Source organism: Mugil cephalus, chromosome 15, assembly GCF_022458985.1.
Source record: "Mugil cephalus isolate CIBA_MC_2020 chromosome 15, CIBA_Mcephalus_1.1, whole genome shotgun sequence".
NCBI lineage: Eukaryota > Metazoa > Chordata > Actinopteri > Mugiliformes > Mugilidae > Mugil > Mugil cephalus.
Window position 1 is genome coordinate 2,062,029 of NC_061784.1, and position 143,340 is coordinate 2,205,368.

Genomic DNA, 143,340 nt, shown 5'->3' on the forward strand with positions numbered 1-143,340 from the left:
GCCTTAGGGTTCAGTCTGCTTTAATATCTGGCACCACAATGTTCTGTCTTGCTGCAGAATAAATTTGGGGCCAACCATACACCTCCCTGATGGTATTGATGATGGATGAGTATCTGCCTGCATTTCTCAGAATTGAGGACACCATTAATCCTGACCAAATCCTCAACTCAAGGAACCTCCACCATGCACTGCCTGCAGATACTCATTATTGTGACTCTCTCCAACCCTTCTGTGAACAAACTGTCTTTTGCTACAGTCAAATCTTTCAGATTTTGACTTATCTGTCCAGAGCACCTGCTGCCATTTTTCTGACCCCAGTTCCTATGTTTTCATGCATAGTTGAGTCGCTTGGCCCTGTTTCCATGTCAGAGATATGGTTTTTGTCTGCAACTCTTCCATCTTCCATCTTCAGACCACTTCTGGCCAGACTTCTCCAGACAGTAGATGGGTGTTCCTGGGTCTCACTGGTTTCTGCCAGTTCTGAGCTGATGGCACTGCTGGACATCTTGCAATTTCAAAGGGAAATAAACTTGATGTATTTTTCATCTGCAGCAGTCAGCAAGTCTCCTTGGCTGACCACTGCGTCTGTGATCCTACAAAATCCCTGACTTTGTGTAAATGTACCTACTGTATAAGGATTAATGCTGGTTTGAAGACAAAGGGTAGTAACACCAAATATTGATGTGACTTAGATTTTTCATTTGTTCGCTCACTTTGCATTTTGTAAGTTGATAAAAATGAACAATCATTATTTATATTTTTGGAAGCATTCTTTCCACATCTGCTTAACACACACACACACACACACACACACACACACACACACACACACACACACACACACACACACACACTCACACACACACACTGCCAATTCTGATGCTCACAAACCCATTTTTGATACTTTTGGAGTGGGCCCAAGCACCTATCATCTTCCCAAATAGTCTTCAGGTCAGCCCACATGTAAACAAATATACTGGACTGAACACACCTATAAACAGCTATAAGTGCCCTGTAAGTGCTGTTTAGCCCCACACCTTCCTTATGACCAGCTCCTGTAAGCGCTTCTCTGGGAAACTCAACTGCCCTCAGCCAACTCTAGGAAAATTAATAGATGCTGAACCCTTAATATACTGTAGCTGTTTCCAATGTGTTCTGCAAAAGAAACTTTATTAATCCCCTATATTAATTATCGCTTTTAAATCTGTTTTTACCTGTGCAAGTGCATGGGTATACCTTGTGCATTCATACCTACAGTAGGTCTGTATAGACATGTACAAGCAATTTTGTTACAGTACACTGTAAATATGATCATGTGCAATATGTATCCAATAAAAATGAAAATGGACAGTATTTATATTAACTGTGCAGTAAATGTTTATTAAACAGAAAATATGATCATTTGCAAATAGCAGTTAGAGCTTACGTTACACTTTTTATTCTTAATTTCACGTTGAAACAAACTGATCTATGAATGGGATCAAATTTCAAGGGACAAACGAATAATGTATGGAAAATCATATACGCTCTTATTCAATAGAAAAGTGATTCTATTCCCCTTTGTCGTCATTAAATTAAAGTCTTTAGCAGGCTGCCTATTTTTAACACCAAAACACAATAAAAATCCGAACGTGTGCTCAGTTTGAAGCAAGCCCTCCTGCTAATACAGTCCCATGGGAAAGAAGCAGACTAATTGTTGCAGATGAAGAAGTTGTCTTTCCTTAAGGGAGTCGGGTTTCCATCATCTACAGTGAATCTGTCCATGCAAGAGCAGCACAGAGAGAGACGGGTCCATTAAACAACGAGCGGTCGGATCGAGCAGGCGTCACAGAGCTGCAGCTGCGCTCGGATTCATATCACCTAAACAGCTAGCAAGCTGTGATAGACAACAGCCTCCGGCCGCAACTAAAATGGTGAAGCAATAGCAAAACACACACTGTAAGTTACAGTCTTGGCTAAGGTATGGAGCTATGTGCATGCAGTGCGGCTCGATAATTTCCTGCGCGTTGCTTTGTGGCGTCACTGAGGAACAAAACACCGTCGGGTTAGCTAGCGAAGAGAACCAGCAGACGGTAACGGTTACGGCAGGTGTCAGTGTCGGAATATGCTTGCAATTTTACGGGTAGTTGACGGAGAAATACCAGCTGTATACAAAGGTTAAGGCTGGCTTAGCTTACAGCTTCTCTGGAGTTCAACGGTCGGTAGCTAAGCTAAGCTAATGTTAGCAAAGGGATAGCTTACATTTAATGCAGGCCCTTTTTAATGTTTGCGTTGCATTTTGATTAAAGCTACTTGCGCGTGGTAGGGGACATTGTGATATTTGTTGACTGATGTTGGCATGTTTCGGTTGCAGCATGTCGTGCAGTTTATCTTGGCTGCAACTAGCTCATCAGGGTTGTTACCATCCCAAGTGTCCACCCCCCTGACTGCAGGTTGCAGTAGTTAGCAGTGGCTGGAAGCAATCAGTAGCTGTGGATCTACACTATATTGCCAAAAGTATTCGCCCACCTGCCTTTCCAGGCATATGAATTTATGTCTCATCCCATTCCTAATCCATAGGGTTTAATATGATGTCAGCTCATCCTTTGCAGCAATAATAGCTTCAACTCCATCCCCAAGCTGTTCCCATAAAGTTGGAAGCCTGGAATTGTCCAAAATGTCATGGTATGCTGAAAGCATTCAGAGTTTCTTTCACTGGAACTAAGGGGCCAAGCCCAGCTCCTGAAAAACAACCCCACACCATAATGCCCCCTCCACCAAACATGGCACAGCTTGGCACAGCGCAGTCAGACAAGGACTGTTCTCTTGGCAAAGGCAAAACCCAGATTGGTCCATCAGATTTGCATATGGAAGCATGATGCGTCACCCCACAGGTGGTGTGCTTTACACCACTGTATCAAATGCTTTGCATTGTACTTGGTGATGTTTGGGTTGGATGTAGCTGTTTGGCCATGAAACCCATTTCATGAAGCTCTCTACACACTGTTCTTGAGCTAATCTGAAGGCCACAGGAAGTTTGGAGGTCTGTAGCGATTGACTCTCCAGAAAGTTGGTGACCTCTGTGTACTATGCACCTCAGCATCCACTGACCCCACTCTGTCGTTTTATATGGCCTGCGACTTCCATCGCTTCCACCTTGTTATAAAACCACTGAGAGTTGACTGTGGAATATTTAGCAGCGAGGAAATTTCATGACTGGACTGGTGACCCATTCTTTCACCAATGTTGGTAGAAGCAGCCTAGGTGCTTGATTTTATACAATTGTGCGAATATTTTTGGCAATATAGTGCAGCTTTATGTTCAAGTTAATTTCCAATTTGCACTCTCTTCTGTATGTTCCTCTCACTAATTATTACACAGATGATGTAGAACACAGATGACTCAACCTTTTGATTTATGGTGTTTTGTCCTGCAGTGGTTTATTCTTATCCTCTTACCCTGAAAGTGATGTAGATTATGTGCCACATAAATCATGTCAGAGGTGCTGCAACACCAATGTGGTTTTAAAAAAACTCCTTGTATGTTTCTTTCAAACTACCAAGAAAAAGGTAGTTTAATTTAAGATCAGGTGTATCCTTATTGATCCTTCTTTACACACACATAAAGTGAGGAATCTCCACAAACCTATACAGCAGAAGAATCAGGCGTATACCAAATATGATAAAATTGGAAAAAACAAAAGTCTGCTTGTAGTCTACCTGGGCAATATCTGTGGTGGTTACAATACAAATATATCGAATAGACTTAGACATAGACAGACTTTAATGATCCACAAGGGAAATTGCTTGGTCATAGTAGCTTAATTGTTGCAAAAAGTAGAGCTGTTGTATGTGGGATAGAATAAGGAATAAAAGAAGTTCTGTAGCGTTCACTATGGGAGCGGAGCTGAGTCAGTCTGCTGGAGAATGAGCTCCTCTGTCCCTCTAGCTTTAATATTTATCTGTATACAGTGCAAATATGTGCATTTTCTCCTGTTAAGCAACTTTCCTGTGAATGTATGTATGTTTGAGAGTCACAAGCAAGTTTTGACTGTAAGATTTCCATCTTTTTTTCATTGATTATTGTTGTTGTGTTTTGCAGTTTGAGCATGGCTGACAAAAAGGGAAAACCAGTCACTTCAATCAAAACACTCTCAAAAAAAGAACAAGAGCAGCTCAAGAAAAAGGTTTAAGATATTGTGATATTATTTGCAATTTGAATGTATTTAAATATTTTTTGTTATGAGGAGGCAAGTTTTTTCTCCAGTACAATGACATACATCCATACATGTATGAAGGAATACAATTAAATCATACATGTGTGTGTGACATTCTAGGAGGAAGAAAAGGCAGCGGAGGTTTTTGAGGAGTTCTTGGCGTCTTTTGAGTCCAGTGAAAAAAGCGGAGTGAAAACCTTTGTCCGCGGTGGTATTGTGAATGCGACTAAAGGTGAACTTAAGGATTTTCTGTCAAGCATTATAACAAAAAGCAGCTGCATCACAATTCTTTTCCATACAACATAGTTTATATATTTTGGCCAGAAGCCAAATTATTATCAGTTCTATTATTATTATTAATGTTACACTGAACTATCTGGACTTTGTAAGAGAAATTGAAGTCCTTAGTGACTATTGAGCCAACATGGCATTGAAATAGTTCACCATTTAATTTTTTTCAGGGCCCACAGCATCTGAATGGTCTAGTAAGATTAATCAGCTGTGTGAGACTAGTAGTCAACAGTTCATTATCACTTTTAAATCAGTCTTAATTGCAAACAGCAGAAAGACAGGAAATTCTACAGAAAACTATTTAGATATCCTGGTAACATCAGTTTGCATGCTTGCAGAATATCATTATGAATGAGTAACGGTTTGGAAAATCAGTATTTGGGGATTATGCTGTTTTTTACAGAGGAGGAAGCAGAAGAAATCAAGAAAAGTAAGCTGTACCGCCCCCCTACCAAGTTTATCCCTGTATCCCAGCATGTCTCACCAGTATCATATGCTGAAAGCAAAAAGGCTGTAAGTTGGTAATCTTTTACAAAACTGACTTTTATACTTTTGTCATTTATGTGTTAATACACGTGTTATCAGTTGTAATAACCAAATTGTCGACCTCTTTGATGAACAGACATTTAAAAGAAAGGCAGATGAAAAGAAGAAGAGTAACCTCGAACTTTTCAAAGAAGAACTTAAGCTGTAAGTGTTTTAACAAATATGCCAGCTCTGTGCAAATTTTCGACATGTTTATGCCTGTTTTCATGTGTGAAAAATGCAGAATACAAGAAGAACGTGAGGAACGACATAAAAGAAAGAAAAATGACCCTGGTGGTGGTGGTGGAGGAGGAGGAGGTGGCGGAGGAGGAGGAGGAGGAGGTGGATTTGGAGATCTGGACCTACCATTATCAGGACGATCAAGTTAGAGCCTTCATTGTCACTTTTGTGTAAACATTTTTTTTCAAAGGTTTAGGGTGGATGTTAATGACAATTTTGTTTCATCCTACAGTATTATATGATGACCTAACAGCGCCAACCACCACCAACCTCTACATTAACTGCATTAGCCCAAAGGTAAAGGAGCAGGCTGACTTTGATTGGCTCAGCCGGGTGCTTATCCACATCTCTCACTTATTATATTTGCACTGCCTTTTAGATGAATGAGGAGATGCTCTGCAAAGAGTTTTGTAAGTACGGCCCCCTGGCCAGTGTGAAAATTATGTGGCCCCGAACAGATGAGGAGCGCTGCAGGACCTCAAATAGAGCCTTTGTGGCTTTCATGACGCGGAAAGATGCAGAGAGAGCACTGGCCGCACTCGATGGTAAGGCAGAATCTTGAAAATAGTTTCTCTAGAAGTATTAAAACATTCGTTCTAACTATACAGATGTTTACCACTCTGAATATGACAGTGGAATGTGTTTTGTATTGTAGGTAAAGTGATTATGGGTTTTGAAATGAAGCTAGGATGGGGCAAGCCAGCTCGCATTCCACCTCAGCCTCTCTACACACCGATGGGGGTGAGGGCCACGCCACCGCCCCCCTCTGGCCTGCCTTTCAATGCTCAGCCAAGGGATCGCTTCCGCAATGACTTCACCAAGCCGCTGGGTGTGGGCAAAGCAGAGTTTGACAAGGTAAAATTCTATCTCCACATTTTGACTGGGATATTGGTGTGAAAATTAAGGAAATGCTGCTGAAACACACTTTCCTAAAATTGTATTGGTCACAGAAGATATCAGCCAAATACACAAACTCAAATGTGCTCATTAGACCTTTTTTTTAAATGTTGATTTTAAATGCTACAAAATTCTGGTAGACCAAGCCCAAGACTAAGAAACAAAGTTGTAACTTTCACCAGTCATTTCCAAAAAAGAAAAAAAAATAGAATTATCTTATTATTATGTTTCCTATTTGTTCACCTGGTTAACTGATCACCTGTCCATGAAATGCCATATCACAGGATGCGGGCGTGTGGCAATACAAAGTGTCTGTAAATACAAATTTTTAATATAAGATTTTAGCTTTAAATGGTTTTACATAAAAGTGGTTTAGCTTGTACTGATGGTTTGACATTATTTGCTGGAATGCTGAAGCTGTGTCACCCTCTCCATTTCACTGACTCTGAATGCTATCGTCGTTTTCTATGCTGTATGTATCCTGCAGTGTTTCATCTGTACAAGTACTCACTTTTTAATATTTTCACTATTTGATTTGACTTCACAAACAGACTCTGTCCGATGCCGTAGTCAAAGTGGTTATCCCAACCAAAAGGTACACACACACTCCTTACTACGACTGACCAGCTATTATAACACAAGTGTTACAGGACAAAGGCTGTGGTGCACTGTAATTGTGTCCGTACATATTCTTTGAGGCAGGAAGTACCAGGCCTAAATGCACTTGATCTATACACGCGCTTACTGCCCAGTGTCTTTATCTTTATCCAATCGTTGGATGCTGGCGGACATTTTGACATCTGCAACTTTTAGGTGTCAGATTTCCATTTAGCAAATAGACTTTTGTATCTCCCTGTTGTAGTTTGCTCCTAATATTCATCTTGTTACTCAGGCAGTGTTATTGTGAAAAGTGTATAGCAGTAGTTTGAAAACACCTGTTGGTTTTTATTTCATAACATCTTTGAGCTCTGGGTTTCCCATGGGTTGGCTGAGACACTGCAGAGCGATACAGCTAGAAGGCAGATGGATCTAATATTAACCCTTGTTGGATGATGAAAAGAGTACTATAGATTCACACTAGTGCCATCAATCAAACAGGTACCACCTCAGGTCAGAGGAGCTACTAATATGAAAGCGTATCTGTGTGGTAGATCTGACACAACATTGCATGAACTTACTTTACATTAATGATTGAGTTCAAACAGTTTTAAAGGCGAAAGCCCCAATCCACAAATGCACAGCAAATATTTCTTCTTAAATTGTCACACAGTGCTGACTTGAATTTGTGGTCCTTTGGAAACAGACATTCTGTGACCATTGCATCAAAGGTAAATGTCCTCAATTTGGGAACGTTATAATTGAAACACAAATGTTTAGGTTGTTTAAATTATGCCACATGTTTTTATTAAGAAGGTCCTTCATGGCCACTTATTTTTCATGTTTGGTACATTGACTGTTTATTAAAGACAGATATAGCCCCAGTGACATTGGTTTGTGGACTATTATTCTAGAAGCCTCAAGAGGTTCGGCATTTGTTTGTCACTATCTTGTGTTTGTTTTTTCACTTAATTTTACTTAGTTATTTTACTTATTTTTAATTCTGTAATTCATATATTTCGACGAGAAGGAGGAGATGGGGCGGACATACAAAGTAATCTTCTCTTTAATCTTCTCAACAACAAAATATCTTAAACTTTGGATTGGGGCTTTCAGTTTTAAAGCATTCATGGGTAGATATTGTGGTTTACGTGATTTCTTTTACCCCTTTCATGGGCACAGTGACCCAGTAACATTAAAATATGCACACACATGGTTCCACGTAGAAGGCAGTGACTAAGCAGTGTTGGAATGTCGCACAGGCTGCTGTACCATAAGATTCAACATTTTGAAAATTGCGAGTGACATGAAATGTCATTGTCAGGGTCAACTACCCTCAATCTGGCAGCCGGCTACATTCAGTTTGACATCATATTTCTTGGGCCACTAGTTCTCTGTAAAGAGGTACTGGAGATCTCATACTGTAACTGAGTTTTGAAGTAAACCCCAACCCTGATGCACCTTTTCTTCCCTACAGGAATCTATTATGCCTTATTCACAGGATGGTAGAGTTTGTGGTGCGTGAAGGTCCAGTCTTTGAAGCTATAATAATGAACAAAGAGAAGAACAATCCAGATTACAGGTAGGCATGCTGAACCTGGTCATATGTTTGTTTAAGTGACCTTAATGAGAAAGGAGAAAAATCTAATTCACTCAATATTGTCTCAGGTTCCTTTTTGACAACAAAAGCCAAGACCATGTGTACTATCGTTGGAAACTGTTTTCCATTCTCCAGGTACGTGTCCTGAAAACTATTCAGTATAAATCGCTCATATTATGGCGATTATGGCGATTGAAATACTATTTCCAAATAAATGGTTGTGCTGCAGTAGTTGAAATATAAGTTTATATGTGCCTGGTCTACATCCATACCACAGGGAGAGTCACCGACAGAGTGGAGAACATCAGATTTTCGTATGTTCCGAGGAGGCTCATTATGGAGACCCCCTGTTTTAAACATCTACTCTCATAGAGGGGAAGAGAGTGCAGAGGCAGTGGAGGATGTTTCCCCAGAGGAGGAGGTGAAGAAAGGGCAGCTCAGAGCAGAGTAAGTCTAACTGGCAGACATAGTGATGTTTATGCTTGTTACTTTACTTGCACTGATTGTTATGTTTGTGTACACACCATTCAGACACAGACAGAGACTGGAAACCCTGCTCAAAGAGCTGACGCCAAGCAGAGAAGATGTTGCCAATGCCATGCTATTCTGTCTTGACCGAGCAGATGCAGCAGAGGAAGTAGTGGGACACATAACTGACTCCTTTTCCTTGCTTCAGACGCCCCTTCAGAAGAAGGCTAGTTTCCTTCCTTATGTCTTTAGAGTCATTTTGTGTAACTCTGAATATATTAACTACTATCAAATTAAGTATGCACTCACATTCTTTGTTCCTGATCCCGCAGATTGCTAGATTATATCTCGTGTCGGACATCTTGCATAATTCATGTGCCAAAGTAGCTGGTGCATCTTATTATCGTAAATAGTAAGAGACTTTTTCTCAATTCAGCTTTAAGACATTAATTGTACAATACCACAGTCGTCTCCATCTGGCAGTTTTTAAGTGTTTCTGTTTTTCAGTTTTGAAACGAAGCTGACGCAGATATTTGGAGACCTTAATGCAGCACATAAAAACATACAAGCCAGGCTGCAGGCGGAGCAGTTTAAGGTATTCACACTACTCATTAGCCTCACTCGAGGACATTTACAAAAATAAAACTCATATTTTCATGTCCTGTTTCCACAGCAAAAGGTCATGAGTTGTTTTAGGGCATGGGAAGACTGGGCCATATATCCTGAGCCTTATCTGATCCACCTTCAAAATATTTTTCTGGGTTTCGCCAAAAAGGGAGAGGAGCTGACAGAAACAGCAGAAGTGAGTCAAGTATTTATCTCCTTATAAAAGTACTGCTTAATTGTAACTGGACATGAATGACTGTAAAGATGTGCATTTATGTGTCTCCTTGTAGGAAGTCCCTTGTGATCTTGATGGTGCACCTATAGATGGGTTACCTATGGACAGAGCTCCTGTGGACGACCTAGATGGCTGTCCTATAGGCTGGGACCCTCTGGATGGAGTCCCAGTTGATGACATAGACGGTGTTCCCTTAGGAGCTGCCATTGATGACATCGATGGCATGCCCTGTGAGTCTGCCACGCATTAAATACACATCTTTCAGCCACAAGCGCAATTCCATGTCCTCTTTTTTAATCATCTGCCCAACTGATGTGTCTCACATCAATACTCTGATTCACTGTCTTGAGCTCAGGCTGCACTCACGTCCCCCTGGGAACAGTGTATGCAATGCAGGGTTCCTGTGCAGTGTGGAATAACGTTTATGATTTAAGGCTATGCCCTTATTCTCTGTTCTGAGCTGAGACACTATGATGATTAAATTATTGAACGGTGTGGAATCAATTTTCAGTTCGTATCTACAAAATTGACTGAAAATATATCTATTATTTAGTTAACACTTAATTCAAGTACGGGTAGCTCTGTAACAAATATGTAAGATCTACAATCTTCTAGTAATTAATAGGCAACATAATAGTTTACATAGTCAGAATGTAACACATGTTACATATGGGTTGTATTAAAAATAATTTATTTTACATGTCTATTATGATTTGAAAAATCTGGAGACATCTGAAAAATGAGGTGTCCAAAAGCTTCTCGTTGATGACCTGACTAGGCTGCTTCTTTTTTCCATAGTGGATGAAAGCAGTGCTCCACACTCCAGAGTGCCTTTGTCTAAGTGGGAGACGACTGGAGACAGTGGGACTTCTTCTCAAGGTAAGACAAACCAAAACTTTCCAGGACACATTGTCGTCACCAGCCTGCCCCCTGTGATCCTACTTACTGTTCTCTCTCTTTCAGCCAAGACTGAGTCTAAGTGGGACACAGTGGCGGAGCATGATAGTGAAGATGAAGTTAATGTTAGGTAAAGCCTCTGTGGTTAACAATAATACAGGGTACACTGAAATGATACTGAAAGTTGCAGCTCTCCTCTCTCCTGGCCACAGCAGCAACTCTCGGGATGGAGACGAGGACTCTGAAAGTGACAGTAGCGCTGATTCCTGCGGTTTGACGAACTATGACAGTGCAGTTTTCCAGAGCTCACTCAGAAGTTTTCAAATGTCTGAGAGCAAAAGGAAGAGGTTGAGAGAGCTGGAGGCAAGTGGACATTTGTCAAAGACACTTTAATGAAGCGAGATTTGTTTAGAGCAGTGTTTGCTTTTACAGAAACACTGCAGTTGTTGAGCTGCGGCGCAGCCCATCATGTTCCAAGCCAACAATATATACCATTTCATTTAGGAGGAGGGAGGGAGATTCTAACGTAATTTAATTTTCTTGAGATTTATTTTAATTTATCACCGGCAGGAATACAATCTTAGTATTTCTAGTACGTTAATTTTCTCACTTGACTTGTGCTATCGACTTCAGATTATAGGTAATTAAAAATGTCTGTTTGTAACACAGGTAAAGGTTATGAAGTTCCAAGACGAACTAGAATCTGGCAAAAAGCAGAAGAAATCTGGAGTGAGCATACAACAGCAAGTGGAACAATACAGAAACAAACTGCTACAGAAGGTGAGTTAATGGACAGCTTCTGCTAGTGTAGCTCCTAGTTTATATTGCAAGCTTTATTTGACCCTTGGGAAGAATAATAGGTTTCCCTTCGTCTTTCCAACAGTGAATTATTCTGTTGCTACTACTGTTTTGTAGTAAGTGATCCTCTAAGGCAAAACTGCAGCTGTCGTTGATGCATACTAACTAGGGATGAGCGAGTACAGCATTATCTGTATCTGTATCTGTATCTGTTAACCATACGAATTATCTGTATCTGTATCTGTACTCGGAGTGGGTGGGATTTAACCCGGAAGTGGGTTGGGTTTTGTTGAAATGGGCGGGGATTTTACTGGTACGTTATTTTAAGCATGCAATTGATATACGTTGATCAGAAATTGTGGTTTTGATCATGATAGCAAACCAACTATTTAAATAAGTTTTGCAACAATGAATACAACACATGCTGTTGCATTTATTCAATTTATTATATGTAATTTTGATAAATTTCATATAACAATATATTAACATTTATATTTATACATTATATATATATATTATACATTATTATTATATATATATATATATATATACATATATATATACACATATATATATATACATATATATATATACATATATATATATACATATACATATATACATATACATACATATATATATACATATATATATATACATATATACATATATATATATATATTATTTGATTTATTTGATTTATTTTTTATCCACACCAGGTGTGTGTGCGTGCGCCTATCACAGAACGCAGACACGGTCATATAACCAATGAGGATTTTCATTCAATCTGAGCACAGATATTGACTCATATTACTCGTATAATACTTGTACTCGGCAAAAGTGCTCGATCCGTACCGGATACTCGTTTCAGCCGAGTATCCAGCTCAACTCTTATACTAACATCCAATTAATCATAAGAAAACAGGACAAAAGGTGCCAAGTGCTTGATTTTAATGAGATCAGTGGTGCTGCTGCTCTAGCACTGTCAGATTCAAAGGTGCGCCATCTACAGGGAGAGAAAGTGTTACTGCAGGTTTTTCTTTGGCAGTCTGTGTTATTAAACATCTAACATCTAACAACTTGCTGTAGCATATTTCTACTTAAAACTGAAGTAAAAGAACCTACTTTAGGTGTCATTATGTGTTTATACCTCAGAGATTTAACTTTATTCAAAAGAATAGCAAGGTTTGCTAGGCTTGACAAATTCCATCTATCCATCATCTATTACAGTTTACCCTTGGAGGTTCACAGTTGGCTTGAGCTGTTAGTTGGCAAAGGGCGGGATACACTCTGGACAGGTCCCCAGTCTATCACAAGGTTAACACAAAGAGACAATTTACTACTCACATCAGCATCTACTTTCAAAGCCAGCCCAACTTCCCATGCCCAAGACCCTTTTTGCATTGGAAAGTTGGTTGGGAATTGATTGTGCTCTGTCAAGAATCTGCCAGGCCAGTCAAAATATGTGGGTAGGATTTATGCAGTGATGGACAGAACTACACACACCATGGAGCTAAATTTGTTTACAAAAAAACTGTAGGACTATCTAGCTGCAACCTGATGTGTTTTTTTTCTGTATTGGTTGAAATTCAAATGATGTTACCAGACTCGTACTCTGATAAGAACTGTGTGGCTATGCAGGCTAGAAAAGAATCTGTAAAGCTCCTTTTAGATGGAAGTTACAGGTGTTCTGTGTTCCTGTCTGGGTGTGAAAAGGGGGCATCAGTTTAGCATGTGTTGAGCAAACAGAACTCTCCATCTCACTTCAAAGATGTTTTACTTTGTTATGTAGGAGTTTGAAAAAGATGAAGAAAAGAATGAGAAGCCAACATCAAAGGGCAAAGACAGGTCAAAAGATATCAGGAAGAACAAGGAAAGGAGTAAAAGAAATGAAGATGGGGACCGAAGACGGAGTAGTCCTGGAGAACATACCCGAAAATCAAGGAGCATCTCTCCTTTAAAGCAAGTGCCACGAGGCTTTTGGTACCAACACATTGATCCTAATATATTTGAAGCCAATACGTTAACGTGTTTTCTATTAATTTAACAGGAATAAATCTCCTAAATGGTCTAAGCGCTCCCGATCACCATCTCCACACCAGAAGACAAGCAAATCCAGGTCCCGGTCACCACATCGCTCCCACAGGAAGTCAAAAAAGAGCAAACACTGACTCTCATCATGCTTTACTGTGCTGTATCAGCCTGCCAGTGTCAATGAGTAACCCAACGCTCTCCTGCAGTGCTGACCAACATGTCTGTTCTCTTGGCCCCAACTTCAACTATCCACACCAGATTCAGCACTCTTTTGTACAATGAAGATTGAAAACTGTAACTAATTCTATATATTTTTGTTTCATGTTTGTTTTTAAGACAATAACCAGATAAGTTCTGACACTAAATAAATCACTGTTGTTGATGAGTGTGTGTGGACATGATTGGCAACAACTTCGACAACGTACTCTCCTAGTTTGTTTGGATTTTTATTGAGGAAAGTAATAGAGCATTTTTGTTTACAAAAGCAGTAAGTGTGCAATGTTACACAGGAAATTTACAGTTCTATTTTATATAATGAAATGTGCTTTCATTGAACAAAGAAATGTATCAAAAGTACTTAAGAGCCAGTATTGTTTTTGAAAAAAAAAAATTAAGATACGCAGCCATAAACATTAGTAACTGCATACAGATCTCCTGTAAAGTGAATTAAAGGTTGTCGGCTGAAATGTTGAGTATATTTTAGAGGAAAGCTTTAAAAGCTGGATTTAGAAAAGCAGTCTAGCTTTTACAGACACAATTTGTAAATGATATTTCAATCCACCTTGATCGTGAGACAAATGGTTACAGATCTTTACAGAAGACATTAAAATTTGACTGAAATTAGACAGACACAGCCTTGCTTCTGTTAGGAGAACTTAACTTTACTGAAATGTGAGGGCAAAGAATATTAAGGTGCCTAACCTGTTAAATTAGCCTAACTATAGTCAGTGTTGATCTTACAGCTGTAAAGTTACACATACCTGAACAGATGATGGAACCACACACATCTGCCCAAACCGTTCAATTGTTTGATATGAAAGATTAAAAAATAGAAACGTGACAGGAAATCTCACCTTGTACATTCCTTCTACCCAGTCCCTCATCTCATATTTTAGGGTCCCAGTTCTCCTGAAGCAGCTACAGACAGCTTTGTCTCAGAGCAATAACCATTAGGTAGTTGGGTGACCTCAGAAGGCTCCTGGTAGGTTGTCCTCCATCTTCGGGACTTGCCTCTGACTGACAGGCCTCAGTGCGAAAGCCCCTGAAGTGCTCAGTACTTTTTTACATTGATAAAAACTTTGATGGCTCCAGTGAAGTCAGCAGAGAGAAGAACTTCTGTGTGGTCTGTCTTCAGAGCTCCTGCAAAGAAAGCGAACAACAAATTTGTAGCCCTGACATGACAATGTGACATCCATCCATAAATGAATTTAAGTGGACACACCTGAGGGTATCGTTTCAGAGTCTGTGGAGTCCAGGCTTTTACACTCTGCATCTGGTTTCTCTGCTCCTACTTCTTGTGGAACAATAAGACCTGGGTGTGGCGCAAAAATGGCTGAGGTGACCACTGCATTGTGTGCTGAAAGACAAATAGAGCACTATAAGCTGTCCGACACGAACAACAAGGTAATTAGACTAGTAGTTCAATTGAAACATGGCACAGTTACCTTTAATCCCTTCCCAGAAATCATTGCGGTCCCGTCTTACAGATGTGAATTTGCTCAGGTCGTGGTAAGTGCTCCAGATGTACACATACTTATCTTCTGAGCCGCTCACTATGAAGGAATAGTCATGACTATAGGAAGACAATTCCAAAATACATTAGTTTTGCGTAGTAGTTGTAGTGCCACACATGACTGTCTTGATATGATGTGATCCTTTTATTGTCACTAGTACAAGTACCAGCAAAATTAGCCATCAACCCGTCCATACATATACGAAACATACATACACTTTGACAAAATGGGGGTAGACAGGACAGGAAGACAGAGATGGTAAATAGAAATACAGAGTCACGTGAGGAGAGGGGAGGAGAAAAAACAACAACCCCCATACTATGCTCCTGTGAGGAGTTCAGTGTGGGAACATGAGAAAAAACCTCAGCAACATAAGCACATAATAAGTACACTTTACAAACATGAAAAACTCAGGACTTGCAACAGGGGCGGGCTAGGGGTTTTTTATTTACAGAAAAAGCCCATTCATTTATTCAATGCCTTTTGGGGGCTATGCATAACTGAGCCTCCAAAAGCCATTGAATACAGGCAACTGGACTTGTAGAATTTCATTTCACCACTCATTCGAGTAGCTTCTTGAAATGTAGAATTTCTTGAAGACATTTCACCACTTCAAGAAATTCTAGAAGTCTAGCCTTTATTCAATGCCTTTTGGATTACCATGACCTGGATGACTGAGAACCTTTACAGACGTATGCATTGAGCCAATAATATGCTTCATGACAGCTCATAAATTGAGCCAAGTTTAATGTCTGAAATGTTCAAGCCAACAGTGTATGAAAGGGAAGCGCCCTCACCTGAAGCTTGCCTTGATCTGGCTGCTGCTGTTGACATAACCCTTGTATTTCATGGATAGAGACAAGTCCCTCAGGTCATAAAGGCGAATGCGGGAATCATTTGATGTCACTAGAATCTGTGGGGGGGTGGGTTAAACATTTAACTAGTCTGACTGGCATTCCTCATGATATTGCATGTACAGTGAGGCCAGATATTACCTTATTCTCTCCAGGCAGAGGTTCAATGCCAGTTATTTTTCGTCCAACTTTGTTTCTACCTCTGGTGGACCTCACATGAATTTGAGTGTGGTATTTCAGACGCTAACAAATGTGAATATATTTGGTTACATTTGAAGGTCATAACATTGATGATAATGATATCATATGCATAAGGAGAATAATGGCTCTTATCCCATACCTCTGTGTCATAGAAGATGCAACGACCATCATAGGTGCCAATAACGGCATACTTCCCATTTTGGCAGAAGTTGGCAGCAGTGATGAGCCGTGTCTGGCCGTCCACCTCGTTCCACAGGGCCACCTTCTTGTCTGGAATGTTCCAGAGCCGTAGCTTTCCATCCAGAGAGCCGCTTAAAAAGTATCTGTCATCCTTAGAAGCAAGAGGAAAAATTGTTACTATAAATACTGGGAGCCAAAATTAATAGGCGTGTGATTTGTGCCGAGAGACGTAATGCAAGGTGACTCAGCTTACTCTGGGATGGAAAGCAATGGCTGTGACAAAATCGATGTGCTGAAAGCAACAAAGACACTCCCTCCTGGATATGTGCCATAATCGGACTGTTTTATCCATGGAAGAAGAGAGCAGGAAAAAGTTCTATACCGACACAAAAAAACAAAAGTGAGACGAGAGAGACGTACGGTAATGCAGGGGTCTAAAATGTGTACAGGAGGGACAATCACCTTGGACCAGGATAAGTCCAACAGATCAGCTGTATGACCCTTGTACTTGCAGAAGGGGACTTGACGGAAAGGGGCATTTCGGTCTTCAGTGTCTGGGTCTTCTGCAAGACAGCTTGCCTAGGATATGAGCGAAGTCACTTAGAAAGACAATCTCCCTCCACTAAAACACATCTACAAACAAGTGTTTATTTCACTCACCCCGGGATCCGTGTCAGATTTAGAGGAGCATAAACTTTCCTGAGAAGGAGAAGGTGAAACTCGACCTGGAGAAGTAGCAAAAGCAAAAATAAATGTTGCTGCAACCAGAGGCTGGGCATCTACGTTTAGATGATCGAACAACAACACACTTAGTTGCTAATAATGTTACCTTCAGTGTTGTACTTCAATCTCATGTTATTGAAGTAGTCAAAGGCAGTCTTTAAGACCCAGATGCGAACCACATTATCCTGGCCAGCAGTAGCCAGCAGTCTCCCACAATGAGAGAACTTCATTGTCCAAACGGCCCCCTGAAGAAAAGAGACAGATGCTGTCACACAAGCATTCGCTGTTAAGAAGCTTGAACATCAAAACCAAGATCATCTCACCATGTGCTCTCCACTCAGGTCCTGTACAACCTTTATCTGATCGAAGTCAAAGGGACCCTTGAAGCTATGTGCCGCCTTAAACTTGGCAGGCCTGGTGTAAGGCATGCCCTCATCGTCGCTTGATGATGGATCGTCCTGATCTGTATGGAACACTGAGCAAACCCATACCAGAATATCAGAACCACTGCAGCAGCAGGAGCATTATTATTTCAAACACATGTGAGCACTGGGAAATCCAAATGGTGAAAATTTAAATGATTTTCTAGAGCATGGTTGAGGTCCAATAGATCTAACAGTGAAACGCCTCATATTTAATGGGAATCAGCCAGATCTTATCATAGCTTTAGGTGATGTGTGTGAGGACTTAGAAAATGTCTTTTTCCTGTTTGAGCTTATTTGTGCACATCATCTTGTTGGAGCTCCAAACTAATATTAACAAAAAAACACTATGTTCTTCTTCTTCTTTTTTTTTCTTACCTTCATCACGCACACTTTTCACTTTGTTGACGGCCTTCTCCCCATACTCCTCTGCCAGATGTTTGGCCTTCTTCACAGACTTGCCCAGGAATTTTTTTAACTGGGTTCTGGTTAGAAATACAGGCCAACATTTTTATATTAGGTTTTGTGACGAAACAGGAAAAAAGTCAACAAGAAGTCCGTGATCCTTACGTTTTCTGTTTGAGTTTTCCTCCATCTGTGTCTCCCATGGAAGCCTGAGGCTTGTCATCATCATCTGACTGTGCTGCATCGTTACTGGGAAGGAAAAAGAAAAACATATCCACTTCCTCTAATAATGTAGGCTACCGTTTGTTTTTATGTGACAACCAGAAAAAAGTCTTTTTCCCAGAAGCCTGATGTGATCATCTGGATTCAGTGCAATCTGAATGTATTAATACAGCAGTTATAGCGAAAAAAAAATACGTTTTTCTGCTTACGTTATGTATTCCTTGGTCCTCCTCATTATGTGCAGAGTAAGAGGGTTGATGCCCGCAGGAAGCTTCTCCTCTGCCTGAATAAGAGGAATCTCTTCTCCTGTGTCTAAATTCTTGATCATCACACTGGCCAAGATTTCCTGTTGTAAGATGGCACACAAATATGTTGTTGTGTAGAAGACTGATCAAAGGCCACAGGGCTAGGTTTGGATTAATCTCCAGTAAAAATGAATGAATAAATAAATTTTAAAATAATCTTACTTCATCTGTCAATTCTCTACCAGAGTTGGAACGTGGACGCTGAGGACCTGGAGTTTGTCCTCCACCCTGAGATGAGGCCTGTTCATCCTCATTTTCCTTAAAGAAATAAATAAATAAAGCACACAGGCAGAGATGAAATAGATAAACTACAAATTGCTACATCGTATAACATCTCTTTTATTGAGTCATTCTGGGTGAGCACAAGGTCCACAGTCTTACTGACCTGGGCTGTTACCACCTTGTCCCCACTGGTGGCACTGGCCAGATCCAAGGAATGCTGTAGCTCTTTGGTTAGACTCCTCACTGTGCTGCTAGGAGACACCAGGCCACAGGGCTCCAGGGGTTCGCTACTGATTGGACTGACTGTCGACACTGGACAATCAAACAATAAAACACAAAATTGCTCATCCAAATGGTGAGAGCTGCTATGCAAAATACTTTCATGCCATTGGGAGCAACTTCAGGTTTGGCCAACGACTGAAACATTTAATTACTTGACAACTCACTACACCGCCTGAGCCACAGACACCCAATCTTGATGTGGAGGATGGGATGCAATATGCCCCATTACGATATCTACTAGTTAGAACAGTTTAAAAATACAATAGTCTACTACAAGGGATGTGAGATAACATGACACAAACACCTTTGTGTGATTCAATCCAATCCAAGAGCACCACAAACTACATCCTCCTCTTTTCCGATGCCATTTAAACATAAAACATTAGAACGGTCTTCAAGGGGCATTTAGTGCAGTGCAGTAGAATCCATAAATGTTAAACTGTTGCATTAAGGTTCACTTCAACATTCTTACAACACATTTTGCATTAATGAAGCTTTTATCCCTACCTTCCAGTCCACTTGGCCTCAGACACTCCTGTGATTTCTTGGAGGGTAAGCCCTGCCAGGAAGGTGGAGGAGGTCTTGGTGGAGGACCTCCACTCGGAGGAGGTGGGCGTGAAGGAGGAGGCTTCTTTGTGCTGGCTACAATGTCTGGTTCCACTGTGAATTGTCGTGGGGGTTTTGAAGGCCCAGAGGAGTCTGAGTCAGCCGGCCTGTCTGTCAACGAAACTTGATCTAAGATGTCTGCAGGTCTCTGGTCCTGCTTGCCTTCTGCCACTGCAAAAGCCCCCTCAGGCTGACTCTGTGTTATGGTGCTGGTGATGTCTGGTGGCTGAATCCTTTCTTGTGACTCAGCTGATGGCCCTGGTAGCTCTTCAGACTCAGGAACAGGTATATTACACTCTCCATTTGTTGCTACACTTTCTTGTTGTCCCTCCGACTTCTCGACAAGTTCAACAGCTGATGCTGCTGGCTCCACAGGAACTCCCTCAGCATTATTCTCTTCCTCTGGTTCCGCTCTTACATTAACATGTAGCTGATCTAACAGCACCTCACCATCACCACTATTTCCCTTTTGACTCTCCTCAATGATGCTGTCAATAATCTAAGAGGAAGAGAAACAACAGCTCATTTAACAACTTCACAGTAATTCTGGAAGCTCTCGTAGTCAAGGTAATACAAAACAAAAACTGACAGCAAGTGGGGCAGTCACATAAAAACTAGATGGTACAACACATGCAATTTCTATAAAAAAATAATGCCATAGATGTTGGCTCAGTTTGACCCCTGGCCTCTATGAGACCCACACTAATGTACACAACAAAAACAAGAGGAGTACAACAAATTTCCAATATTATGGAAAAAAATCACAAGAACAGAGAAAACATTACCTGTAGGGAATCATCTTGCTGAGTCTCAGATGCACCACAGCTCACATCTTGCACTACATTTACGGGTCTCTGTGAAAGCTTTTCAGAAAACAATAAAAAAATATATATTATTGGAGGACCATGTTCTACCCAAAGAAATACGATGTCAATTGGCAATTGTAGCATGTCCAAAAGTTTAAACACCATTCTATTTAAATAAGTTCTGTAATGTTAATTGATGGAAGAGCCACAGCTTTACAAATTCTTTGACTCTTCAAACCTTGTCGTAACACTCAACAACTAAGAAACTGGCTCAAGCTATGAGAAGAAAGCTAATTAATGGGGAAGACTATGCAAGCTAAAAAAAAAAGACTAGTGCTTTTAACTTGTTATTTCACGCTCCAAACTGTTGTTTAAAAGTGGCAGCTTAGAGGAACTATGAAAGTCAATGCAAGATGTGGTCAACCAAGAAAAACTTTCATATAAACCTACACATCTGATGGGCAGAAAAGAAAGCAGAACTACCATTTGACTTTGAGGAAGATTTAGGAGTCATGGTGCACTGTTCCACTGTGCACAAACACGCTCTACATTGAAAGAAAGTCCTGTACCTTTCGTTGACCTCAACAGAATAGTCAATGTTTGAAGCACATAAAGCAACAGGCCAGTGTTATTTAAGTTAAACTTCAGCTCTTTTGACACAGAAATAACCAAAGTTGAGCTACGGAAAAGATGAGCTAAGAAAATAAAAGAAAACAACATTGTGTCTACTGTTGTACATGGGGACAGAAATTTTTGGAAGATGTAGGACAGATCCCAAACTCTGGGTACAAACATGCAGTCAGTCAAGAAAGTGAAACTGGAAAGGCTGGTCCAAAGCACACCTCAAAGTACACCATAATTACTAACCACAGACTTAGTGTGGCTGTCCATACTTTTGCGCAGGCCAACAATTACTATTTAACTCTTAGGTTTATTGAAATAAAAGGAATTGCATGGTAGCTGTTAAAGACATTTATTTTTATATTTTTTCTGCATGTGTTATTTACTTTTTTCACTTCAAAAATTATTAAAAGTTATTGCAATTAATAAACTTTTGCATACAGCCGTAGTGCAACTTGAAGTCACATAGATTCACAGAGAAGTAACACATCAGTCATCTCTGAATTTGTGTTAGAACAGTGCAGTGTATAAGGATGCAATAGCCAGATTTACTTATAACTGGTTAATACATCTAGCTCCTTATGTCCACCTCAGCTTTTTAGCAAAAAGCTAAGTAAACATGTAGCCATTTTGCTGAATACATGTGAAAACAGCTACCTACAATTAGTAAGAACTACTCAAATTGTCTTCAGTAAACTGAAAAAAAGATTCAAAAGTAAAAAAATTAAAATACTGAACTCCAACCCTACATAATAGTTACTGCGCCCCAACTATTTTCAAGCCAATGAAAAGTACAAATAATCCTTCCAACAGCCAAACTGGCCTTGAATCAGTGCCAACAACAGTGCCTGGGTTTAGATAAACATACCTTAGGAGAGGGAATGACAAACTTTGTAGGTGACCTAAAAACACAAACACAGTTCAGAAACACAGTGAAAGTCACGCTATAAAATACAACCTCCTATCACAACTCTGATTCACAGCAAATTTCCAAGCATTTATCTGTCACACTAGCAGTTCATTTAATGTGCAAGAATTATGGTGTAGCCCAGCAGCCACTTGTAATTATGTCAGTTCATTTACAATACTTAGACATAGCATTCGGTTTAATAAATTGGCCCAGCCTATGAAGACTTTAAATTGTTTTGTCCCTGTTTCGGCCAAAATGCTAAGTGTTGCAACAAACAGTGTTTTGAATACAAACTATTTCCATTTGGTTTCCGTTTTCTAAAAGAACCTGTTCGTACACACAAACCTTATCGTACTCCTGAGGGATATCATCATGTGATCTGTGTGTTGAGGTTAGACTCTCTCACTGTACTAACAACAAAAATACAGTTCACTAAAGTATGGTATTGTACAATTAAATCATTTAAAAATAAGACAGACTGAGCAGCATCTTGGGTGAGTTGGCCATTTATTTGCGTAATTTAACGTTAGCGGTCATCACTAGACTGGGTTAACACTTGGCATAAGATAAAACAAGCAGAAAACACCCGCATACGTCACTCTCATCAGAAGTATGACAATTACAAAATGCGTTTTCTTACACTTTTGGAGATGGAGTGAAATTAACGTCCTCTGGAGCATCATAGAATTCCTCGGTGTCACTTGTATCAGACGCCATGCTAACGTCAAGTTAGCTCGCTAGCTAATCCAACATTAGCCGCCAGGCAGCAGTGGAAAAGTCTAACCTGCCAATTATTTAAGTACTATGCATATGCGCTTGTCTCGCAATATAGTGCCAACTCTATATTAAGTGTACAATTTCAAAGGCTTGACCCAGGCGTCGTCAGCAACAGACACTTTCCTGTTCAACGTCACGCCATAACGTTCCAATATGCTAAGCGGCTCCTAGGCTAACACATACACTCTGGACGCACCACTGAGCAACTACTGCTGCCTACTGCTAACGAGCTGTCTGCCTCACGTTCACAGAAGCTCAGTGTCGAACATGAACACGCACCGAAAAAAGCGCGTTTTTACAGCAGCACTTGATCAGCTGTCAGGCTAGCAGTCGTGTCATAAACAAAGTATCAGAAAAATAATACATCTCAGCGAGCAGAGTCAAAGGGCGGGGCACAGGCGCCCTCTTCTTCTGCTTCAATGTTATGATGCTTTTTGACAAATGACTGACCCCTACTGGACCTTTTAAAGATCAGCAAGAGGATGTGAAACGCCTGGTGTGGTCTGGTCTGATCTGTCATGTGTCGTGCGGGTGGTGAATACATAAGAAGAGATAGGAGAGTTAGTGTAATGTATTTTTGAAGGAAATATTGGCACACGTTATTTTCAATTCTTTGATGAGGATCTCATAGATTTTGCTGCTATTTTATTTTGGTAGATAATTCTTCTATTTTATTTTATTTTATTTTATCTTTCTTTTAACTTGTGTTTTTAAGAGTGTTTTTTATGTGCATTTTCTCTTATATGACACACTGAGCTCTAAAAAAAAAACCTGCTTCTTTCCTCTCCATGTGCCCCCCTGACCCAGGAAAAACTCAGTGATTAAAACATATGTGTGTGAGAATATTTTACTGTACATTCTAATTACACTAAGAAAGTGTCATTACATTGTAAGATATACCTGATAGAGTACAACACATGTGGCAATGTTAAGATGATAAAACATGCACATAGCAGCTACAGTTCCAACTCGTCCTTTGACATAGGCTGGCTCACTTAAGGGCTGTAGACCAGACTATAGTTAAAGTTAGCTAAAGTTAGTTTTGCATTTGAAGTCTGTTTTTATATTCAGTCAAGGCTTTATGTTCCAGATCAGTGCACCAGCTGAGTAATAATAAGCTGGCAATTAAACTGAGGACTGAGGGCACAAATAGGTGGAGGTGGCAGAAAAGTGATTACGGAAGGAGGCTCAGTGCATTTTAATTGAGGCATACATTATCTTATTTTGGTCATATTGTAGCTGCAGACTGTAGTTACAGAGATCCATGAGGTGAATATTGACGGAAAAAATAATTATTGTCAGTAAGCTATTTCATAGTTGAGGTGTTCCCACCTTCCGAAGAACTACAAATTAAGTCAAAATAAGGTTTTAAGAACAGATTAATTTATCACCCAACTCTTAAAGCTTTGTCTACTTCTGCTGAGGCAGTTTCTAAGTGTGGACACAGTGTCTGTGTGTGTGTGTGTGTGTGTGTGTGTGTGTGTGGATTGTCTTGTATATGTATATTTATTTTGCTTAATAGGAATAGTATCGCATTGCCTCATCTAGAAATTTCCACTACATTAACATTCAACCCAAATTCACACTTCTGCCTCCGTGACAATGGAAACCTTGCATATAGCGAGATGTTCTTTTCTTTTTTGCATCAGCCGTGCTCTGTCCTTTTAAAGAAGGTTATGCGAGTAAGCCCGTACATTTTCTCGTGTGTCGAGGACACAATCGATTTCATGACCTTCCCGATCAGTGCGACAGTCAGAACAGAGGAAAGCAGTGCACACATGTCAGTGCTTCAAATAAAAGGAACCCTTCTTAAAAACACTTTATTTAGTAACGGAAGTTTTGAGCCAATGGGAGAAGATTGCCATACTCTTCCACCAATAGAAAGTTTGGATGCTACGGCTCTCCCAGCAAGCGACAACCGAATTGGATATAAAATATGGAAGGCGTCTCCGGTGGGTATAAGTGGATTTGAGGGCTTGGAAGGAAAACAAGGACGCTAGTTAACATTGTCTCGCCGTTGAAGGTATGGAATTTGTAATTTAAAAGTTTACAGAGTATATTTAGGATACACACGGTGATTGGAGTACTATATTAAGCCTAATAAAGACGAGGTTGACAGTTGGGTGGAGGCATCTGTTAGTGGTGGCAAATCAACCAACCCACCACATCAACTAATAACTAATCCAAGTAACTAATATTAACACCGTGGCCGTGTGTGCCACCGTTGGCTAAGTTAACGTATCTAGCGGATAATGGATAATAATTACCAACTTGACTGATATATAACTGACTGTCCTACCCTAATGATATTTTAAGCTAGCCAGTGTTAACGTTAAGGTTAGCTTAGCCAGTTAGCCATAGCCTGTTCCCACTGGAGATGTAAGGCAGTGTGGAGTCAACATGGCTAGAGGAACATTAGCACCGACCTGACAGCCTCGCCTCTTGTGACAAAACATTTGCTTAGCCTGGTAATACAGACAGAGGTTATTTTTGTAAAGATGGTATCCTGAAACATTTGCCTCTCTGTGGACTTCTGCCCACACGTACGGCTATCACACTTGTAGCTTTAAAAGGACTAACCTCGCCGGCTTCGTGTCTGTATGAGAGCTGCAACACTTTGCGTCTCCTTCATCTGTTTGGTGTTATCAAAAATACTGGCACTTCAGTATGTTATAACAACAGGTACCAAACAGTAACTACTCAGTAAACTTTGCCGCGTCGAAATTGACGTGTGTATCAACGTCCAGTCGCGAGCAGGGGTTGTCCGCCCTTTTATTTTTGATCACAATGTTAGTAACATACTTCAAAATACGCAGAAGCCTGTTCTGTCAAGGAACACACACTTCAGATATTTTTAGCTTCAAATTAGCCCAGTTTCTGGGTAAAGCAACAAGTCAGAAATGTGATGCAACTGTGACATTTCAGCAGGGGATGGGTAGAAGAAACGCCCATTCGCTTTGCTGTAAGACAGTTTATATCTAGAATAAACATGCAGCCACGTTTATTCGCTGCCCCACTCTTAGACGACAAAGTGTTTCAATTGTTAAACAATAGATAATATGCACCAAGCACATCAATTCAAGCATTGCACTTTGGTTAATTTGGACAAATTCTCAAAAATGATAATTTAAATGTGTGTATTGAAATATGTGTTTGTGATTTTGGTTGTGATCCCAAGTACGCAATTTAATTTGTATTCTGTGCATCTTTTGGTGAGGGAGTATCGGATTATAAAAATGTCAACAGCTTGATCTACATTCACTTGCCAGTTTTATAGGTTTTATTGGCCTAGTATGTATGCACATACAAGGAATTTGACTCATTGGTACAAAACAAAACACTTAAATAATTGTAAAAATAAAAGCATAAAAAAAGTATAAAACCGTACAATATAGAAGAATTCCACTTAATTACTCTTGTTCAGTTCATGTTAAGAAACATGTCATGAGAAAGGTAGCAATTCAACTGTATTATTATATAGGAGGATATAGTTAGTGGTGGTGTTTGTTTTGAATTAAACACAAAAGTATTTATATTATTTTGACAACCTCATTTTAGTCAAGCTAAACAATTCTAACACAATTCCATGCAGCGCAACAAACCACGGCTTCCAAAGGGTGCAGTTGAATCAGGAGTCCTTTTGGAATAATGGAATATATTCATTTTCTCAAGTGTACCTAATGAATTGACAAGTGAGTGTTGTATTTTTGTTTGTTTCGGGTTTTTTTAGGAGAAGAGATGAAGTATAAATGTTGAACGTGCCCTATCTGTTTTCTCGAGGTGCGGTTTTGGTGAGGGTATGGAGCACCCTGTACACAGAGGGGAGACGATGCCCATCGGACTGCATGACAGGTACTACTGAGCGTCTCATGTTCCATTGTTTTGTTAGCTACTGTGAGGTATTGATTCAGTTTAACTGAGGATATTTCATTTTTTTGGTTAACAAAGCTTGTCAACAATTTAGCAGTGTTTGAGGAACAGAGAGAACAGACAGATTTACTTATTTTAGAAAAGCAGCTTTGGACACAGTATTGATTAAACTGTATAACACAGTAGTTAACATTCCCTAGCCAGGAGAAAGCTTCTACCCGGAATCAGAGGTGTTAATTAATTAATCCCTGATAACATTGTAAGAAAGAAAAGCCGAAATGCTTAAGGACTCAGAACTAAAGCAGAGAGTCTCTTCACACCGAGATCCAAAGACTTCATGACTGAAAGATGATTTACATTTACCTGTGGCAGCCCTCCATGCCTTGAATATCCTGTGTATTGTGCTGGATTATTTGTCAATATTTGCCAGCAGTCATTCTGTTTGAACAGTATTGTCCCAACCCTTGACTTATTGCCACAGCCCTTGATAAACATAAACTTTCATAGCATTATTCAACTGGATTCGACTGGTGTTTGCGATTGCAAAGAATCTTTTTACGACTTGGAGTCAAGTGACCTACCTAAACCTAATGTGACTTAATGGGCCTGTTCAGATTGTGCATTACGTTACGATCTGATCTGGACAGTCCAATCACCTAAAAGACAGATGTGAACACCCCTAGGATGCACTTAGATTGCATTTGAGAGATGCGATCTCATCCACATTTGCAGGTGGTCCAGCTCACACATGTGTCCGCGTTGCTTTGGTAGTGTGAACGCAATCCATCCTGAGTCTCATTAAAGACCTTCTACACCCAGCAGTGACCCTTCTGTGTCAGTGGAGTTTTACCTCATTCATACAGAAAAAACATACAACTGTTGTCATAAATGATCACCTGAATAGGAAACAACACCATAAGTGATGTCTGTTCATTAGTAATGAAAACCTTTTATAGTTCTGTCCTGGTTGCTGTTAACTAACTAAAAAAGTAAGAATTTACAAACTGATATATTTAATATGACTAAATGAGTGTGATTCTGTGTTAATTATTAATGCTGTCATGTTAATGTATAAGGAGCCGTGTATGATTACGTCACCGGTGTCTTTGTTTGTCTTTATTGTCAGAGATTACAGTGCACATGTAAACTTCCAGGGTTGCAGTTATAATCTGAGTTTTGTGCAGGTTTTACTAACTCCAGGGTGGAGATCAACAAATAATAACTTAACGTGTGTGTCAAAGTCATGACACACACACACACACACACACACACACACACACACACACACACACACACACACACACAAAGCAGCAATATTCTTCTGTGCCCCAGATGATGTCAGGGTCTATTTGCATACTGAGCGTGAATCTGAGATTGGATCTGGAGACTCATGTTAATCTCTTAATGCAAGGTCTGAACAGGCCCTAAGAGCAGCCCCAGACAATGCTCAAGACTGGATGTGGGAAAACTGCCTTATTTTTGTCGTTGATGTGAGTGTTAAAGAAATAATAAAATAAAATAAAATAAATAGATTTACTGATTTATTGCGAAACATCTTTAGCCAATTTACAAACTTCCAGTGTGAAAGAAATTGTCAGTTTGGACAAAGAAAACTTTCTTTGCCTACTACAGAGGAGCTGAGGGTAACAAATGTCGATTCAATTATGCAGTCATAGTTCTCTTGCTAAAATGTGTATCTCACATTATCAATATTGTTTTTGTGACCTCAGAAGAGAAAAGAGAGAATCAAATTTCAACCCTTGCCAGCCACGAGACTGGTCGTTACCTGAAAATTGTTCTTTCAATTTCTGTTGACATCAGTAACGAAAGACTAAAACAAGAGGTTGAAGAAGAGTCAGTCTTTTTCACATTGTGGCAGTGCAGTTATCACATGACGACTTGTATGTATCCACAGTATGATACCAGAACATTGCTAATATATTTTTTTTTCCCTGGTGGTCTAAATTCTTGCATGTGGCTACTTGTAAGTCAAATGTCTTGCAAAGTTGAATAATATTTACATTTGAGCTGAATAATAGACTGTTAAATTGTGTGTTTTTTTGTTTTGTGGAAATATTACACTGACGTTACATTAATACACTACAGATTTAGATTAACATACTACATTAATACACTTTAGATTAATGTACTTAAAATGTGTTAAAGGTCAGTGATTTAGTTTTTTGTAGAAACTACAAGATTACCACTGAATAATAACAGTATGGTTTCTGGAACCCCAGTAGACAGTGGCAATGTATCTCTACCCTTCTCGACCAATCACAGAGAGCCCAGTCCTATTTTGCACCGCTTTGTCTACACTGGCTGCAATGATAAATCTATAATGCAGACACTGCAGTGACCAGTTTTATTGAACTTGGAAATCCATAAACCTGTGTGGTCTAGCAGCAGTTTTTACAAGTGTCACCAACTGGATGGACAGTCACTGAACATCATTTTTAGTGCAAAGTGCTGTTATAATAACAATGGAGACGAGACTGCAGCACACAATCTATTAATAACCTGTTAGCTGACTCAGTTAAACGAAAGTAGTCATAAAATGGCTTAGCAGCTATTCTCCCTTGTTTTTTTTTGAGGGGAGGGGTGGTTGCGTTTGCATTGTTAATTGAATTATGCATGAGATATACACCTTACTATCCATTTCACTACATGTATTTTGAATAAAAATATTCAAGCTTCAGAGGAGTAGGAATTTTGTGCCGCTATTACTTAAATTATTTTAAACAGGGTAGAGTGGTGTAGACATGTATAACTGAAGATAGCCGGGGTAGATTTAAGCCCTCAGGCTTTGACAGAAGAGACAGAATGACTACTGCCCTTGCTGTAGACGCAAGGTCATTCTGCCAGTTGAAGTGTTAGCTGGCTGTGATGGCAGGGTTGCTATGTGGAGAGCACTGCAGGTGGTAGGACAGAAGGGTCATGGCCGAAATGTAGACAATGTAATGTTACTTCCCCAGGTCCCTTGTATACCAACATTACGGTTAGAAAGCTTTTACAAGCCACTGCACATGGTCGGCATGTTGGTTTTGGCTGGTTTGAGGAAGATGATATGAGAGGATGTTGTGCAGAATTATCTCAGAAACTGGTCTGTGTGGAGTAGTGGAAATTTGACACAAGAACTAATTTAACGGGACAAGTTTCTCTAAAAACTACATTGCTGTAAAATCAGTCGGAAGAGAGAACTTGTGCCTCTCCTTCGATTCTTTACTGTTCTTGTTGACTTGTAAATTGACAACAGTCGCTACCAAAGTACTCTTCTAGTTCAAAGTACAGATCTGACCAAGTAAAGTCCAAATGCACCAATGTGTTCTTATTCTGCCTGGTTTATCGTGGACACATCAATAGGTAACTTGGGGGCACTTGGGACAGCCTAGTATCCCAGAGTACATTTTAAGTTCCATATTGTGTACACTCATCAGTACTTGAGAGTCAAACTTGTTAAGTCCAAACTATGATGTACTCAAATGAGCCGTTTGTGTATTTGGTTTTGAGGGACATCCATTGTTCTGGCTCTGAGACTACCACGTTTGCTAAAAGACACAACAACAATGGCCATGTTCACATATTTATTTAATCCATCTGAATTCTTTCAAATGTAACTCTTTACATGGATGCTAGATAAGAGGATCCAATTAATATCTATGCATTTACATGCCCCAAAACATCAGTCAGAATATATCTATACAGTACACATTGTAGCGCTGTCTGCTGTGAAACATCGCATTAAAATAGATTGCGTAACAGAATAGAGTTTTCCCCAACTTTATTGACTGCACTGGAATACATTTAATGGAGCAAGCTGAACAACACCCAAATGTTTTTTTGTTGTTGTTTGTTTTTAACATGTGTTTTGCTACTGCTGTTTTGCTGTTACATATGGTTCCGACTGAACTGGTTTTGAGGCGTTTTTTTTTTTTCTTCTGACTATTAGCAGAATACTATTGTCTACTACTTTTGAATAGTCTCTTTTTAAGTTTTGGGTTTCCAGGAAAAAGGTTTCACAATACATTTTTGGTTCAGTGCAAATACTTCTTTAGATATCACTTTTGATATCCACATTAACAGTCAGTGTGTTGGTCTAAACACAACGACGGAACAGAGAAATATGTGGCACATGATGCATTGATTACTAATTTCTCCTGTTGGAAGACAGAGTTCCTGGCTGTGCTGAGTGTGCAAACTGTGGAAATGGATATTGCACAGACTTCTGCTACATTAATGCTTGAACCCATAGTACTGTTGGTGTGTGCTTCTGTCCCTGTTAACATCAAGACTGTTGTGCAGCGCTTTATCCAGCGATGCTTTTATCAGTATGACCGATACAGCTCAGGAATTTGGATATACTGTAGCTTGAGTACGCTCCAAATGTTTAGTCAAACCAATATACATAATAATTTGTTGAATCCATTATCATAGTCTAGGTGAACTAACTATTTCAGTTACCTTTAAGTTACTGCAACAAGCAGTCTACTGCATGATACAAAATATTGAATCACAGTACATCTCTGCCTCTAGCTGTTACGGTGCCTTTATATATATAGAGTTTTATATAGACGTATTCTCCCTATTGGTTACCAGTTTTGCAGTCACACCGACACATTTACCCACTTGTTCATACAAGTGCGCACACATTCACAGTCTAGTGCCAAGCACTGGAAGCAACACAGGGTTCAGTGTTTTGTTCAAAGACACCTCAGCATGTTAGTCCATGTAGCAGGGATCAACACGCAAACCCTCTGGTTCATAGACAACTGCTTGACCTACTGAGCTGCAGCTGCCATTTAAACCCAAGGGAGTGTTGATCAGACAGAATTTACTAAGGCATCGCAAAATAGCTGTGAAGGAAAGCAAAACTTTCAATAAGACAATGCAAGTAGTTTAGTAAAAAGTCCCACTGTGACCCAATAAAAAAGGATTTTTATTGGGACAATTCAACATACATCTAGCTGACTGGAAAGCTTATCGTGTGAAACAGGTGCATGAAGTTTTACCTTGAAATAGAAGATGACTTAAATTCATTGCTTACTTTCAGTTGGACCAAATCTATCTGTTGACATGATGGTTATCAGTGACTCAACTGTATGTAACATGTTTAAATTGAATTGTCTTTGACTTTCTCTTATCTTTATTCTCCCATCCACATCTTTGTATAGCAAGCCCAGCGCTGTAATCACACGTCTCCTAACAAGGTGGCACTGTTGCTTAGCTACTGGGCTATTCATGGAACCTGAAAGGGTGATAGGAAGGCAGGGCTTCTTCCCCCTCCTACCACGAGACAACTGTGAATGCAGCAGGGCAAGTAGTCGTGGTGGATGCAATCTATTGGCTTCTCAGCGCTGCCGCTAAAGTCACAACCCTGACTGTAGCCTGCACTGGCTTTACCAGTGTATTTCTGTAGCTGCTGGTGCCGCGGCTGCTCTCCCTCCCCCTTAAATGGTGTGGGCAGAGTGGGATGGAAGACTGCATTGGAAACCTTTTCATGGAAATGGTCTTTGCTGTTGGTATTGCTGTAGCACCATTCTGGTGACAACAACATGCCGTTAAAATGGAAAAGCGGTTCTCCTGTCAGCTGGAAATTCCCAGTGCCAGTTCTTAAGACATCCAGGTCCTCACCCCTTTCGCCTGCCTACATGTGAGTAAAACCTAAATGCCATTTACAATATGCAATTGTAGGAAAGAATTTGGAGATGAATTTGCTGCTCAGTTTCTAACATTTATTCATTTTTTTTTTATTATTTTGTGAATTAGTGTGACACCATTATTTTTTGTTGCATCCTTAATTAGGCAGAATGCGCTTGAGCCTCATAGTGTTTCAAGAGATTTGCCTCGTCCAGCATGAATTTTATGGTTCGCTGGCGGTATGCCTTGCTCTTGGGTGAAAGGACTAATTTTGCCGCTACTCTGGACATGGCAAGCACCACATCCCCGACTCTTGCCCTCTCCCTGTGGCTATGTTTATTTGGGAACAGGGACTCAGCAGCTTGGGAGGAGTCTGCCTTTGTCAGGATGTCTGGCGTGCCCTGGTTTAGAAGCTATTGTCATCTGCTACTGTTCAGGAAGGGGGAAGGGTAGAACAGGAGTGCTTCATCCAGCCTCTCGCCATCCTCTCTTTTTGCCCCTTTTCCAGACCTCTGTCTAAATAGACAAGTGTCTTGTTTGACTTTTGAACATAGATATGACTTTGGCTTCACAGGAGTGAGAACCAGAATTTTGAGTGCAGGGACAGACGGGCACAGTTTTCAAAGAAACCCAGGCTAACTCATAGCCTTAAGGGATTTTGAGAGGCTAGCAAGGCTTACTTGCACGGAATTTTGCAAAATTGGATTAATGCAGTTTCCAATCACCGTGTAGCTTTACTCAGTGGCTTAGAGCTTAATTTTGATAGTTTTGCACAATTGTGTATTTTAAATATTACTGCGTCCCTGGGGAAAAAAAAATAATAATAATCTTGCACATTTCCTTTCAATGTCCTCAGTGAAACAGAGGATATGTAAAACATGGCTTACTGTAATGTCTGTACATTACTGTTGTACAACACATGCCTTCACAATCCCAAACTCCAGAGAAGCCTTGATCAGATGGTGTTGGTGGTCTGTTTACAAAATGACATGATGAATGGGTTGCTATTGACACTATTGAATCGGTAATTATAGATTTAATCTTTATTTAACCAGGATAGTTTAGCTTGAAAGTCCCTCATCAACAGCAAATCAGTCACACCTAGAAGCTCAAATGCCGTTTGTAGTATCTCCCCTGGAACAGTCTCTTATTACTCAAGGGCATCTCAATGGTTGTAGCAATTCATGGACTAGCGCACTTCTCTGCTTCTCAACAGTCTGTAGATAAAACTGCAGATCATGTAGTGTTGTCAGTTTCTTTCATAATGGTGCACCACAGAATCTGTATTATGAGGTGTCTTTGTAAAATGGTCAGGAAATGTTGGAATTTTGCCAAGTAAGTTCATAATGATGAACATTTAAAATTGTCCATTGTCAGATATGTTGACTGTACGCCTCAGTGCATCTCATTGTCTGTTTTCGGTTGAGGTTATTGGTATGTAACGAAACTACTTAAAAACGCATCAACACATACAACAAAAATATGTTATTGACTAGTTATATTTGGATGCATTTTACCACTCATTTAAATATAGTACAATTTTGAATTTCGTAGGCCACTTTTTCTCTGTGACAATAAATTGTATTACGTTCGAGGATAATTAATCTTGATAGGTCATCTCTTTTCCACTAGTATCATTTTGCCATAGATTATTTCAAATGAATCACACTGTGTCAGTGCATTAAAAGGTAAATTAATCTGTAAACTTTAAGCCTTGTGCACACACACTGTTATTTCCATCACTTGACATTGTACAAAAGCAAAAAGAGGATCGCCATGCTACTGTGTCACCATGCCATTTGAAGGACTGTGACAACTCTTACAGTGAAGTTGCAGGGATAAGAGCACATCAAGTGTACTTAAGTGACTGCATATGCCAGATTGCATGTCTCCATCGTACATGGTGTGCACACTGGCGAGCGAACTATATTCAAGTCCTAAGACTCCACCTTACTCTGCCCAGTGTGACTCTGCCCCACCACACCACTTACTATTTTGAAACATGTAGTAAGCTGTGCTTTTAAGCGGGCTGATATTGGGTCCCCAATTATAGGTTCCTCTGTGGTCAGGGAGAAGTCACTCTTTATAGGCCCTCTGTCTGCTTGACTTTAGAGACATTTTTAACTTGGTGTGCTGGTTGGTTGGTTGGTCTTTGTGTACTAAGCAGGAGAGTGATGGAGGACACAGGAGAGTGAGTTTTTAGAATACGTGTATCAGATTTGTTTGCCCAACGTTCTTTCCGGTGTTGAAACCACCCTATAACCTATATGTGGCCTAGTGAATTCCCTGCAGTGCAGATTTCTTGCTAGCAAGGTTCGGTTAAGGTTCACTGACAGTACGACCTTTGAAATAATTCCCAGCTCACTTAAGAAGTTGCTGGGTTTATCTTTCTTTCCACAAAAAGTCCTTGAAATGAATGTCATCCCCCATCTTATGGTCGTTCAGCACTAAGCACTTAATGTATGTGACTGCTGTCTTCAGTAATTACCTCTTGGAGACGTCATGGTGAGGCAGCAGCCTGAACCACGGAAACGTCTGTTTGATTCCTGTCAAGGACCTTCACCGCATGTCATACTCCTTTTCTCACTCCCCGTGTTTGTATCACTTTTTGACAACTATCTAATTCAGGAAAATGCTTGGAAAATTGAGCCTTTAAAGATTAAAAAAAAAAAAAAAAAAAAAGACATTTTGCACATTTTAACCCACTTTGTATGGGCACAATAATCTAAAAGTTACTGATGGTGCTTGGTCCTAATTATATTCCTTTTTTTCTGTGTGAAAGAAATGCATAGTTATTAAAAATGGAACCCTCACTAACATACTGGCTGCTTAACACAAGATGAATTACAAACTCAAAGAAATCTGTTCTTTAGAAATATTTCCTATTATATCAAGTGTTGACACGGTAATAAAGACAGTGTGACCAGATTGTGCAACTTTAAGTAAAAGTGGAGCTTTCAAAGTCTGTTTAAGAGACTTTTGCAAATTAGACTCTTTACTTGTGGCTGTCTGTTCCTTCTGCTGCTGCTAAAATCCCCTGTGCTAGAGTTGTAAAGGGATTTTTGCTGAAGTAAAAGGTCCATTAGTATTCAGACATCATGGCCGACCTGGAGTGATTTGTAGGATTTGTTAAACAGTTCATCTATTCTAAAATAATCACAACAAAGTTATGTGACAGCTGACACCAAACTGAATAAGAGCTGGGGTTCTGCATGGCAGAATTTCCATTCGCTTTGACTTTGAATGTCAACTTCCACTGACAAAAGGCTTTTTTCCCCCTCTGTTTTAAAAATACATAAAACAGTGGAATCATTCTCAAGGGTCTCACCAGATATATCACGCTATGATTTATGTGTTAATTGGACTCGGTCAGGAATAGTATTTCTTCAGAGAAGTTAAAACTGTAATGCTGTTCATAGTCAGTTAAATAGGTCTGTTTAGTATTAGCTTGAAAGCCATAGAATATTGAATGTCCATCTTTATTAAACACATATCACTAATGGTTTTTATATTCACGTGAACATCTTCCTGTTCACATGAAGCAGTTTAACATGCACTCTGCTGCTGGATGAGTTGTAAACTTTGGAAGATTGTCTTGGAGCTCTTTTACTTGAAAATTCAACATTACATTCCTGCTGACTTGTAGCCATTTTACACAAAACTAACAGCCATCCAGGGATAATTCATTTTCATTGAAATACCAGAGGGAAGGTACGAGCAGCTGGCTGGCAGAGCATGAAGTGGGTTCAGTCAGGTGAAACTGTCATATCTGTGCTCATCTCACAAGCGTACGCACACTTTCCTACTCAAAGATGAACTTTGATGAAGTTGGGTGTACTTTCACCAAACAGTCGACCAGTCGATTCATCGATAATACTGCTTCCCTTAGGGAGGAAAGCTGCAGGACAACTGGAAGAGCCTGAACCGTCAAGCCCTGAGAAAACTTTAGGCCCAAGTAACGTGTTGTTGCAGGTTTAACGATGGATTGGAAAGCAAATCTGTAGGCATTCTAAAACAAACGCTTATCTTGAGTAGATTGTTCTTGACCCAGTCAGAAGGAGGTGTAGTGTTTCCTCCAATCATTCACACTCAATCGGTTTTCCCACTACCTTTTACTATTATTTCATAGCTACTCATTCAGAGGCCTTGTGTAATAGAAAGTATACCACATCAGAACAGACAGGAGCATTTTGAAATAGGAGTCAACTTCAATATTGCTGACTTGTACAATTGTGGCAGGATCTGCAATTAATTGTGCATCCTTGTTTTAGATGGAAACAAATTACTTTGTATGCAAAGCTACACCTCTTGTTTGAGTAGAGCCAGTATTGTGCTGACACTTCTCATTCCTTATGCCTTTGACACATGTCTTGCCTTTTTGCTCAGAATCTGGATTGAGTTCTTGGGCACATGTCCCCTACTTTATATATGCTGCATATGCTAAACAATTCTTCACATGCTAGAGCAACACAGAAGAGACCATTTTAAAGGTAGATCTGATGCATAAAAAAAAAGTTAATGCAAACTTTCTTCACTATTTTACCTTGGCATATTCCTGTTCCCTCTAACAGCATCCTTCGGGTTGATTTAGTGTTTAGCTACGCATGTCACATATTGGCAGATTGTCTGCTCCACCCACAAGCAAACCTGTTATGAAACCTAATTCCAGGTACCGGTCCATTTTGTTGTAAAAGCCTTGACCTCAAAGCACTCTTTGATTATCAAAGTGTAATTACGGAGTCATTATTGCATACAGAGGCTGCTAACATTAGTAGCAGTGATTGGAGCAATTATGAAAGGTTTGTCTTGGACAGAGTGAGCTGCAAATGTGCTCATTAGTTTTTCAGATTTCCGTTCTGTTAGACCCCCCCTCCATGGTCAGTGACACTGCATTTTAACAATACACAATGCACATATTATTTAACATGTGCCCGTTTTAAGCAGAATGGACAGAGCAAAGTAAACTTGCCAAACGCATGGGGTAACAAATGTTTCAAATAGTCTAATAAGTGCTTCCCTTTACTGAAACTGATCTGAAAATGAGTTTTCTACTCAATAGATGGCTTTTAATGCAGCAGAGATAGCTGTACTCGTTATGATGATGATCATATTTGCGTTTTCAGACTGTAATCCATACACCAGCCCCTCTGTCATGTTCTAGATGCACCAAGGTCTCTTTGATGGAAACGAAGTGGTATGAGAGTAGAATTTTAAGGCTGTACCGCTGCCTCCTTTTCTCTGCCCCACTGTTTCTCATAGTGTGTGGAAAGGCAAACAAATACTGCATCTGAAATGTGGAGAAAAATTTTCCCCTCAACCGTCCATTTTTCAGAGGAGTTGAGTTGAAGAAAAAACCTTTATGAATCAGCTGAAGCTGAGCATGTTTGTATCCCATAAAACATTAAGCCATTGGGTAATGGTATGATTGTGTTCCTTCTTTAATATGTATGGGTTGGCATTTGATTGAAGAGTTTAGTGTGCTAAGTATTTTTAAATGACAGATAAACTGCAATTTAGGTGATGGCATATGCTGCCTTTGCAGATTTCACAGTTTTCCTCTCATAGTACTGCTGCTGCAGTTTTTTTCTGAACTCATGTATTGTGTGGTATGATATTGGAATGTGTTTCTAAATGGTCCTGCTTTTGTAACTAAAAATCAATTCACCAATCATAAAAGTGGAATGCAGGGTCCTTGTACTCGACTGAATCCTATTGTGCGGCAGTAGCAGCAATATGAGGAAAATCTGATCTGTTGCTGTAACATTCTCCCGAACTGAGATGAAGAAAGAAATATTTAGGTGAGCCCATCTTTTCTTCGCTCATCTCTCTTTCTGGAGCCATGTTTGATCCAACCTCACCACCAAACTTGCCACCCGTTAATTGAATGGTAGCCTAGCTGTGGCTTCATCTAAGTTGTCAGATTTCGTGAATGCAAGGCACACGTTTGCCTGACGTCTGATAAGAGTGAGCATGTATGGTGCTTGTAAATAAATCAGTTTTATTGGCTGCATTCACACAGAATCTGGAAATGTGTCTGTCTTTTGAAGGGAAGTAGTGACTTTAGGCTTTGGATTAGCAAACAACGGTAAAGCGTGCAGGGGAGAAAAAAGAAGCACCGACTGTGCGGCAAGAACAAACTTCGAGCTGAGGAAGCCTGCCTTGAGGGACTACAAAGACATTACTGGGGGCGATAAAAGTAAAGTTAGACTTTGTTGTGTAGAGAGTGAATGGAAAGAGGGACTAACAGGTGAATCAGGGAAATGAAATGAACTTTTCTGATGGCAGTTATGTTCTAAAGCACAAACATACAACACAGCAGCACCACCACTCAACTCTGTGGGAAGGTGCCGCATTGCTGGATTTTTATTTTTTTTTTCGTGAGCACAGCCGTCAGCAGCTGTGTGAATGGACCCTATTTGCTGCGCATGTTCATGTCGTATTTATTAAAGTACGATGTATCATTCAGTACACCTTTTTATTTTTTATGTCAGGAGTGTAGGTTGAGACGGGACCAGTCAGACTGTAGGAGTCTTGTAATCTTTTTCTTTGGGCACACAGACACACTCTAAGCACTGGGGGAGTACTTGGATGCTTTCACATTTTGCATATTATAGTGCAGTGTAGTTGTAGAATTGGGCTTCACTCAATAACACATTTTTTTTGCATGTTTTCACCAATTTGTCAAAAATGTAAAACTGAAGTCTTTCATTTGGAAAATTTTTTAGACTCTTTTTTTCAGTGCTTCTTGAAGCCCTTTGGCACCGATGGAAGCTTTGAGTCTGCTTTTAGAAGTCTCTACAGGCTTTAGACATTTGGGGATTTTATTCCATTCTTCCTGGCAGATTCTCAAAAGCTTTGTCTAGTATCTTTGAACTGCCATCTTCAGATCTGTCCACTGATTTCTATGAGGTGTAAGTCTGGGGTTTGGCTGGGCCACTCAAGCACCATGAATGTCTTGTCCCAAAGCCCTTCCAACTTTGTCTTGGCGGTATGGTTTGGCTCACTGATGGACAACACTGACCTTTCTTGTGCACTCTAAAGAAGGTTTCCTTCAAGGACTTATCTGTATTTGACTGCATTCATGTTTGACACATTCACTTGCCTGTGATAAGCATTGCCACTGGCTGATGCTTCCAAACGCCCCGAGAATGTTCTCCTCATCCTCTCAAAGTCCTATCAATGCCCTTTGACGGACTCCAAGCTGGCTGTCAGTAGCCTTTTACTCAAGTGGCTTCGTTTTAGTCACTTCACCTCAAAAGCCTGATTGTTGAAGTGCTGCTGAGATGGCTGTCTTTCTAATAGGAGTTTCTTTAGAAGACATCTGAATCTCTGTTAGAGCGACCATTGGATTAGACTGTAGCCAACTGTAGGAAGAGTCTCATTAGTTTAGCTCAAAACTTCCTCCATTTTATTATTGTGTCCAATGTGTAACTTGACAGGTTTTTTTATTTAATAGAGGTCAAGAGAAAGTACCTTCTTGACTTTTTTTGTAGGACACTTGGTGCGCCGTTTCCTACATACGAACTCCAGGTCAGATCTAGACATATCAAAGCAAACAGTGTGTAATTTGGAGTACTACACCAAAGGTTTTCAATACATCTGAAAATCAGACATTTTTTGAATATGTACAAATACAAACTAAAGCGTGTATATACATATATATATATATATATACACACGCACACAGCTTTCAGTATCGGCCGTGGTCCCTGTGAATCCACTGTATGAAATGTTGACTTTGCTCTGTTCTTCTCTCTCTGCCAATTCAACTGCTGCCACATTGTGCTTCCTTTGCTCCCAGGCTGTTCCTGTATTCTTGTTAAAACAGCATGTTGTATTAATCCACTGTAATTGTAAGCAACCCAAGAAATTTAATAAAAGTTTCAAATGGCTGTGTAATGCATTTTGTAGTTAAATTAGCCAAAAAATGGGCTGTAGTGTTGCATCAGCACTGTGAACGTGGCTTTTTTGATCTCATGTTCTATGTCCCCTGTGAGTAAAAGGTCGTTTTGAAGCAGCATTTACTGACTTCATAAAGGTTTGTCTAATAACACAAGGCATCTATTTTTCATGACACCTTGCAACTTGTTAAAATCATGATGGTCAGTTAAAGTTTAACATTAGTAAAACACTAGCACCCGTTTGAGAACCATTTTGGTTGTACATTGGTATTAGTGTATGAAACCCCAGTTTGTTAAGAACTTCAATCTCTCTCTCTCTCTCTCTCTCTCTCTCTCTCTCACCATACATGTTAGAAGTTATTAATGACATTTCTATCAAAGCATGACGAGACAGTAAAGCCATACGTCTCGCCATTAATCTTTAAGGCCCTTCCACTGTCACCCCAGGCAAAAAGCTAAGTTCACTTTAGCTTCCTGGACAGTCACTGGTAGAAGGAAGTTTTTTGAGCTTTCGTTGGCATGAAAGGACTAGATGGACTCCCGCCCTTGTTCTTCCATTGCTTTTCTTTCAACCCTTTGACTTCGTCCTCTGGTTCTTAGTATTTTTACTTTGAATCTCTATCACCTGGCTTTGCTCAAAACCTAAAATGATGGAAATGAAGGTAACGTTACTGCTTATTCCGAGTGTAGCTGATATTAATCTACATTCTTGTCATTTGTTGCTGTAGATAAGAGTGTGTTTCTAGTGTTTTATTGCGGAAAGAAAAGTCCTCAGATGAATGAGGCAGTGGGAGTGAAGTGGCTTAAATCCGAGCAACTACTGCTGCACTCACAGGACCTTTCTTCTGTAACATACATGCAAGTTGTGATTGTTCTCTAAATGAATTGGTAGCATGTGTCATCCAGCCGATAGATGGTAGTTATTAAACTGTGAAACCGAAATGCATAATAATTCCTAATGATGTATCGGTCTATTCACTAAATCCAATTAATGACTTAAAAGTGAGCCTGTGGCCAGAGTTATGTATAAGGACGGTTTTATGAAAGACAGATGAAAGAGGAGCTTTCTTTGATCATTTTAATTCCTGGTAATTTAACAGGCATTATTCATCATAACCTACTTTTTGTTTCTATATATTTATCTATCTTTCAGTCAACCTTCATTTTGTCAGGTTTTAACATCTTGCCGTATACTGCTGGATATTTAAAATGTGAAACTTGCTAACTATGCAAATACAACACCATCTATACCAATAACTCAAGTAAACATTAAAATAAAAGGGGGTAAAATTTACACACATGAAACAGTTGACACAGCTCGCATCCGAATAGGTTGTGAAATATTCTCTAATGTTTAATAAATGATTTTTGCTTCGCCTCAAGGCTGCGCTACACTAATGCTACATGATAATCCCCAAACTGTCACTGGTCACAGATGTAACTGGAGAGTCCATCTCTTTTCTGGTGTCGTTCAGAAGAACAGAACTTTTATGTGGGATGCTGTAGCTGTTGTCTTCTTTGTTTCATTCCGGCAGCCACCAACACTCCTTTGTGGTTTGGACAACCCACTCTCTCCTCGCTGCCTGTCCGACTTACCACCTGACGGGGTAAATGTACCAGTACATTGCCTGTGCTCTGTGTCAGTGTGACTGTGACCAATGTTAAAGCCATAAACGTTTAGTGGTGTTGGTGTTTAAATTCCCGCTACAAGTGGTGCGTCACCTCTTTGTATGTACCTTATTTCCAATCCTGTCTTTTCATTGCCGTCTTAAAAGTAGCACAGATCATCATGTGTAGCTAGAGCAACCCTGCTTTTCCTTACCTTTTGTGGAAGTAGGTTGTCTATGGTGGATTATGTATCCTCATTTGTCTTCCCACTGATTCCTCAGTTCAGCATGTGAAAGGAATAACAATTACATTCAACTTGACCTTCCTTTAATGTTTATCCATCATATTTCCCAAATGTCTTTGGCCTAATCACTGAAGTCTTGAAAAAAAGACTGCAGTCGACTGTCGGCTGAAGCCTTTGTGGTGTTCAAGAGCAAAAATGTGAGGTGACACAAACCATTTTATCAGCTGGCCTTTGTTTACTTTCATCTTGGCATGTCAGAGGCCTAAAGTTACTTCCAGAAGAAAAGTGAATGACAGTTTTGATCCCACAATCCTCTGGGATTTAACTTTAATTTTAGTAAGACTTAATTGTCAAACTTGTGACTAACTTTATGTTCCTCGTCAATATTTTTTAACCAGATTGTGCAGCAAAAGCAGGACCAGCATTTTTGCAGTTTAAAATCCACATAATGTTTTTCACCGCCTCACATTATTGCAAATGATTATTGTTGTTAAACACTTTCTGCATGATGTTGTTTTTCTGTTTCCATAGCATAAAGAACAACTCCCGGCATTCTCATTCATTTTGTGAAATGAATCAGTTACTATGCAACAATATGTTAATCATTAAAGGAGGACTGTGACACTGAACATAAAAAAAACATCACAAGGCCTTAATAGGTATTTTACATCCGTCTCTGCACAGACAAAGCAGACTACAGAGACTTTCTGTTGCTGTTTCACATTTTATTTGCTCCCGGATCAAAGTTTGACAATAACGGCTATAAACCCAAATATGTAAATGAATGCTTCATTGTACTTGGTTATAGGGTGGGTCTTTGTGTGATCAGGTTGTTATGTTGTCTCTTCTGACATGCTCAGTCTCATGGCTGAATGATAGAGATCAACATATAGTTATGCATAAGTTCAATTCAACCTTTACTGTTACTTCATTCAGCATGTCCAGATTTCTATCTAGTCTTGATTAGGGATGGGCATCGATAACCAGTTCTTTTAAAGAACTGGTTATCGACTGGTTCAATTCATCGACATCATTATCCCTTATTCTTATCAATCTTATCGATACTTTTCGTCCCTGTAATGCACCTAAAAGTTGTTTGTTAACCACCATAAAATGAAAGAAGAATAATCTATACGTCGAAGCACAAGGAAGACATGATGGCAGAGAGATTGAAATGGATTCAAGTGTGGCTTCACTTCACCAGAAGGGACTGCAACAGCGCAACGTGCAATTTATGCAGTAACGCAATTTCAAACAAGGGCGGCAACAACACCAACATGCTGAAGCATTTGTTGACGACGCACATATTAAATACAGAGAGTGCCATGACAATCTCTGGTCAACGAGTGCAGCTATCGCTAAGTCTCAGCAGATCAGTGCTAGTGAGTATCCAGTGGCCAATTACCTATGTTTCTTACACAAGCTCTTATATCTCGTTTAGAAACTCAATAAAATTGCTGTTCTTTACACGACAACACAAACGCCTACTTTTTCTACACCAAAAATTCACAGGAGGAATTTATAAGGGAATCGATAAAGAATCAGATCAAAAAGCAAAATCGATAATGACTTTGGTATCAACAAATATTGATGCCCATCCCTAGTCTTGATACAGTGACAAGGATGTAACTGAATTCATTTTGGATTGTAATAAAAGAAAAAGGCTCTTTCCCGCTTCTCTATATCAGTATTCCTCACAGTTTGATCCTGGTCTTTGTCAAAGCTGAGAATTACAAAATACTGGCATTTGTTGTTACGCAGATGTGACACATTGTTCTACCAAGTCATTATGTAACAGGTCTATAAACCATTATACCTGATTACGCCTATAACAGACCGGCATCTAAAGGTTTAATGCCATGTACGTTCTGTTCTGCCTAGTTGTGACCGTTGTACACAATGTGATATGAGCTAGCTCTTAAAATGGAGCCATATCGAAAGGTTAGAAATGCGGTACGTGTAATACACACAGAGAGAACCTTTGTATTCCTCATTTTTAAATTTACATTCAAGAGTTCTTCATTCAAAATGAAGTAAGAGGCAAACATTAGGCAAACAGCAATTTGGACCAGAAGGATGCTACATTATGTAGGAGCGTCACTTTAGTATGGACATTGCTTAGTTTTTCAGTGTTGGCATGTATTTCTTCCTGTACTTGAAAACAATTACAATTAACATAGACAAATCCTCACCTTACTTGTTATTAGGAACAGAGAGAATTGTTTTCAATTGAAGTATAATCTATTTAGTACATTAGATCATAAGCCTGCACCTGCTACTTGAATGAAGTTCATTTCAGACATAAAAGAACAGTGCCATCCACTGTAACCTGCCAGTACCTTTTAATGCATCTAAAAGCTACCGTATGTTTTATTCAAAAATGTTGAATAACATTCCTTCAAAGCACAAGGAACATTTACTTACAAATGGTAAAACCACTCTGCTAACCACAAAAGAAAGAAAAAGCGTGCAGCCAGACAAGGACTTGGAATTACTTCATTATATAAATAGTCCACCCAAAAACCATTAGTCTTCCACATCTGACAAGCGCTTCTCGCACACGGGCCTGTTTGAAGACACAAATTTACTGCCGTGCTGAGCCAGACGTTTTTGTAAAAGAATATTTTATCAAAACCAGGCCAATTGTCCTCTGAACACTTTTAGATCCTCCGATGCCACATTCATCAACTACTCAGTAATCTCTACGTATTGCATGGAAATGATTGGAAAAAAAAGTTCTGATTGAGACACTTTTTACACAAACCACCCCCTCATTATTAGTCATAAGTCATTGTTTTGGTGTTAACATCATCAATATGGTAAGTTAATTTTTATGTGCTTCATCTCAGCTACTTTTACCTTTCTAGAAATGCAACAAATCTAATTTTAAAGGAAGTATGTTGAATTTAATGAAGCCCCATAGCTTATTTGTGGATGAAACTGTAAAGACAAGTAAGCTGTATGACGGCAAATACTCATATGATATATATTGTTGTTTCACAGATTAGTTGTTCCATGAATAATACCAGTACCCGCTGATATTACATTTCTATTGAATTTGTAGTTTCGAAAGTACACCAGACTGTGCATGGATACAGTAGTCCTTTTTCTTTTAATCAACAAATATTGCCACATTTTGCTGTCCTTGGCAAACGCTAAACTACCTCAAATCAGTGATGCTTTAAAGCTTCATGTCGTTAGCTTAGTAGCATAATTGGAAACCATAATTGTTTTGAAAAAACACAATTTTTAGCAACCACATTGGTATTTTTTATTGATATGGCATTGCATAGGCAATTATGATATTAAATAAAACTAAATGAGATTTAAACTTGCTGATATGCACAGTTCAGTCATCTGTACCTGCATCAGTCAAAATCATCAGAACACTTTTTACCCAAATGAACTTCATTCTCTAATGTTAGTTTTGTCTGCAAAAATAAAGCCATATCCCGGGCGTATTCCCCTTGGGCTCTGAGTCACATTTAACATCTTTTCACATCCATTCTCTGTGGAGTAGTTGGAGACTTTACACCATGTTACATCACACATTGAGGTCCTACTTGTACAGATGTTTTTGTTCTCTCTTGTTACGCATTTTTGGTTAATGCTGTTATGAAATACAGACATAGGAACTGGACTGTACAGATTATGGGAAGCACTATAATATCATATTCCCACAGTGCAGGTAGTTTCTATAATAGAAAGCTTGTAAAGACTTTCCAAATAGAGCGCTGTTAAAGTGTAGAATCCCTGAATTACAAATCAATCAAAAGCATTTTTTACTTTTCTTGAATCATCATTAGCTGTTTTTATCTTCCTAAGTTTTTTTCTTTCCAAGTTGTGTAAACTGAGAAGTAATGACTTTATGTGTAAGATAACATTATATTTTAGCCAGAGTAATTCTACTAACTAATGATCTCTTCAATGCTGGGTAGCCCATTCCAAAATAGTTTGTTTTCATTTTACATCCTCATTTAGCTCGGGGTGAGGATACATCACGTACATAGCGGCGCAGTTTACTGAAGGAGCATTATACCACACACATCAGTACGTTGGTTGAACCAGAAGGCCTAACTTTTGCGACGTGTAAAAAGACACCATTATGCAGCTATTATCAATAAGCCTCCACAATGATTTCAGTTTATGCACTGAAAGTATTCTTCAAACACAAACTTGAAGCCATTCATTTCACTTTCACCTTCCTCTTTACTTTTGCTCATACTTTGGTTTAATAACCTTTTTTTGTGATGTGCTTTTAAGTCTTCAGTTCTAAAGGCACCTGGTGGTGTAATGTTCATTATACTTGCAATATAGAAGTGTCTGATGGAACCAATAACATCAGAAAATGCTCTACTGCTCCTGTATATGTTGTGAGACCATTCTGAATGACTTCTGTAGTTGCAAATTTCCACGGATATTTTATTTCATTGTATGTTACATTGAGATATAGCTCGTTGACAGCTTAGCCTGAAGCAGCCTCTAGTCAAAAGTTGGGATTGGCCAAAATCTGAAAGGTTTATCTTTCAAGGAGCACGAATGAGTTGAATACATTTTTTTCTGTTCTTGTTTACAACCGTTAAATGGTACATCGCTGAATAAATGACTTTATCCAAAGTCACTTTTATCCACTTAGTTTCTTTAACAAGAAAACATTTGAACCACAAAGATTGAACCACTCTACTACAGCTAAATGGGTGGAAATGGTCTATTGTGTCACCGGGAATCATTCTGTGGGTACAAAAACTACCAACAAACAACAAAAATACAAAAAAAAAAATAAATAAATCCAGTCAAGGGTGAAGGAAGTTCAAAGATTTGGTTGTATGTTTTGGAAACATTAATATTCATGTCAGATTTCAAGACTGCTGGCTTCACTTTTGAGGAGCTGTTCCGCCTTCTGTCTTTATACAGTCTGTTTTGAACATGGTGTAAATACAGCAAAACCTGCCTTACCTAATTCATGATGACTGCCTGTTCCAGACATGTGCATTTCTCTGAGAATTGCTGAGTTTTAATGTGCATTTTCATGAAATCTTTAAGCAGGTAGTAATATTTAAGAACAGTAAATGACCTTAGGACTGGACATCTGTTGGTTGCACTTTGGGTTTAGAGGAACATACCTTGTTCATGTTCACTTCCCTTCCTGGTTCAGCTGTAACTTTTGGCTGACAGTTTGTCCAACAATTAGGTTACCACCACCCAATATATCCTCAAGTTGTGTCACTTTGAAAACTTATCTGTCCTACTTTTCCGTAAACTAAAATTAGCTGGAAACACGTGTTTTTTGCCCACTCTTTTGAAGTAAAACTACTTTCCCTTTTTTTTAAAAACAGATCCCTCGTGGAGGACGACGACGCTCACATGAAAGTTGCTCTGGGCTATGGTGATATGGGCATCTCTGCTCACCTTCAGGCATCGAAGACTGGAAACACTCGATTTTTCACAAGCAACACACACAGCTCAGTGGTTCTTCAGGTGAGGGATCAGACATGGTCAAATGTTTACAGTTTACTTTTTTTTTAATAAGAGATCCTATGAGTACACTATACAGCTCAATCTAGAAATTGATAGTGATCCCTGTGATTGTGATTTTTAACATCAATCTTTAAATTAGCCAAAGTATAATACAATTTCATCTAGTACTCCTACAATATTTATCTTTAATTAATTTCTTTGCAAAAATCATCAGTGAGATACTGTATCTTACAGTATCTCATAGCATGAATTACTGGACTCAATTTAATGCCTTGGATGATATTTCAGTAATTAACAAAAAGTGTTTAAGACTTAGTGCGTGGGTAATGTGATGTAAAGTGCCCTGCTCTTCAAAAATATGTGATTTCACCGTGTGATTAATTTAGTCTGATGCGGTCAGGAAGAAGCATACGTCAAATGATTGTTTCTGTTTCAGCATATCACTACTGATAGGTATAAAGTGAAGCTCGCCCTAAAAATTAGGTAGTGTGCGCTGGCATTATGCAGTGTGGTTAAACAGCAGTGGTTATTCTTTACCACTAGATCTCACTGAAAATGAATATCTATTGGCTGCATTTGCTGCTCATTAATCTTTTGCTGTCGCAGCACAGTGAGAGAATGACAATGGTTTTTCTTATCTGATCTTACACCCTGGTAATGGAGTTTGTTAGTCTCATTTATGCTGTGCATTTGATGATGTACTTTCTGGCATGCACTATTCATACCACTTACTGCAGCCTTTGATTCATTAGTGGTAGTCAGAGGGTAGGTAGTGAAATCAGGTATGGATATATGGTATATCAGCTGTTTCTGATAAGAGCTGTGAATAAAATCAGACATACTGGAGCTAATGCCTCTTAGCTTTAACTCCCCACTATGTTCCTATGCCTACAGGGTGACATTATAGCTGTAGCTTTAAAAGCTATAATTCTGAACCAGTTAGACGCAGACAGCTCAAGTAGACCGGAGGGCTGTCAAATATAATTTCACATCCATGAGCTCATGTCTGACAGACATTTGTTGACAGCCTTTTGGTTCATCCTTAATAAAACGCTGAAGTTTGAATTTTGGATTAACTGCAGTTTTGTCCTTATCTGAAATGCAGTAACTTAGATAAGGTTGGCAGATGAACTAAATATACATACAAGTACAGCTGAGTTTGAGTTACCATATTGTATTGTTAATCTGTCCTTTACTGAGCCAGAGGTCGTCTTGTTTCTCTTCTTTTAGGGATTTGACCAGCTGAGGATAGAGGGTTTGCTATGTGACGTCACGCTGGTGGCTGGGGATGGCGATGAAGCTTTCCCTGTACACCGCGCAATGATGGCCTCCTCCTCCGACTATTTCAAAGCCATGTTCACAGGTGCGTCTGCAAAGCCTTCTCTGACCCGTACATCTGCCCATTGGTGGTTTAGTCCTTTCACCGGTTCCAGTTAAACTAGTGCATCTTATATCGCAAGCATTTGATGACTTTCTATCATATCTACTTCACTCTCTAATAAGACTTTTTTAATTCCATGCTTCTCCACATAACAGCAGTTATGTCACTCTAATTTTGACCTTGAGCTCACATCTCTCTGCTATCGAACATTTTCTGTGTCTATTCAGGTTATGAAACAAGCCTGTTCAAGTTATTATTATGCATTCATGTTCATGGTCATTTGTTCTCATTATGAATTTAAATGAATGCAAATATGGCTCAGTAGCATTTTCATCTGCTTGATGCAGGTACACAGTGGCACCAAGACTTTAAATACATGCTGTGTGTATGAGGATTTACTGACTGAGTCCGTTATTAGATACATCGTTGGAACCAGGGGTGTGATTAAACTGTGACAGTCATGACCTAACAGAGTTTATATTGCTTTAAGTGAAACACAAGGAAAAACTTGTAGCCTTAAATCAGAGTGTTCATATCCGATGCCTAAAGCTCTGATTAGTAACTTAACAACCTCTCACAGGGTTACTTTTGGTTCCATATCAGGACAGTGGAGGAAGTAAGTTTGTAGATTTGATACTCAGTGCGTTTACATGCAGAGCTTAATCGAGCTATGCTCAAAATTCAACTTTCTCACTACAGTCCTTGTCCCAGTTTACATGCAGCGCAAGAAAATCGAATAACTGTTCTCCTCTTCCACACTAAGTGGCGATACGTATCTTTTCAGCGGGTTAATACCACGTTAATACGGCCCGATTTCCGGGTTGACCTATTACGTCATATAATAAACAAGAGTCGTTCATGCGGCGGACCAGCATTTCAAACTACAACCATAGGGATAATAGTACATTTTTTAATCTCATACGTAATGTTCGTGCTACTTCTGGTGCAGGTAAGTTGCGTTGTCAAATTGCGTTATCCATCAGACGGTTCTTCTAGCGGCTCCGTTTAGCTTCTTCTTCTGCAGGCGGCTTTCGTGGATGTTTTTGTTCCAGGTCACAGGGCAGCACAGTGGTTGTGGAGCATGCGCACACACATTATCCGATTAAAAATTGAAGTTACCATATGCATGCCGGAGAAAATTGGATTCCAGTCGCATTATTTGGGTGTCTCAATCGGATAATGAGAACTATTTTAATTGGAATAACATGTTTACATGCACTTAAGTTCTCCTGTTATAGTCCGATTAAGGCAATAATTTGTTTTTGTTTTTCACGTGCATGTAAACGCGCTGATAGAAAGTACATGATAACATGCAGAAGGTTTGTTTAAGCAGGAGGAAAGGGAAACTACTTAAGAGTGAGGGATTGCTCATTAGTGATAAGGGAGCTGTGTGAGCACAAATGCTGATTAAGACCTTCAGTCTTTTCTCTGAACATAAAGTCCTTTGACACTGAAATAATTCCACTGACTGGCAAACTGATGCATGTGCTTATTTATTTTTAGTTTAGCAGAATATTTTCTTTTCCGTTTTATTCTTCAGCAATCTGGCCATCGGTCATACAAGATCTTTTTATTTTTTGTCTTGATCCAGGTGGAATGAAAGAGCAAGATTTAATGTGCATCAAGCTTCATGGAGTAAACCGGATAGGCCTGAAGAAGATCATTGACTTTATCTACACAGCAAAATTGTCGCTTAACATGGAGAATCTGCAAGACACACTTGAGGCAGCCAGCTTCTTACAAATCCTCCCAGTGCTGGACTTTTGCAAGGTCTTTCTTATATCTGGGGTAAGGAAGCACACACAATTGCACATTACATAGAGGACCTTTAGTTATTTTCCGTCTTACAACACAAACTTTGCAACATACATACAGCACATACATGCAGAACTTTATTTACTTTGTCCATTTGTTTTTTCATTATATTTGAGCTCTTTTATGTTTGTTGTATAATGCAGCCAATCTGTACCTCTCACTCTCTTGACATGCATCACCAGATTTAGAAACCCGTTCTATCCTCAAGCCATCACATTCCCGAATGATACACTGAAATCATATTAACAACAGGTTCACATGAAACAACTTTAAACAACAGCACTTTACTATGGACACTAATGTGATAATAATGGCAGCAGTGCATATGAATGGCAGTGCGCATGTAGTGTGTCCGGGAGTATGTGTGTGGATAAGTGCAGTTTTCTAATTTTAATATATTTTATTTTTGCTTTTTCCTTCATATTTGTCTGTATATATGATGCACCTGAAATATTGTTGTATGCTCGAACAATGACGATAAATAATCTTTTATCTATCGTTTATCTACCAAGCACTGAGTATTTTTGAGTGTGAGTTGTATCTAAGAATATGTAAATTGGCATAAAGCAGTTTTATGTAGGTTGGTACTTTTCTCTTTCCTACTTTCCAAATAGAAATTTTAAAATGAACCATAGGAAAGCAGCAAATCCTCATTACATGTTTGATTGATGTAGAGCATAAGTTCACTTGTTTTTGAATATATTTTTATCATTGGACATCATGTCTAAGGAATGAGTTTCTGAATTGGGATTCTGATTGAGATGATCCAGTCATTTGTGTTTTGAGATACAGTATATTGTCAGTTTTAGGTGCAGATTTCCAAGATTTTTCTTTTGCTTTGCAGGTTTCTCTTGACAACTGTGTCGAGGTTGGGCGTATTGCCAACACATACAACCTCACAGAGGTGGACAAGTACGTCAACAACTTCATCCTAAAGAACTTCCCTTCGCTGTTGGGCACGGGAGAGTTCGTTAAGTTACCATTTGAACGTTTAGCTTTTGTTTTGTCCAGCAACAGCTTGAAACACTGCACTGAGTTGGACCTGTTCAAGGCAGCTTGTCGCTGGCTACGCTTCGAAGACGGCCGTATGGACTATGCCCCAAAGCTCATGAAGAACATCCGCTTTCCCCTCATGAACCCACAGGAACTCATCAATCACGTGCAGACTGTAGACTTTATGCGCACGGACAACACATGTGTCAACCTTCTCCTGGAAGCTAGCAACTACCAAATGATGCCCTACATGCAGCCAGTTATGCAGTCAGAACGGACAGCCATCCGCTCAGATAGTGCCCACCTGGTCACTCTGGGTGGTGTTTTGCGCCAGCAGCTAGTTGTGAGTAAAGAGCTGCGCCTCTTTGATGAGAAAGCTCATGAGTGGAAGGCGCTGGCACCCATGGATGCACCTCGCTACCAACACGGCATTGCAGTCATCGGCAACTTCCTCTACGTTGTGGGTGGCCAAAGCAACTACGACACCAAAGGCAAAACAGCAGTGGACACTGTATTCCGGTACGACCCTCGCTACAACAAATGGATCCAGGTGGCGTGCCTTAATGAGAAACGTACCTTCTTCCACCTCAGTGCACTCAAGGGACACCTCTACGCTGTTGGTGGAAGGAATGCTGCTGGGGAGCTTGGTGAGTTTATTTCCCCGCTTGTTTGTTTTCTTTCATTTTAAGCAACAACAGATGCTTTTAATTAATATTGTATGAGATTATACACTTTAAAATCAAGGAGGTAGTACAAGGATTTGAGTTTAATAAGACCGCGAGCATACTGACGCCAGCAATCGAGTGTGCCAGCACAACATTTGCTGTTTAAACATGTCGCGTGCATAATCACCGTGTAATTTAATACAATTTTGTGGATGGGCACATTATCGCAGACGCCCGCCCTAACAAATGTAATTCATTAGAGATGCGTTTCAATGCGTGCAGAATCAATTTCAGCTGTCACTGTCCCAGAAAGCTGTCGTATGATTTTTAATGCTTTAGTTTTCATAGTTTTTCACCACAGTCTCTGTAAGTGTTTCAGATTAAAATCCTCCTTACAGTGGTGGTTTGGTTGCAAAACTGCAGCTGGGGCGTGAACTGTACCTTGTGTAAAAGGTTAATTGAAAAGTTACATAAAGTCTGTCAGTGCAAGTTCCAGTCATTATAAAAGGATCATAGCAGATCATGTGGAGAATGTTTTCACATGTTTATTTCTACTCATTGTAGTCCCATGCTGAGTAGCCCCTCTGGAATCTCCACATCCATAACTGTGGACCACAGAGAGGTGCCACCCAGTACTTAAACTCTGCTCTGTGACTGCAGTGGACAAAGAGAGGCCACTGTGCAAACGCTCTTCTTCTCTGGGTTATATTTAGACCAAAGAACACGGCTCCAGTTCACTGCCTGTCTATAAAATTTCCTTTTTCTGCTTTACGTTCCACTGCCCTCTCACTGCTTGTGGTTTAGCCCTGATGTTTTTCTGGGTGTGCCGTGCCCCTGTATCATGATTGTTTACTACTGCAAGGTCATACGAGTGAATGAACCTAGATCTTAAAGGAAAAACGCTCTCACTGTGATAGCTTTTGAGTGTGAAGTTGGCAGACAAGCCTATTCTATACTAATTAGAGTTTGACAAATTGTACTGCTTTAATTGGTCTTTAGGCCTAAATAAGTTATTAACTATTATTTATTTTATTACCTGCTGTGAAAAAGCTGGATGTACACATCACCACCTCTAAATCACTGTTCTTCATTTTATGATCAATATTCTTAACTCAAATTAAAGAATAAATTCAGTGCTGCTTGCTGATGTTTTTGGACCAGTCAGGATCACTTGATCTCCATCACATGGTCTTGTCCCCCATGTTGGGAGCCACTGTTCTAGGTCAGAGAAATGACTGGATATGAGCAGCTGGCAGCTCGACCCTTGGAGCATTGTATTAATTTCTACTGAACAGCCTGCAGTGAAAAAACGCATACTAATTAGAAATGTGACCTTTTCAGCAGCTCAGAATAAAACCTGATGTTAGAGAAATGCTGTTGTTTAATTTAAACTGGTGTATCTCAATTAAAATACTTCCTCCTCAACCACTGATCTGAGGTCTTCAGAGGGCTGGCTCACACTGTTTTTGTGATCCTAAATGTGCAGTTTTATTTTTAAAAAACCTAACGTCTTTTTTTTTTTTTTTTTTTTTTTTTAAACTTTTCAAGTAATTCATTAAACCAAAGCCTATAAAATGACACATTAAAATGTTCTCAAGTTCACCTGAGAGCCCTCAGTGTCTTTGAGCACCATTCCTCAGACTATTTTTTCATTAGGCTGCAGAGAGTGGAAAGAAGATATTTTGTGCTCTAACTAAATTCCAGATAGTCGCAGGTAACAAAAACCAAAGCAGCTTTTAGTCCTCTTATATACAAGTGGGACTGGGGGGGGGGGGTGTTTGAAGCTTATGTCTTTGAGGTGAAGACCCCTCGAGTGCTAGTCCTACATCACTGTAGACCAGGGGGAGTAAGATATTTCGTAAACCCAGCAGAAATCACTCTGATTAGAAGTTCCAACAGTTTACATAGTCTGCATAAAAAAGACCCAATAATATACTGCGTATGTGTTGAGATTCAACAAAACATCAATCAGGAAATGGTGTTGTGGTTCTGCCCACCATGACAGAACCACATTTTCAAATGTGCTGCCTACGTAATGTTGGCTTTGTTCATCTTTTCAAACACTTGTTTCAACAACTTGTTGTTTTGCTTAACGCCATTTCACTAGAAAAACTGGAAACTTGTCTCATCAACTGATATTTACCCCATGTGGGAAAATCTGCTCTAAAACAATGTACCAGAGAGAAATGATCAGATAGGCTAGATCATTTCTGTAGGTATTGTTTAGTAATGTTTTCCTGTTGGACAGATTGACAAAGGTTTAAACCACCCCTCTCCACCTGATTGAAAATCACTTTGGATCAAACCACTCTGCTCCGACTGATGGGGTTTCATGAGATGTTTTTGTTCTTATCGTGGACTACTAATGTCCAAATAAATGTAGCCCATTAGACTGAAAGTGGATTGACGGCGACTGCTTGTTGTGGTGTCGCCCAGACAAAAATTCCTCATTTCGAGCATCACTCGTGTATCCCCATGTCCCCTTTCTGTTTTCTCTCTAGTTTCGCGAAACCGTCCTCTGGCACCTTAAAATAAAGGATCTAACAAATCTCCCCGTTTCCTGTGCAGTCACCGCTTGTGGGCTTGTGGGGATGTGTACTCTGTATTTAAATCCGTGTTTTAGCTCCCACGCTGAGACCCTCCAAGGCCTCATTTGCTGCTGTTTGTCCTCTTTAGTTGTGTCTTGACCTACTTTCTAATACAGTCTCTCTTTTTTTTTTCTCTTCATCTTTCTCTTCAAGCTACTGTGGAGTGCTACAACCCAAGGACAAATGAATGGACTTATGTTGCCAAAATGAATGAGCCGCATTATGGCCATGCTGGGACGGTGTATGGTGGATATATGTACATTTCAGGTAAGTGGCTCCAGGGAGTTAATTTAAACATAAAGAAATGTTTTGGTGTGCAGCAAGTGTAGAAATTGACTACATGAATTAAATCTATTTATAAGAGGGAAGATGAGTGGTCTCAGTAGTAAAACAAAATCCAGTACTGGTTTTTATTTACATTTCTGTTCTGTTGTGTGCACAGTATATTCTAATTTTGTTATCCATGAAGCATTTTATTAGATATTCTTAACTTTTACAAACCATTCTCCAGAAATTGGATCTCTCTATACAGAGTGTGAATTTGAAAAACAGGGTGGTGGGCACTGGGATGGAACCTTTGGCCGGCCAGCACTTGCTCTTGAGGTGTCCCCTCAGCACGTGTTCTCCTCAAACCCTGAAAACAAATCCTGCAGTATGCAGATGAGCCCCAGTTTATCAGTGTGACTAATCCAGAGCAAAGGAGGGGAAGGTTGGTGGTGGAGAGGAATTGGGAAGGATGGAGCAAAGTAGAGGACTGAAGCCTGTGTAGGAGGTGTAACACAGAAAAGACTGTTAATCCTTGCCTGGCCATGGGCACCATCATCGTTCTGCTGCACAGGAGCGTTAAGAGTGTTGTTCAAAAAATATGAAAAAGAAAAGGGTCTGTTTTTATATTTCTCGCAAAACAAAGGGGGGGGGGTTGTTTTATTGGTGCATTGGTATTTGAGATTGGCTCAGTCTCTATGGCCTTAAGATGCATTAACATTAACATCTTTGCAGTTACACACTGTACTTACAACACCATCTGGGAGACTTAAAATATTGAAAAGCTTTTCACTCACAATAATAAGCTTATTTGCCATGGAATGTGATAATCAGCTTACAGATTTTTCTTTATGAGATACAGTACACTTCCTGAGTTTGATTACCATGTGAACGAGGAGTGAATTTACTTGTGTTATCCACATATCTGCAAACAATAAACAGTATTGTCAGTATATTAGTTACATGTCACAATAAGTTCCTTATTAGCCCCACTTATCTTTAATGTTTTCTATGTTGGTTTAGCATCTTCTTATCCCCCTTTGGCACAAACCATTGTATATTGCTGGAAGAACTGAGAGGAGTGCATGTAGCCACTTCATATTTTATTTCACATTGCCTAAGTCTGACTTCCTGGAAAGAGATCACAAACTAATAACTACCTCCACACTTAATCATCGTCAAATAAACAGCTTTTAATATGGTTTGGATTTGACACATCTAGCAGAAAACCAGACCACACAGCCACAAGATTTGGCAGGCCTGATATTTTAGTGGAGCCGAGATTAAAGCCACACTTTTAAACAACTAAAGTGAAATGATGAATAACATAATAGTCACAGTTTGAGCTAATCTGCTGGTAGCCAGCTGTGTCAGTCTTTTTGCCTCTGGCTGCACTCTGCAATACATGGCATTTATTGCTCACTCTTTTATATTCAGATTTTCTTTTTCTTTTTTTTTATCTTGGTGCTTTCATGTTTCAGTGAAGCACGCAGTAGTAGCTCAATAGTCTGGTAGATTTTGCTTTTGTAACAGCTGGCAGTGCTCTGACACAGTGTCATGCTTTGCACCTGCAGCAGCTAAAAATACATGTGAGAAAGAACACACATTTGTGTTAAAGGATAACGCTGGTCCAGCAGTTTTGTTAATTCAGCTGTGGGTTCCAACACTAGTGAAAGCATGTAGCTCAAATCAAAACTTGCTTCAAAGTGGCTTTAATGCACGGTGTTACAGGTAAACGAGCATTCTCCATTAGCAGAATTATGTTGCAATGTAGCGCCCACATTCTCAGGGGTTGTTGCCTTGCTGTGCAAGGTGACCCATGCTGGAGTGCACTTCTATGTCTGTCTGTCACAGCACATCAGGTCACATTCTCCGGCTGTGCTGCTGTGCTGTCTGAAGGTATCCTGTCAGCTGGATGAACCTGACAGATGCACTCAGCCCACAGACCATCACAGCTCAAGTGGTGTGGCAGAGTTCAGACACAAGTACTAAACCAGCTCCGAGCTCTCTCTGCTCCACAGTCTCAGTGGAGAGATTAAGAACCTGTCCGCTCCAAATTCCAACTAATTCAGTTCTTCTTTGTTTTTTTTATTCATTTGGCAATGCTTTCAACAAGGATTTAGTGTGTAATTTAGAGCAGCATCCTAATAATTGTGAAGATTTGTGCGTATTGATCGGAACGATCCGTAGTAATAATATCCTAACTGTTACTAAATTTTAATTCAATATTTTATTTGTTAATTTTTACATAAATAACAAGATGTTTTACAGTTAAAAAGCCAGCTGTTGTTTCTTTTCATTAGGTACACTAGTGAAAACGAATGCTCTTTAATTAAACCTCATCCTGCACTAAACCTTGGTTTCATAAAGGTTAATGGGATTCACCATGTGTATAAAATCATGGGGACAGTTGCTGATTCGACTGTGTTTTCATTTAGGAGGCTTTAAGGTTTGCGTACTATTAAATTATATTATGTTAATTCAGTATGTTTCTATTAATTTGACAACCCAGTGGGCAGGTCTAAATAACAGAGATGTGTTTGTGTTTATTTCAATCAATTTAATCGTCACCGCAAACTACATCCTCCTAAACACTGAGTTGGCGCCTTTCTTACACTGATTCTACAGAAGCTGAACATTAGTGATGTGATGGGAGATTTGGTGCAGGACCGTTATAGTAGACTGCATTCATATTCATTAGTGGCTGTCTAAAGCTAATGCTAGATATTTAGAACTTTTGAACTTGCTACATCTTGGCACTCACGAACGTATGTAAATCATTCTTTGCCTTTGAAGTCTGCGAGGGTTCAGTTTTGGGAGGCAAACGTGGACGCTGTGACTCTGCCTCAAAAGGCTGTTGATCTGTAATGCCTGCAAGTGTCCTTCCTGCTCGATCGGGTTAGAAATATAACACACTGGCATGATTGCAGGAACTACAATTGATTTGCATATTAGTTAAGACCGTCTGTGATCACACCCTATTTATGGCTAGTGCACTGCACTAAATATCCTCTGCTGTGTTAGAGTGAGGATTTTATGCTCTGTGTGGTATTTTCAGGAGCTTTGGATACAAATCTCCTACTATGTTAATGTCAATCCATACTCTCCAGGTCATGCTAAAGTGAAACCAAATCAAATCAATACATACTATAGTCTGGGTGTGTCTTTAGCAGTGTGCATCCTTGAGGTGAGCATCGATTGTTAATAGCTGATATTTATGCAGGATCTCATCTGCATGCGAAGTCATTATATTTTTGGAATCTGCTGAGCCTCCTTTTCGTCTCACCTCAGTCTCTGTCCTCCATCATCTCTTTGGGTCCCACATGTGCAGGCTCTGTTTCAATCAGGTCACTGATTGTACAAGGGCCCGTGTGGTTATTTTATCTACGTGGCTGCGCAGGGAAATGGTTTGAAAGGGTGAAATGTGTGTGGCAGACAATACAAAAACAATGACACAGTCGTCCTGCGCTGTACACAAAAGGACAAAGCTTTTAACCTGTCCTTCTGAGATGCGATCTATTTGGCAGAACTGCTCGCTTTAATGTGTCTCACTAATGGCAGTGATTAGACATTGAGATACTGGGAGACTGATCAGACATCATTGAATCAGGGAAAGGCCAAAGCTCTTGAATTGAATCAGAATAACAGCAGAGCCTCCTGAGAGGAATTACAAGGACCCTACTTTGACTCCAGCATTGTTCTCTTGTCAGGGTTTTAATAGCAGGCTTGCTCCATGGACTACTTGGATGATGAAAATGGATAATCGGGCTATCTTTGAATTTGATCAGTTGAGGAGGTGCAGCATCACAGATCTGAGTCATGGCAGCTGAATAGACGGCTTAGGCTTCAACAATAAACCAAGCACACGATCACTGGGCAGCAGCAAAAGAGGGATTCTGCCTCTATTCGGCATGCTCTGCAAATCTTCTCTGCGTTTGCTCCTAGTCACTCTGCCTGTGGGGGGGAGGGGTGGGCTGGCTTCTACCCAAATGCATGCTGGGATTGTGTTCCTCTTTATTTTAAGCCTTCCCTGTAGACATGTCCTGTTTTTTTCCCCCCCTCCCTGCTTTCCCTCAGCTTTTTGTGTCCGGGTGTCTACGCTCCTTATGTGCACCGCTTTGTCCCGGAGTGCTCACTATCATCATCATATATCCACACTTTAGGAAAGAGACCAAAGACCTACTGATATATTCTTGTTTGTAAAATGAGTGTTCAGCCTGTCTGTTGGCTGTTGAGTTTGCTTGTACATTGCCGTTGTTGAAGGCTACTACTAAACCATGTGTGACCGTCACCAGTGTGATATCTGATGATTCACCTGGCCTAGTTAAATGAGAATTTCTGGTTGACACGGGTGAATGACTCACCAATCCATCGGATCGACAGGTCCGCAAAGTGGTTTCCTCCCCCACTGACGTCGAGGCTAATTTGCTCTTTTCCCTTCTTGCTGCAGGGGGAATCACTCATGACACTTTTCAGAAGGAGCTGATGTGCTTTGACCCAGATGCGGACAAATGGACTCAGAAAGCACCCATGACAACAGTGCGTGGCCTCCACTGCATGTGCACAGTAGGCGACCGCCTCTATGTGATCGGGGGCAATCACTTCCGGGGCACCAGCGACTACGACGACGTTCTCAGCTGCGAGTACTACTCCCCCGCCCTCGACTTGTGGACACCTATCGCCGCCATGTTGCGAGGTCAGAGCGACGTTGGCGTGGCTGTGTTTGAGAATAAGATCTATGTAGTGGGCGGCTACTCATGGAACAATCGCTGCATGGTGGAAATAGTACAGAAGTACGACCCTGAGAAAGACGAATGGCACAAAGTGTTTGACTTGCCCGAGTCGCTGGGCGGGATCCGAGCCTGCACTCTCACAGTTTTCCCTCCTGAGGATATCTCGGGCTCACCCTCCAGAGAGTCGCCGCTCTCAGCACCTTGATGAGTAAAATGGGGGAGCCCTGTTTTGCACCCCCGTAACCCCCCTACCCACAGAACCCCCTCAACAAACACACCTTCTAGACATTGTTTGCACTTCCACTTCGGACGATATCTGTACTGCATCCCTAAGTATCACCAAGACCCATTCCCCTAAAGCTGTGCAGAAACTCCAGAAACCCTTCCCTGAGTGATAAAACCTACGTACCGACATGGTTTGGCAACCTAATTACATGTTAATGTTGCATACTCGGTATATTTTGGCAGGAAGTACCTTGACTTGAAAAGTGAATTTGCAAATCAACTTTTCTACCTGATGTCTACGAAGTTTTCTTATGTCGCGTTTCTTTTGGTGTTCTACCCTGAGATGTTGACTACCACACTGACTATCTCCTCTAGTCTATGCCAGGTTAGATGCAAGTGACCCCAGAGAGCCGAAGTGTAGGGACGGATTAGCTCCAAAAACACAGATGGCTTTTAACTCAGGGGTTGGCCACGGCCCCATCTACGTCTCTCTTACAGTTTCAGTTCTTTCCTGCTATTGGTATGAAACTGTTAACCAGATGATGTTTTCTAAATTTAATAAAGATCATTTTGAAAATAACTGAACGTTGTTGTCATTGCTGGTACCGTTACTGGTAAAAGTCTTGTTTGTTTTAACACACTGATTGAATATATATATATAGAGATATATAGAGATTTTTATTTTGGATGACTGGTATTCGACTGGGATTTACTGTATATGCGGCACTTGAGGAAATTAGATTCCAGTCACTGTTGATTTCAGCGAAGCCTCCTGATGCTGGAGCGAGCTGCGCTCTCATTAATCAGCTGTGAGAGAGAAGCTGGCTTTCTTCTGCCTTTGTTTTCAAATCAGAACAACGGAGAGAATATCATTCTCTGTAATGAATGAACTGTGGAGCTGAGGTAAAAAGATCAGTCAAACCGATGGCATTGGAGATGCTTTGCTTAACCATTATTAACAGATTATTCTGCATTGTTGGACATGAACTATGCAGTGTTGTGTTTCTGGCCTCCTCTGTGATCAGAGGCTTGGTCCATGTGTTAATATTGGCCCGCGAAAGCAGTGGAAGCACTGAAATAGCTGCCTCCCTGTGAGGCAAACATGCCGTTGACCAGCGTTAACTGGAATCAGGCTCTTTCACCGCTGTCGCCTCTCCTCCCGGCATCAAGACAGACGGTGATGTCGCCCACAATCTGCCCACCTGCTCCTGGACAATTAAAGCCTTAATAGCAGCATATGGTGGCCAAGACATCGGCCTCACGCTGCTACCAGGAACAAAAAGGTTTGTGTAAGCATCAGGTGAGTTTGGTCTGGAGCTTTAAATCCTCATTATACTGTCATTATATCCTAATAATGAGTTGCTTGAGCAGTGCTTCGGATTTCACATTTAAATGCCTGCCTGGTTATGCATGTTTTTCATAGCAATGTCTCAGCTGTGGGACTGTTGTATTGGGTTATATGATATATAACATGTTTGAATTTGTCTTTTAGTGATTTTTATGGTAAAGTTTGATGTTTATGTGCTTACTTTCCAGGTCAGTCTTTTTCATGTTCTTTTTTTAAGCTTTGCCATGTTTTTTTTTGAAGTGCTTTTTCTTTCTTTTTTTGACATTTCAAAAGCTCTATTTTTGCGGCGCTGCTTGTTCTCTAGTCCCCTTTTTCATGGGACCGTTCGCTCAGTTTTAAAAATAGACAGTTTTGTAATACTTTAATGGAATAGTCACCGAATAAACTACAGAGCAAATAATATGTGACGAGCTCAGCTGCTGGAACAGGCAGAGACGGTGAAGGTGTAACTGAGAGTGTCGCCATTGCCAGGTCGTTACACTGGAGATGTGTCATACACTGGTTACTGCCTGCTCTCACTGTCAGCTCAATCTGAAGGCACTAGTGATGGAGTGGTGCTGCAGAAAATAGGAGGCAGGATGAGAAGATGAAATGGAACAAGTCTTTTTAAATCTCATGTATTTTAGTAGCAATTTTTTTTTCTTTTCTTTTTTTCCCCTCATTGTCTCATAAAAGCTGAGTCTTATCTGCATTTAACCTGTTAACATGAGCACCTTTGGAGCAGTGGGCAGCCATGCATGGAGCACATGTGATTCACTTAAGTATAATTTTTATTTCTGAAGTGTCAACAATGACACAAATTGTCTCAATGAACCAGTGACCATGGTACCACAGCTGCTCCTTTAACCCCTACCCCAAACCTGTTCCATTTAAAGCTAAAGTTTGCTATTGGGGAAAGAGGACATATTTTTCACTCTTTGCTCTAAATAAAAGCTCCCTTAGAGATAAAACAATAAATCTTGAGATTATGTAAATCTGTCAGCTGTCAGATTGTTCCCATTCTGTTTCCACCGTGGCATTTATCTCTTTTAATCTGTCTCCATGTGTTGGAGACAGATTTGCAAATGGAGAGGGCTTTATGAGAATATTTTCTTTTTAAGCCATGCCAGTGGATTGGGTCACTCTGCTGCTTCACTACTTAAAGGCAGCTCTGAAGTCTCTCAACAACCTTTAGATGAAAAGCTATATTGACATTCATTGTCCGGAGAGGAAGGATATTGGTGAGAATGTATAACTTTTGCTGATTTTGTTGATATCTTGTTTCAGAACACGGTCTGTGTGCGTGGATTGGTAGAGACTGTACCGACGTTCATTGTCCCCAGTAGCCTTACCAGAATACTATACTGTTAACACAGCAATTTGAATTTCATTATGGGGGAAGAAAAACATTATCTCTGGTCCAAATGGACCAACCAACCAGACCATGTGTCATTCATGGTCCCCAAAGGATGTAGAAATTCTTATTTATATCCCATTCTTGATAGTAAACTTGCTTCATAACAGCCATGTGTCAACGTACTAGCATTCTGTAAGTATGTGCTCAAGTACAGAGCAGCTATGCTGTAGACAACTCAAACTTCAAGCTTCAAATCATGTTTATTCACTTCCACTAGTCACTTCCACAGTATGTTAATAAAAACATACAGAGGTCTGCAATACTGTTTCTCTTAGTCCCACTGTGCTACATACTGTATATGCTGACAAGACGCACAATGAATTGCTGTAACTGCAACTACTGCTGCACTACTCCGCTCCTCTATAACACATGACAGAGAAAACGACGGAAGATACACAAAATCTACGAGTGGAACTTTTAACTATATTGTCACTGTACACGGCTGTTGATATATACAACTATACAGGATAATTAAGTTTCAAACGCTACCTCTACAAAGGTCCAGTACATGCAGGGCTATACCTGGATCGATATTCAAAACACGACCACCTCAAAGAAGGAGGTGTGTAAAAAGCACACAAACCCCCAACAAATGATATCCTGAACAGCCACTCCCACCCTCCCCACCCCAGAGTGATAGACTGTCTGGTTCTGAAGGTCAAGAGGCTCCTTTTCCAGGGAGGAGAGCAGTGGTCGCCAGATCTTTTCATATTCTTCAGTTCAGACCTTTATAGAATATCTGGTTCTTTCCAGGTGAAGGGCGTCTGTCATTTCCATCAGCCATCGTTTCAGCATTGGCACCTCTTTCCCTTTCCAACACTTTAGAATCAGCTTCTTAGCTATGATCTGTCCATATGACAACTAAAGTCACTCTCAAAGAGCTCAACACGACTGAAATACCCAAGATTATTAGGACTGGTTCAGGTTGTATCTGTACTTTAAGTATTTTTGAGAATAATCTGACAATGTCAACCCAGGAGCAAAAACTGTGCAACAGGTCAGCTTCAGTACACTCACATTTGTCACATGAGGGTGAAATTTCAGGAAAAATGTTGTGTAACTTCACTTTTGAGTAATGGATTCTGTGTAGGACTTTGGATTGGATTAAGCAATGTCTAGCATTTAAAGAGCAGGCATGGACGTGGAGTTCCAGGTGTTATCAGTAATTTGTAGTCCTAACACCCTCTCCCATTTAGATTTAATCTTAGTCGTACTAGACCTTGCAGTCTGTCATACAGGACGGGTATCACATGGTCTGAACCAGCACACAATTTCAAATACCCATCCATTTTATCAGGGGGAGCATTTTCCTATCCAGGCAGGTGCTCCTTTATATACTCCCACATTTGAAAATATGTAAAACGTTGAGCCCAGGGTAGGTCATATTTTCCCCCAAGCTTGTCAAAAGATTCAAAAGTCCCCTCTATATAGAGGTCACCAATATTAACTATACCTTACACTTTTGAGGCAAAAAGCCGTCCATGTTTGAGGGAGCGAATCATGGATTGGATGCAATAGGTAATAAAAGAGGCTTTCCTGAGATTAAAGTGCCTTCCCATTTGTTGCAAGATCCTTATTGTATTTTGTATCAATGGGCCTTTGTCAACCACCACAGTCTACCTACAGTATACAATGAGTGCATACTGTTATTGATAGATACGATGGTACAGGCTAATTGACGGTAGAAGAAGTGAGTTCACATCGTTACTGATATATTGACACTGATCAGGCATAACATTAAAACCACTGACAGGAGAAGTTAATAACATTGACCATCTTGTGACAATACAATGTTCTGCTGGGAAACTTGTGGACCTGGCATTCATGTGGAAGGTACTTAGACATGTACAAATATTTGTGCAATGTTTCTCATGCAAGTGTCCATCTAAGCTAGAAGTCGGGAGTGTGTTGTGGTGGGGGTTGGGGGTCGTTGACTGTTTGCTGCCTTTGTGATAGTGTTTTACATCAGCAGATTGAAATGCTTTTTTTTTTATAAATCCTGCCATGTTTTTATATCACTATGTAAAGGCATTACCTGTGATTATTGAGGATTTCAGGCCATGCTGCTGTGGATCAGTCGGACCATTGTCCAGACATATTTTAAATATTAACTCATTTGAAATGTATTTGACAGAAGACATTCTGTTACAATCGCTGACCCTTTAATGCTTTTCCTGAGAAATCTTTATGCAAATCACTTTAAGGTAAAATTTAAAAAGGGTTATGCCCTCAGCATATCTGCAATCTCTCTAGCAGTGCAGCACATGGTGTTCCAGCTCCACTGTGCAATTCCTGCAGCATGGCTGCAATTGTTTCCTGGTGTTTATATGAGCCAGTGTCAATATAACATGACTCAGAGCTCCGTGCATCCTGAACACTGAAAGGCTTGGAAATTAACGAGCAACGTGTCCTCACTGCTAAAGCAAAAGACAACCTGAGCAAGAAATGACAAGCGCTGGCCCATCCTCCCCTTTCTCCTCCCCCTGACTCCACTACCTGTGTTTCTCTGTGGATTTCATCACCACTAGAGGCATGTTCGCTTGATTCATGAAGCAGATAAAAGATGAGCGTGTGGATTACGGCTCGACTCTTGACACAGGAACACAGCGCTCATTTATTGCTCGGTGTGTCTCCAGACAACTCCCCCTCTCATCTCATCACAGCCAGAAAATGACCTAGATTCTCCAGGCTGCTGGAAGTGTTTACATACACGGAGCACTGATGACATTGTCAGTCAGAGCATCACTCTGAACAGCCAGATAGGGGACGCTTTTACTATAACTAACCACTGAATCCACCTCCCACCCTGATAAAATAGTCTGCAGAGCCACAGATCCCTGCTGTCCTCTGACTGCATGGATGATGGTGTTAATAGCTATTGATTCTTCTGGCTGGCAGACAGCCAAGATATCCTCATGTTACTCCTGCTAGATATATTTACTTTTGCACTGAATCACAAGCTATATTCGTTATTAGGCTCCACAAATGTTTTCAAAAAATGAAATAAATAAAAGGATGTGAATCTCCGTCTCGTCACCCTCCTCATGAATATTCAAAAAGGGTCAAGTCCTTGGTCTCCTCCTGAGCTCTCTATCCCCTGTGACTGTGTCCTGAATAATCTCTCCCTGATTCATCTCTTGTTCCGGAGCTTGTTCCTGCCCCAGCTGTATATTTTTGTTATATATATATATATATATAAAAATGTGTGTGTGTGTGTGTGTGTGTGTGTGTGTGTGTGTGTGTGTGTGTGTGTTTAGAGAGAGAGAGAGAGAGGTGGGAGGGGAAAAGGCCTAATTGGGATGTGTTTGAGTCAACATCTGCACACACATTAGATTAGCCCTAGATTTTAGGTGATCCCGCTGTCATGCCCACGGGCGCTCTGTGAACATGTTTTACTGGAGCAACCTCAAACCGTCCAGGAGAGCACGCACACTAAACCAGCTCTCTGCAGCCTCGTTTTAAATACGTACCAACCCAAAAAAGGTCCCATTGTAGCAGCGATGCTAGTGAATGGGGGCCTGTTGGACTTTCCTTTGAATGCTCTCCCACCTTTTCATGCACATTTCATCCCACGGCTCAAAGTGGATTTGAAGTCTTGATAGGCATGAAGCCTGTCCAAGATGTCTTTCTACCTTCAACCACATGCATGCTGGGTTATGCTCGAGTGCCCCCCCTGACAATGAAAAGGAGAAAAGTAAAGAATATAAATCAAGGGTAAGTACAGACAGAAAAAAGCAGTTTGCACACTGAGGATTTAAACTTTGAGATTATGTACTGGGACTACAAAAAAAGAAATCATGTTATTATACAAAGTCATTCTCATATTTCTGATATTGCCCGGCATCTCAAATTTGCCTCAAGTAGAGCACATTTGTAACCGCTTCCTTTGGACCATCTGAGAAGAGTGAAGAACTGGAATGGTTCAGCCACCCTGGGAAAACTACTTGACCTCAAAAGGTTAAATACAGCTCCGGCTTAACGTCCCTCCAGGTTTCCTGCTGTCTTAGAGATTCAGCAGCCAACACCTGAGCTCAAACCGAAGCCCTTTGCAAACTCGCTTAAAATAAATCCCTGCTCAAAGTTTTAAAGCATGCCTGCTGATTCTAAAAGTGTAGGAACATTTTTCTTAAGAAGATGAGATGAAATTATGTATGAAACTAAGCCCCAAGGAAGAAAAATTGGAGTCCAGTAATTTCTAATAATTTATGTTTGCATTCACATTTATTTAATGTATGTTGTGGCCGTGTGCTAAAACTTTGACATAGCAGATTTGAAAGGTCTACTCTAAAATACTATTAATTATTAAGCGTTATAATAAATTTACAGGACGTATCCTCATATAAAGAGACTTTGAAACACATCTACGTCTGAACTTGCTGCTCACTTTCTTTGCAGGTTTTGACTTAAGACCAAAAACAACAGAAATCAGACAACGAACAATAAAAAGAATCTGATAGTTTTGTCAATTTTTATAATCATGTAAATTCAATTCTAGCACACAGACCGGCAGTCTGCTAAGAAAAAATAAGCTGTTGCACAAAGAACCATCTTTCTATTGGGAAAACAAACCTGAAAAGTCAAGTTTTATTATTTTTTTATTATTATTATTTTAAAAAAAGGACTTAGATTGAAAAAGGTAAATGGCACTATTGTGGTCTTTATTAGGAATTAGACACACTGGAAATCTGAGGGTTTGTTACATGATTAATGGGAGAGTGGGGAAAAAAAAGAAACAGTTCTTCTCCATGAAACTGTGTTACATTTACATTTTGTTTATGTGATTCTATGTGCATCTAGTCTTTGCTTTTTGTGCAATACTGCATAATCTGAACAGATATTGAAAAGAACCTGCATCAAAGCACAACAAAATGCTGTGGCAAGAATGTAAAAATACTTACTTACCTCCAAATTGTGCCCAAGCATCGTAAATGTGCGTCATTTGTCAGCCTGTCTGGCTGTGGTTTTAAAAAACACGGCCTTCTGCAAACACTTTTTCACCTTGGCATGATGGTCACGTGACACGGGGGCAAGGTTTCTTTTATTTTTTTTTGCATCCGTCACAAGTTCCACACTGACACACAGGAGCAGATCTGCTTGTGTTGTTTTCTGATGAAATGCCATGGAGCCAGGTGAAGGGTGAAAGAGCCGTTGTGTTTGTGTTTGTGACAGCGATGTTGCCAAAGTGATTGATAACTCTCCTCTAGAAGCTGAGCTCAGTTTCAACCCTCCTCATCTCTGTCCTGTATGGTGCCAGGTTGCCATGGTTACCCCAGCTCTTCATGCAAGGAAATAAGGGGGTAAAAGAAGGAAAGATTTTCTTGCCTCCTGCTTTATGAAACGTTTTAGCGCAGCTGTCCCAGGAGCTGAGAGGAGAGCCCCTTTGACCTGCCTGTCGGGCAGCGAGGAATGGAGAATTTGGGGAAAAGAAGAAGTGACAGAAAGCACACATTTATCTGCAAACAAACTCAAACTCCCATGTGATATATAAATGTGACATTTCCTATCACTATTATAACTCATCTCCACTATTCGATCAGTGGGTGCATGCCAGAGGTGGCTTTTATTTCTGCAGTGCTCTTTGCAATGATGACCTCTAGTGGTTCCTGTGAAAACCAATCAAATGAGCTCTGACTCATACTGAACTTGCTTTTAAGGATGTCTGGATGATGGAAGATATTATTATTGTTTTTCTTTTTTCTTTATTTTTCTTTTTTTTTCCAGAGTGAAGTTGCCAAAAGGAGAAATGTGTTCTAACATATGCTCTGCTTCATTTGCATAAACCCCGCTCATCCTTCCAGTGACATCAGACTCAGAGACAGAACTTAATCTTTTTATTTACAGACTTGCGGTTTGAGCCAAGACAGACAGACACAGGGGTAAACAGGATGAGACGCCCGCAGGACGGGGATCAGTTCCTACCACCTCCCACATAGCCTCTTCTGATGAAGCACAGCGTATAGTCCCCTCGTAAAAAGCTCAACTAAACTGACTTTCTGTCTCATTATTTCCCTTGGGATAAATAAAGTATCTATATAATCTGTCCACAAAATGCTTAAGAGAAGTAGAAACCTTTCTACTTTTCAATAACACCAGTATGTTTCCTCACACTGTGGACAGAGGATTGACTATTTCCAGTAATGGACACTGATGGATGCCTGACCTACTTTGAACGTTTATGCCCTGTAAAAGCTGACCCCAGCGGGCAGGGGATGAGCCATTAGTGCCCCTGCTGGTGGTTGAAAAAATTTTAAAAAGTACTGTGAATTAATTTTTCATAAATAGTTAAGTGCATTAAAATTATTGACGGCCATGAATAGGTAGTAAAATAAAGTAATGAGATAAGCACATCATTTCAACCTGCACTTTCTTTCATTGCAGAAAAGCCTCTTGAATTCCATGACAATAGGATCAGTGAAAGGACATAGATATGAGGTAGGCAGCCTTCTATCTATGTCACATCATGCATATAAAAGAGAATAATGACAAAAGAGCCTTGTTTACTCAAGCTGGTTAGTCTCAGCATTAGCTACTCTTTCTCTTTGTCAATGCAGTTTGTCTACATGTGGTATGACGGTTACTACGATGCCTAAAATAGCTTTGCATGCCAACAATATGTACACAATGTAAAGTCATTTGTCCCCAGTATAAACTGCTGACTGATGAGGATGAGAAAACACCTTCTCAATGGAGCGATAATTCACCTTTTATTTCATATTTGATCAATAGCTGATATAAAATATAAGTACGAGCCACTTTGAGTGAAGGATCCTAAAGGTTTTCTCCCATTTAACTGTACAATACTGCAGTGTCTGACTGCGGCTGACCTGAGCACCTGGAGACCCATTTCATCTCATGTTACCAGGAAACCTTTAAGGAATTTCTACTCTCTCTTGACCTCTATGTGGTTCAGCTTTGTATACGTGGTTGTCACTGATTATTAATGTTCTCTTCCACGCTTTGCTGCGGACAGGCCTCCTTTCTTTCAGCAAGCTGATTTTTCATCTTCGTGTCATGACACCTTTCCCCTTTTTGTTGGCATATAGTCAGTGTGGCATTCTGCTTAATGAATACATGCTCAGAAAATACCCGTATCCCTTTCAAACAGTCTTAGATGCTGAAAGATACTGATAAAATTCCTGGATTGCATAATACAACTTGAAAATATCCAGGGCCTACGTGACATTCTCGTTTTTAGCAGCGTTAACTCTGTGAGTCATTTCTCAGTCTGTCTGTTTAATCATCATTAACCGCAGAATAGATTACAGCACCTGCAGGTGAAATCCAAAACTTCCTAAGCACAAATAGAAAAGTTTAAAACAGCTCACAGACTAAATAACACTAAGTAGTGCATTCACTGCCTCACATAGGGCCTTTACCCAGATAGGTAAAATGAGTCACCGGATCACTGAGTGACATAGCAGTGATTCAACATGACTCGTGTTCAGTGAGGAGGGTCCTGTCAACACATGCCCCCACTGCTGACCTTGAGAGACGTTATCTGCTTTGTCTTTCACTTAGGATGAAAATGAAAATGAAGAACAGTTAATGCTATAGAGCAGAAAAAATGATAAAATTCCCAGGGTACAAACAGTGTGTTTTTATTCAGATAATCTTCCACCACATTATTCCTACCAGCTCCAAAACCTGACTGAGGAGACCCTGCGCCTATCTGGGAGGTTTTTGGCCAGAATTTTAAAAATTTGTCTTTTTTTTCCTCACTGCAGCACTCAGGAGAATAATTCATCAGGGTCGTGAGGTATCCAGACAGAAATCAGCAAATAATTAGCAGAAAAAAAGAGATCCTGTGGAGCGTGGACCAGGATATCATCTAAGATCTGACGATTCGCACTAACTCACCTATATCAGACAAATTAATCTTTAAAGTTCAATCAAGCAGGCACGTAACTATAACATGAATTTGAGAGAATTTAAATGCCTAATTGTAAGACTACATCACTTCAGGTTATGAAAACATAGCAACAACATTTAAACTGATGATAGTAGCCTGTTCAGTCTCAGAATCTTGATTTCGCTGTTTTCTTTAAGGCTTTGCTAAATCAAAGTTTCAAGTGCTCAATATCTAAAACAACAATAGCCTACACTTAAGTTGCTTAAATTTGACCAGAGACCAAGCAAAACCACGTCTAAATCCGCCAGGAACATATTATCAGTCGGCCGTTTCTTTCTCATGAACCAGTCGGGTGGTTAGGAAAAAAGAACGAAAAAAAGAACAAGTTGAAACCAGCCAATGGAAACTCTTCTCTGTTGTTAAGTTAGGATTTTAACACAGAAAAGCATTAAACCACCAGGATGATTGACATGGTATTATTTCCATACCAGCAGATTATAGGGGTCTCGTGAAGAAGACCACTTCTTTGATATTATGTACTGCTGTTATAGATTTCTTTCATTTTCAATATTAAAGAGCTCAAAATATCTTTTTTTTTATTTCCTTCTGGCATTGAGGATTCAAAAAACATGGAGAGTTTGTGAAAAATAGTTTATTCAAAATATAAAAAAAAGGCAACTCAGTAGACATAACCTGAGATGTATCTCTGCTCTTGTGAGTACATGTTTTTCTGTTCTGCTGCCTTTGCATAAATAGAATGACTGCAGCATCACTCACACCGAGTTTTGTTTTATTCTACATTTTGTTAAAGCACATTACATCTTGGTCTGTTTAAAAGAGGCTGCTATCTACATACAGTGTGTCATCTCGTACTGGTCGCCTAATCTAAATATTTCCCAGTCTTCAAGTGTCTCAAGGAGGACTTCCATGCAGCACTGTAAGATGTGAGCAGTGCAATGAAAAAATGCGCTGGGAGCAGTGGAACAACTCAACAGCCAGAGCAAAAGGGAATTATAACGTAGCCGTGAGACACGCATATGGAGGCTTGAACATGAGATAAACTGGGAAGATTAAAATACAGAAAAAAAAGAGAGAAGAAGAAGAAGAAAAAAAGCCTGAAGCTTCTCGGCAGCCCAGCGCTGCACTACTGGAAGTCTCAGCTCATAGCATCACAAAATCCATATCCACTGAGGAGGCTATTGTATGACAGCTGGAAAAACAGCACTGAACACCCACTGACACGACTTCCGACAAAAAGACAGATGGAAAAACACAACCGCCCAGAAAATGTTACAGAGTGACATAGCCTACCGAGGCCGTAGTTTTTCTCAGTAGTGTTTTCAGCAAACTTAGAGTGACTTAGGGAGACTTAAGAGTTTTAACCTTAAACAACAAACCGAGTGATTATAAATACAGCACATCATTCAGTTTTAATCCCAATGCCACGATTAATATATTCACACTCCAGCAAAATATATATATATATATATATGTATGTATATATATATGTACATAACATAACATAACATAGCATAACATAACATAACATAACATAACATGACATAACATGACATAACATGACATAACATAACATATCATAACATAACATAGCATAGCATAACATAACATAACATAACATAACATAACATAACATAACATAACATAACATAACATAACATAACATAACAACAAGGAGCTCTCATGGAGAGAAAATATACAGCTTTTTTTTATACATACATTTTTTTAGTTTGTTTGTTTGGAGCCAATTTTTCATCTGTGTTAAACATTGTTCTGTTAAACTTCTAAATAACAAAAAAACAGTTTCTTACTTTACTTTACACTCTCCTATTAAATAACAGAGCAGCTTTAATTCTCTAAATGTAACGAGCCGTAATGAGTGGGACTGAGAGCCGCCATGAGTAGTTTGTGAATGCGTGAACTTGAGCACACTAAGAAATTTTTGTAAATGAGCCAGGAACCATGTAATGAGCATTACCAGTTAGAGATATTTATGTTTCTTCCTGTTTGAAAAAAAGAAACAAAGAAAAAAAAGCCAGTTGGACCTGAGTCTTACTCCAGTCTGTGTCCAGTCTTGCGGGATTTTCTGTTCACCGTGCCTCAATTGTGTTGTCCGTGGAGATGATGCCCTCCAGTTTTCTCTGCCTCTTGTGCCTCCACAGCAGGACGGCCAGCAAGACGAGCACCAGGAGTCCCAGGGCTCCTCCGATGAGGCCCGCTGTCAGAGGCCAGCTGCGGCTCCTCGGCTCGTACATCCTACACGACCCGCCGCTTTCTCCAGCATCGTTCATGGCAACCACGCAGACTTCTTCTAGGTCGTCTACTTTACCCGCTGCTCCGCTCCTTTTGTCCCCCCCAAACTTCTGCCTCTCTTGCCCTCCTACTGTCACTACATAAGCAGTGACATGTGAACTAGGCGCACACCAGCTGACAATAACTTCTGACCCGTTCCAAGACACTGATCTTAGTATGGGCTTCTCTGGAATTGTGTTGTGTAATGTGAACCCTGGACACAAGCAGCCGGTGGAGGCTGCTTGCTCAGTACAGGGGATCTGATTCTCCAGGCAGGGATTGTAGTCACACTTCCTAAATGTCCCTCTTGGAGTAGACAATCCGATGGGTGCACTAGTGGTATGATCTTCATAGTCATAGTCATTCGCTAAGGGAAACTCAAGGGCCTTAGTAGAAACACCATCAGGTTGCAGAGGTCTCATGGTTTCCATCCCTGTGTCTTCTAATCCCGCAGGCAGGGGATAGTAACCCCTGATGAAAAGCAGGCACGAGATCACAAAGGGAAAAAGGAGGTCCCCGAAGGCAGTCATCCTGCTGGGGATCACAAAAAGCAAAATTCCATCTGTCATATTTTATTTTTTGCATGGGAATGAAAAGCTTCAGTCCCCCAGGCATCCAGCAAAGCGTACATTTAGTGTTTCTGTTCCTTTTTTTACCCGTATGAAAGAGCCCCAATAAGAACATGCTGTTACTTCTCCCCTCTATCTGATTTTTTGTGTGACAGCAGAGGGAGAGGCTGAATGACACAAATGCCTTAATATAAGCCTGGTTTCTTTTGGAAAACAAATAAATCTCCTTTACGGCTTTAAAACTTCTCTTAAGGCGTTCGCTCTTGAATCAATTAATGAGAAACAGTTAATCAGGAAAAAATATTTCTCCTGTGGCCTGTTTGACAGGGATTTACAGCTTTGTGTAACGACTGCATGGAAACAATTGTCACTTATTAAAATTTGGAGATACTTCATTCTAATTCAGCATTCCAGATGGTATTGCACAACAGGTCCAAATGCTTACACACACCCAAGGCACAGCCCAGCCTGGTCAGCTGGATCTAGTTACAGGAAAATCTGCCTGAGTGTTTTCCACAAGAAACCACACAAGCATACCTGAAATATGCTCGGTGGTGAATGTGCAGAGGGAAACAACAATGAAGCCCATTCAGAAATCTCCAAACATGAGGCCGTGTAGAAATGCACTGAAGCAGCAGCCCTTACAGATTCTTAATCGCCCCCCAAGCATAAACTCTTAAATGTACGATAAGAACTTACCTGTTGCTCTCCAAAGTTTGTAGTCTTTACCAAAGCGTGTGTAAGCTCCTTTCTCGTCGTCTTTCCTCCACTTGTTGCCTCTCTTGCTTTCTTTCGCTTTATATGTTTCCCTCCTGCTCAACAATCACCTCCTTCTTTCTGCCCTCCCACAACCCCCACTCTCTCCTCTCCTCGCTGGCCCCTCTTCACCAGCTCCACCTTCCTCCTTGCAACATGACTGAGTAATGGGACTGTGAATGAGTGACTGTTAGTCTTGGTTACATCACACCGGTTTAATTCTGATGAAGTGAGCCGCTTGAATGCTTGTTGCATTCTTTTGGTTATTCAGAATGTGTCTGGCCTGTTAATGAACACTTGTTTCCCTTTTAGGAGCAAAGGGTATTTAGGAAGACCGGGAAAAATGTGTCAGCGCCTTGATTCATTGAGATGTGTCATCTCCGACATGACCTAGACTGCCGTTTTGGCAATCTGACCTCTCACCTGAATAAAATGTAACTCAAAACAAACCTTAAGGGCGCATCCATTCCCCAAAACGCTGTAAAATAACCTGACCGGACTTGTCCTGGAAACTGTTAAGATCGCACATAAAATTTCAAAGATGAAATCTGTGGTTGATAATTCAAAATAGATGTCGCAACAGAAACACTCTTCCAGGCAAGAATAAGAACTGAACGAGATGTTCTGCTGGTATGGGACTTAATATGACAGCTGTGGCTTTGGATCCAGCTGTTGACATGCATCTCCACTGGACGTTTGCCGATATTCTCCTGTGCCTGAAGAATACAGTTTACACTTTACCTAAACGTGTCATACTCCTGCTAACAGTTGCATTGTTCCTGCTCTACGTTTAATTCAGCAGGAATCAATATGGCGTGAATATCTGATGTTTACGCGGTTTGAATGATGTATTGTTTGTACGTCTTGTGTACTCTCTTTTCTATTTAGGAGTCTATCTGTGGGTGAGTGAATATGTTTTGAATTCAAGTACTGTAAAGGAACGTGGGTGTGTAAGTGTGAAGAAGACCCATACTGGCAGCCAGGATGTGTGTGGGTAAAGCTGCATCTATGTATTTTGTAACACAGATTGTATAAATGTGTTATATTTGAATCCAAACCTGCTAAACTTACATCCTCTTTGTGATGTCATGTTGATCAGTTCAAGTTTATCTCAACTTTTGTGGAAAAAAGTTTGTAATAATTTGTCACTCAATGAGGTAAAGATGTTAAATCTGTTCTTGTGAAAAGACGATGTGAGCAATATAGAAACAGCTTTGAAGGCACTGGAAGAGGAATACTTCTGGAAATGACAAAGACAGACAGATGGTAAGTGTTTAAAGAGTTCTTACATAATCCCTATGCAATGCTCATGCTGACTACAGGCCAGGTCGGTTTTCCCCAAACCTCCGCAGTTGACTTATATTGGACTGTTTTTGTCAAGTGGGATGGGTGTTGGGGTGAGGACCCAGATGCAGGACTACAGATGAGGCGCGTAGTTCAAACAAAAAGTATTTAGTAACAAACAAGAGGCGCTGCAAGCATGGCAGGAAAAACCAAAATCCAAAAAAAATCAAGGAATCATGACATGGCAAGGAAAAACAAGAACGAGGAAACTTGGAACATGACATGGTACATGGCGTGGAGACATGAAGCTAACATTAACGACGCGACAAGGAACAAAGGGAAAGGCAGGGCTATATATACACAAGAGGGCTCAGGGCTGACAAGACACAGGTGAGACGCATGTGGACAACGAACGCAGGTGAAACCAATGAACAACCAAGGGACAAACTAGGAACACAGACAGGACCACCAGAACTTAACAAAATAAAACAGGAAACACAGCATGACGTGGACAGACATGACAAAACCACAAGGAAACATGACCGACAGGAAACTAGGAAACATGACAAAATAAAACAAGAAACTTCAAAACATGATCACAGACAGAGACAGAGAGACAGACATAGAACCTTGACAGTTTTACTCATCAGAAATGACCCCTAAAGGAATAAACAATTTCTGCATATGCAATGGAAACAACCCAAATGAGTACTTCAAGGCCCTGTCATAGCAGGGGATATTCTGAAGTTTGGTCTGTGCTGTAAGTTCAGTTGTTATTGTTGTTCTTTATTGACTGAAAAATGCTGCCCACACCCACCCCCCTCACACATGTTAAACAACTGATTCTTTATTGGCTTAATGGAAAACAGCAGTAATCTGTGGTGCTGCTGCTGCCCTCTGTCTCATAGCATGAAGACAGTTCATTTCACATTTAAAACATCCAACCTTCATGCTGAAACTAAAATGAGGCACACATTATGTATAACACTGTAATAAATTTGTAAAGCTGATGACAGTCCATTCTAATGATTCACCTCAACTTTTCAGTCAATAACATGATAACCAAAAGCCTTTATTAAACATGATGATGTGCTCTGTGATTTACTGTTCAGTAAAATGATTAATGTAGAGGATTATATCTGACCTCTGTAGCGTTTGTTATTTAGGCAGACTGCACTGCTTCTAGAAAGAGTGCAGAGTAATTAGAGGCAACATAGATAAAATCTGTGAATAAGCCATGTTCTGTGTCTTGACACTGGGTGGAACAGTAACTGGGTGTGTGATAGTTCATTTCCATGATGGACTGTGCTGACAGTGGGCGGGCCATCTGGGCCATCACAAAGTTCAAGCTGGCCAGTTTCTCACAGCATCCTGTATTTAAAGGCTGCAGCGGACTGGATATGAGATGAATACCATGCTTTGTGGACTGTGTTTATTTCAGCCAAGGGGACAATGACATGTGAGTATTTTAAACTTTTGACCCTGAAATAATGTTTTTTCGTGGCTTTCCTCCTCAAATGGCTGCTGCTCTGCCATGAAGAGTGGGGCACATTTCACCCCGAACCTTGACTTTTAGGCTGAAAAATCATTTGAGTCTCTTGAATCATTTCAATATAACTCGTTTTTTCACGCACTGTTTACATGCACGTGAAAAAAACGAATCATTTCCATAATCGGACTCTAATTGGACAACGTAAGTACATGTAAACACGTTACTCCGACTAAAATTAGAGTTAGAGTTAAAGTTATCCTTACTATGCTGACTCAGGGTTGAATGATTCTAAAAGTAACTAGGTCGCTGTGGCTGTGAAAATTCTCAGTCAACCAAGTCATAGTCTGTCCAAACAAACAAACAAACAAACAAAAAGTTACAGGCAACTGGACTTGTTGAGTTTTAGGTCAATCAAATCACACATCACATGTTAATGCCAAGCTTTTTAATGTACTTATGAAGTGAACGTTTTGGTTTAATGCAAAGGTCAGTATGCTACAAAACACCCAACGGGCAAGTCTTAGGAGGTGGGTGGAAACCTGAGTACCCGGAGACACAGGGAAGACATGCAAACTCCACCCAGAAAGGCACGCACTGGACTCGAATCCGGACCTTCTCTCTGGGAGGCATCAGTGCATCATCCAAACAAAATATGTGATTTAATCTTCTAATCCAGGGGTGGCCAACCAGGCAGAGACCAAGAGCCAATTTTTTTTACTGTGTTACCGCAAAGAGCCACATCAAGCACATGGGCACACATGAACATCACCCCATCCCTTTCTCACACACACACACACACACACACACACACCTTTGCTCAGCCAGATTTATAGTAAATGTCACACACCAACATGATAATGACAGAAATTGACTCCTACAGTACAAAGACCACAGGCCAGTCATTTTCAACAATGAACATTGTGTGCACTGTTCAACTAAGTCCACAAACAAAAATCTAATAATTTACAATAGCTTTTTTCTTTTACTCTGCATGTTACTTAGTGGGACTTCTGGCATTCCTTGCCTTGAACAATCCTCTTCAAATCTGGCTTGTACTCCATTGTTGTCACTCGAAGCAATTCTTTCACATGGGTGTCAGTCAGAACAGATCGATGCTTTGATTTCACGTCAAGAGTTTATATATATATATATATATATATGAACTCTCCCACTCTGTTAAAAACGTCCTGTGTTCATCTTCCTATTTTCGTTTTGCTGTGCATTTTTTCCCTGCCATTTTGAGAGCGAACTTGACACAAGTTGTTTACTCAAATGATCTTGCTCCTACTGGGAAACTTTGAGGTATTTTCACCCAACGCACATGCGCGTTTGACGAAAATACCGTATTGAACTCAAGCGAAGCGAAACTTCGATATGCACGTAAGAGCCGAATGGAACCGGGCAAAGAGCCGTATGAGGCTCGGGAGCCGCGGGTTGGCCAGCCCTGATCTAATCTTATTTGGATTGAATCAGTCGTTTGTGAAATCCTTTATTAGCCCATGTCACCAACATTTGCATGGAATCTGTTGGACAAAAAAAATAATAAAAATAAACATGAAAAACTTTGAATTATTGTTTCTGTTCATTAGTGTGTCTGTTTCTCCAAAACAAAATATTCTGATTGATTTTATGAAGACGAACGGATGGATAGATCTATACAGCCCCGAGAATATAACACATCATTTATTATAGATATGTACAAAAAGTGTTGGATGTTGGAAGGAGATTTTCAATCTCATTACACAGTGCCAAAATATTACACATGGGTTGTAAAGACTGGATTTAGCATGTACACTAGCTCAAATTACTGTCACTTGTAAGGATGTTACAATGTTAGAGAGTGATGAAAAAAAAGGGCAAACGCCTTTAAATCCCTGATGAACGGTTTAGATATCCTTGGAGTCACAGCCCAGGGTAAAGGAAACCCCGGATAAGGCCGCTTTGTTGACGTAATTTCTGTGCGACCGGCCTCTGCCCACAGTACGGTACGGTTTTGTGGATACGAGCTGGAAATAGGTGAGTTGCTGTTGAGGGCCGTGTTATCAGAGTCTGAACAATAAGTTAGGGATTTGACTGACGCAGCTGAAGACCGCCAGCACGTTTCTGCTGCGGAGTCACAGTGTTTGCATGAAAACGTCTCTGGACGCCTGTCATTGTTAGCTTTAAAGACAGCAGGCTAATGTTAGCCAGCGGAGCCAGGCCCTGCACACAGGTGACTACATTGTTGTTGTCAGCAGCGCCAGTTAAACAGCTATCACGGCAGATATAACTAGTGACACTCGCTTCACACATATTTTTAAAGACTTAAACTGAATAGTTTCTACTTGTGTGCTGATTGCGGTAGCATACTAACTACTAACAATTAGCATTCCAGCTAGATAACGACAGTATAACAATATGACTTCCAGGAGGACAGGCTATGCTGGTAGCATGGATTCCTCTCCATCAAACAGCGGCAGCTCAGTCCACAGTGGAAACCGTAAACAGAGTATAATAAACGTTCCCGACAGGACTGTGGAGTCCTGTTATGACCGGAAAGCAGACAAGAGCGCATACGGTGCTTCGCAGGGCAGCGTGACTGTAACATCTCTGAAATCCCGTCTCGCCCCGACCATTCAGACAGCCATGTCCGCTGCAGTGGACACTCTGCTCGGTGAAGTGGTGCTTGTGCTCAATGAGACTCAGCAGGAGTTACTGCACAAGGAGCAGGAGAATGAAAGACTCAAAGTGCGCCTGGAAGTGTCAGAGAGGGAGTTAAAGACTCTACAGGAGTGTCTGTGCAGTGCTCAGAAGCTCATCGATCAGCTTCAGATCTCATACACGGGCCCCCAGACTGTTAGTCAGTCAGTTTTTGCTCCCTCGCTTTCTTCCATGGCTTCAATGACTTCAGGCCTGGACCGAGACCACCAGAACCCCAGAAGTGTAAATGGAGCAGGGGTTGACTTGGGTCTCAGTGGCTCTGTGGACGATACGCTTCATGGGTTTGAGCCGAGAGACGACTACAAGATGTGCCAGCTGTCAATCCAACCAGACGGCTCTGTGACCAACCACGCTCTGGACTCTTTTGCATCCAACACGTCTCACATGTGCCCTGACTCCAGCAGACCAGGTAAATATACAGTGTTGCAGTTTCATTTGCAAAAAAAACTCATCCACAGATAGCTTCATTTAAAGGGAATGAATTTCTGTTTGGTCTTGTCTTCAGATGAGAGGCAGTCTCAGGGACCAGGTGGAGCAGCAAGATTTGAGATTAAGGAGGAGCAAGTACCATCTTCAGGCTCTGTTCAGCCCAGCAGGAAGGATCCTGGGTTGCGCAGTGATAGCAGAGTTGGGGATGGTGAGCGATCATCCCACAATGTGGGGGACCTTGGGTACGGTCACGTTGGAGGTGAAGGAGGTTCGCAGCGTACTTTTACTCACCCACTGCGTCACCAACGACCTGTGCGTGAATGCAGCAGTGCCTTGCAGCAGGGCGGACTTGATGGACAGAAACCATTGGCAAGGACTTCTGGAACAGGGAGAGGAGAAAGTGTTTCACCAGGCAGAGCAGAGGACTCTGCAGGGCCTTCAGTCCCCGATACAGTAGGGGAACCCTCTGCAGATCGTCCTCACCACTGCTTGGAGTGTGGGAAGACATTCCGCCTGATCTCCAGCCTGAAGAAGCACATCCGCATCCACACCGGAGAGAAGCCCTATCCGTGCGCAGTCTGTGGCCGACGCTTCCGCGAGTCCGGGGCACTCAAAACCCACCTGCGCATACACACAGGTGAGAAGCCGTACTCTTGCTCCGAGTGTGGAAACTGCTTCCGCCACTTGGACGGTTTACGCAAACACAGGCGCACGCACACAGGTGAGAAACCGTATGTGTGCGCCATCTGCGGGAAGCGTCTGAGCCGCCTGCAGCACCTCAAACACCATCAGCTCATCCACACCGGAGAGAGGCCGTGCTGCTGTCCCTTCTGCAACCGCAGCTTCAAAGAGCCCGCAGCGCTTCGCAAACACATCCGCACACATCGGGAGGAAGGCGGCCACATGGGAATTGGTACCAATGACGACACGGACCCAGACGCCATGGACGACATTAATAACCTCCATCCTGCAGCTCCGTCTCCTCAGATGAGGTTTGGAGAGTGGGGAGCGGAGGAAGATGACAGCTCCGTTGTGGACTGTGTGTAGCAGAGTGACTGTTTGGTGTTTTTTACCATGAAATATACAAAAAAAATCATGGAATAAGATGTTTGTGTCATTTGTGTCACGATGGATATGATCTTGTTCCAGACTGTTAGTGATGAACCAGGCTACATATAACCCCAGCCTCGGAGTCTAGTTCATATCTGACATTTTTAAAACGGCACCAAGTTGTTGTTTTTCTTCAGGCGATCTATTGAGCAACAGCAGTACGCAGGTTGTTCTTGGAACACTTAGATGCTGTTATGCCAGCGTCCTGGCAGTAATTGGGGGAAATTGGGGGAAGTGGCGGGCGCAAGCTTAAAATTGCCCTGAACACACACTCAGAAATCCGCTGAGTCACAGATGTTGCTGTTTGACGCTGCTCCTTGCTGGATTTTAGTCAGGACAAAATGTTTCTGGTCATGGTTAGGTCAGTCTCTACAAATACACAAATAGAATAGACAAATAAGAAATGGATGCATAGTTCTGGCACATGCTTCATATATGGGACGCATTCATCTCAACCATCCACCATACTGTGGGCATTCTGGGCCTTCCCTGTGGTTTCCTCCCAGCCGGCCATGCTGGGTACATAGATTGGGCATTCTCTTTCATACGGCTAACACAGCAAATTAAACTTTCAAATACTTTTCCTAAATATAAATTCATCTTTTAACATTGGGAAACTGGGGTTTTCTAGTGATGGTATTCATTTTATATTTTCACAGAGACAATTTTCCCAGCTCTATACCAATATTTAACCTCTGTGCTTCTTGTGAATCTTGTTCAGACCGGCACACCAAATAATTCTTTTGAAATATCCAGATTGACTTCATGGTTATCTCAGTTTGACGAGCTGGCCACTCAAATATGATTTTAACTAGTCTTTTGTATTTTTGCTGCCAAACAACATGAGGAACATGTAGAACGAGCAAACTACATGCAGTGGATAGAAATAAATTTAGGACAGGAAGTATGCTTCTGACAGGCAAAGCTGGAAAAAAGTGGAAAAGCAGCATCACCAGCATGGCTCTGTAGTTACTCACGTCTGCATCATTTGCAGAAATTGATGCACGTTGGTTGGTGATGCTCGGACACACAAATCCACTCTAATACAATGCAAATAAGTCTCACCTCATGATCTGATTTAGAAACAAATCTGGTTGGCCCGCAGCCTGAATAAACCCTCGGAAACTTTCTGATCCTCCACAGAGGTGCTGCCTAGTGTTTTTTGGAGTGACTGGATGAACTAACATCGTTTAAATCAAGTTATCTGATTTGTTTGACTGATGTGACGATTTATTCAATCATGGTTCCTCTCCATGATCAGGCCTCTGTAGCGCTCACAACATTGTTTTCAAGTCACGTGTGTGTGTGTGTGTGTGTGTGTGTGTGTGTGTGTGTGTGTGTGTGTGTGTGTGTGTGTGTGTGTGTGTGTGTGTGTGTGTGTGTGTGTGTGTGTGTCTTCGTGAAGCCTGAGCCAGTTTGCCTCATCAGTCGACAGCGTCCCGGCCTTGCCCTACTCTGCTCTGCCTTATCTCTTCTTTTCTCCCCGCAGAGCCCTCATCAGTCACACGGTTGGACCATTATCAAGGCATTATCTGATAGCAGGATATCCTAGTTTGAAGATAGCAGGGCACATGTTTATTTGTTCACCCTAACATACGGAGTTTTTACGCTGGCAGTAGCGCGCGTGTGCCCAGAGAATTTTAACACTGTTTGATTGTTTTATTAAAATCGTCTCACTTCCTCGGACCATATCTCAGCATTCCATTTGTCATTCTTCATGCTGCTACATTATGTCTAGAAAGCTCCTTTCCTAGACTCTTATTGTTACTAGCACACTATGGTGCTCGCATGTGCGTATCTGTTCCTCTCAAAGCTTTTTCCGTATATTAGAATGTAATTTTAGTGTTTTTATTTGGCTTAATAAGGTTTATTTTGTGTACGCGTTAATGTGCAACTATGACTTACTAATGGTCTTTTAAAGTGCCATCAAGCTAACACTGTGTAAATATATATATAATCTGGTGTCATTTCTTGCACATGCTCTGATGCGCCACTGATGCATTATGTTTAACAGCAGAGCATTATTCTTCTCAACTCTTTTTGAGCTAAAATGTCTGTTGTCATTTAATATGTATAATAATATAATGACCTCCAAGTTACTATTCTGTGTGAGTCTTTTTAAAAGACACAAAACATGTATGTCACTGTATACCCAGAACATGATCTGCCCCAGATAATCATATTTATTGTTTTTCTTGTTTATTTGTATGGCACACAGGGCGGCCTTTGCATGTAGGTTAAAACTGACATGGCATTACTCCTCAAGCAGTCAGTGTTAAGTGTGAAATGAATTTTTTATGCATCTGTGTTCAAAAGATGTCTCCCCCACATCACAGTGAACCTTTCACCTACTGTAAATGTTGCTATATTAAAGGTCCTTGTTTATACTTCTTCTCTTTCTGCTGTTTTTTAAGGAACAGAAATACTGACTGGTTGGCAGCCTTTAAAGGTCTTATATTATACCCCTTTTTAAGAACTCAGTATAAACCTCACGTAAGTCTCACATATTCTCAGAAAGTGTCTTTAAAGTTTCAGCTCAAAATACTGAGCAGGTCTTTCTGCCCTGCTGGTAAACTGCTGGTGTCCTGATTGATCTGATTGAAGTTTGCAATCTAATGTGCATGTGTTAACAAATGCGTCTTGAGCCACCTCTCCAGATCTGATCTCACTCACACACGCTGCTCTGTGGGAGAAAGGACACCGACACCTGCAAAGACCAAAGGCATTGATGTTTTATAGACCAGACCACCTCCAAAAGTGGTCTGTGATTGGATGTTAAATCCATCCCCAATGTTTCGTGAGTGTGTCCATACCTATACCTAGAGCCACTTATGAACTGATCAATTGGGAAAGATAATAGTCAGAGCAGGCCAGCGGGTATCGTGGCAAAAATGAGGCGGGTGAAGAAATATAACTTGTGACAAATGCACAGAAATTCAACCATATGGTGTCAGACCCGTACTTTATGGGTCACATTAAGGAACAATACAGGTACAATAATACTGAAGTTTTGTCTCAACTTTCTAAGAGTAAATCTACAGTCAACACATCACCATGCCAGAAAACTACTGCCTGTCAGCGCTTCTGTCCTTGCAGTCTATTTTTGTTTTGTTTTGTTTTTTAGATGATAATACTTCCTCTGAACAGGCTTCTTTTTTATCTTTTAGTTATATGCTGCCTAGATTGTATTCTATTCTTCCCCACTGGCAAAGAATTAATAAAACCTAACCTTCTCCCCACCACAGGCTTCTCTGTACTCCTGGCTACTGTAGGCTGCTCTGTCTCAGTCTGTTGCTAAGGGCTGTCCCCTTCCTTGGCTCTGGCAAACAGTTGTTGTTTGACCTAAAATTCATTGCCCCTCCTGCACCAGCTCAGGAATTTCACCACAGAAACAGATTTAAAACTAGTGGAACTGATGAGCTTAAACAGAGTTTTATTTATATAAAAAAGGTCTACTGTACTTTTAAAATAATCTTTTAGCCAGATCAACAGTTGTGACAGTTTGCTTCAAGATAAAGCTGCCATTCTGCATCAACCCCACAGGAGAGTTTCCACACTGACTGAAGCGTTGCCAAACAGTTAGCGTAGGTGTTGTGGTCACACCCAAAGACAGACCCCTAAATCACAGCTTGCTCTTCTCAGTGCTGAGTAATGACACGTGTGCTCATACACAAACTGCCATTTAAGGCGGCCTCTGGTATCATTAAAGAAGCTTATCATAAGTGAAAAAACATCTGAACTCATGATGGCATTTCATCTATAATACCAATAACTCCTGCGTCATGTGCTGCTGTTCAGTACAATTCTCAGGTTCAGTGTTAGTTCCCAATTATGCAAAAATGCTTAAAGGTCAGTTTTTTTAATCACACTTCAGAATAAATAACCTAATAATTATTTCCCTCAAAGAAAGGTCAAACTCATTATGATTCCTGTGAAGAGTGTTCTGATGCACAGAGATACTGCATGCAGGCTATAATGAAGTGCCTCATCCGCGCACTGTGAAATACTCTTAAAGATACATCGATCAGGCATAACATTATGACCACTGATAGGAGAAGTAAATAACTTCGACCATATTGTGGCAATTTAATGTTCTGCTGGGAGACGTTTGAACCTGGTATTAATGTGGATGTTACTTAGACATGTACAACCCACCTAGACCAGACCAGACACCCCCACCCCATAACAATGACACTCCTTGATGGGTGCAGCCATCCCCAGCAGGATGCAGCCTGACACACACACACAAAAATGTTTTAGGAACAACTCAAAAAACATGAAGAACAGCACAAGTTGTTGACCTGGCCTCCACATTCACTATTCACTAGATCCCAAACGGATAAAGAATCTCAGCCCATAGGACCCAAAGACCCCCACTAACAACAATCTGTTATCAGACGCCACAGGACACCCTCAGAAGGCGCATGTCCATTCTCTGATGAGTCACAACTGTTTTAGAGACACAAGGGAAACCTACACAATATTAGGAAGGTGGTCATAATGTTATGCCTGACTGTGTGTAATTAGGATTGCTAAATAATGTCTGAGTTGTCACATGAAATCATCAGTGAGCTCGATATGCCCCTGGTTTTGTGTTTCTACAATATAGTCATACCACTGCTATATAAATAGAATTAATTCATTAAATTAATTGGTATTCACTGCAGTTTTATTAACTAATTCTAACCCATCTTGACAACCCATATAATACTTGTTGAGACGTTTCACTAAAAAGCACAAATGTCAACCTTGGGGTGGTGCTAGAGGATCACCAAAGTTCTGAAGTGTCAGCCATCTGGAGACGATGAATGTACTAAATCCAGACTGAGTGACTGTATTTTCAGACATGTTCCTGGTTTATTTTCTAATAAGATTTTTGTTTTGTCATTGTTTTGGGCAGCAATGAACACATCACCTCTCTAGTCATCAGGGACTTGAGCCAAAAAGAAGAAGAAGCAAAAATAAAGCATGGGAATGCCAAATCTCATTAACTCTAATCATCTCTCAGTTATTGTTGCTCACAGGCAAATCCACCCAGAGCCTTCTAATCCAGTGTGCTCTTCCCCTTTTAGATAACATTGCTTTAACCACGGGGCAAGCGGTCCATCGTAGCCTGCCATATTTCCACAAAGCTGTCGTGGTTTCCATTTTTAGTAGGCTGTCTTTATCTTCTTCTTCTTCTTCTTCTTCTTCATATCTGCATCTGTGTGTTTTCTGTTTCTGTCATTACTGCCTGCCGCGCTGACCGACACAAAGGCTTCAGTGTTCTTAAGGGAAGTAATTATATTGCACTAACAACAATAGTCATCGATGGTTTTTGTGCGCCCTACAGCATATTTACATTCGGTGTGTGTGTGAGTGTGTCTTGGCAGACGATGATGCAGCAGTGATGGTGAGCAGCAGAGGCACAGAGAAATGTGAGAGCGGCCTGTGAACTCTCTGTAGGCCCATGCAGTCATTTCCTCAGCGTCTGAAAGCAAACACTCTCACTTTTTGGAGAGAGGAAGTGACTCAACTCTCTCTCCCTCCCTCCCTCACGTTCACCCCCTACCAGTGTGACCCCAAACACTGACCGGCCGACCCTTACTGTGCCGTACCGTCACGCTTTTCATGCTTACGTGTGGTTAATCAGCATGCAGACTTTTCCCAGACAACAGCTGGACACATCTCATAAATTTTGTGGAGAATTTGTACAGTCTCAGCTCTGCCTCCCTATGTGATTAGTCACATTTTCAGACTGAATTGAAATTTTTTTTTTGTTTTTTTTTTTCTTTGGTTTGGTAATATTTGGCTGAGATACAACAATGTCAAAGAGGTTGAAAACGTATAATTTGCTTCAGCGGTTGCAAAGCATATTGTATTATAAATCTTCTTTCACACTGTTTAGACATTCAACAAAACAAAAGCTTTTTTTCCTTGTTGATTTTCCATTTAGGTTTACTAGATATAACTATAAAGACAGACAGGATGGTTTTTGGGGTTTCAGCCTGTGTTTTTGTGATTTTTTTTTAATAAAAAGGGAAAGTTAAAACAGTAAACACAAGGGTTTGAGTTATAGAAACAGTATTGTTAATTAATTATTTTGGTTTAATTTGACGCAGTTTCCCATTGTTTATCTACAGTTTGTTAATAATTGAATTTTCCAGGTATGAGCAGTTGTGTGTAACATCTCGTTATAGATCTACCCTGTATAATGACTGTAAAGCGGATTCTACTCTATTCCATGTGAGACAGGAGCAGGTAACACATGTGCAAACCCATGGTTCAGACGTTTCCACATTCCACAACAGCCACACGCCTACACATTTCAAATAGTCACACAGTCTGTCAGAACTGTCTGAACAAAGTGTAGGCTATGTTCTCTTAAGATGATGTAGTGAGGCGACCTAATGATGAGGGGCTGCTGAGTTACAGCTCAGCCTCATGCACGTTTTATTCTCATGCACTGGAAACTCAACAAACTCCAAGGTGTGTTAGGTGAAATTTTTAATGTGAGTATTTTTTTTATTTTTTATTTTTTTGTCAGAGTGACACACACAGCTGTGCAGCTGTGATTTGCAGAGCAGGGTCTGTGCAGGGGCAGCAGAGCGGAGAGGAGAGGAGGGGAGGGGAGGGGGGTGTTAGGAGAAATAACCAACAAGGAAACCACTTTCAGCTTTGCTCCTGCACCGCCTGGCTGGCCTACAGCCAGGTTTCTCCAGAGAGGGTTGGCTCACCCCTTCTCCTCTCCTCCCTTCTTTCTCTCTCAAGCCCACATACGCACTCTCTCCAACTCTCCAAAGCAACAGGCGAGAAGAAGAAGAAGAAGAAGAAGGAAGAGCGACAAAGACGAGGGCAACTTCAGCAACTTTTGGAACGAGGGCAACGAGAAACTTCCAAAGATGCCAGACGTGTGGGTTTTGCAAATGGATCACCTGAGAACGCGAGGGAAGTGATTTTCTTTTTCCTTAAGGAGAAAACAGGAGAGAGGACGAGCTTTTTTTCCGCCGCATGATTCACGAAAAAAAAAATAATCTGCCTCTGTTAACAAAGCAGGCGCTTTAGAGCTGGAGCTGAACCCCTCAGCTTGTGATTTAATGTCCCCGGGTCTCTGTGGAGGGCAGTGAAGGATGCCAGGATGCCCTCTCTGATCCCCCATCTGCTTGTCATCTGGCTGAGCGTCCACAGGCTGGCGTGGTGCACGGAGCGCTCCTCCACACGGGAGCGCTTCAAGGTGGTCATCGCTCCGCTCATCTGCAAGCGGATCTGCCTGAAGGGACAGTGTCAGGATACCTGCGAGCAGGGCAACAACACCACGCTGATCGCGGAGAACGGGCAGGCGGCCGACACGCTCATCGGCCAGGGCTTCAGGGTCGGTGAGTGACGGAGGCTGGAACAATGCTGTTTATTTATGAGGGGATATAAATAGGCCGTTGCGATTAACCAATAGTGCTGCCCTGACCTCCGGGTTTATAGGCTTCCCTCTATGTGGAGCCTCCGAGGTGAGGTGAGAGGCCTGCTTGTGTGCTCATAAATGAACTTTTTGTGGACAATGAAATTCCCAATTGCTACTATATGGAACTCCATAAAATGCTCCAAATTGAAGCAAATTAGATACTTACCCCGTTTAAATGTCACTGCAAGGCAGCAGCGGAAAAACGCATCAAGCCGCACTACTCGCTTAGTTTGACAAGGCCTGTTTGTGTCGCATTATAAGGAGAACGCTTACAGAATAGCATTAGACGAAAGACAATTAAATATAATCACTCATTATGCAAAATGAGTGTGTTCAGCTTCTTCAGGGTTCACTTGAAGTAAGTTGAGGTAGCAGAGGAACTCTGTTCAATAAAAAGAGTATAAAAGGAAAAGTAGTCAGTACATGCCAGCATCTCTATCACTGTTCTGTATTTATATGTAATGCTGCTGGATTGAGTCATTCACATTTAAGCTGCATTTAAATATTGTAGAAGACAAAATTAGAGCTGATCTCACTACTTTTTCTTTTTTTTTTAACTCTACTATTTACTACTTAACCACTTGTTGTATCATATCATGACAGTTTAATCTGCTGTAAAGTTTCTATAGCTGTCAGCAGATAAATTGTTAAAATGCACTGAAATACTGTGGAATCAAATCAAATGAAATCAAAAATGCTCACATAAAAGAAGACTTGTCCTAAAGTGAGCCCTTTTACTTGACACCCATCACTGTAACAGAGCATGGATGTGCTGTGAAATAAACTGGAAAAAACTTGTGAAAGTGTAGTTGAGAAAAGGTAGAATTTTTGACCTCTACAGTGCAGTAGTGAAAAATTAAAAATTCTATTTAAATGGAAATAATCCAATCGACAAAAAACACAAGTGACCGTCCTGTGTTTCCGTACCACATGTGTTCATAGCATCAATCTGCGACCTCCTGGGAGTGACTCATAGCCTCACAATAACCAGCATAAACACAAATCTGCTTTATTTATTCTTTTTGTGGCTTCATCCCTTCAAAGGCCTTATAACTTCTACCGGTCTGATCCCTAATATCGTCCATGAATCCGTTAAGACTCAGACTGTGTCAAGTGGGTAGAAACTCCGCTCTGCAAATAAATAGGTGGCTAGGCTGAGGTGAAGGTGGGTTTACCCTACACTGCATCGCTGGAAAATGTTCCAGTGTTTAATTAGCAAGGCAGGGCTCATTACATGGCATATAAATGTACTCCTAAAGTCTATACCTTCCCCCCTCCTCGACTCCGGTGTCTGCTTGGCACGAGCTGGGCCTCTTCTAGCGCGCTATCAGATCAGCTGTGGAGACATGGAGCCTGGTGGTCTGCATAAGACTCCGGCCCAGAAATGGGTTACACTCCACATATTTGCTTCTGTCTCTCAGTGTGAATTAGAGAGAGGTTGAGCCTTAAAAAAGGACACATATGGTTTAGCACTTATCAGCCAGCATAGTGATATGACTTCATGACTCTGCCTCAAAAATGTTTTCGTCAAACCTTATTAACTATTAGATCTATCTGTAAAAAAAAAAAAAAAAAACATTTTCTAAATTCTTCTGGTGATTCTGCCCTGGTTGGATGCTTAAACGTGCGTTTTTATGTTCATATTCCAAAGGTTTTAAACAATGCCGACGTCAACAGCACAGTGAGTAAGAATAAATCAGGGTTGCAGCGTTTGAAGCAGAGAGGTAGTGACTACACAGATGCACACTCCCCAGCTGTTTTCTTTGGTATGCCTGATGTCTAGGATGTGTAGGTGAGCAGGCTGGATTTAATCGAGGTCAAGCGATTCCCACTCGTGGCGCCGTGACACTGTTCTTCCTCTTTGACACAGCGGAGAGTCAGAGAGTTACCTCGTCTCCCCCGATTTCCCCGCGGTGCGTCACGTTTTGTAGCTTCTGTGTCAAATAATTCAGGAGAGACATATTAAATTCCTGGAATGCCTCGTGCTGCTTCACATTTGGTCTGGATAAAAAAAAAAAACAACAACTTCCATACGCTGACCTGTCTCCAGGATATCACAGTCAGAGGATCTGAAAAGAACCTTGCTAAACTATATGAGCTTATTCGCAGGAGGATGGAGCGTTTGACTTCTGCCTGGACAGGAGGTGTGCGTTGTTCAGTGTGAGTGCTGGAATGTGGTGTGGACAAGTGGAAATTTCTCTCTCCCGTGTTAAAACGGCCACAGCTATAGCAGCAACAATATGAAGACTTTTCCATATTTGAGAGGTTGTGATGTCAGCGAGGCCCAGAAATACAAAAGAACAAAAGTCGGGTCTGTTAGAATATGCAGAAGTCTTTCAAAATCTGATAAACAAAGAGGTTAAAGACCAAAAAAACTGCCAGCTTTTAGTCATGATCTCGTTCTGGGATTTCTGCCAGCAGATAAATATAGTTTTATAGCCAGAACTTTGAAAGCAACAGAGAGAAAAACTTTCTGAAAATCTTTTTTTTTTTTTTTTTCCTTATTTGAGAAAGATGACATGGAAAAGTGACAGAAAACATAAAGACCATGACGAAACTCTCATGTCCCTGGTTTAAACAGACGGAGACTGTATCAGTGTTGCCAGAGGTTTTTGCTTCTGAGACAGGAATGCTTTGAGTTTTAAACGGTTGTATAAACTCACAAAAGCAAGCAGAACCCGTTAGATAGCTTTGGCTCCATGGATGGTAGTCAGTCTGTAAATGCAGTTTGCACCATGAATTTGTCCAAACTTGGATAAATCATGAAATGATAAATCCATGGTGATCAGAAGGTGAAGAGTCCTGATGCTGACCTCGCAGCTACCTGGTGCTACCAGCATTCAAGTTCTCCTTAGGGTGAGGGAGTCAGTTCTCTGTAAATTGTCACTACACAAAGCAACACCTTCCACATTATACTTGAGTATCTAATCCTTTACCGATAAGCATAAAATAGTAAAATAAAACGCTTAGCTTTAAACAGCTTTTCCCAGCACTATTCCTCAGTAGCTTTGTTTGCATACAGTCGCAATCGCCTTCACTTTTCAAAAAACCCTAAACATCAATCATCTAAATTTCAATCAGTAATAAATGTGAATAATGGCCTCTTTGATGTGAGCAGTGTGTGATTATGTTGTTACAGACAGGCAGGCAGACCTCCTAGATGTTCAGACAGAGCAGATCGTCTCAGTCTGGATTACTTGCAGCACATGAGGACAAATCACCTGAGTGACATGCAGTTCCTTTGTAATTTATGTCCTGTTTGAGAGAGCTGCACACAGACAGAGATTAGAGAAAATCTATTATGGTTTAATAAGTAGCCGTTAGAGTCAGTGCCGGTCTGTTAAATATACAGAATACATCAGAGCAGTGTGTGTAGTCATTTGTCTTTTGAGCTCTAGCACACGCTGCACTTCATGAATGGACTGAAAGTGCAGATATTTAATCTGAGCATCACTGCAGGCGGATTAAAATTATATAAAATATGCTCATAGGTTTCCAGGGCAAGCCTTGCTCCTGTAATGGAACTATATTTCGCCTTACTCTTCCTAAAACTGATGAAAGCAAGTTGAAACCCTCCCAGGCATGTTGGCAGGCAGAGAAGAGGTGGTACAACGCACAGTGTGCACCCTTTTCCTGGATTCCACATGTAAGTCATCAGGGGAGTCTTTATCTGTTGGGCCAGAGGCAGAGGCATTGTTATAGTTTATGTCAGGAATAAAAGAATGAGTGCATCCTGCTCCATTTATTACTGTTGCATTTATTTTATTGTAAGTCACATGACTGAGAAAGAGTTACCTAACTGCAATTTTGCACTTTTTTCTTAATCTCTCCTGAACCTGGACTTGTTTATTTACAAAACAATGTAAGGGCTAACTTGTTATACATCATCTTTATCATCCTCCACACTTGAAATCTTCCCATAAATAGTTGGGGACTAAGAATAGCAGGTGATAGATGCTTATATACTCCTCGGAGACGGAGTGCTTCTTAATATGTGCGTCAGACTTGTATTTTTAGTAGTGCTCGATAGATATCCTTTCAAAATAAACTGCTCACATACTTGGTTGTTCTGACCGAAGCGAATAAGTCTATTTTTTTCCTGCTGTTGCAAGCACAGAAGTGTCCCATATATCACCCCTACTGACAGCTGCTGCTCGAATCCCAAACAGCCCTCTGAGCTTTGTTCCACTTCTGCATCTCAGCGGCATCTCGTCTTTATCGGGACTCCAGGCGCCCGGCCTGCTCCAGATTCCTGTCTTTTTCTGGAATATCTAAAAGCATGGGGCCTCATGTTGCACAGGAAGTGGTCTTATCATAGCCCAGTCTGGCCCCGTCTAGCCCTAAAACGGGCACCATGAGAAGTGTAAATGGTATTTCAGGATTTCCCATGTGGTTTTGTATTTAGAGTGAAGTGACAGTAGTAGCTTTGTGGTTTGTTTTGGTTTTCCCTTGGCATGGGTCAGAGGTCCATGGGAGCCTGAAAACGAAAGACAAGTCAGTTAAATACAGTGGACAGGGGCTGGTTCTGCTTTCTCTCTTTTTAGGGAGGTGAGTTTATTTTACCTTTGAAAGTCCTCCGCTCTTCCCCACACACTCTTCTTCCTGTCGTGCCAAGCTTTTGAGAAGGCGGTCTAACACGGGCAACCAAAAACCTGCAGCACTCTGGATTTTTGCCACAGGTTGGCCTGACCTCAGAGGCAGAGCTGGGCACGGGTCCTGTGCTCACACCTATCATAAACGCATCTTCGCGGGGTTCTCATGAGCATTCACTTGCAGATTATCAGTCATGAAACCGCCTTACCTTTGGCGAAATGAGCACCGCGTGGCTTTGCACAGCTTTGCGTCATGGTCTCGTCAGGGCTGACTTTTAATATTTATGGATGCACATTCTGTCGCCTCTCCCTGTCTATTTATGCTGGTTGGGTAAATAATACACAAGGTTATTTGGAGTCCTCTGTTCTCATTAACCTTTTACTGTTGTTGCACAAGTGTGGTCGCCATATAGAAAATTGGAATATGAGCACTGGATGTGTTTATGAATAGAGTGGAGTCATTTATAAATGTGTGCCACGTCATAAAAAGTCAAGGTAAATATCACAGCTGGGTCGAGATGAAACCTGGAAGCACGGTGTCCTCCAGGCCTCCAGACCAGCTACAAATGTGAGCAATATGTGTCCTTATTAATCTAAAGGTTCTAACAATAACCTTCATTCATTCATTTTGCTGTGACCTTCTCCAGAAGATCAATGGTTGTTAAAAGTCTTAAATCCACTGTCGACTCTTTTTGTTTTAACTCTTGTGAAGGTTGCACCAAAACACTCACTAGTAGGAGTTTCCCATCAAAACCGACTCTGCCAGGTCACCACTTTGTGGGAAAAACTGAAGAGAACTTCTGTTGTGCAGGTTAAAAAAGAAACCTAAAAAAAAAAAAAAAACCTCATATAAAATAAAGTTTGGAAAACAAAGTTGCAATTAGAGGTCTTTTTTTAAATGGCACAAAGGAACAGGGTGTATATTTGCATATGAGTGTACTCGAGTGCACTAAATCCAACTTAAACAAACAGCCCTCTTTGCCATCTTTGACACTCTCCTCCCATTTGCGTAGCGAGGGGGAGAAAAGGAGCAGTTATTTAAAGCCACTGAGAGGAATGCGAGTGCTAGGGACTGCACCCACAACGCGCGGGACCCTGTAGCTGTAGCGATTAGCCAGGGTAAACAGAATAACACGGACTCTGCCAGCGCTGCCTGCTGTCATGGCCCGAGAAAATGCAGCTTACAGACGTTACCTGCCACGCGCCCCTGTGCTGACTATCCCGCGAGGCAGGTATCTGACATAATCTCAGCAGAGCACTGTCAGCGCTACTTTACCTGCCTGCCCTCCAGTCCCTATAGCCGAGCATCTTAGATAGTCATTACATGACATCATTTGCGTAGGTGCCAAGATCCTGTCTGACTCTTGGGCTCTCTTTCCCCAAATATCTCTGCCAGAGGGCAGTGACAGGGTGAAGCTGGATTTGTGCCCACCCAAGAGCTATGTAAACCACATTGCATATTTCCATGACATGTGAAAATCGCATTGTGCAAAGCAGAGTTTGATTTAGATTTGGATAATTACTACCCTTCTCACTCAGAGCCGTTCCTCATGTTCTCATCTGATGGCGGCTGCTTCAGGAGGAGTCTGCTCGTCGTCATCGTCCGGTTCCTGTAATGTTAACAAACTGTTGTTTTAGGCCGACGGTGAGAGGTAATGAATGCCTTTGGTGACAGTGCTCGACTCAGGCAAAGGGCAGCGCTATTGTTTGGATAGCTGAGGCCGAGGCCGCTCAGGGTTTGACAGAGAGCAGTGTGGGGGGGAGGAGGAATGCGTACGCAGGTTTGTGTTTTCAAAAGGCAGTGATTATGTCATTTACTCCCAGTGTCTCGGTCAGCTGCAGGAGTCTGACCCACTTCATACGTCGCTCCTCACTTCGTGTGGTATGCGGTCTCGCAGTGCCAGTTGATGGTAGGTGTATTTGGGGACGCGGTTTTGTGCTTTGGTGCTGATGGCAAAGGAAAGCACGTCGTGTGACTGGAGCCACTCTTCTACTCTCTTCTGAGACAGTGGCTTTGGTGGCAAGTGTGTTTTCAGTTCATGGGAGCCAGTGTTGTTTAGTCACATTGCTCTCACGTCATGGTAGTAGAAAAATAGCATAAAGAGGAATACTTTTAAACAATGACTGTATCATGTGACAGCGCTTAACCCACTGAGAGTTAAAATCTGTTACTGGAGCTTCATGCAGCTTATATCTACCTGTACTCTAGGTCTATGCTTTAGTTTCTCCAAATGTTGAACCTCAAAACCTTTTCAGTTCAAAGGCATATGAATAAAAGAGACAACTGGTTCCATTTAAAAGTTAAACAGCAGCTGATGTTACATTCATGTGATATTTGTTCGGTACATATTGTTCCAAAGAAAAGTCTCTACTAATTAATTCTGATCATTTCTTCCACTGAGTTTTAAAAGTCACTGTCTGCGCAGGATAATAATTGGAAAACTCCATCAGTGGAAACATGACTTGTGGTTGTATCAGTGTCTGTTCCTGCCTCTGCATCAACCAGCGAGGTCATGGAAACAGTCGCATATTGACCATTTTTGAATCAGTAGCGTAATTCACACACAGTTTGAATCATAGTGTCAGTGACTCAGTGGGCATTTTGGTGTTTGAATGATGCCGAATCAGTAAGTTGTAATAAAGGGACTAATCACCATTGTATCATCCGTGCAGTTGGGGATTTTGTCTTCAGTAGCTTTCAGCTGAACGGGCTGCGGTTTGGAGGACTGTAATTTGTTGTTTTTGTGCTGGGAGGGTGCGGCTGAAAGGACGCTGTGGAGGGAGGGGGCTGACGATGCGTCATCTCCAGACAGACAAACAGGAGTGAGTGGGTGGGTGCGTTTTCACGGGCCATTCAAAGGGCAACATTTTCTTATTTTCTTTCTTTCTTTCTTTCTTTCTTTCTTTCTTTCTTTCTTTCTTTCTTTCTTTCTTTCTTTCTTTCTTTCGTTTTTATGAATATGAAAAGTATCTTTCTGAGTGTGACTGTGTGCGTTTTCATGAACATACATGGTTTCTTTTTCACGCGTGTCCTTTCAGTTACGCTGGGTTTGCTTACTTAGCAGTTGAGGAATGTCCAGTATGTTTTTTCTTAAAGGAAAAAAAAGTGTCTGGGAACCACAATAATCCCACTGAAATGTCACATTACTCTTAGAATCTCTTCCTGACTTGCAGACACCCATTAAAAATGAAAAATATACGCTCCCCCTACCCTCCTGCACTGTGAGGACCTCCTCTAGGAGCGTACTGTGACGTATTGTTTTGTAGAAAGAGCTCTCGACTGTATGTCACATGAAACACTGGCGATAAGAGCTCAAAGGCAAAGAGACTCCCCTCCTTCTGTCTCTTCACACAGTTCAGTTCACCCAGTGCTGTGTGGGAAAATTATACGTTTCATGAGTCCTGGAACATACCAGCAATATTAAATTAGCTTTCTGAGCATGACAGCAAAGGATAAAATCCACTTTGAATGTTTTCTTAGCTTGACTGAAGCCATATTCTGGATTTATATAGCGACTAATCTAACGGCAGAACAGCATGTCTTCCTTCAGACTGGCAATTACAATGAATAAAGTTAACACTTTGTGTACATCTAAAAGATCTAAATGCTTGATTGTTCTCAGCTGCTGCCACTCTTTTTGACTAGAGCATGTGGAAAATAATGTTGAAGATTAAGTCCCACCCCCCACACCATTCAGGACCAGCCCTATTCATGCCTCACATTCATTCACACCACCAAATAACTCTTAGGCACGTTTGATTTTTAATAACACACCACCTCGAGCCTCAGGAATGTGTAAGATCTGTAATGACAAAGGTGTGGTGCAAAGTCGAAAGCGGCTGCCTCAGAGACGCTGAGCTAACCTACAAACAATCAGGGAGCGATTTTGAGTCATAAATTCTTTTAATGAACTCCGAGGTGACGATTTTAAAGGAAAGGCAGCTGGAAAGTAAGATCCTAGCTATGATCTCAACTTATAGACTTTCGGCTCTCTTCAGCATGTAATGCGGTGCAGTCACCTAACCGCAGCAGCTCTCCGGTACGATACACCCTCCACTTAATAGCACTCACACAAACACAAGATCTGCAGAAAACATTAGCCTTTTGTGTGGCATGTGTGACTCCAGCTTAAATGAAGGAGGCAGATGTAGTGGAGGAGCTCGATATATTATGTTATTTTAACATACAGATTATTCAGTCGTCCCACAGCTAATTTAGACGCACGATTCAATAATGAAGGTATAGAGTGCAGTTGTCATAGCACCTGTTGTTAGGAGGTTTGACACTTTGACACTGGGCTAAAGTGAACCTGGAAAACTTCATCACCTCTATGAGGATGAATTTACCTGGAAATCAGTTCTCTGCAATGATACTGGTTGGATGTGTGTGTAAGACAAATGTCTTTTTGTTTTTTAAATCAAAATTGAATGATTGTAGGTGATACTTTATTCATAAAATGTGACAGAAATCGATCACTTTTCACTCTCCCATATATTTACTTTCTTATTTAATTGTCAATTTATTATGAATATATTCAGTTTTATTATTTGTTTGTTTGCTTTTATTTATTTTCTTTCCCCAATATTGAATGTGAAATAATAATAATATATATTTATAAGCACTGTAGGCTGAGCTTAATATAGAACACATATAGTAGGTGGGGGTTCCTGCTTAATCTCTCCATTAGTTTAAGGGTCCTTGGCCTGAAAATCGTTGAAGACCCCTGCTGTACTGGATGAGTCAGTGTAAAACTGACCAGTCATGGAAATCAAAATGACATGATGCACCAAAACTGACTGAGCCAAACACCGCATGTGTGAATAAGCAGTTGATGCATCAGCCCTGCCATGACTGAGCCGGGTTAAATCCTGAACAGTTTCTCGTCAGCGTGGTGAAATGTGCTTTCTCCTGCTCTGTGTCTAGCGTAGCACCACACTGGCCTTTTCACGACATCAAAGGGTCTCATTTACAGGACCCTCAGCCCGGTTCCCAGCCGAGAAATATAACCCAAATATGAAATTTGATCTCCTTCCTTTCCTTTGTGTGTAGCCGGTGTAGCATTGGCCACATCAGAGTGCCCGGCCTCGTTTAGACACCATCCCAGCCAGACGAGGCCTCAGTCCAGACATTGCCTTCCGCATGTCGTCTCCCCCGTCTCTGTAGGGTTTGATTGTGTAATACCATTTGGAAAGGAGGCTCTTTCGCTCTTTTTCTGCATCTGCAATCTCAATTTTCAACCCCCACATCTTTCCCACTTTCCTCTCATTCCATTCAAATCCAGCGCTGAGGTGAAATCTGCGCCATGGAAACTGGAGCTCTTATGTCAGAGGAAGTCTGAATTGAGTAGGCGACTCTTTTTTTTTTTTTGCAACGCTTCAGTCTTCTAGCTCGATTCTGCAAGTTGCTGCCTGCAGCCAGGCTTAATGGTTCGAGACCGCTGTCACATGAGAAAGGCTGCTTCTGAAAGATCCTGCTTGCTTCTGATTTAAATTATTTTACCCCACTTGTTGGGTGTTTCATTGAAGCTCTTTCATTTTTCTGCCAGACTTTCACTATGTGAGGATGTCCCTGCTGTGTTTAAAGTGATCTAGTCCCCTAATTACGCCACAGCCCAGACTCCCTGGCAATACGCACCTAATTACTTCCATGTGTACGCTCTTGGCTCAGCAGTAGAAAGAGGCCCCTCCTCTCCTCTCCTCTCCTCTCCTCTCCTCTCCTCTCCTCTCCTCTCCTCTCCTCTCCTCTCCTCTTTAAATATTTTGAGAGATAAATCAAAGTTGGTGTACAGTAGAAGAGAGTAGTAACTTTGAGGTCACAAAGTTATTACACTTATTACAAACAAAGCACAAGTTTTCTTGGAGTTCAGTTAAATTCAGTTCAGTCCAATTCTCTTTTATTTGTATATCGCAAATAACAATCCAGACAGTATGAAGATGCTTTACACACACTAGAGCACCCAGAGCGAGGGGTAAGGAGGCAGTGGAGAAGAAAAACTGTCTTTTAACAGGTTGAAACCTTGAGGATAGCCCAGCTCCCTTGGGGGACACATGTGCTTAAGGTCAGCCAGGTAGAGAGTAATTTATACAGTACATCTGGATAAACAGTCTGTACGTATAATACGGAGAAGAGCACACAATACTATGTGATATATGCTGCATGAGAGACTGATGATGAAAGAAAAAATGAAGTCATCAGTCATCTTTCAAAGTCTTTATTGTAGAAAGGCTTTGTGGGTATACAGTGTGCTCACAAAGACACTATGATAACAAACACTAAACAAGTGCACAGGGCGTAAAGCTGTACTGTGCCACTGACAATAGTGGTTCTATTACAGGTGAGTTGTTTGGCATTAAGTGTGAAGAGAATTTATGTCTATCTAGTAAGCTGTGTAAACATGTATGTTAGCTCTGGTATGTGGGATGTGACTGAAATGAGGTGAATGTCCTTCATGGACTATTACTTCTCTTCTAGTATTGTTCACTTTAATCTCTCTCTGGATTCACCTCTGCTTGCCCCGCTCTCTCCCGCTCTCCTTCTCTCTATCAGTTTCCTCTGATTGTTCTATTGTGGGAATTTCAAAAAGCTCTGTGCTTAAATAAACACAATGGGAGACTCAATAAAACTGCAGTGAATACTGTATGTGCCAGCCTGCAGCTTTCCCACAGATTCCTAGATGTTTCCCATATGTTGGAATGAAGCTGTTATACAGATCAATGACTTTACCTGCTTTCCTGCTCAGCCGGGCCGGCTGCAGCGACATGTCAGCGCGGTTCAACCTGAATATTTTACGTGGTCCTTATTATGCCACAAGCTTTTCCGTCTGCCTGCCTTATTTATGTGTTTAACTCTAAATTGCCTGCTCGCTCTTGTGATCATATAAAGGTCAGCGTATCACTGAACTCAAATCAGCAACTTCTTCGTTTCCTCTCAGGCTGAGTTGGTTCATAGAGATGAACTTGTTTATCTGTGCATGACTAATTCCTGTCATGCACTAATTTTTGTTTCTATCCGCAGTTGTGTGTCCCCTGACGTGTATGAATGGAGGAGTATGCAGCTCACGGAAGCACTGCTTGTGCCCTCCCGGCTTCACTGGTCGACTCTGCCAGTTTCCACTCCAGCAGCAAGCTCAGGCAGCACGAGGCAACAAGCAGCCTGTGTACCCCATACACCTGAAGCCAGACAGCCAGAAACACATTGAGCAGTCTGGGATAGGGCGCACGCAACTGACGCAAACCCACTCTGTTTTCACCGTACCCCTTTCACACCACTCATCGGAAGGTATTTATCACTTGCTTCAGCATTTCTTGTTTTGGTTTGCAGCTGGATTTAACCCCCGTGATATCCACCTCTCCTCTGTTTTCAGTGCAGATTAATGTACGCGTCCACCACACGCCGGACACCTCTGTGGTCATTCACCCTCTGGACCAGTCGGATGTCAAGCTTCCTCACAAGACAGGGCCGCGCCCGTTCACTCCGAGACACAAACCAAAGGGTCGCTGCTTCCAGGAGACCACTCCCAAACAAGCCGTGAGTTCAGTCGCTGATAAATACTGAGCCTGACACACGGGTATTTTCGTGTCCGCTGATGACGTTTCTCTTTCTGGCTGCTTTAGTGCAACAGCACCCCGCTTCCTGTTCTGACCAATCAGGAGGATTGCTGTGGCAGTGTGGGGAATTCGTGGGGACAACACAAGTGCTATCAGTGCCCCAAGCTACCGAGTGAGTTGACACTAAACTTCAAGTGAAGTGTCCCATGTCGCACCAAATCACTTTTCTATCTGTTCTCCTGTGTTCGTGTATATCAGATGTGAAAGTGCAAAAAAAAAACATTCTTCCCTAGAGTTTTGCGCAATCAACATCTTGTGCGTTCCTGGGAATTAATTACTGTTTATTGTGCTCAGATCGTCGAGCACTCGCACCAATTTATACCTTCCACCTCATGAAATTATGGCCCTGGATTAAAACAATTCACTTCATGCCTCTATAAAACTGAGCACATGAAAGTTAGTGGTAAGGTGGGGAAGGGAGTGTGTGTGTGTGAAACGTTGGGAAGGAGAAAACGGAAGAAATTACGGGAATTACACACAGACAGTGAGACAGAAAAAGAGAATGTGGAAAATAACCCTCTACTTAAGCGTGTTCCTATGGCCCTGCCCAGTACAGGACTGTCATCACTTTGCAGAAGATTGGATTTCAAGAAAATCTTGGCTACTCACGTTTTTTCCACTCCGCTATTATTCCGTCTCCCAGTCCTGGCTCAGACAATGCAGCCTTTGACAAAACCTGATACTGTTCGTCTGGTTAGTCTTCAGATAACTGTGTTCTTGCCCAGAGTGCTGTCTGTTTTGTTACGTACGTGTCCATGATTAAGATCCTCTTTTTTTTTCATGAAAAATAGCAAACCTGATCTTGCCGCTCTTTTCTTTGTACTTTCACAATGTGCCGTGTTCCCACAGCTCTGTAATAAAACTGCCTTACATGTTTTTACTCCCTTGTGGAAAAATAGAACAGACTTCTGTGTTAGAGTTTGAGGGCTCATACAGGGTAAGAAGAAGAAGAGTGATGCGTTTTTTTGAATTCAAACCTCATGAAAGACTTTTTTTCAGTCTGTTCTGAAAATAAATCGGAGAAAACTGGATGACATTTTAGGAAATATGCAGATGCTGGAAGACAATTCTAGTTGTCAAACATGACAGCAGCTGCTCCTATTAACTTCATTTTAGCACAAAGACCAGAAACATTTTTACTCTATGGAGCTTTTCTTGTAGACAAGTGAGATATAAATATATTTGTGTTTCCTTCTTGCCACATTAGATAACTAGCATCATGTTTTCTGTCTTACTGAACTGGCTGCTGGCTGTCATCTATGTGACTGTGGCGTACTACCAGTCTCATCTCACTCTGAACCATCGAGCAAATAAGCTAATTTCTGAAAAACGTCCAAAAATACAGCACTGCCACCAAAGTGAAGCATATATTAATACACGTATTAAGTACAGATGACTGTCACGGGTAATGTTTTTGTTGGAAATCCTGTTTTAGTTTCTTACGTTTCAGTATTTGTGGTGACATAATGGGGTCAATTAGTAAGTTTTAAAAACACTGGAAAGTATCTTTCTTGACTTTGGATAGTGTTAGGGTGTTTTCATGCTTAGTTTGTTGTTTCTGTGGGTCACTCTATGCTTCAAAGAAAATCATATGCAAACGGTGTGACATTTCCTAATATTTTATATTTCCACATTCTGTAAATGTAAGTAAATGCTAACTTTATGCAGCCTCAGTGCTTGGAGATTTGTGTATTATGTGTTCACACTACTATGCAAAAGCAACAGGCTACAAGGAGACACAGTCAGATGTGATGCACTTCAAATTATTATGTTTGTTTCACCAGTTAATGTTTTAAAATAGACAATGACGCAATGGTGTTAAGGGACACTTGAGCAACGCTACAGTTGACCTAAAGTTGACGGTTTTGAAACATCGTGGCACGTGAAACTACAACCTTTTTTGAAACTGTGAGCTGGTTTATGCCTTTACAGTTTCACCCTCCTGCAGCCACTCCAGCTGTCTTTCTCAGATTTTTCCCTCTCTGCTTTGTGTCTCCTGCTCCCTCAGATGCCTCAGTCAAACAGACTATTGTGGAGGAATACGGCTCCACCTGTCCACAAGGTTATAAAAGATTCAACAGCACTCACTGTCAAGGTAACACTGACAGGTCCATATAAGAGCTCAGTTTGGAATCTCCCTCGTTTTTAATATTTCCAGCTGGATGTATATAAAGCTACAGTTCCTTTCTGTTAGCTACTGTATCGCTTACTTTGCTTTTTTTACACTTCTCCTGACCTTGAAGACATCAACGAGTGCTCCATGCAGGGCGTCTGTCAGAACGGAGACTGTTTGAACACACTGGGCAGTTTTAAATGTTCCTGTAAGTTTGGTTACACATTGGAGAGGAACCGATGCGTCGGTGAGTAAGAGGAATCCCCGCGTATCCACTTGAATGACACAAACGCTTTATTCCAAAGTTTTCCATTAAGATAAACAACTGCAAAATGAAGCCCTGTCGTCTCCCGTGTTAGAATCTCCAGCTGAGCACGGTCAGTGCTTCCGGATAGCATCTGAGACCAGGGGCTGTGAGCACCCGCTGTTGACCCAAATCACCCAGGAGATGTGCTGCTGCACGGTGGGCAAAGCTTGGGGCCGTAACTGTGAAAGATGTCCTCAGGTGGGCACAGGTGAGTAACCGTCAATGAGCTCAGTCATTTTAAGTCCAAATGAAACAGCTCGGAGAGTGTCATTTCCTTCAGCACATTAGTGTCTTTCCTGTAAAAACATGAAGCTAGGCAGGCCGCCCAGTCTGCTGTGATGCTTGAGCAGGGGCTGCTAATACATGCACAAGGTATTTTTTCAAGAATTTACCATAAATATGCCATTAATAGAACCAGGAAAATTACTTTTTTGTTAATGTTTGGCCAAATACTGGTCATACCATGCAAAATCCCTTTAACATCAGAATTTATGGGGGCTTGAAGAGCACAGGAAAGATATTTCACTCCAGGTTTGTACACGAAGTAGTAGTTCAAGGTCTTCATGTGGCTCAGTTGTGTCTTTATGCTTATGTGGAGAGCTGCTCATTCCTGTTGAGGGCACTCTTGTGAACATGGAAAATCTGTTTTCATTTTTGTCTTTTTAAAACAAACAAATGTTTGCTTCTCCAGAGTCTAAAATGTGAAGATGTGCTGCTTTACTCCGTGAATGTAAATAAGTGTTGGGCTATAATGTCAAGTATCTGATGACAGTCAACTGCTTAATAATTCAAATAAACAGCCAATGAACTAATAATGAAATAAATCCTTAGCTTCAACCTTACTCAGTATCTGTATGAAAGCCTTTCTCTAAATGTTAGCCTCATGAAGGATAAAGTTACCATTTGTTGTTGTCGCCATTGTCTAGGTGTACTTAATTAGACTTAGATTTAGACCGAGTGAATATACATATTTTATATAGTTTATGTTGTGCTAGATTGCTGGACATTTCTATTTGTGATCCGGAAACAAATAAACAATACACACCTTTGTACCTTCTTCATTTAGTGGCTTTCAGTAAGATTTGCCCTGCTGGAAAAGGCTACTTTCTTCAAAATATCAGAGAGACCGTCGCCTTTCCCCCTATCATGTTTCAACCCAACACGCCCATAGAAGGTGAGTCCTTTAGGATTTCCAGAAGGAACTGAACATTTTTGCTTGTAAGTCTGTACTGATAATGTGAGTTTGGTCTTAATCACTTTCTGTCACTTTTCCTTTCAGAACCAGAGCGAACGGTAAGAGCTTGTTTCTGTTTTTAATGCAGTGATTGTCATTTTTGCTGTTGTGGAATTAGATTTTCTCCTTCAACCAGGAAACGACCACAGTGCAGCAGGCTCCCACTAGCACCAGAAGTCCTCGTGTGCCCGGTAAACCCACCTCCACTCAGATATAACCCCTTGAAAAATAACAGTTTATGCCGATGATATGAAAGTTTCTTTCTTTTGCTAACTGCATCAATAGACAGAGTAGCGATATTTTCCTTTCCACATGAGTGTTGATGACAAAAAACACCAGGACTAAAGTTCAACATGTCATAGCTCCTCCTAGAGGTTCTCTACCTTATTTCTCCTCTGCTGGATCCACAGTTGTTAAGCCCACCCCTCCAGCAATCGTCCGATTGACCCCAGGCAATGACCCCTTCGAAACACAGACTAAAGTCTTCCGTGAGTTTCACACAAAACCTCGAACTGACTTTAAAATCTATCCTGCATCAAAGAGTTCCAATGTAAATGCTGGTTCATGTTTCATGCGCGTCAAAACTAAAAACATCAAGCTCTCCACATTCCTGAGTGAGAGAAGATATTGTGATGAGCTTTGGGTCCATTTCACACAAATGACATGTTGACTTTCTCCATGCAGTGCGTAGCGTTTATTGATTTTCAACACAACAACATGCTAGTAACAAATAGAAGTGTGTTCAGCCTTACATGGAGTTCAGTCTAGTCTGATGCATGCTTTTTGATGATTAACTGATGCTTTTGGGCATGTTGTGTGTATCCAACCATGAAGCATGAACCAGCCTCAAGGCTATGTTCACACTCTTTCTACACTCTTTTTTATGGAATCCAAGTGTTGCCATAACTACTTTACATTTTTGTGCAGGTACTTAAAAGCAGGTTATGTGATATACACTGCATTTCCATAAAAGAACAACATCACCCCATTTTTTTTGTTTTTGTTTCTGCTGCTTCCTTGTTCTTACTGTAGTCTTGCTTGTGTGTTAATATAGGATTTTTAGAAACTGCTCTTAAGATATTCAAAAAAGTTCGAAGCAACGTCTGTTATTGGCTTTGGTGTTAAAAAAAAATGCAGTAGTGTGAACATGGCCAAAGACAGAAATTTATAGACATGGCATCAATGTTATAAGTGTATTCATACAAATATTAAATAATTAATAATAATAATATACATTCCATAACCCCATACCACTATGATATTTATGTATATTTGCATGGTTATAGAGTTCTAGTTATTTTAGTTGTTTTCTCCATTTCTGTTTAAACATGACTCAAAACATCAAGCAATTTTCAGGAGTTTTAAAAGTAGACAAAAAGAACACAGTCAAACAAATAAAATAGAAAAATTATACTTTGGTAGTTCTTTATTCAGTATACATATCAGTGAGGGGCAAAAGTGAGTGGACCTCTAGAATTATAAGTTCATTTGATTGTGATTCTGATGGATGGGCTAAAATCCTCCAAGCTGCTCTAAACAATAGATCAACAGTTACTGGAAACATTTAATTACTGTTATTGTTGCTGGGGTCACACCAGATATTGAAAACAATGGTTCACTTACTTTTGCAATTTACAGATTATAAAACAAATATTATTTTTTTAATAAACACACACAAATGCATAATATTTGTATTTCATTTATTTGACTGAGTTCTCTTTGTCTACTGTCAGGGCTTGTGTGAAATCCACTGAAGTTTTGCGTCATCTTTACGCAGAAATGTAGAAAATTCTGAGGAATGGAAATACTTTTAAGCAGCAGTGTATATGATGCCAGTCCACTCTGTGTTCCCTCCTGAAGCAGAGACAGATGAATGTGGGCTAAGCAGAAACATTTGTGGTCATGGAGAGTGTGAGAACAGCCCGAACGGCCACATCTGTCACTGTTACCCCGGCTACCGTCTCAACCCGCAGAGGAACATCTGTGAGGGTAAGAGACAATGCTGCAACATCAAGATAGTGAGGAATACTGACTGGAATAGTTTCTTATGAATGACCGTCACCTGGCCAAAATTAAGTCATTCTGATTCCAAGACACTATGTTTTGTTACATCTCAAGTTATACTTCTTATACTTAGATAAAAAAAAATTGATCCCAAGGATTCCAAGAGAAAATCATCTATCCATGAATTTCAGTTCTCTTATTCTGCCTACTGGTTAATGCCAGATTTTCTCAGTCTGAACCAAAACTGATCCTGGTTCAGTGTCGTCGTCGTCATCTTCATCCACTTATCTGGGTCCGGGTCACGGGGGCAGCAGCTTTAGGAGGGAGGTCCAGACGGCCCTCTCCCCAGCCATTTCCACCAGCTCCTCCGGAGGAATCCCTAGGCGCTCCCAGGCCAGACGGGAGATATAATCCCTCCATCGCGTCCTGGGGCGACCCCGAGCATGGGACATGCTCAGAACACCTCTAAAGGGAGGCGTCCGGGGGGCATCCTCACCAGACACCCGAACCACCTCAACTGACTCCTCTCGATGTGGAGGAGCAGCGGTGTTACTCTGAGCTCCTCCTGAGTGTCCGAGCTCCTTACCCTATCTCTAAGGCTGAGTCCGGCCACCCTACGGAGGAAACTCATTTCGTCCGCTTTTATCCATGATCTTGTTCTTTCGGTCATCACCCAAAGCTGATGACCATAGGTGAGGGTTGGAACATAGATCGACCGGTAAATAGAGAGCTTCGCCTTTCTGCTAAGCTCTCTCTTTACCACGATGGACCAGTTAAGCTCCCACAACACTGCAGATGCCACTCTGATCCATCTGTTGATCTCCCCCTCCATTCTACCCTCACTCGTGAACAAGATCCCATGGTACTTGAACTCCTCCACTTGAGGCAGGACTTCCTCCCCGACCCGGAGTGAGCACTCCACCCTTTTCCAACTGAGAACCATTGCCTCAGACTTGGAGGTGCTGATCTTCATCTCAGCCGCTTCACATTCGGCTACGAACCGCCTCAGCAAGAGCTGGAGGTCGCTGTTCGATGACGCTAAGAGGACCACATCATCTGCAAAAAGCAGGGACGAGATCCTCTGATCACCGAACTTGACACCCTCCATCACCCGGCTGCGCCTAGAATTTTTGTCCATAAAAGTTATGAACAGAACCGGTGAGAAAGGGCAGCCCTGGTGGAGTCCAACCCTCACTGGGAACAAGTCCGACTTACAACCGGCTAGACGGACCAAACTTGCGCGCCTCCTCCTGAATGGCTGCTCCTCCTCCTGAATGGCCCTTAGCAAGGGGCCATCCACCCACAGGATGCCCCTGGGGACACGGTCGTAGGCCTTCTCCAAATCCACAAAACACATGTGGACTGGTTGGGCAAACTCCCATTTCCCCTCCAGCACCCTAGTGAGGGTAAAGAGTTGGTCCATAGTTCCACGCCCAGGACGAAAACTGCATTGTTCCTCCTCGATCTGAGGTTCAACCATCGATCGGACCCTCTTTTCCAGCACATTGGCATACACTTTCCCGGGGAGGCTGAGGAGTGTGATCTCCCTATAGTTGGAACACACCCTCTGGTCCCCTTTCTTAATGAGGGGAACCACCACCCTGGTCTGCCACTCCAAAGGCACTGTCCCCGATGACCATGCAGCCCTACAACATCCAGAGCCTTAAGATACCCAGGGCGGATCTCATCCTCTCCACCGCCAGGTAGCTGCTTCACCACCTCAGCGACTTCTGCCCCAGAGATTGGATGGTCCAACCCTGGGCCCTCCAGCTCTGTTTCCCCGACAGAATGCATGTTGCTGGGATTGAGGAGCTCCTCAAAGTATTACTTCCACCACCGGACAATAGTCCCAGGAGACGTCAGCAGCTCCCCGCCCCCACCGAAAACGGTGTGGACAAGTTGCCATCTTCCGTCCCTGAGACGCCGGACGGTTTGCCAGAACCTCTTTGGAGCCGATTGATAGTCTTCTTCCATGGCCTCACCGAACTCCTCCCACGCCCGAGTTTTTGCCTCAGCGACTGCCCTGGCTGCAGACTGTTTAGCCATCCGGTACCAGTCAGAGAGTGCTTCCAGAGAGCCACAGACCAACCATGTCCTGTAGGCCTCCTTCTTCAGCCTGACGGCTCCCTTCACCTCTGGTTTCCACCAGGTTCCACTCTGGTTCAGTGTCTTGACTTTAAAGGCCTATTCTCATCATAAGATAAAAGGATGGCTGCATGCTGTTACAGCTCCAACAGGGCTTCCATTACACACAATCATTATTTTGGAAGCATTTGTTATTGTGTAAGCATGATTCTAAATTATGTTTTATTGTTTTATTAAGCTTTCACAACATGTGTTTGGTCATAATAAACAGATTGAAACAAAGAATGATCCAGAGTGAGGCAGCACAAGGATATTCAAACGTTCTGTGATCAGCTGACATTGGATACTACATTTCCCATAACGCACTGTAGTATATTGTATTAGAAAGCAAAGAGCTCCCATGTCTCTCTGGAATGAGAATGCCAGACCTTTAGCACTGATTCACCGAGTTACTTTTATCATGTATGTGATGGATCTGGAGGATAGGGAAAGACAAACTCTGTGGTCCTCCACTGTCTGTAATATTCAGCAGTGTCTGTCATCATTTCATCACTTCTCTCTTTCATTCTTGTTCAGATGATAATGAATGTGAGTCAGAGCCGTGCGGCCATGGCAGAGGCCACTGTGTCAACATGGAAGGATCGTACAAATGTCTCTGTCGCCAGGGCTATAAACACATGGTGCAGCATGGGAGACTTAAGTGCATAGGTGAGTTTTGTTGAGGTGTTGCAAAGGTCAGAAGATGATGTTCTTTCTCTCTAGGCTGTCAGGTTCTACACTAGCTTTAATCTTTTTTTGTGCTGTTTTGCAGATGTGAATGAGTGCGTCAAGCAAGACATCTGTGGTGTCGGAGGCCAGTGTGTGAACCTACCTGGTTCTTACAAATGTGAATGTCACAGCGGCTTTAGGAGCAAATCACACCGTCAGCCAGGCTGTGAAGGTACAAAAAAAAAAAAAACACTGATTATTATGACACTAGTGTGCAGTTTTTCCACTGACAAAACACGTCTTAACTGTGTCACTATAATAAGTTTACACCTGTCACTATGTGAATATACAGTTATACCCCGTCAAGTTTGATAAAAACATGTTTTATACAATTAAACGTGGATCTCTCTTTAATCTGTGGATATTCACATTCGAATTTGATGAAAGGTGTGAGAATTATAAACATTTTTATACACAGTCTCCTATTTTTAGGTAAATGGTAAATGGTCTTGCTTTTATATAGTGTTTTTCTACCTGCTTTTCTATTGGTATGCAAAGCACTGTTACAGTCACAGACACATCTTAGTATTCACACACACACCAGTGGCACGCACTGGGAGCAGCTGGGAGTTCAGTGTCTTGCTCATTCCGGGAATCGAATCGCTGACCCTCTGGTTCGTGGACAACACGCTCCACCTACCGAGCCACAGACGGATAATATAACTGGAAATAAGGATATAAAGAAAATCAAATGGATATCATCAAAGAATGCATTTCCATTGTTTTGATTGTCCCCCCAGTCTTCATTACAGCTGCCTGTAGTTGATATTTGTCTGCCTCTAGTTTTGCATGCTCAGTTGGATTAACCTCAGATGGTAAACTGAGGCATGTCAGAATATTCAGTTTCCTTCCTTCAAAAACTCCTCGGTTGCTTTAAGAATATGTTTTGAGCCATTGTCCGTCTGTACTGTGAAGCAACGTCCAGTCAGCTGTGACTCATTTGGCTAAATCAGAGCAGACAGTCTGTCCCTATACACTTCAGCGTGCCTCCGGCTGCTTCTGTCACGTGTCACATCATCAAAACCACTAGTGACTCAGAGCCGCTGGAAGCCATTCATGCTCATGTCTCACACTGCTCCCACCATCTTTTACTGATGACGTTGCATGCTTTACATCATCAGATCTTCCACCACTGCTGTATTTCATGGACACCCAGACTTTTTTAGGATCCTGAACTCACTAATGTGTTCTTTTTTTTAAACAGCTTTTGATTTCGACTGTCCAATCACTTTTGTGTGCCCTGAAAATAGAGGCCTGTGTATGAAATGGTTGTAATTCTTACAGCTTTCATCCAATTTACACACGAATAACCTCTAAACAAAGCGAGGAGTCTCAACTTTAAGTTCATATTCATTATAGCTGTAACTCTAAAAAAAAACATCTGTATAATTATTCCAGACATAAATGAGTGTTTGAATCCTGAGACCTGTCCCAACAAACAATGTAAGAACACACCAGGGTCCTATGAGTGTGTTTCTTGCTTGCCTGGTTATGAGGCTCAGTCTGGAATCTGCCATGGTGAGTGCAGCTGCCAATGATCTTCTGACACGACTCAATTATTTTACCCAGCCTGGGTCAACATTTTTGATTATGCAATTTAGCAGATTTTCTGTAAAGGCAAATCTTTTATTAAGCTATTAAGTGCTTATTCACAAGTGACAGACCAAGACAAATAATAGTTGAAATTCTATATGCATTAGCTACTATATATGTTGTCTGTTGTATGAGTCAACATACATTTCCCATAATCCCTTAGTGTCCGCCACTATAATATGCTTATTTGTGTGAATATGTGTGCACGTTCAAACCTTCTACATGTTCATTCCAGACATAAATGAGTGTTTAAATCCCGACACCTGTCCCAATGAGCAATGTGAGAACACACCAGGCTCTTATGAGTGCGTGTCTTGCTTGCCTGGTCATGAGGCCCATGTTGGAATATGCTATGGTGAGTGTAACCCCACTGTTAAGCAGAAGTCATCACTGATTAACTTTTATTTTCAATGTTTGTCTCCTGGGACACTGTCAATTATTATTATACTAAGAATTCAAGAAACAAAGAAAAACTGAAATAATGTAAAACACGTTATTATTGCCCAACTTATGGAAATATCTTGGAAATGAATGAATAATTGCTAATGTACAACTGTGCAACTGCCACTGCATTTGTGTATGTGTATGTTTTTTTCAAAAAAAAATCTCTCCCACATGTTTCAGACATTAATGAGTGTCAGAAGCCTGGCATTTGTCCTAATGGGCGCTGTGAGAACCTCCCTGGTACTTATCGTTGCCTGTGCAACGACGGCTTCCTCCCTTCTGCAGACAGCAAAGGTTGCAGTGGTAGGTCATGTCTGTCTAACCTTTGCACAACATTATTGTTTATGGTCATGTAGCGGGTGGAATTCCACAGCAGACTAATAGCATTCTCTAAACCTCCCAAACAGATATTGATGAGTGTGAAGATGCTGGGCTATGTGCTTACGGCCGCTGCATCAACACAGACGGCTCCTTCCGGTGCCAGTGCTACCCAGGATACCAGCGCACGCAGGAGGGCAGCCACTGTGAAGGTATTAATCATTCAAGAGATATGCATGTTCTGTAAATAGCATTAAAAGGAGACCAAAATGCAGTTTCTTTATTGTCGGGGAGTGGCAGCGTTGGCTGGTTGACTGGTTTGTTGAAGCTGCAGAGCTTCCCACATGCTTCGCATTCAGACATTGTATTTATTTCCTTCCCTTCAGATATCAATGAGTGTGAGAGGCCAGTGAACTGTCTGAGGGGTCGTTGTATTAACAGCATGGGCTCATACCACTGTGAATGCCAGAAGGGATACAAACTGGTCGGAGGCAGAGAGTGCCAAGGTCAGTCTATTAAAGCGCGCGTCAGATGCTAAGTGGCACAGATGCTCCTCTTCTTGTTTTTTTGTTATTATTATTATTATTATTATTATTAGTAGTATTTTGTTCTCTATTATAAAAGGTAATGATATTGTCAAAGAAGGATGCAAACACCACATTTTATCTGGTCTTATTGAACCTTCAATTATTTGAACAATTTCATGTATGAGTGTCTTGTTGTCACGTCTGTGACAGCTGTAAGCTGCAAGCTTGGGACATGTGTTGTCATGTTTTTGTCTATTAATACAGTATTATTTCAGTTATTTATTCAGCAGTGTATGGCCATGGTGGGAGATGTGAGTTTGAATAGGAATGAAAGCTGATATGCTCAATGTCTGCACAAATATATCAACCCCCAAATGATTTCTTATCTACGGCTCAGATGGTGTTTGGATTGAAACACATATTTACAGCAGCTGTCTGATTTCTCTTTCAGACATAGATGAGTGTGCCATAGACAGAAGTCTCTGCCAGCCCTACGGCTCCTGTGAGAACAGGCCAGGCTCATACGTGTGCCACTGCAATCACGGTTATATCCTCTCTGAGGACAAACGCAGCTGTGAGGGTAAGTCTGCTCAGTTTCCTTTTACTTTTTGACTGTACACCTGTATTCATCCCAGAGCTTGAACATGCTGAACCTTTAACCCCTGCCTGCCCCAAAGCCAAAACTTCAGTTTTTCTCTGTTCAAATCCAAATCTGAAGGCCTGTAATCTGAAGGTCTGTAATGTTAAATCATATATGAAAGGACACTGAGGCCAGTCAAAACAATCCTTTATTTACCCCATGCAGCAGTTCGAATTCTGACAGATGAGAAGAAGGAGTGCTACCTGAACCTCGATGACACGGTGTTCTGTGACAGCGTTCTTGCCACCAACGTCACCAAGCAGGAGTGCTGCTGCTCCATCGGAGTTGGGTGGGGAGATCACTGTGAAATCTACCCCTGCCCTGTCTCCCACTCAGGTACATTTGTGTTGGACGGTGAAAATAAACTGTGCTCATATTTGAGAGAACATTATTTAATTTTCTGTGTCTGCCTACAGTTTTTCATAGTTTTTATTTGTCCCTTGAATTGAACTTCTCACTGTCTTCTCGTCCCTAGCCGAGTTCCACTTCCTTTGTCCAAATGGCCAAGGTCTCTACTATGATGAGGGACTCCAGTACAGCCTGCCTGCCTACCATGGTAGATATTATATAACTCAAGATTCCCACCTACAAGCACCCATCTGCTATGACTATGTCACTGAAAAGAGACCTCTCTCTTGTCCGCAGATATTGACGAGTGTTCTTTGTTTGCTAATGAAATCTGTAAGAAGGGTCGCTGTGAGAACACCCTGCCAGGCTATGAGTGTTACTGCCAACGGGGCTTCTACTATGACAGCAACCTTCTCGAATGTATCGGTAAGTGTTTAGATAGTCAGCATGAAAAGGCGCCTCAAACAAGGCTTATTTTGTAAATGCAAAAAATGTAAATAATTTTTCAATGTTCGTATTGGGTCCCTCAGATGTGAACGAGTGCCACGATGAGTCTCTGTGTACTAATGGTCGGTGTGTCAACACCGAAGGGTCCTACTACTGCAACTGCCATCGGCCCTGGACGCCAGACACCAACAAGAAGAAGTGTGTGATGGCAACAGTAGCAGGTGAGTAAACTAAGCTTCTCCCTCTTATCCTCTAAGGTAACCTGTATCATTTATCCAGTCCCTGACTGAATTATATTGAGCACTGACCTTTTTTGTACAGATAAGAGTAAGTGTGAAGACCCAGAAAACTGTAAGAATGGCCACTGTGTGGACATCCCAGGGTCGTACTACTGCATCTGCTCTCCACCTTGGACCTTGGCCACTGACCGTAACAGTTGTGTGACTCCTGAGGAGCAGGCAGGTGAGTGTAACACCTCTGCATTGGGATGCTTGCAAAAAGTGACAAGCCAATGTTGGCAACAGCAGTTTAGCCTGAAAAAAAACAAAAAAACAAAACAAAAGAGGAATAATTGGTTTTCTGCACTTGGAAGAAACAACACATGTGAAATGAGACTGATCTCTGTGCCAAGCTGGAAAAGAAGGTGAGGGAATCTCTGTCCTGTATTCTATGAAACTGAATGGGTCTGATTATGACTGTAGCCTTGAGATGATGCAGCTGTCACTATGATTGTTGTTGTTCCCAAGGCTGTGTTAGTTGTTATAACTGCAACATGTTCATGTGTGCATTGAGGGTTATGTTGGTTAAGCGTTGTAGCTACTGTATTCCTGGAGTGTGTTGGTAGTTGTCAATGTAGGTTCAAGAAGTAACCACTGGACATAAGCATAGAACCCTGTATTGAAACAGTTAATCCAGCTGAGCCAAACGCACCAACATGTGAATCAGAATGAGCAGAAAGTAGAAAGACTGTGATGGGAAAAAAAAACACATTTACACTGTGGACTGTTGTTTGTTCATGCAACATGATTCTCATGATCATTTGACTTACAGAGTTACTTAAGTGAAATTGTGTCATTAAAATAAACCTCTACACTTAGTAGTTGTGTAGTTCTTGCATCAATTTTGGACGAAATAGTGGTAGTGGTGTCAGGATTCACTAATGGCATCTCGGAAAAGCCCTAGGACATGCAGTTACAGATACATACTGTACACTGATTGCATCCAGTTTCGACAGTATATGGGGAAACTGCAGCAGTAGCAGCACTTGCAGAGGCGAATGAGGAAGTTGTATTGCATCGCAGTGAAGAATGGCTTTCAAATGGTCATTATGTTGATGTATTGCCCCAAAGTCAATCCTAGGAATGGAAACATGTGCTCTGGCCTCCCAAGTTTGTCACTTCTTAAGTTTGTCATGTTTATGGAATAGGTTTGGGAAGATTGAGTTCTCTTTGTAGATGTGCAGTTGATCTTATCTTTTTCATTCTCAAACGCTAGTCGGTACTATAGCGATTAGCAGCTGAGTGTGATGTAGTACAGATAAGTTCCTCAGGGCTGTGCTTCATATCCTTCAAAATACGATCACGCCTCAAAAGTGACAGGATAGCAACAGCTAAAATTGCATGAGTTCACTGCATAAATCACCAGGCTGTGATGTAAAAGACAAAAGTAAAATGCAAGCTGCACCAATGTTCACAAGCTTTGGTCAGGAACTCAACATTGGATTTCCCTACAGTGGAAGGACCTCCATATCAAGCTGCTGTAACTTATATCATTTAAACAAGCTGCATGCAGCACCTGGAAACCCTCCACTTGGATAGTAATGACCGACATTAGAGATGCAAACAGAAATAACTTGAGTAACATATCCAGGCTTCATGTGAGTATATGATGTATGGATGGATGGCCCCGATAGCACTATCGTCATGAGAAGAACCTGTGACTTGAGATGTATGGATGGATACAGACAAGCTAAAAACACATGCTTTTTCACGAACCCGCTAATTATATAAACACTTGGTTTGTTTTTGGAGGTAATTGGATCTGGATAAGTTTTAAGGGCTGAATGAATGAGAGTTGCTGCACTGCATTGGCTTGGAATGAGAGCAGGTGTAGTTATAAAATAGCTCAAGAACCTGATCGAAATTGAGCACAGCTGCTAAATACATACCAGACTCTCGTTCTGCAGGTGTCAATCCAATGACACATACTGTATTTGGTTTTATTGAAGTTTCAGGAACAAAACAGAAGCCGAAAACATAAGTAATAAAAAGAAACTTCCACATGACGCAACCACTGAACGGTGCACACTGGCCCATGTAGCGGTTTCATTTTCCTCGCAGAGCGCCTGCAAACTTTCTTGGCCAGTTGAAGTCCTGGTGGAACCAAGCTTCCTGTTTTGTCAGAAATCACAGTGTGGTTTCTTATTTACTAGAGACCAGCTGCAGGATTGTGCATGATCCAGTCTCATTGTGTAAGAAGAGCCTTGCATGCAGCATTCATTACAGAAATATAAAGCAAGCAGAAAGCAAACAGTGTGGTGGACACAATAACATGTGCATTATTATATTAAAACAGATTACTATTACTAATGAATATTGCCATGTTCAGTTTTTGTTGGGACCGTGTCAAACTTATGTTTCCTGAACTCTGAGTTGTCCTGAAGTGAGGTGGACTAAAACACCTTGGACGCATCAGTTACCAAAATACATGGAGCAACCATATTTTTCATACTGTCCCAGAAAAAGCTTGACATTGTACAGCAAATATCACAAAGGGAGCATTTGGTGCACGACCCGATTGTACTGCAGCACATGTTTTGTTATCGTGTCCACCACCTACAGACTAATAGCTGGCCCCAAGCAGATGTTCATACTGTAACCAGTGTCTGTGGTGCCCTTTGCAGATGTGAATGAGTGCCAGGACCCCTCGTACTGTAAGAATGGGAGGTGTGAGAACACGCCCGGCTCCTTTCACTGTTTTTGCGAGCCTCCCCTCACCTTCAGTGCAGCGCTGAAACAGTGCGTCTATGACGGTGGGTAAAATCAGTGCCGGCTCACCTCAGCCCAAGCGCTCCAAATGAGTTTTGGCTTATCTCAATATCTGCCACTCATGTTGTTCTTTTGTAATTCCTCCCACTTTGTCTCCCATGTGGCCTATACTGGCTTTACAGTGTAACATTTCGCAAATATACCCACTTTTCAGAGATAGTTTCATGTTGTTGGAGCACGTAGTGTAGTTATGAAAAGAAGATTAATAGGCAAATCACTATCAGCTAAATGTGAGAATAAATTTTCACTTCTGCCAAACTCTGCTGCATGTTTACTTTGCCCCCAGACTATATCTGTCTTTTTTTGTCTGTGTTATTGTAGATGTTGATTTGTTGTGACTGAGAAAAGACAGCATGCGAAAACTGAGAATAGACTGAGTTCACTAGCCATAATTCTTCATGTAAGAGGCATGTCTGATAGTGTTTTCAATGTCGTGGACTGTCAGGAATATGGCTTCTTCACTATTTGTAATACAAAATGACAGTGAATGCAATAGAAGTCTATCATCACAATTGTAGAAGACGTGGGAACACAGTGACCCAAAAGCAACTGACCTCTGTCAATAGGCAGTTTGCACAATGAAATTATTACAATACAATCAACAATGCAAGTGTGATGGCTACCATTTAGTGCATGAAAGACGGGTTCTCTAATTATGTGAAATCTACGACCATGTTTCAGCCTTTGTGTCATATTATTTTTTATCTTACACCTGTCACTTGTGGTAGTTGTAGTCAGTTGCCAGATATACTATACACATTTTGGACATGGCTTAAAGTGCCATAGATATATAGAACTCACCTGTTTTGATTTGTTTATATATTATTTTTGTCTGTTTTTAAATGACATCTGTCACTTTTACATTTCTCTGCATATTTTAATGTTTTAAACTTGTTTTATGTATATTATCTCTGTTTCTGTGTGCCACGACCAGATCTCTACATATACTGCCCTTTTCTTTTGCTACATCTATTATGTCAGGGCCACTATAAGCTGTACCCACTGTATTATGGTGTGGGTTGACCTCTCTTGCCACTACCCATAAGAATATGTATATATTGTCTGCCTTTTTTCTATTCGACTATGAGAAACCATAAACTATGGTAAGTAGGCTGTGAACTGATGTAATGATTTAAAAGTTAAATACCATACATGGTCGAGACTATAGTTTATTAAAAATTTGAATTTACCCATTGTTCCAAAACACTGATGCTGTGGCGCTCTCTACTTTGACTTTCCATGCACATGAATGGAGTTAAAATTTCACGTCTGTTTTTCATGTTTTTCTCACCTAGATCGCACTGCGGCCCACAAGGACGTGTGTTTCGAGCGCGTTGACGAGGGACTGATCTGCAGCATGCCCACAGACCACATTGTGACATACTCGGAGTGCTGCTGTCACTACGGCCGTGGCTGGGGGCCCGAGTGCAACACCTGTCCACCCAGAAACTCAGGTGAGCCGCCTGTGCCACTGGCTGGCATCTCAACTTTGACTGCAGACTTTCTGCACTTTCTCCGTCTCACTAAAAGGAAATGTGCTCCTTGTACTCAGAGATGTTCAGTCGTCTATGTGAGATGCATCTTGAGACAGAGTCCGATGGAGAGCAGGACTTCCTAGCAGCTTTTGCCAACTACAACCCAGGTAAAGCGATACACCATCCTCTTTGTTGTCGGGGATTGTGAGGCCACCCGCCTACCCTGTAGAGACCTGTTGAGCAGGCTACTATCAGTCAGGCCAACAGCATTCTGACTGGCACAACACACGTGCTCAGTTCAAAGTACATTTCATTAAACTCAGGAAGGAAATATGGGGTTCCCCTCTGCAAACATAATCATGTCAAACATTTATTTATTCCCTTATCAAACAAGCTCATTAAAGAGCGGCTAGAGGAGGATGAACAGAAACAGAAGTGGCATAGGAGGCCGAGGTAGTTGCGTTTATAGGATGAATGTGGCATGTGTGTATTTTTGAACATTGTTTTTTCACATCTTGTAATATTGTTTTTAAGTGTATTCAGCATGAGTCTTTTAGTATTTAGTTTTTATTAAATTGTTTTGGTGCAGCACTGCCCTCACGCCCAAGGCAAATTTCTCCTACGGGAGACGAATAAAGAACCATGAACCTTGAACCAACCAAACATGTATTGTATTTGTTGAACTCTTTCTGTCTCACATGTTTCCCCTGCCTGTTTATTCATAAAACAGGTGACAGCTCAGAAGAGGATTCGCATGAATGCAGTTGTCCAAATGGCCGGTGTGTGCGTTCCTACCTGGGCACCATGTGTGACTGTAACCCAGGCTTTAGGCTAGATCACTCCCGCACCCGCTGTATAGGTTTGTACTTTCTTTTTTTTGCCGACAAGTGTTGTTGTTGTTTATTTTTGCATTTTGAGGAGCATACATTAGCCCGTTGTACAGCTCACACTTAGCGATAAATGTTTCTATTTGTTCCAGACATCGATGAGTGTGCAGAACCAGGCGCTCGCGTCAGCCCGTGCAAGAACGCTCGCTGCGTGAACACGCCCGGCTCATACAAGTGCGCGTGCAAGAGCGGCTTTGTGGCCACGCGCAGGCCAAACGTTTGCATCCGTCGCAGAACTCTGTAAACTCTGTTGGTCCCAATCAGCGCAGTACACACAAATACCCCACACATGCTCCACATACACATCCCTCTCTCTCTCATACACAGACATGGACCTGTGTGCATGCAGCCAACCCAAAAGCCTGTTCTCACCGGGAACCCCAAATGAAATGTACAAAGCATGTCAATGTCCCCCTCCACCCCCACCCCACCCTTTTCCCCATTTCACTTTTACAAAGGAGATGAGGAATATGTTTGTTTATTTGTTTGTTAAACCTTTTTTTTGTAATTATTGTTTTATAACTGTTTTTGTAGTTTAAATTGTGCATTTCTGTGATTTTTATATGGTTCTTCTTGTTGCATCAATCTATATTTGAATATCTGATCTCAAGCAGCCTTGTTATAATATTAATAATAATAATAATAATAATAATAATAATGTGTTTCAAAGATATCTATTGCCTTGCTGTTGTCTTCAACCCATGCAATATCTACATACTATAGTAAGGCCAGGTGAACTTAACATGCTACCGTATAACCCTTTACATTCCCATTTAGTTCATTCTGTTATGTCTAACTGAACCACATGTTGTTCATTTTGTTTTATTGTACAGTTTGTTCAGTGGATTGGTCACTGTCCTAGCCCTGTTTATTTGTTGCTGTAAAATATGAGAAACCTTTTTTTTTTTGTATAATTTGACATGTGCACCTAAGTGGACTTAACCAAAAAAAAGAAAAATGTTCATGCACTTAGGGGTGAATATAGTGGGAATATTTGCCAAAAGAGCATTTCTGATCTGTCGTCATAGTTGCTGCATCAAAGTATTTAGAAGAATCCAGTTTTAATTAAAAACAGAACAGCCACTCATGCATTTGTTTTTCTTGTGTTCGAGGTCATTTTGAAGATGGGACGTGCAAACAGAGAAACAGTGACCCTTTGGTGCCTTAAGTTCAGACGGACATGGACAGTGGGGCACATTGAGTGAGTTCTCATACAGTCAGGTATGCAGGACTGTGCTGTGGATGATTCAGTGTTGCCTTTCAAGCACGCCTAGAAAGCAAATAAACCCCAGCACCGTTCCGTTAGGCTGACCTCTTTGCTCTTTTACGTATTACTGATTTTGGTGGGTTTTGACATTTTAGCAATTTGAATATTTTATATTTATATTTTCAAGTGTTTTTTCGGCGACTTCCTTCTTAGTGTTGATTAAGATTTTGCAGCACTAAAAAAGCCACTTGTTTTGATTTTATTATTACTGTTATAACCGCAAACAGAAAGGGTTTAAATATTCAAATGAGAAGACATTTTAATTTTCCTTCAGTTCTACAAATTGCCTTCTGGATGTGTTTGTGCTGCTATATTGTCGCTGTAACTCTTTGAGAGCCTGCAGTGCTTCTACTTAATCTGAAAATCTGAATGCTGTTTTTGTTACTTCAATTCAGTTTGTTTTGAATTGGAAGCCACTGTCATACTTAACTACTTTAAATAGTTAAATGACAAATGACATAAGTGGGAAGTCTGTTGCTGTCATACATAAAACATAACATTTTAAATTACACAGCAGTGTCAGCCCGTGGAGGCCCACTGCTGGGCTGGGGCCCCAAGCATTCGCCCACCTTATCTGTTGACAAGCTTCATTTCTGTGCCTAGGTGTGTATCTTGGGCCTCTGCTAAGAACGCCTGAATTCATTTTGATCAGAATCTTAATCTCAAGTTCCCTTATTTTGCCACTTAAGGTATATATCCACATTGAATTCTTCCTTTTTCCACATCCTGTTAGGTACTCCCTTCCTTGTCCTGTACTGTCCAAGACTAAATCTGGGTCTAGTGTGTGTTAATGGACGGTACAATGACTGTATGACTTCCAGTTAGTTCTGTGTATAAGCAGGCGCAGTATAGAAAGTCACTGCAGCAGCTCAACAAACATACAGAAAATGAAATGTACAAAAAAACCAAAAAACAAACAAACAAAAAAAAACATATATAATGGGATAACATTTTCAGTAGTAAATAAATAATGATTGGCTTTGATTTAATGGTTTAAGTTCTTCAACCAGCTCTGACCAAAAGTGATCAAGTGAAATAGTGGAATAATGAAGTTTACTTTGTTGAACGTTCACTGACCTACACAGAGGAATTTAAGGAGAAAGTTTTCATGCTGAAGCCATTGTGCTCAGTTGCTGTAGTGGGTGGGAAGGTTAGACTGAATCAGAAATTCAGAGCATGTCTTTATCAGACGAGTGATACCGTAACAGAATTACAGAATCATCTCAGTGGGGCTGGTTCAGCTTAGAGCACAGTGCTCATAGGCTGGTGGCCACCAAGCCCACTTGTTCCATCAGCTACATGAAGAATGGTGACATCTCGTGGCACATTTGTGTTACTGTAACTGTAATATTCCTTCAGTAAACTATGGTAAACGTCAAAAACCTTTCACCACTTTTCTAAAGTCACCAGATATCTGACTTATTGTCATCACAGTTATCATCACAGTTATGTGTTGTTCTTCGTCAAAATTAGGTGTAGATAGTAAGCAATCGGTGCCCAGTTGCAACAATGGAGAATATATATTTTTTTATGAATAAATAAAATTGTTAGCTTCAAACTGAACATATTTGCAGTATTTTAGACCTTTTGTTTGATGCTTATGATTCAATATGATTCTGCCCAGTGAAAGTCAGTGAAATGATGAGTCACATAGATTTGTCTGATGTAACTGTGAATATTAAGCAATCCACAGCGCTCTTTCCCCAAACCCTACTCCACTGTCATATGAGGCTGTCTGCCAGTACTGGCCGTGTCATTATTCACAATGAAAACAAAAAGTTATAATAATTCAGATTGTAAAATTCTGAGATGTCAAACTTGGAATTGCCCTGCCCAAGACAAAAACATATATAATACAGTGTTTGCTGGTGTATCATGACATCATGTCATCATTTATTTCTATGGAAATTACTCATCTGGTTATCTTCATTGTGAATTAAAAAGACAGACAAATGCCCTCCTGTCCTTACTCAAATTCCACCTACAGTCCTATCTACTAACAAACCCGTAAAATACAAATAGCATGGTGTCAACAGTTCTGGATGACAAATAAGGCCACTGTTTTCATTGGTAGAGAAAGCTGCTGTTAAAATGATGCATAGTGTGTCTTCCCACCAAGCTAACTCACAATCTGCAGAGCTGGACAGTCTCAGAAATAGTTACGATGAGTAAGAAGCCTGACACTGTGGAAAATAAATGAGACTACAGTCCATTAGATACAACAACACTGAGGCATTCATCTGTGTCTCCCTGAGCTGGGACTTCTTCATTGATCAGATATTTTATTCTTGCTTGCTTTTTCCTGGTAAAACAGAAAATATTGAGTTTTCACTCACTTTCTTGTGCAGAGTCACATCCAGTAGTTCAGTTTACTATGATCAGCTATCATTGGACCAGATATTTGACTGTAAAATCATCAAAACAAACAACTTGAAACACTACAATTATTATAAACACATAATCTTTCCCACACAATATGATTTCACTATTTTTTTTTTGAAAAACCAAATGAAATATATTAAAGTCATCACAACTTTGCCATTGCGACTTTAAATCTAACTGTGTGAAAGTATGATTTATTGTGATGTACTTTAATTTTTACTACTCTTCATTTGGTTTTACATGCCCCATGGATTTTACCATATTTAGAATGGGGCAAAAAGAAAAAGTTATTAGTTAAAAAAAAGAAAAAGAAAAAAAAAACGATCCAGCAGATCCACACTATCGTACACTAGAGGGAGCTGCTGGTACATGTGTACACAAATGAATGTTTGCATTAATTTGACATTTACTGTCAGCAGGTTTTCATGACGCTATCCATGAGAACACAATAGAAGACAGAATAGAAAGGGTAATATTGATTTATAAGCATAAATCTAGTGCATGAGAATTCAATAATCCCACTGCTCCTGCAATACAGTTGTGTTGATTTTGAACAGGCAGTAGATTAGCATTTGTGATCAAAGGCTCTGTTTAAATGTCAGGCAAACATATTTTTATTTCTGTCCTGAATTGTCCTGAAAGCTTTCTCAACATGATCTCGATTTTTGGTTGGAAACAACAACAACAACAACAACAACAACAACAACAACAATAACAACAACAACAACAACAACAACAATAATAATAATAATAATAATGATAATAATAAAAATAATAATAATCCGCTAATAAAATGCTTGCATCTAAATCCAAAGGATGCAGCTCTTTCTCATTTCTCGCATATTGGAGATATGTTTGGATTGGCTACATCAAAACATTAATTATTTTCCACATTAAAATGATCTAAAGTAACATATGAATGAAACAACATGTTATCATGTGATTCACAAATGCCATCTGCCTGCGGGGGCAGCTCGTTCTCCGTTTTGCACACCAAGAAATGAGTGTCATAACTCACAAAAATGTCTCACTTCCTCTTTGCTGGGACCTATAGATGGTCCCCGTCCAGTGAGTCACGTTGAAGCATGGTGGCACCACAGCGCCTCACTGTCCTGGTTTCATTCTGTCTAATTATTATATAATCTTAAACTGGAACAACAGGGTGACCTCCAGCAACTAGTTTAGGGAGAAACAGAGCTAAGAAAAGGGAGGAGAGAGACAGAAGGTGAGCAAGAACCAAAACAGAAATAGCAAAGTTGTCCTTGGGAGATGGCTCAGAAAGTGGTGTTAGGGATATAAATATCTTTTAGTAGGTCGCACTGACCAGAGTATAACCCACTGGGTAGTGGTGGATGTAGACTGCTAAACTTTCTTCTTCCTAGTCAAGTACAGCTCCAGTTGGCTTTAGGAGGATGAGAGACAAAGATGACACGACGTCATAAGATAATGATGACAATGCTTAAAAATGACTTGAATATTTTACATCAGAAAACACTGATGACGGTAAAGGAGAAAATATTACATGTAGGGATTAGTTTTGATGACTTGCTTAGGAAGCCACTTTACACAGTTTTTAGTAGTTGATTTATGCAGAGGCTTCTGTATAAACGAGGTGATGACTATTGGATAAAACAAAACAAAACTAAAGTTGTATAAATGTATGCCCATGAACAAATACACTAAGATGATGATTTGATTATATATTTGCAAATAATTTCACTGCAGGGAAAGTTTTACATGCCTGGTCAAATTTAGAAGAAGAATTTCTGTCCAGGCCTCAGGCTGTTACTAATAAACAAATAAGTTCGTCTAAAGGATGAAATATGCTCTTTGAAACAGGGTTTAAATCTACCCAGAGGTATTAAAGTCAAAACGACTGCAGTCCTTCTGTGTGTTAACGTTTGTGAATTCTCACGGATTATATTTTCTGTTAATTGGAAAAGTTGGTTGCATCCTGTGTCAATATCACCACTGGGGCATGCTTGTACTCTGCTGTGCTTCAGGCCTCTGAGGTCTGTCTGACATATATTTGGAATAACTCTCTCCTCTGCTTGACTGTGTCGATCCTCCCTCCATTACCCAGGACAGGAGTCATACGATTCAGCTTTAAGGTTGGGAATATCAATCTCACACACACATTTTCTTGGGAAAATGATTAGAGACTCCATCCACACATCTGTGAAGGTGAAGTCACACCAACTTTACCGGACACCATCACCCTGTTCACTGCACACACCGCTGACGACCCCACCCGCCCAGGTCCCCTGTATAGCGAGCGGACAGAGGGGGGTTTATCTCAAACTGCTGCAATCTGCAGAAATCACTGTGCTGGACACACACTGGCAGCCAGTGGCAGCCTTATATCCTGCGCTCAGCTCTTTCCCTTTGTCATGGTGGATTGTGGATGAGCTCTCTGTGGGGCGTTGGTCTGGGAGCAGAGGTGTGGACCGGGGCTGGGGGCGTAAACAGGTTCTGTGTGTGCGTTATCAGTGCTGACACACAGGCACGCAGCTCAGATGAGTGATTTTTGAAGACCAGGGACTTTCTTTTATCCTCACACATAACTGCCTGGTTTGATATACACTCTGGAAAGTAAAACTAAATAAATTCAGCTGAACCTCTTTGAGTTTGAGAAAAGAAGGTGGTAATCTACTGTATAAATCAAGACCATGCGCTTTGTCCATATACATTCTGGGAGCATAACTCACATGTTTGTGAGTGTATATAAGATTAATATATATCAGATACTGTATTTATTTAAATTGGTCTCAACAAAATTTAAATAACCTAAACAACATGATATTATTGGATTAGCAAAATGTGAAAATGTATTCTTTCTTTTAAAATGTATCATGGTGAATATCAATGACTGACTGTAATATTAATCCTCTAAAGTCAATCTATCCATATGGAAATACACTGAGCATGTTTTGCTTATAATAACACTAGTTTTTCTGTGTATAGCATAGAATAGAAACTTGCTGAGGAAACCAGTTAACATACAGTAACATAGTTTGACCCAAACGTACACTGTAATGCTGATTTCTGTATTTTAGTAGCTGTATTTGTGTATGTGGGTATTGAAACAATAGTTTGGAGAACCTAATACTATGTTGACAGTGATTATGGTGGACATTTGGACTGATCATAACTAAATATCAACATTTAGCATCTTTAAAAGAGAGGTCAGACTCTCTTTCAGATATGGTCAGGTTGGGTCAATACAATGCAGAAGGCAATTTAAATCCTGATAAACAATAAACAAAAATCTGTGCAGTGCATAAAAAAAAAAGAAACAAATTCTATAAATGCATCAGCTTAAAGCAGGCAGTCTCATCTTTAACACATGGATACTGTACAGACTTAGAGGATGCCCAGTGAAACTACAATGTCATTTGCTGTGGAGTTTAGGACCTTGCTTAATGGTGCTTCAGCTGCAGTGAGTGAGTGCAAAATCTTTGGTTGATACGAGATTTTTTATATATATTTATTTTATTTTCCCCACAAATTTAAATGCACATAAAAATGAATCCTACATATGTTAGTAAAGCGATAAAGGATAGCTTAATATTGAATGCAAAATGATAATAATAATAATAATAATGTACATTTATAAACTGCACTAGGCTAAGTTGGTAGAGCGGATTGTCCATGAACCGATTATTTTTTGGTATGATTTATTTCCTACCGTTTCCTTAAAAGGAAAGTACTAATGTCCCAGGCCCATTTGGATTACCTAAAGAAATTACTGCTCCTTTCTCATGACTTGTGCTGACACTTCTAAACCAGCAAAATTTTACATCACCTTAGCTCCGTTGTCCTTCGGCTTAAATACGTCTGTTGAGTCAGGTGCAAATGTTTTGAGTGGTGACAGATTTACTTAGACTTATTGATATTTCAAAGCAAAAACAGCCGGCACACTTGGAAAGCTTTAACTACAATAACACATTCACAGCAAAAAATGCAAAATACTAGAATCACACTAACAACCCAGCAGGGCTATTCCATTGCCACTAACTACTTGTAATGAGTAGCATACTATTTTCCAAACTGCTCAGCCCTCTCAAAGAGACCCATCATCCCATAAAGACCTTACCACTACTACTTTGTTGGTTCGGCTACACCCATGCTCACAGATACACACCCCATAGAGATATAGCAGAGGACACAGAGACGCAACTCTAATTTAGGTGTCAGACTCTGAGTGTTTTCCTTAGCCCTTAATCTACAGGGCACCAACATGAGCATCTTACTGCTACAACCATCAAAATCACTGCTCACATTACTGTACTGTGCAATATGGAAATGCATAGGAGAAAACACTAATCCCTGTCTTGAGTCTGTCTTGCATGAGGATCTTCCAGGGATTTATGAATAACCCAGATCCTGATGACCTGGTTCGTGTCACACTAGCCAGGTGCCGCATGGTGTCTCAGGAATAATTTAATGCAGCTGCAGTTCCTCAAAGATAAACTGGTAAAAGGAATGGAGGAAAAAACTGTAGCGTTGGGTGGTTTCGCCAAGTATTTCTTAAGTCAATAAAGAGTGTCAAAGCAATGGAGTACTATAATGTACTCCTGCAGTGGGGGCATTGATAGAAAAAGAAGAGACAGAGAGTAGTTGTATATATCTCATGTTCTAATAACCCCCAAAGATGTGAATCAGAGAATACCATCCAACTACACTTTTTTCTTTTTTAATAAATGCTCCCAAAAGAGGAAATACAATCACTTTCACAAACCTTTGGTACACAAGTGAAAACAAATACAATCTAACATAACACTTTGCCCTAAATCCTCCTTTATGACTGTCCAGTTTATGTTGAAACCTTGAACAAAAAGTGGCAATTCATAGTGTTTCTGTCATTTAGCCCACTGACTAAAATATTGAAATAATAGAAACATGTGTCTGCACAACACTATAAAATTTAGTACTACAAAATGAAAACAATGTTGAAACTCTGTCAGTTATTGAAACAAATTCTGAATGTGCATTAGTTTTAACAAGTGGACCAAATGAATGGTAAATGAGTGTTTTTGCTGAGTTTGAAGCTTTGCGTCTTGTTTGAATGGGATGCATGGTGCAATTACTGTCAATTCCCAATTAAATACACTACCTGGATAAGAAAAAGTCACCACCATCAAAAAATAAAAGGTCACACACTCTAATATTTCAGTGGACCTCCTTTAGCTTTGATTACAGCCCACATTTGCTGTGACATTGTTTGAGTAAGCATCTGCACTGTCACAAGATTTATTTACATCCAGTGTTGCATTATTTTTTAACCAAGATCTTGTGGTGATCTCAAAGCCTTCTCCAGCACATCCCAAAGATTCTCAATGGGGTTAAGGTCTGGACTCTGTGGTGGCCAATCCATATGTTAAAATAATGTCTCATGCTCCCTGAACCACTCTTTCATGAATCATCTTGAAATATGCCATCGGGGAATAAAAAATCCATTGATGGAATAACATCATTCAGTATATTCAGGTAGTCAGCTGACCTCATTCTTTGGGTATAATGTTACTGAACCTAGACCTGAGCAACTGCAGCAACCTCAGATCATGCCACTGGCCCCACAGGCTGGTACAGTAGACCCTAGGTATGATGGGAGCATCACTTCATCTGCCTCTCTTTTTACCTTGATGCCCCATCAATCTGGAACAGGGTAAATCTGGACTCATCAGACCACATGACCTTCTTCCATTGCTCCAGAGTCCAGTCTTTACGCTCCACAGCAAAATGAAGCCTTTTTTTTTCAGGTTAGCCTCACACATTAGTGGTTTTCTTAAGGCTTCACAGCTGTTCAGTCCCTTGAGTTCCCTTCATATTGTACGTGTGGAAGTGCTCTTACTTTCACAATTAACAACTAAATGTTGTCCTGAGTTCTACTGTTGTTTTTCTTGGATCTAATTTCACCAAATGTTGAAGTGACACCACCATCAGGATGTTTTTCCGTCCACATTTCTTTCTCAAAGATGTGGTTCCCCACTATCCTTGCAGTTTTTAATAATGTGTTGTTCTTAACCCAGTTTCAGTAGTTTCTGTTCCAATCTACTTAGATGTTTTCTCAGCTTGATGCATGTCAGTGATTTGACCCTTCTCAAACAGACTAACATCTTTTGTATGACCACAGGATGTGTCTTTCCAGAGGTTGTTTAAGAAATGAGTTTGGGTTACATAATTTGTTACCAGCTGAAAGATAATTGCCCATGCAGCAAATATCCAATAGGAGGCTCTAACTGCTTCCTCAGATAAATCCAGGTAGCGACCTTTTATTTTATTTTTTTATTTTTTTGGCCAGACAACCTATATAAAAAATATTTACCAGGCTTCATTCAGTTTTAGAAAGGCTTATATTAACGTGAAAGCTTTCAGTTTTAGCACCAGGGACAGCACCAGACACGAGGACGCAGCCTTCTCTTCCACTCATCAGTGCTGTTCTCGCAGCCGTTGTGGAGAAAACTGAAAATGTGCACAGTGCTTCCCATGTGACTGCAAGGAGTCAGACATCCACCCACCCACCCACTCACACACACACCCACTCACCACCTTACCCCCCTCCCTCCCCCCCTCTCACACACACCCCCACTCCTAACAACCATCACCACGTCTTCTTTCTTCTCCCTGTTGAACGGGAGCACGGGGAGCAGGAGTCAGTAGTGAGGTACGGACGGCTCTGTTTTTTTTTTGTCGGATGCTCGGCCGCTGGGGGCGAAGAAGCAGCTGCGGATATCTGCCTCGTACCTGCCTCAAAACGGGCTGTGTTCCCTTCTAGTCGCCTGTGTCTGTGTTTTCCCCCCTCATTTTTCTTCCCCGAAAACCGTTGTGTGAACGCTAGATAACGAGGGTCTGGTTCGGTTTCGTAACGCGCTGCACTCGGTAGCAGCGCGGAGGGGGAAGAGAGAGAGAGATATATATAGAGAGAGATTTTTTCTTTTACCGAGGATGCGGATTTAACGGAAAAGACGTTATCGGTGTCACCTGGGATTTTTTGAACCGTTAGAATTCAAATTAGCGTTGCCGCACGCGTCGCTAGCAAAAGAAGATATTTTTTCCCCATGTCTGCTGAAATCCAACGGTTGAAATAATATCGACAGCCTCTCTTACCAGAAGACAGAAATAAAGGGGTAAGCATGATTTTTTTCAAATATATTTTCATTCTCCTCCGCCCACTAAAAACAACAAAGCTAATGAGAGAGGACTCTGATATTCAAGTGATTGGCGTTAGCTTGCCGCTGCCACTAGCTTTTTTTTCAAGCAAATCCATAACGTTATTGTGTCGCCTTTTTTCTATGATTCTGAAAAAAAGATGCACAATTATGTGTAGTGTGTTAGCTACCCAGCTAAGAAGTGTGTGACTGCCACGGCTTAACGTTACGTCAGTTATTGAGAACTGTATGTCTATATGTCTTCTTGCCTTTGTTTGAATCGGTGTCAAACGCAGCCACATTTTATCTGCGTGTTGTATCCAGCAGCCAGCCTGTGGATCTGGGATCTTAGCCTTGTTGCATACCCCTGGTGATTTTTTTTTTTGTGTCATACCAATATATGTGCTACAGTGCTGGCATCTCGTATAGCTGCCGTATTTCTCTATCGACATTGTGGGCTGTGTGCTTCTGTTATGATAGGACAGATTTCTACTGCGTGCCTGGCCTAGACTGAGTCATAACAGGGATGCATTAGGTAAAACTATATTATATGGTAATGCTTACTAGCTGAAGATGATTGAAAGGAAAACTAAAGGCTAACGTTAGTCAACACGTTGTTTTGGAACGTATACTTCCATCAAACATTTAAGCACCTCAGATCAAGCAGAGAGCACGGAGCTGACATTTACTGACCACCACGTGTGGAAGGCTGCTTCGTGACCCAGAAACATCAGCCCATTGAAAAACGTTAGAAAACTTTTTTTTTTTTTTAACCTTTCAATCACCATCTTTTGATATTTATGTTTTTTGACCACTGTAGAATGGGGGTACCACCCATGATGTGGTAGTGGAGAGGAGGTTGTAGTGAGATGCACTACAGTCCAGCACTGATGATGTTTTGGGGTGGTTTTCTGAAATCTGAGCTTAAAGACACAGCCGTGGGAAATCTGTACAGTAGTTAAAGAGTACACTGATTGCACTGACCTGCCCCTGTAGGCAAGAACAGCTGTTCAGGAAGTGATTTTTTTTTTGAGGGACACTGGTTTCATGAAACTGAACCTATGGTCTCTTCATCTAAGAGTACATTGCATACCGTGTGTTAGTTGGTCTCAACACCCCACACACATTTTGATGCAGTTTGTATTCAGAGACTCAATATCATACATTGATTCGTCTGAAGTGTTGGATGGGAGGAAATGACTTCAAACTGTTGTATTTAAATATCCTCCTTTCCCCCAAACCCCCACCCTCTAGCTTTGTGATATAGAAACTGGTTTATATTGAAGTATTTATTTACCCATTTGTATTTATTTTTCTTGGTAGGGACCGCTGACTATGCAAAGGGCAGGCTTAACTTTGGACTCTGTATCCTCAGCATTATACTGTTTTTTTGCAAATTGGGCAAGGCAATTTTTGCCTGGGTGTATTGCCCAACATTCTAAATGTTTCATAGTGTTGCCTAAAAAGTATGCAAACTGATATTTAGCCATCGCTCCTTGTCTCTGAACAAAGCAGTAACATAAATGCAGTAGTGTACAAACAGAGCCTTATCCTAATAATGTGAAAACATAAGGTCTCCTTCTAAGAAAAAACACATGCTATGGAGAATATTTTCTATGTTCTGTTTTAAACTGAGGAAATGCAAAGGAAAAAAAAAAACAAGCTGAATGCACTCTTGATTTATTGTACACAACATTACAAATTTAATTTATTTGTCTTTTGGCTCTTAGCATCTCCACATCCAAGCTAAACTCTATGTCAATATTTGTGAAACACAGCTTTGTGGAGAAAGTCAGTAAAGCAGCATGATCTAGTAAATAAGCAGCAAATGATATTCTTTATTGATCATACTTCTATTTTTAAAAAAGTAAACTTCAGAGGTCTGTCGCAACCATGAAAGCAGAAAGATATGTTGATACAGTGCCAACATTGTGTTATGAAACTACATACTATTGAAATGAGATACATCGGATTGTAATACAGCTAGAATGTTTGCCTATTCTAGCATTAGGGCCTGTAGAGCTAAAAATAAATGAACGTATAGGGACTAATTCAAAATTGTGTAGTAGATATGAGTTTATCTCACCACTGATGTACTTTTCAAAAAACGAACTGAATGAAGAGGTCATTCATTAAAAATGAATTAGTTTATGTATTATTAGTGTAAAATGTATGTAAAGTGGGACTGTGCCACTAGAGGGCAACATGATGACTTTCTCTTTGTGCTGTTCACCTTGTTGAGATGATGGGCATGGAGCACTGCCAGCAGGCAATATTAAGTATGAGGCCAGAGCGGGCGACATACACTATTTAATAATTCACAATATCCCTTTGGAGCTGTAGCTAACATCTAGCGTCACAAGCCTGCTGTGATATGACAGAATGCCAAATGGGGAAATTAGAATGAGAATAATTCTGTGTAATTGTGCATGAAAACACACAGTGTACTTGGAATCATTTATTGGCGATTTGTAGTTGTTTTTTTTTTTTTCATGACTTACCCAAGCCATGATGTGCAAATAAGATCAGCCATGAGTAGACTTTCCTCAGACTCGGGCTGCGAGAAGCAATACCAGTATATTTAATCTCTGTATTTGCTTAACCTCCACAGAATATCTGTAGAAATGTAAAATATACTTGGAGCTTATTGTGGAGTTCGAATCTTATTGTTTTTCATGCTATTTGCTGACTAAATAAAGACACAACTGTTTCTGTGTGAGGTCTAATTATATTTTAAAAGTGAAAGATATTTACAAGGTGAACACTTGGTTGTGTGTTGCTTTGATAAAAATTGTCTCTCTGTCTTTCTTCAAAGAACACGTCCTGAAATAAACTAATTAAATGAACCAACATCCATTTGTTGCTGCAAACAAGATGATAATTCTTACTTCCTAGAGAGATTATACTTTATTATTGTGTTCATAGCCACAGGTTAATATAAATGGAGCCCTTTTGATGGAGAGCAGCCAGGCTGTGGTGAGATGATGGGTTGATGTGAAATGGTTGTGAGCTGAATGGTTGGCTGCTGGCTAGGTAAACAATATTTACTAATAGTGGTGAACAGTGAATGTGCTAATTGTGTTAACAGCGGTAATTCTCAAAAAAACTACCATGAAGAGTTTAGTGTGGATAGTGATTGTGCTGTTCTAGGGCAAAAATCCCAAAACCATTTCAGGATAATAACATATTTGAAGTCTTAGGTCAGTTCAGGTAGACTAGAAAAGAAAAGGTGTGTTTTCATTTTGTGGCTTAAAACTCACATATTTGGAATTTGACTAAGTAGCGTCACAGCATAATTGGCATTTAACAGTGTATTGTAACCATGCTACAAAATATAGACCATATCTGTTTGAAACATAACTTTGGTATCATAACATATGCATTTAGTTTATAGGTGTAGTATAAAGTTTGGCAAGTGGTCTTGCTTCTATACTTACACAATTGTAAGTGACTGCAGTTGATCAAAAGATATTGTGTTGCTTTAATGGCTTTTGCACTTCAGAGATGAATAGTAATTGTCATTACTTTGTCTATACTATCTGTATATACTGTATTTATATGATATTAATTTGATGTCTTTCTATCTATCTATCTATCTATCTATCTATCTATCTATCTATCTATCTATCTATCTATCTATCTATCTATCTATCTATATATATATGGATTGCTGGCTGCAAAATTAAGAGAGTGGTAGTGTTACACTGAAAAAAGTCATCTCTAAATGTAGAGATACGGAAAGAAAACAACTGTCATTGTCACACAACCACATAAGCATGCTAGGTTTATACCGTATGCTCTCAATGAATAATTAACCGCTTTGTGTCATTGAAAGCTCTCTGTTTACTTGGTGTCTCATGTGAATGCAGACTGTTCATGTACAAATTCTGAACAGTTGCTGCACCTGTACTTCATGGGCAGTGAGTTCATATTAAAGAGCCATGCCAAACATTACTGATGAGGTAGTGTTTTGCTCCTTACTATGACTAATTAGCTACCTGTAATGTAATAAAAAATATAACTCAGGTTTGTTAAGTTTTTGGAGTACCCTGAAACATTTAGGAATCACAGTATCTTAGTGCAGCAGCACTGCCATATGACTAAATTGGACATTTTTCAAAGGTTGCAATTTACCAAATGAGGGCTTGCAAGGTTACAAGTCATTTCAAAACATTTCAAACAGCAGCTGTTTTACACCACCACTTTAATGATCACCAACCTGGTGATTTAAATGTTCCCTCAGAGCTTTAATGTGCGCTATTTTCTACTCTGGCAACTAAATTAACATTTCTTCAAGTTCCTGTTGTAATCACGGTTCTACCATAAACAATGTCGCACTACAGATCAGGCAACAGGACACTACAATAACGCTTGTTTAGAAAGAGAAAAGGAGAACAAAACTAAAAAACATTACACAACCATGACACAGATGTTAAAAATAATTCAAGCACATGCTGTTGATGTTTGGGGCATTAGAATTGGTGGGTTATTGAGAACAGGGGTTTCAGAAATTTTAAATGTTGATCCACATTTACGCTTTTATTAGATGTGTGGTTTATTAGATGGTGTTGTCTGTGTCAGATAGTTTATTTATAACTACACCTACACACAAACACATAGCATCTCCACACTTGTACACTTATACAAAAGCATAGTGTGTTTTAAAATGGCAACGATTATTTTATTTACTGTTGCAACTATGACTGACTCACTCAGCATCAGCAGCATAGGAGCAGGAAGCACTGTAACTTGTTAGTGATGAAATTAATAGTCCAGATTTATTTATTGTTTTAATCAGCTTTTTCAACAAATAAGCATGTGGCGGTGGCAATTTTGTTAGATGAGTCAGTACATAAGGAAGCGTGGCAATGCATTTTACACAGTGCTCATTTCTATATGAGGTGTGAGATGGACAAACTGTTCTTCTTTGTCCATCCAACAGCTACGTGACACAATAGAAGCTCTGTAGGTGGCCATATGAAGTTCTGCTTTTGGCTTTTCCAGACTAATCAAGGAAGTTGAAAATGAACAGACTTTGATCTTGTAAGACAATAGGGATTTGTATAACTTCTTGCAAATAACAGAAGTGAATAGTGCTTGAGGGAAAAGATTAAATTTTCGATTGATCATATAAAATGTAAATCAGCTACTTGTTTTCCAAAAACAATATGAAAGAAATAGAGAAACAATAACAATCATAGAAAAAGATTGCAGACCTTTTTAAAATAAAATGTTTATTATAAATCGTCATCCTTTTTTTTTTGGCACTGGTGTCCAGTAGCAAAGTAACATGTCTATGTTGATGTGTGGAGGGCATGCTGACCGCTTGAGTGTTTGATGAATGTGATGCTACAGGTCAACAAAGGACCTCTGCTGTCCTATTCAGCAGTGCATTCAGGCCAGGATCAGCAGCCTGCGGAGGGGCCTCTGATGCATATGTGCCTCTGGCCGCCTCCTCTCTGCAAACAGGAAAGGCTTGAACGGCTGGCCTCAACTCTCTGCTGACTCCTCCATTGTGTGGGGCCAGTTTGGCGGGGCATGCTTTGTGTGCTGCATTTTGGGATCTGTCTCCCCACTCTCCAGGCTAATTTGAGCATCACAGGCAGATTGATTTGGGGCAATACAGAGCTGCCACCTCAGCTTGACATTGTGCGAAATGTTTACAGAAAAAATCATGACTGCGCTACACTGAGAAAGTATATATTTTTTAATATGAAGAATCTTCAGGCATTTTGACAGGAAGGATATTTTACAGTTTTATGTCCAAGTACAATTAATTTTACATTTTGAATACTAGTTTTGTCATGTGGCTTTTTAGTAGGAGCTGTATGGCAAGGCTGGTAGTAGAGCCTTTGTTTGGCATTACAGGGAGTGGTCGTCTATGTCTGTGTGTGTCTACAGTATTCCCCTGGTGCACGGTGGCAGTGTGGCTGGCTAATGTGCACAGGCCTAATTCCCTGCGGGTGACTGATTGTAGGCTCTATCTCTCTTTTCCTCTCTCCCTGATTAACGGGTGCAGTGACAAACAGACCAGCTGGGTGAAGGGAAGCAGCTCTGGGAGGAGAGTAGGGACGATAGAGATGTAAAAAAGGAAGAGGTGGCGGCACAGCCTCTCGTGCCACTGGCTCTGCCCTGTTTTCCTAACTGCTGTCGTTCCATTGTGACCGATTGCCTGATGTATGTCTGCCCAGTGAGGAGTGGGACCTCTGCCTTGAGGCGTTGCTTTGTGTCCTACTTCCAGTCACACTTGCCATACATGTCCTGCTTTACTCTTTTGTATTGAGAAAGCAGTTTAGCACATTTGAAAAGATGTGTTTGCTTTTTTTTTTTTTTTTACCTAGCTTTCGGATACCATACCATACCATAACAACACTGAAGACATGTATGTTAAATTTGTGTGAACATAGTTGAGTATTCACTCGATTCCCACAGCCCTGCATTGTTGTTGTCCAGTTATTGCAACTGGAGTGACCATTATTCTTTTGTGCATTATTAGTTTGTATTGATTGCAATTGTAAGTGTTGAGTATTTTTCCAGGCATATATGAAGGCCATGTGATGGTTAAAAAAAGCTTACATTACATTAATGTGTCTTTTGTTATGTATTTGTGGATTAGGCCTGAAGGGGATTTTCTTTCATACAACCTCTTTTATACTGCCCTTTGTGCTGCATCTGTCTGCTTGTCTGTCGATCTTTTTTCTGACATGCTGTGTTGCTGCAAATTACATTACGTTAGCTTTGGGGTTAACATCTTATGTCAGAAGGTTTGTATGAAAAACTGTGAGATTGAAAGGCCTTTATGCATTGCTTTGCAACAACTTTACAGTTTAAGATTTTATTCTTTCTCTGATTTGATTTCTGTCTGGACTAAGGGGAGGCAGTTGCTCATCACATAGGCTAGCATCATTTTAGATGTTTAGATGCTTCTAACCTCATGTTCTTGCTGATGGTTATGGGCTTTTTGTCCATTAATCAAAGTATTGACAACTAGGTGGCATGCAGAGTGGTGGATGTGAGAGGATTGTTATAGGTGGTGGGGTGTAATAGGTCAGTTCAGCTTGTATGTGTTTTTGTGTCATTCTGTGTGTGTATGTGTGTGGGAGGATGAGCGCAGTAGGTTGTATTATAGTAGGTCAGGGGATTGTTTGTCTGATCCATTGAAGAGCGATTAGTGCAGACACTGAGCTGAGCCTCTTCCTACCCACAACAAGCATAGGATTGCCCCTCCTTTGCCACTGCCAGACTCTTGTGTCCTCAGTGGTCTTGCCCCCCTTCAGCCCACAAACAGATTGCAATGGACACAATCACTGCCCGTCCCGGATAATGTGTCCTCTTTTTGGCTCTTGCTTCCATGCTGTGACGTTTTGGTTGGTTAAGCTGCACAGCAACCCCACTGCTTTTTGTCAGCAGCATCACAACCAGTCCTCAAGGGTGGGATTGGCTGTGGATTTCATTTAGATTTTTTCATAAGATGCCCCATAATTTGACATGGTGGTGAAAAAGGCACTAACAGAAAAAGTATCTACACACACACACACACACACACACACACACACACACACACACACACACACACACACCTATACACTCTTCTGGTTCAAGACATTGGTCAGGTACTGGGGTGCCAGTCAGTGGTTGGGGGACAATGTGGAGGTGTTGTTTTTCCTTCTTCTCTAATCCCTGCACTTAGTTTCTATTCCAAGCCACCTCTTAAACCACTAATAGGATTCACCAAGATTTTATTTTGTAGCTAGAATCTATGGGAGTTGTTTGACTTCCCTCAACAATAGTGGATGATGGAAATTGCCGTTGCTTTTAGGGTATAATAGATTTTTGAGAAATATAATCATTGTAATGTAATTGTAACATACATGAAATGTAGTGTAAGGTGAACTTTATATGTGAATGACAATTTAATTTTATTATATATATATATATATATATATCTCATACATATATTTGTATTTAACATTGTTTATGAAGGCTACGGTAGCTGTTCTCATGCATAACAGAAATAGCTGTGCATGACTCAGCCTATCTGGATGATGAAACCCTTCTTATGAACAAATCCCAGTGCATCCTTGTGACCTCATAGATTAAAATTTCATACCACATAAATGCAACTTTTTGCAAATCACCCCCCTTTCCTACATGTATTCTCTTTGGCTTTGCTCAGAATAATCATAATACAAACCATAGCAGTCACCCCTATACTTGAGTACAGCTGCAGACACTGTAATTACTGTGTCCACACACACACACACACACACACACACACACACACACACACACACACACAAAGTAGGCCTTGGTTGTGGATGTTGTCTTATTGATTTCCAGGTTTAGTTTAGAGGATCTATTGATCCGGCATGACATGACGGTACCATGAATATTCCTAGCAGACACATCACTGATAGCGTCACATTGAACCAGATAAATTACTCCCATTAAGTTGTGATCATGTTTTTCAGTTACACCTGGAGGGAAAGAATTGATACTCAGCCTCATTAATGTGTGATGTGGCCGACTTAATCTTCTAGAGTAGCAGTCTGACTTCCCTTCCTCCCACTCTCTCGCTGTATGGCAGTATAAAATAAACTCAGTGTCAGGTGTGATGAACAAAGTTTTATTATTTTATTATGTGAGGAGTGAAATTTGCACTGTTAAATGAATGAACAGGACATTGAAGCAAAGGACCGAGTTGGCAGTCAGTCCCGTGTCTCACCCATCATCTCCATATCCTGGTTCACTAATAATGTCTGCTACAGCCACCAGACACAATAAAGCTAAACTAACAGGTATTAGCAAACGGACTGCTCAACCTTGTCTATTAATCTGTTCAATGCTCTTAAGTAAATGGCTTCAGTTAGTTAATGGCTCCCTCTGGTAGAGGGTTTAATCTTAATATATGTGTGTCTGGGTGTAATACTAAAGACTAGATGTCTGGTTCCATGCAGATGCAAATAACACACTGCTGCTTACAGCAAAAGGTTGAGATAGATATTGCATGTTCTATTGATGCTGGTAGATTTTATGTGGACTTGTATCTGTGAAAATATAAGGCTCTATTCTGTACAGCTAAATATCTATTTTTTTTTGTGATGGTAACTTTACAAGAATATGTACAGTACAGTGGTGGAAATAAGGTTTTTGGATACCCTTAAAATTTTACACAATCTCAAATATTATCATGAAATATTTGTGGCGATCTGGCCACAGCTGTACCCTTTCTAGCTGAGAATCTGTATCTTCAGGCGTGTTTCATGCATTAGGTTCCCTGTTTTAGCCATTTTTGTCTCTGATTTATATAGACACGAAGGACAGCAACAGAAAATTCTGTCTTTTAATAAAAAGTACGGCCTTCCATCAGTGGTACCAAAAGGACCCAATGCTCAAAATTTCTTATGTATTTTTATTGAACTAATACGTTTTAAGTTTTTAATGGCTGTTTTAAGATTTGTGGATATGTATGCACATACATATACTCCATTACAAGGCGTGTGCAATATTTCTTGTGCAGTCTTTTGCAGAATTTGCCCATTTCATTTCAATAATTGTCACATGCAACATTAAATTGAGTAAAGAGAACACGCTTCTCAGACAGCTTGAAAAATGGTGTGAGACTAACCACATTGTGTGTGTGTGCGCGCGTGGGTGTGCGCGCGTGGGTGTGTGTGTGTGAGTGTGTGAGAATGAAGTACAAACAGCAGGATTGGAGGGATGTTGTATAGCTAGCAGCGATGAAAGAACAGTGACTGTGATTTATTATGTGGGCTTTGGACCTAGTAGAGTTGTAGAGCAATGTTATGGTGAGGTCTCTTACTATTTGTATTTACTGTATACTCTACATTTATCTATGTCATATTTTGAAGAAATTAAAGTAGCATGTTATGACAAGATGTTATTTTTAATATGTCGACATAATGGGCATCAAAACACAGCTTGCTTGCAGAATATGGAATATGCAATGCGAGATATGTCCTGCTTTTGGAATTTTTGGTTATTGTAATGTTGTGAAATAGTTAGAATTGTCTTTGAATGGTCTTACAGTCTACACTAGCCAATGGACAGCCACTTATTTCCTAACTGATTGTCATTACAACCACAGTTTAATGCAATATGTGTCTTTGTTTCTTTTGCAGTTCATATTGTCATTTTGTTTTAGTTTAAACTTCATAGAGTCTGCTTCATAACTTCATAACATTGAGTTCCTTCAGATGGACGTGGTTTTTCCATCATTACTGTGGACTGGCCTTGGCTTACAGCAGCACGTATTTTCAGATATTGTTTGACTAACTTTATGACGGGTGCAGAACTTATCTCAAAGTTTATATCTATTACAAATTCTGGCAGTTGCACTGCCCAGGCTACCATTTGCATACTGTAATTTAAGCACATGAAACTAGAGCGTAAGTGGGAGTCTGAGTAGAGAATGTGGGTGATGTGCATCGTTTGCTACCTGCTAAAATACATTTAAAAAGCTAAAACTGAACCTTCCCACCATTGGCTTGGAAACATTTGACAAACCTTGTGAAGCTTATGTTAAATGGCAATTTCCTCTTCCTGCTATGTATACACTGACTTTGGGATGCTTTTGTGCTTCTGTGTCTAAATTGTAGGTTGAATGTGTTTTCCTCCAGCCTGGACACCATGAGCACAATCTCACCAACAGACTTTGACAGCCTGGAGATCCAGCAGCAGTATAATGACATCAACAACCGCTGGGACCTGGCAGCAGAGACTGACTGGGATAATGAGAACAGTTCAGCACGTCTCTTTGAACGTTCTCGCATTAAGGCTCTCGCAGGTATGTCACTATTCAGGCTTCATCTATGCACATGGCTGGATGATGTCAACATGCATCATTAATCTTTAGTTCTTTAGTTTGAAACTAATCTAATTAATTTTAACTGACACATCCTATTCCAGTTAATATTACTGTAATATTACATTTGTAATTGTTGCAGTTAATTAGAGCCTCAACCCTAATTGATCTGTATATTTATAGTTATTGTGAGGCTGTATGTAATGTGTGTTTTATTTTTTTTTGTGCAACTGAGATACTAAAGGTACAGATGACAATTGAGACAAAACCACAGACTAGCCGTAGTGTTCATACAAACTAATTAGGCTGTGCAGACTGGGGAACAGGTTTGATTTGATTCTTTTCTGTCCCAAAAGGCACAATCCTTCCTTTATAGGGCAAGACAGAAATACTTCCAAAAGGAGGGCAAAGCTGGGCAGCTGTAGAGTCAGTTCAGCAATGAGCAAGCACATCCGAGTTAATCTTCTATTTCTTCTTTTTTTTGCTAGAGCCTTCTGTGTGTGAATTGAATGAAAATAGTGAGTAGGAGGCACTTGTTGCTACAATGCTAATATTGCTTTAATGACAGCCTGAACTTCTTTATCCTTCTAAACAATGCAAAGGAATGCTTGTCTGGCTTTGTCAGGAGTTTCAACTAAGGTGACCTAGATGTAAATCCTGATGGCCTTTTGGCTGTTTTAACACAAAGTGTGTTTGTGTTTATTTAGCTATTGAATGCATGGTTTCACGATCCACAGACTAAAAAAAAAATTGTCAAAACTTGTTGTAGTATCATAAAGAACCCAGCAGAGGGGGGAAACAGGCAGCGACCAAGACACATATAAAGAGACAGATAGAAAAACACACACAAGGAGAAAGTCCCACATGATCAGATAACCTGCAATGCTGCAGTCAAAGTAATTCTAAAAGATAAAGCTCATTTCACTTACAAATACATTCTCGTTTAATTCCTCATGCCAAGCCCCAAAAAACCCACAGATACTCATCATGTACATATATACTGCACATACTACTGTATGCAAGTACTTGATACTGCCATATGTTGTGCCATATGTTGTGTTATGCTATGCATTACTATTGGACCGGTGTGACCAAATGAAAATGTGTGTGTGTGTGTGTGTGTGTGTGTGTGTACATATGCGCTCCTATGTGAATTGCTGTAATATCGTCTTGGTTTAACAAGTGTGGACTTGATGTGCACATTCTTTGACGTGCTGAAGCAGCTATTTCCCCCAGGCTCAGCTCTTGCCCACCTTTTACAACTTATCCCCAAATGTCAAGCCTTCCTACATTCTGTAAGGTGCTACTTACTTACACTGCTCACTGACAGCCTCTCTGTCAAACATTCTCTGTTTGTTCTCTGTACTATGACTACCTTGTTTCCTTATTCACACATCTTACACATTTCCCAGAATGCGTGGAATCATTTTACTTCTGGTGTGGGTGCCACATGTTTCACAGCAGAGAGGCTCCTCTGTGTTCAGATCACTGTAATTTTCATAGATACCCACTTATCTATTCTCCTGTACTGTGTGGGTTGAAAGGCAAGTGGTTCAAATTTGCATTTTGTGAGTTGACGCCCTGCTTCACACTCCAACTGTTACATGTATTTACTTTTGGAAGCTTCCAGACTTGGAAAGGGGAAGGTTTTTGGAAAATATTTTAGACCACATATTTAAACATAATCTAAAGTATATGTAATGGCAGAAGCATGTGTAAATGTGGGACTAGATATCCTGCTTGTTCCAGGGGGATCCCCTTCAGGTCAGAAATTAACTGCCAGTGTTTGGAGTGTGGTCCAGCCTTTTGTCCTCAGAAGGAGTTTTGTTATGAAATGGATGCTATATACATGCTTTGCAATAGAACTCTTCTGTTCTCTGGAAGTGCTCACTCCCCTAGCAGCTTCTATCTTTCACACTGCTCGCTTGGGTTCATTCACCGTAATTGCCCACAATTAATTATCATTAATTCCAGTTAGCAAGAGTTTCTCCCACATTTCTATTTATTTCTCTATTTTAATATTACTCAAGAACCATAATGTAATTATTAACCTTGTCTAGTATGTTTATTTATTGGTACATCTAAATGATTGATGGGTTGTAAAGGGAGGAAACAGCCTCAGTGTAATATGTCCAGAAGAGGATTCCAGACACACATGGCTACTATCACATTTGTGTCTCATGCTAAATGAGGTTGTGGTGTTTGATATATGCCCAGTGGGATCTTAAAGAGACATGACTGTGGTTTACTACTTTTCTCACCGCATGTGACCACAGCAGAGTCTCTGTTCCTCAGAAGGAAGTGTGTCCTGTTTGGATCTCATTAGTCCAGTCTCTCTCTTCATAAACACCCAGTCACAATCGGCCTGGGGCGTTTGGTCCTCTAATGAGACCCATCCAGATGCTGCCAGCTCATCGGGACAAACGCAAATCAGAAAATAATGATAGTTTTATGCTCCTGTCTCCTGACCAGTGTGTTTATAGTCTGTAACTTTTGCCTTGGCATTTATTAAGTCAGTGACTTTGCTTTAAAATTGTAGTATTCAG

General features: G+C 40.7%; 7 protein-coding genes and 1 long non-coding RNA gene across 20 annotated transcripts in view; 5 read left to right on the top strand and 3 right to left on the bottom strand.

The window, feature by feature from the left end:
* The first annotated feature begins 1,684 nt into the window (after nucleotides 1-1,684).
* On the top strand, nucleotides 1,685-13,768 carry zgc:163098 (uncharacterized protein LOC100037380 homolog). 4 transcript variants are annotated; one of them, XM_047606840.1, is made up of 24 exons: nucleotides 1,685-1,938; nucleotides 4,081-4,165; nucleotides 4,316-4,427; nucleotides 4,890-4,999; nucleotides 5,109-5,176; nucleotides 5,256-5,395; nucleotides 5,484-5,548; nucleotides 5,631-5,796; nucleotides 5,907-6,106; nucleotides 6,700-6,743; nucleotides 8,223-8,327; nucleotides 8,414-8,480; nucleotides 8,623-8,792; nucleotides 8,877-9,039; nucleotides 9,146-9,225; nucleotides 9,321-9,408; nucleotides 9,487-9,615; nucleotides 9,710-9,884; nucleotides 10,453-10,533; nucleotides 10,618-10,681; nucleotides 10,767-10,914; nucleotides 11,221-11,331; nucleotides 13,142-13,311; nucleotides 13,400-13,768. In XM_047606840.1, exons 2-24 carry the CDS (start codon nucleotides 4,088-4,090, stop codon nucleotides 13,518-13,520), a joined length of 2,655 nt encoding a protein of 884 aa, XP_047462796.1. In that variant the 5' UTR covers nucleotides 1,685-1,938; nucleotides 4,081-4,087; the 3' UTR covers nucleotides 13,521-13,768. The 4 variants fall into 4 exon arrangements, with proteins under 4 accessions (XP_047462796.1, XP_047462793.1, XP_047462792.1 ...); XM_047606837.1 differs by having other exon boundaries at nucleotides 1,686-1,913; nucleotides 10,764-10,914; XM_047606836.1 differs by having other exon boundaries at nucleotides 1,687-1,938; nucleotides 10,764-10,914.
* Nucleotides 13,769-13,810: 42 nt separating this feature from the next.
* Nucleotides 13,811-23,072, bottom strand: wdr44 (WD repeat domain 44). The gene is made up of 20 exons (XM_047606835.1): nucleotides 22,516-23,072; nucleotides 21,834-21,867; nucleotides 20,324-20,401; nucleotides 19,440-20,037; nucleotides 18,814-18,962; nucleotides 18,591-18,686; nucleotides 18,333-18,469; nucleotides 18,067-18,150; nucleotides 17,875-17,981; nucleotides 17,398-17,549; nucleotides 17,181-17,319; nucleotides 17,012-17,076; nucleotides 16,814-16,930; nucleotides 16,605-16,727; nucleotides 16,311-16,502; nucleotides 16,112-16,213; nucleotides 15,914-16,029; nucleotides 15,048-15,175; nucleotides 14,825-14,959; nucleotides 13,811-14,742 (listed from the first exon to the last, which is right to left on the bottom strand). The coding sequence occupies exons 1-20, from the start codon at nucleotides 22,590-22,592 to the stop codon at nucleotides 14,654-14,656; spliced, it is 2,718 nt and encodes a 905-aa protein (XP_047462791.1). The 5' UTR covers nucleotides 22,593-23,072; the 3' UTR covers nucleotides 13,811-14,653.
* Nucleotides 23,073-24,572: 1,500 nt separating this feature from the next.
* Nucleotides 24,573-60,634, top strand: klhl13 (kelch-like family member 13). Of its 3 annotated transcripts, XM_047607027.1 has the most exons (9): nucleotides 24,594-24,675; nucleotides 26,245-26,344; nucleotides 26,433-26,504; nucleotides 47,249-47,390; nucleotides 48,621-48,753; nucleotides 50,363-50,559; nucleotides 51,431-52,226; nucleotides 54,986-55,099; nucleotides 59,547-60,634. In XM_047607027.1, the coding sequence occupies exons 3-9, from the start codon at nucleotides 26,452-26,454 to the stop codon at nucleotides 60,032-60,034; spliced, it is 1,923 nt and encodes a 640-aa protein (XP_047462983.1). In that variant the 5' UTR covers nucleotides 24,594-24,675; nucleotides 26,245-26,344; nucleotides 26,433-26,451; the 3' UTR covers nucleotides 60,035-60,634. The 3 variants fall into 3 exon arrangements, with proteins under 3 accessions (XP_047462982.1, XP_047462983.1, XP_047462980.1); XM_047607026.1 differs by lacking the exon at nucleotides 26,245-26,344 and having other exon boundaries at nucleotides 24,573-24,675; XM_047607024.1 differs by lacking the exons at nucleotides 24,594-24,675; nucleotides 26,245-26,344; nucleotides 26,433-26,504 and adding an exon at nucleotides 31,832-32,172.
* Nucleotides 60,635-71,281: 10,647 nt separating this feature from the next.
* LOC125020678 (leucine-rich repeat neuronal protein 4) lies at nucleotides 71,282-74,373 on the bottom strand. 2 transcript variants are annotated; one of them, XM_047606097.1, is made up of 2 exons: nucleotides 74,226-74,373; nucleotides 71,282-73,491 (listed from the first exon to the last, which is right to left on the bottom strand). In XM_047606097.1, the coding sequence occupies exon 2, from the start codon at nucleotides 73,485-73,487 to the stop codon at nucleotides 72,756-72,758; it is 732 nt and encodes a 243-aa protein (XP_047462053.1). In that variant the 5' UTR covers nucleotides 73,488-73,491; nucleotides 74,226-74,373; the 3' UTR covers nucleotides 71,282-72,755. The 2 variants fall into 2 exon arrangements, with proteins under 2 accessions (XP_047462053.1, XP_047462054.1); XM_047606098.1 differs by having other exon boundaries at nucleotides 71,282-73,488; nucleotides 74,226-74,327.
* A 4,611-nt stretch (nucleotides 74,374-78,984) lies between these two features.
* Nucleotides 78,985-83,684, top strand: si:ch1073-224n8.1 (zinc finger protein with KRAB and SCAN domains 3). 2 transcript variants are annotated; one of them, XM_047607797.1, is made up of 3 exons: nucleotides 78,985-79,074; nucleotides 79,467-80,167; nucleotides 80,264-83,684. In XM_047607797.1, the coding sequence occupies exons 2-3, from the start codon at nucleotides 79,489-79,491 to the stop codon at nucleotides 81,232-81,234; spliced, it is 1,650 nt and encodes a 549-aa protein (XP_047463753.1). In that variant the 5' UTR covers nucleotides 78,985-79,074; nucleotides 79,467-79,488; the 3' UTR covers nucleotides 81,235-83,684. The 2 variants fall into 2 exon arrangements, with proteins under 2 accessions (XP_047463753.1, XP_047463752.1); XM_047607796.1 differs by having other exon boundaries at nucleotides 79,008-80,167.
* Nucleotides 83,685-87,991: 4,307 nt separating this feature from the next.
* ltbp3 (latent transforming growth factor beta binding protein 3) lies at nucleotides 87,992-120,256 on the top strand. Of its 5 annotated transcripts, none has more exons than XM_047607132.1 (30): nucleotides 87,995-88,652; nucleotides 100,340-100,603; nucleotides 100,689-100,852; nucleotides 100,939-101,044; nucleotides 102,941-103,027; nucleotides 103,176-103,292; nucleotides 103,405-103,560; nucleotides 104,419-104,526; nucleotides 104,632-104,645; nucleotides 104,723-104,777; nucleotides 104,997-105,074; nucleotides 106,450-106,575; nucleotides 109,252-109,383; nucleotides 109,487-109,615; nucleotides 110,842-110,961; nucleotides 111,272-111,391; nucleotides 111,661-111,783; nucleotides 111,888-112,010; nucleotides 112,185-112,304; nucleotides 112,777-112,905; nucleotides 113,131-113,301; nucleotides 113,441-113,521; nucleotides 113,611-113,739; nucleotides 113,844-113,981; nucleotides 114,082-114,222; nucleotides 116,663-116,791; nucleotides 118,103-118,261; nucleotides 118,360-118,449; nucleotides 119,013-119,141; nucleotides 119,262-120,256. In XM_047607132.1, the coding sequence occupies exons 1-30, from the start codon at nucleotides 88,415-88,417 to the stop codon at nucleotides 119,411-119,413; spliced, it is 3,828 nt and encodes a 1,275-aa protein (XP_047463088.1). In that variant the 5' UTR covers nucleotides 87,995-88,414; the 3' UTR covers nucleotides 119,414-120,256. The 5 variants fall into 5 exon arrangements, with proteins under 5 accessions (XP_047463092.1, XP_047463091.1, XP_047463088.1 ...); XM_047607131.1 differs by having other exon boundaries at nucleotides 87,996-88,652; nucleotides 106,447-106,575; XM_047607136.1 differs by lacking the exon at nucleotides 116,663-116,791 and having other exon boundaries at nucleotides 87,992-88,652; nucleotides 106,447-106,575.
* Nucleotides 92,371-94,842, bottom strand: LOC125021181. Its single transcript, XR_007114312.1, has 3 exons — nucleotides 94,056-94,842; nucleotides 93,296-93,647; nucleotides 92,371-93,209 (listed from the first exon to the last, which is right to left on the bottom strand). It is a non-coding gene; the product is annotated as an uncharacterized LOC125021181 (long non-coding RNA).
* A 9,180-nt stretch (nucleotides 120,257-129,436) lies between the features above and the next one.
* The window catches only part of LOC125020806 (spectrin beta chain, non-erythrocytic 1), a 45,104-nt gene continuing 31,200 nt past the window's right edge, over nucleotides 129,437-143,340 (top strand). The window contains exons 1-2 of one of the 2 annotated variants that reach the window (XM_047606312.1): nucleotides 129,437-129,948; nucleotides 140,589-140,776. In XM_047606312.1, the coding sequence (XP_047462268.1) occupies nucleotides 140,620-140,776 (157 nt within the window). In that variant the 5' untranslated portion in view covers nucleotides 129,437-129,948; nucleotides 140,589-140,619. The remainder of the gene's footprint in view (nucleotides 129,949-140,588; nucleotides 140,777-143,340) is intronic. The other variant, XM_047606314.1, reaches the window with a different exon arrangement.

Bases quoted from the DNA above. Each gene is read 5' to 3' on its own strand.
- si:ch1073-224n8.1 (XM_047607796.1), top strand. From the start codon at position 79,456: ATGACTTCCAGGAGGACAGGCTATGCTGGTAGCATGGATTCCTCTCCA. The intron at 80,168-80,263 runs GTAAATATACAG...TCTTGTCTTCAG, and splicing joins CCCTGACTCCAGCAGACCAG to ATGAGAGGCAGTCTCAGGGA.
- LOC125020678 (XM_047606097.1), bottom strand. From the start codon at position 73,487: ATGACTGCCTTCGGGGACCTCCTTTTTCCCTTTGTGATCTCGTGCCTG.
- wdr44 (XM_047606835.1), bottom strand. From the start codon at position 22,592: ATGGCGTCTGATACAAGTGACACCGAGGAATTCTATGATGCTCCAGAG. The intron at 20,038-20,323 runs GTAATGTTTTCT...TCTTCCTCTTAG, and splicing joins AGCAAGATGATTCCCTACAG to ATTATTGACAGCATCATTGA. The intron at 18,963-19,439 runs GTAGGGATAAAA...TTGATTGTCCAG, and splicing joins GAGGCCAAGTGGACTGGAAG to TGTCGACAGTCAGTCCAATC.
- zgc:163098 (XM_047606837.1), top strand. From the start codon at position 4,088: ATGGCTGACAAAAAGGGAAAACCAGTCACTTCAATCAAAACACTCTCA. The intron at 6,107-6,699 runs GTAAAATTCTAT...CTTCACAAACAG, and splicing joins GCAAAGCAGAGTTTGACAAG to ACTCTGTCCGATGCCGTAGT. The intron at 9,226-9,320 runs GTAAGAGACTTT...TCTGTTTTTCAG, and splicing joins GCATCTTATTATCGTAAATA to TTTTGAAACGAAGCTGACGC.
- ltbp3 (XM_047607131.1), top strand. From the start codon at position 88,415: ATGCCCTCTCTGATCCCCCATCTGCTTGTCATCTGGCTGAGCGTCCAC. The intron at 103,028-103,175 runs GTAACACTGACA...CTGACCTTGAAG, and splicing joins CAACAGCACTCACTGTCAAG to ACATCAACGAGTGCTCCATG. The intron at 118,262-118,359 runs GTGAGCCGCCTG...CCTTGTACTCAG, and splicing joins CTGTCCACCCAGAAACTCAG to AGATGTTCAGTCGTCTATGT.
- klhl13 (XM_047607024.1), top strand. From the start codon at position 32,075: ATGCCGTTAAAATGGAAAAGCGGTTCTCCTGTCAGCTGGAAATTCCCA. The intron at 48,754-50,362 runs GTGCGTCTGCAA...GTCTTGATCCAG, and splicing joins TTTCAAAGCCATGTTCACAG to GTGGAATGAAAGAGCAAGAT. The intron at 55,100-59,546 runs GTAAGTGGCTCC...TTCTTGCTGCAG, and splicing joins TGGATATATGTACATTTCAG to GGGGAATCACTCATGACACT.